The sequence below is a fragment of the Schistocerca gregaria genome, chromosome X, assembly GCF_023897955.1.
Source record: "Schistocerca gregaria isolate iqSchGreg1 chromosome X, iqSchGreg1.2, whole genome shotgun sequence".
Classification (NCBI taxonomy): domain Eukaryota; kingdom Metazoa; phylum Arthropoda; class Insecta; order Orthoptera; family Acrididae; genus Schistocerca; species Schistocerca gregaria.
In genome coordinates, this window is record NC_064931.1 from 453392778 (window position 1) to 453536956 (window position 144179).

General features: G+C 40.8%; 1 protein-coding gene across 1 annotated transcript; it reads left to right on the forward strand.

The window, feature by feature from the left end:
- The first annotated feature begins 9688 nt into the window (after positions 1 to 9688).
- On the forward strand, positions 9689 to 109250 carry LOC126299213 (uncharacterized). The gene is made up of 9 exons (XM_049990996.1): positions 9689 to 9846; positions 47274 to 47358; positions 78945 to 79090; positions 79490 to 79703; positions 94763 to 94840; positions 97072 to 97195; positions 100949 to 101050; positions 101130 to 101206; positions 102436 to 109250. The coding sequence occupies exons 1-9, from the start codon at positions 9716 to 9718 to the stop codon at positions 103399 to 103401; spliced, it is 1923 nt and encodes a 640-aa protein (XP_049846953.1). The 5' UTR covers positions 9689 to 9715; the 3' UTR covers positions 103402 to 109250.
- The last annotated feature ends 34929 nt before the right edge of the window (positions 109251 to 144179 follow it).

The window sequence follows — 144179 nt, forward strand, 5'->3', positions numbered from 1 at the left end:
CATAGTACGTGAATATTTTCTTATCATTAACGGAGAACAATGGAAATTCGCTAAGGTATCATTTCTTTATGTCCAAAATGTGTTACAGGACATAATAACAACCCTAAAAATCACTAAAACGGCTGACTAATGTGGTGTTAAACATTGAAACGACTAGAGACAAATAAGGTGAACAGCTATTGAAATGCAAAAGTCTGGAAGTTGTTTGTTGTGATGCACATACCAAATTCCCTTTATTCAAGCGCAGACTGCATCTCTGGTCACTGTGTAATAAACACTGATGCCAAGGAATTGCTGAAGAACTGGTGACATGAATCTGTAACGTTAGAAACATTACGTGGCGGGCTAGAGTAACTTGAGAACAGATCTGCTTTTACTATCACTTTCAACTCTCTGAACTTTCTGCAGCAGTAAAGTGCAATTAAAAGTGCAGCCTTTTGTCATAAAGAACCTATTTGGTTTGAAGGGCCAGCGATATGGCCATGCTATTATTGCATACAAAACGAGTGTAACGTGTGGTCGATGTGGGAAGGCGACTCACGAAGCAGGAGGCACATGTTGAATTCAGCAACAACTGCTCCAACGATCACGCCACATGAAATCGAAACTGTAAAATATTTCACGAGGAGAAGAAGGTTTAAATAATTGAAGTCACAAATCCAGTTACTTACGCTGAAGCAGAAAGCTACACAACTCATTGAAATGAAAACGCCACATAAATAGGCAGAAGCAGAAGAGATACATGTGCAAGTCCAGAAAATCTAAACATCGCCATGCAGCTTGTGATCGCTAACGTGCTTGCCTCATTGCAATGGACACATAATATGACTGAAAAGTAATCCATCTGAAACGAAAGCAATTTTAGGTGCTCGTTATCTCTAATTCTAAAAGGTATAGAAACAATTTTTTCCGCCTTTAAAAAGATCTTGTAAATAGTTCTGGCTCATCGCTTAGAGTTGATTGAACGCACGATTTCAATGTGGAAGACGATTTCCTAGTCTCTTCATTCACCGCAAAAAGAATAAACTATTTTCTCTTGAACTTAAAAAGAAGCCTGCCCTCCCAATTCTTGATTGTGTTGGCGCTATTCTTCTAGGACTTCCTTATGAGAGCTTATGGATCTGGTGACGAACGCAATGTGTGCGCTACATATGTAACATTCGTTTTTTGACCATATAACATCTAGTTACGAATATTTATCATACCTACGTCCATATAACCGTAGAGCCTACCGTACCCTTTGTTTGCTTCCCTCTCTTTATTTTATACTGACTCTGTCACTTCTGGCTCGACAGAACAGCATTAATACTCGCTTTCAAAAAAGCAAAATCCTCCTTATAGCACTACACGACACAGACACGTTCTCAAATTCATCTGGTTTGTCAGGGGAATTCTATTCAGTCAGTTTACCTTCTTAGTTGTCACTGAACCTGCAGTTCAATGTTCTCTCCTGTCAATATCGCTTTTGTGGATCATGATTTCAAACACTTCCTAAAGTGATAAATATTATTTTTATTATTTACTATTGTTGTAGTAATTGTTGTTATTTTTATTACAGTACTGGCCATTAAAATTGCTACACCAAGAAGAAATGCAGATGATAAACGGGTATTCATTGGACAAATATACTATACTAGAACTGACATGTGATTACATTTTCACGCAATGTGGGTGCATAGATCCTGAGAAATCAGTACGCAGATCAACCACCTCTGGCCGTAATAACGGCCTTGATACGCCTGGACATTGCGTCAAACAGAGCTTGGATGAAGTGTACAGGTACAGTTGCACATGCAGCTTCAGCACGATACCACAGTTCATCAAGAGTAGTGACTGGCGTATTGTGACGAGCCAATTGCTCGTCCACAATTGACCAGACGTTTTCAATTGGTGAGAGATCTGGAGAATGTGCTGGCCAGAGCAGCAGTCGTATCTGTTTCCAGCAAGGCACGTACAGGACCTGCAACATGCGGCCGTGCATTATCCTGCTGAAATGTACGATTTCGCAGGGATCGAAAGAAGAGTAGAGTCACGGGTCGTAACACATCTGAAATATAATGTCCACTGTTCAAAGTGCCGTCAATGCGAACAAGAGGTGACCGAGGCGTGTAACCAATGGCACTCCATACCATCACGCCGGGTGATACGCCAGTATGGCGATGACAAATATACGCTTTCAGTGTGCATTCACAGCGATATCGCCAAACATTGATGCGACCATCATGGTGCTGCTAATGTCAGCAGGTTGTATGTGTCGCCACCGGCGCCCACCTTATGTGAATGCTCTGAAAATCTAATCATTTGCATATCACAGCATCTTCTTCATGTTGGTTAAATTTCGCGTCTGTAGCACGTCATCTTCGCGGTGTAGCAATTTTAATGGCCAGTAGTGTAATATTATTTATTATTTTTCTTGTTAGTTATAATTATCTCTATGATAACAGCTCAGATGTACTTAACTGAACCACAAGTACACATAGCAATAGAGAAAGTAATAATTTCTGATACGCATATTCACTCATCCGACGTAAAAGAGAGAGAGAGAAATAGAGAGGGGGGGCTGTTCTAGGCGCTTTAGTCTGGAACCGCGCGACTGCTACGGTCGCAGGTTCGAATCCTACCTTGGGCATGGCCGTGGGTGATGTTCGTAGGTTAGTTAGGTTTAAGTAGTTCTAAGTTCTAGGGTACTGATGACCTCAGATGTTAAGTCCCATAGTGCTCAGGGCCATTTGAACTACTTTTAGAGGGGGGAGGGAGAGAGAGGGGGTCGGAGGGACAGAGAGAGAGAGAGAGAGAGAGAGAGAGAGAGAGAGAGACGGAGAACGTTAGAGAGGGGGGCGCTGAGCATCCTAATATGGTAAAGCTAAATAAGATAGAACGTCAATAAATAAATAAAAAAAGATTATTTAATTGAAGGCGTAAACAGAAGAAATGGAAAAGGAAGGGATTAGTGATACCAGCTGTATCAGGAATTTGTGCGGCATCAGCGGTGGCGAGTGAAAATGTGAACCGTACCGGGATTCAAACCCCGGTTCTCCTGCTTAATAGGCAGGTGCGATAGCCAATGCACCACACGGTACAAAGTGTTTGCTTCAAATGGGCGGAATATCTCGGTAAGAGTCAGTGGCGTCCCAGACTCCCATGCCTATCTGCAGTCCCTGTTCATTTTCTCCATACTCGCCACTCTGAGATTCCTGCAGGAGGTCGGTCGTACTCGTGTGTCCGCACTGAAGAACGTGGATCCAATGCCCATCCAGGAAAAGTAATTATTTGAATGTGTGGTGTCTGTTCACGCACCCAATCATCTTATACTACCACCTACATGGAAGGTATGGAATATGAAGTCTGCTGAAGACAACCGACAAGTGTGTCTTCTAAACTCTCAACAGCCTTTTGTTTGCGATCTAGGCAACAAGATATAAAGACAGATGTGTAAAAACTCCAGACATAAAATTAATCCCACACCTCAGTGGAACCTTAATAATTCCATGACACATGTGGAAGAGGTGGAACTATTGTCACAGGTAAGGCATCTATGCCTATATCTTCAAGTGATAAACTGTAAAGATTGTGAGATCCCTGAGTTAAGGGGATAAAGACTCTACCAGGAGGACGATTTCACAGTGGAGAGGACAAAAGGTGATGTGGCCATATTTATTTATGATTAACATCAACCATCGTCTCTCCTCCTCGATAACAATTTGCAAGAAGTCACTTAGAAGCATTGCTTCTTAACTCCACCGCCTGTTACTTCTTTTTGAAGCCTTAATGGACGTAATGCGCCCTCTCCCCGATGTAAAGGTATTGGGAGACTCACATTTTCCATAACATGATGCCTCCTTGACACAGGGAAAATAATCCACTTGCGCAATGTTACGAGATCCATCCCAGTCATTGATCGGTGCATATTCTCTCCTCCCATCATCGAAACTGTTCAGTGAGAAATATTTGGATACAGCTGACAGACCGAGCAGTGCCCGTCGAAGTGAATGTGCAGTAAGGCTAACTGGATGTTGTACCTGAATGTGTTTGAACATCGAAACAGGATCAAGAAATGAGTAGTCTATATAGATAGAGTGATCCACCAAGCCGCTGATTCTTACGTCTCAAAGGGTTTACGCCATCGTCAACTACGGCCTGCGCACTGCTGGATTCAACAGTGCCGCTCTGCAATTAGGATCAAGTAATCAGATCTGTGCAGATGCTTTTCCTATAGAACTGGGTGTGGAAGCGATAGCCAAATGCTGCCATGTTATTGAGGAGAGTAAATAGAAATTAAGGCAGCACTTCATGAATTCATTAAAGTGTTCCAGCAGCACCGTTCAGCTATGCGAGACCAGCAGAAGTTTTACTGGAAAACACCGCAGGCCACCATTACAAGCTTTACTGAAACAGGTTACTCGAAATAACAGCCAGTTGCACTGATAATGGAGCGGCATTTCACCAGTACTAGTGCTACTGTCAAGCCTGCATTCGGCACCATGACGCCACCATATGACTGTGGAAAGTGGTGGGCTGGACTTTAATTCAGATGACACTGAGTCCTACAACTCTCTCTTCTTTCCGGATTCGGCTCTGTCTGAGGATCGTGATTTTACCTCTATTCACCACCGAATGAGGCACAGAATGCAATGGTAAACGGGAATGAAATCGTAGGTAACCCTTCTAGTACTTCTCGGACGCTCTCTTCAAACCAAGGAAGAACCAAACATTTCCTGGTAGCTATAGAAGCATCACTGTAACGAGTTCTGTAGGGAAGATGTTGGAGTGCATGGTAAATTGTAGCCTGCTGTGGATACTACAGGTCAGAAATTTCCTTAGCTGCTGTCAGTGCGAATTCAGGAAATAGTAGAACCACGCTTGAAAAATTGGCGGTGATGTTACGGTGTGTTCGTGTTTTTCATGGGGGGGGGGGGGGGGGGGGCGCTTGCACCTCTTGCTGTTTTACGTGGCACTATCACAGCACAGGCCTACATTGACGTTTTAAGCCATTCGGGAATGGAGATTGCATCTTTCAACACGATCGAACAACTGTTCATAATGCACGGTCTGTGACGGAGTGGTTACACGACAATAAATCCCTGTAATCGACTGGCCTGCACAGAGTCCTGACCTGAATCCTGTAGAGCACCTTTGGGATGTTTTGTAAAGCCGACTTCCTCCCAGGCCTCACCGACCGACATCGATACCTCTCCTCAGTGCAGCATTGCATGAAGGAATGGCTGCCATTACCCATGAAACCTTTCAGCACCTGATTGAATGTATGCCTGCGAGACTGGAACCTGTCATCTAAGCTAAGGGTGGGCCAACCCCATATTGAATTCCAGCATTACCAATGGAGGGCGCCACGAACTTGTAAGTCATTTTCTGCCAGGTTGGTTCAAATGGCTCTCAGCACTATGGGACTTAACATCTGTGGTCATCAGTCCCCTAGAACTTAGAACTACTTAAACATAAGTAACCAAAGGACATCACACACATCCATGCCCGAGGCAGGATTCGAACCTGCGACCCGAGTGGTCACGAGGTTCCAGACTGAAGCGCCTAGACCGCACGGCCACGCCAGCCGGCCTTTCAGCCAGGTGTCCGGATACTTTTGATCACATAGTGTATTTTACAACTCTGTCTAACTATGAGAAACCTTCGTTAACCTGTGCCATAAAACGACAAGTCCAATTCATATGCCCGAACCATTATTGCTAACGTTTTCTGGGCTACAGATAGGATTTGCCTTGTAAACTTCCTTGGTAATGGTGAAAAATAACAGTTGAACGCTACCTAACTCCTCTGCATCAACAGCTTGAAAAAATACGGAACAAGAGGCACGGATTGATAAAGAATCAAACTACTTTTCAGTTATTTTTCAGCTTCGACAACAAAGGCGTTATCGAAGGACATCAACTTCGTGAGAAGTGCCTCGAATTTCATTCAGATTTGGAATTCTCTGACTTCCAATTTTGCGACTTACAGAAAATTTTAGTCTGTTAAGAGGTTATGGTTATCGTAAATGAAAGTTTCACTTACGTTATTGAGTCACCGATGAAAAATACTCACTGTAAAGTCGTCGGACAAAACAGAAGAACGACTATCAAAAAATTTGCGCCCAGCATTGTTCGGGAATTTATTTATTCCAAGCTTCTATTAGTCCATCTCCTCCTTTCCGCTTGTTGGCTGTCCATCCCCTCCTCCTTCCTTCTCTTTCAACGTTATCACTCTCATCCCTATAGGAGGCTGGTACTTCTTACTCCTATAGTATTTATTTCCAGATTGTTTACCTTTTCTTCTGTTACTTTCTACATATGCACATCAGAAGAAAGAATAGTACGGAAGCAAAGGGAACTTCTCAATAAACACAAACATAGCCAAGGTCTGGTATACAAACAAAAGTTACACGAAACGAAATGTAGTGTGAGGAGGGCTATGCGAGAGACGTTCAACGAATTCGAAAGTAAAGTTCTATGTACTGACTTGGCAGAAAATCTTGCGAAATTTTGGTCTTATGTCAAAGCGGTAGGTGGGTCAAAACAAAATGTCTAGACACTCTGTGACCAAAATGGTATTGAAACAGTGGATGACAGACTGAAGGCCGAAATACCAAATGTCTTTTTCCAAAGCTGTTTCACAGAGGAAGACTGCACTATAGTTCCTTTTCTAGATTGTAGCATAGATCACAAAATGGTAGATATCGAAATAGACGAAAAAAGGGATAGAAAAACAATTAAAATCGCTCAAAAGTGGAAAGGCCGCTGGACCTGATGGGATACCAGTTCGATTTTACACAGAGTACGCGAAGGAACGTGCCCCCCTTCTTGCAGCGGTGTACAGTAGGTCTCTGGAAGAGGGTAGCGTTACAAAAGATTGGAAAAGGGCACAGGTCATCCCCGTTTTCGAGAAGGGACGCCGAACACATGTGCAGAACTATAGACTTATATCTCTAACGTCGATCAGTTGTAGTATTTGGAACACGTATTATGTTCGAGTATAATGACTTTTCTGGAGACTAGAAATCTACTCTGTAGGAATCGGCACGGGTTTCGAAAAAGACGGTCGTGTGAAACCCAGCTCGCGCTATTCGTCCACGAGACTCAGAGGGCCATTGACACGGGTTCCTAGGTAGATGCCGTGTTTCTTGACTTCCGCAAGGCGTTTGATACAGTTCCCCACAGTCGTTTAATGAACAAAGTAAGAGCATATGGAGTATCAGACCATTTTTGTGATTGGATTGAAGAGTTCCTAGATAACAGAACGCAGCATGTCATTCTCAATGGAGAGAAGTCTTCCGAAGTAAGAGTGATTTCAGGTGTGCCGCAGGGGAGTGTCGTAGGACCGTTGCTATTCACAATATATATAAATGACCTTGTGGATAAAGTCGGAAGTTCACTGAGGCTTTTTGCGGATGATGCTGTAGTATATCGAAAGGCTGTAACACGGGAAAATTGTACTGAAATGCAGCAGGATCTGCAACGACTTACGCATGGTGCAGGGAATGGCAATTGAATCTCAATATAGACAAGTGTAATGTGCTGCGAATACATAGAAAGAAAGATCCTTTATCATTTAGCTGCAATATAGCAGGTCAGCAACTAGAAGTAGTTAATTCCCGAAATTATCTAGGAGTAGTCATTAGGAGTGATTTAAAATGGAATGACCATATAAAATTAATCGTCAGTAAAGCACATATCAGACTGAGATTCATTCGGAGAATCGTAGGGAAATGAAGTCCGAAAACAAAAGAAGTAGGTTACAGTACGCTTGTTCGCCCAGTACTTGCATACTGCTTTCCGGTGTGGGATCGTACCGGATAGGGTTGATAGAAGAGAGAGAGAAGATCCAACGGAGAGCAGCGCGCTTCGTTACAGGATCGTTTAGTAAGCGCGAGAGCGTTACGGAGATGATAGATAAACTCAAGTGGAAGACTCTGCAAGAGAGACGCTCAGTAGCTCGGTAAGAGCTTTTATTGAAGTTTTGATAACATACCTTCACCGAGGAGTCAAGCAGTATATTGCTCCCTCCTACGTATATTTCGCGAAAAGACCATGAGGATGAAATCAGAGGGATTAGAGCCCACACAGAGGCGTACGGACAATCTTTCTTTCCAAGAACAATACGGGAACTGAACGGAAGGGAAAACCGATAGAGGTACTCAAGGTACCCTCCGCCACAATCCGTCAGGTGGCTTGCGGAGTATGGATGTAGATGTAGATATGTGTGGTATGGGCACCAAATTTTATTGAAATGGTTCCAGCGAGCACGGATAAGCTTTTTAACCGTGGCTTTGACCTGATACGCACGTTTCAAATATGTTTCATACATATTTAACGTATTTCACGCATATTTGTACAGTATACTTCATTTCAATGTGTAGCGAATGTAACCTTGCAGTTTCCTTTTCAGGCAGCTCAATGTTTATGAAGTCGTATCTCCTGAACTATGCAACGTACAATTACATAAATTTGCATGTACAGCTAGTGTTACATGTGGCTACTGTCTCCGTAAAGTGTAGTGAATAGAGTTAGCAGCAATGACGTAATAAATTTAAATATCTTGCATGATACGGTAGTTTTTCATGTATTTCGGTGTTTGTGACGACGTATCTCCTGAACTAAGTGGCGTACAGTGATGTAGTTTTTCTGGTACATTCAGTGGCATATGTAAATGCTGACTCTAAAATGTTTCATGAGTACCATTATCAGGAAAGAAGTAATAAATTAAAACGTCATACTTCATGCGGCACTCCATGAACAGCGAAAATGTAGTAAGCGATAAACTTTTTTCCTTTCATCATTTTGTGGGGGTCGTCAGTGAGAAAAAGCTTAGTAAAAGTTTGAAATAATGTGTAAAGTTTGTTGCAAGTCTGTAGGTGTTCCATTCTCAAATACTTGATGAGGAATTTGTAGGTTTTCACATGTTGCAGGTCATACTAATTTTTCATATGCCACCCCCACCCCTTTCAATGATAGGTGGTTATTACCCTTTCAGTGACTCTTTCGAGACAGTAAGTGATATGTGTACCAAGATTGATTGAAATGGGTCCAGTGGTTTAGGAGGAGATGTGGAGCATACATAGATAAATACATCTATTTTTATAATTTGTAATGATATGGACAATTTACTGTGAACATCAGAGAAATATTGTTGTTGCCTTAGGCGTATGTATACCTTTTTTCTGTATATTCTCCCATTTCTCTGCAGTCTATGAACTGTAACATTAGACAGTACTGTTTTTCATAAAAAAAGTGTCGACGTTAAACCGAATTCATAGATAGTTAATAACGCCGTTATATTTCTTATCGGTACACATCGTGTATAGATTTACACCCATTCACGTTAACCAGTCTGACGAGGGCAGTGTTTTTCTTTCATTTACGTGGCGTTTTCTATAAATCAGACTCGTGTCTCTGTCGGTTAATGAGAAACAGGCAATACAGCATGAAACCAGCCTTTTCCCGGCACTTTTCGCGTTGTAGTGGCGTGCCTAAGGGTGCAGAAATTGGCCCAGTCCCAAGAAACATTGCGCCAGCGTGGGCAGAAACATTGATTGGTCGCTGACGTCACGCAGCTCGAGCTTCATTCAGCAAGCCCTCTGTGGCGGTGGAGGGGATGGCGGCGTGGTGGGGGCGCGCTAGGCGCGGCGCCGCAGGGGAAGTGGAGGCGCAGTGGCTTAGGTCGGAGGCACAGGCTTACACATGGCCGAGTAGAGCAAGGCGCGCCAGACATGTGGTTCTGTTGCCAGCTGTGGCACTGCACTTGTCTTGGGCAGTTCGACGTGTGGAAGGCTTGGAGCCAGGTTGTGCACCCGACAAAAGCAGCTACGCCAACGTCACCCACCAAATTCGCTGACAGCGGGTAAGTTTCACGTTTTTACGAGCTTCGGAGGCCAATATTGTCGTTTTCATCTTTTTACTACATAATTCTGGTTCTACAATGTAGTGCGTCTTGATTTGTCGAGATAATGGCATACTCTACTGTAAATTAAAACAATGTAAGGCGCTTTGCATTGTGCTTCCTATCTTGTAACCAAGCAAACAGTTCTGTTCAAATCAGAGTATTTGACGGACGGTAATAGAGCATTACAGTCGAGCATGCGTCCCTTAGCATCATTATTTTATTCGATAAGGGAATTATGTGGTCTGTACGAAGGAATGAGTAACTTCTTCTGTTTGCTGTTGTTCCTTACGATAAAGCAGATATCTTGCAGCAACATTTTCTTTTCTCTTCAGTATTGTCATGTTAGTTATCCTTTCGTTCACTATCAAAGGATCAGTATATTTTTTTGCTTCAGTATTGTCATGTTAGTTATCCTTTCATTCATTATCAAGAGAGAAGTATATTTCTGCTACTGAAGAGACCGTAAAATTTTGACGGCGTATCCACAATGATACTCATTCCTCAGCCCACGACCAACATAAAAATAATTAAGAAATTATTAACTAATAATTTACGTAAATTGAGCATTTACTCTGACTTTAGTGAATGAACTTTTCAGTTGCTTCAACTCATTTGGACGAAATGGAAACAAAGAAATACATTCCCAGGAATAGACTTCAGATTTTGCAGTGTGAGCTACGACGAAAAATTCGAAACTGCTTTATACGTGCCGCTGGGAGTGGAGAAAATCTCTAGGTAATCCTCATGTTTATAACGTACGGCGATTGTTGCGCTCTAGACAGTAGCCGCTGCAGATATATTGGCACACGGCGGTTGCTCTTAATGAACGCCCCCGCGTTTCTTAGAAGCGGCGGGTTGCTGAGAGGCAAGCAACCTTAAAGAGAGACGAGCCAGCGCATGCCGCTCTGACCTTTCGCGTCTGTGCTGTAGTCGTAGCTTTAAGTTTCTCCGCGAGGCACGTCATATTTACGCCCACAGAACCTACGCCAGACACAGTCCACCAATTCTCGTATTATTACCGGTAAAGAAGACAAGATTCATCCCTAAAGTAGGTCTGTCCAACAAAAATTATTCGCTGCAAAATTCAGCAGTTTCATAAGACAATGCCGACCCTGCTATTTATATTCTCTAGCGTCCTCCGACTTCACTGCATGCAAGAGTGAAGTACAGAAGGTCTTATCTACATTCTTATTAAACATTTTGGTAAGAGGGATTTAGAGTAATATATGAACGTTCCTAGTATACTGCTGCAAAACGACATCTCTATATATAATGAGTGAGTGAGTGCACCAACGTTTTTAGCCCTTTTAACCATATCCATTCCTTTTAATATTTGTAAGGGCGCTGATAACCGCCGGTACACCCCAAAAACAACAACAAAAACAATTGCATAGACAGTTTTAGAAACAGGCCTTGCGCACTGGCATGGATCACTGGAGATAAATCTGATTTGGTCCAGTCCATGCGGAAAAGAAGGCGTGGCCATGTTTGTAATAATCTTAGATTGTCGAACGTCTAGAATGCTACGTGCCGAAATATAAAACTTTCTGCAAGCAATGGCATAAAACGTGCTATTTTACTTGAAAAATACACTCTAAAACAAAAAAAGGTCATACACCCCGAAAGAATTATACAAATGGGACAGATACCGGGCGATTTGTTTTATATCTAAAGACAAACAAATTATTACAATGTCAGAAAAATTGAATGATTTATTCAAGTGAAAAGGATTCACAAATAGAGCAATTCAGTAACGTTTTGTTCCTTCTCTGGCCCTTATACAAGCAGTTAAGCGACTTGGTACTGATTGACAGAGTTGTTGGATGTCCTTCTTTCCAATTGGCACGTTAAATCGTTAAAATCCCGTGCCAGTTAGGGCCGTGTCCATATCCCTCCGAATGTTTTCAATAGAGGAGATGTTCGGCGACCCTTCTGGCCAAGACAGGGTTTGCCAAGCACGAAGACAAGCTGTAGAAAGTCTCACCGTGGGCGAGCGCGCATTATCCTGCTGAAATGGAACGCCAGGATGGCTTCCCGTGACGAGCAATGAAACGGGATGTAGAATATCGCCGATCTACCGCTGTGCAGTAAGGTTGCTGCGGATGACAACCAAAGGCATCCTGCTATGAAATGGAAAGGGTACCCCGTACAATTACTCCTGGTTGCCCGGTCATATGACGGGCGAGTCAGGCTGGTAACCCACCACTGTCCAGAGCGTCTCCTGACACGTCTTCGCTGGTCACATGGTCTCAGACCGAAGTGGGACTCATCAATGAAGACACTTCTACTCCAGCCAATTAGATTTCAGACCAAAGACGTGTGTGGAGACGCCTCGGACAGCGGTTGGATACCAAGATGGCTATCGCCCGCCATACGGCCCGACAACCAGGTGTGCCCTTTTGTTTTATAGCTAGACACTTTTGTTTGTCATCTGCGGCACCCTTACGACAAAGGGGTATGTCCACGATATTCTGCGCCCCGTTTTTTACCCTTCATGGTAAGCCATCCTGGGCTCACATTTTAGCAACATAATGCCCGCCCGGGCATGGGAAGAGTTCCTGCTGTTTGTCTTCGTGCTTGACTAACCCTACCTTGGCCAGCTAGGAAGCCGTATCGGTCCCGATTTAAGGTCGTTTGGAGCATGATGGGCAGGGCCGTTCAGCCATCTCGGGATTTTGTCCTTCTCACGCACCAGCTAGATATAATTTGGCACGGTATCACTGAGGAAGACATGGACCAGCTCTATCAATCAATACCAAGCCGAATAACTGCTTGCCTAAAGACGAGCCAACCTGTTATTGCCTAGTTGAACCCGGCGGAGATTCGAGTCCTCCCTCGGGCATGGGTGTGTGTGTTTGTCCTTAGGATAATTTAGGTTAAGTAGTGTGTAGGCTTAAGGACTAATGACCATAGCAGTTAAGTTCCATAATATTTCACACAGATTTTAACATTTTTCGACTAGTTGAATTGGTGAAATCATTTCTCTTGAATAAACCATCCAAATTTCAGGAACTGTAGTCACTTGCTTGTCTTTACATGTACTTCATACCTACTGATTTTCGTCAGATTCGGATAATTTATTCGTGGTGCGTTCATTTTTCTTTCTTGGAGTGCTCTTTTTTATGAGTATGTCCCTTTTATCTTCCACGGAGACTGCTTAAAATCGATCGGTGTAACGCATCGTGCACATCTAGAACGAATCAATTAAGTATACTGTACACATTATAGGTTTGTTGCAAGACTCTGTCTTCAAAATAGTCCATGCCATATAACCTACTTAAAAATGTCGGTAACCACCAACCATAGTCACATCTAAGGGTACACAGCACTGCAGTTTATTCCCCACAACCGTTGAATTACTCATTCGACCAACATCTTTCTGAGACTGGAGTGACGCATTGATGGATCGAGTGACATACTGATAATGCTACTACTGTTTTTCTTCACATTGGACTGTGAGGTAGAAACGGAAAAATATATTCAGTGGTTGGATACTGATTCGAATTTGGAACACCGACCATCAATATTAAGGTATTCGATGGTTTCCCTAAACCACTCAAGACAAATTTCTGGATTGATCCTTTGAAATGGACGTGGTCAATTTTTTACCCCGGCCCTGCAATTTCGAGCTTGTGCTCCGTAAAGTACAGATACATGGAGTGTTTATATACAGTGTTGCACAAAACACTAGGTCGAAAGTAACGTCTATATAATATGAGACTGCAAAGTGACGCAGCTCGATGAAACATGGACCATACACAAACACAACAGCTACAGTATAGCACAGCAGATAATTGAAATCATTATATAATGTAACTAACAGAAATTATACTTCCATTCAAAGACAATAATTCCAGTGAAGTCACAGGGATTTATGATGAAATGAAATGAAATTTCGTGTGGCTAGGGCCTTCCGTCGGGAAGAACGCTCGCCTGGTGCAAGTCTTTTGAGATGACGCTATTTCGGCGACTTGCGTGTCGATGGGGATGAGATGATGATATTGAAGACAACACAACACCCAGGCCCTGAGAAGTCCAGAGGACCATCATAGATCGCTGTGACTTCAAAGTAATTATTGTCTTTTAACAAATATGTAATTTCTGTTGGTAACATACTGTAACTCGTTCATTTACCTTCCATTCCAGATTGTAGAAACTGTTTCTTTATAAGGTCCAAGTCAAGATATATTACTCAGAAGAGGCCCGTATTCGGAAATTACTTTCATCCTTACGTTTGGAACACCAGTGTATGAACAGTAATTACACAATATAATATTTCTCTCCTCTATGGTTATTTCGGGTTTCATTACGAGCTATAATTACCACGTGATGATGACTTAAGTAGTACATCATGAAAATATTTTAGTCGAAAACCACTGATGAACATCTCAGATACCGAAATCTGACTCATGCCACAAGGAAGTGGCTCTAGAGAAAACATCGCTTTGTGTCCATTTATGAGTATGAAATCCACATCAACTAAATACTCTGCGTGACGGAATTAAAGCGTCAGTTCAACCTCGTGGTCAATGAACTGGTTGCTGACGACGGGAGGTGTGGCAAGAACAAAGACCATCTCGTTTTGGAACACGGCATCAACGTTGTCCAACTTAAATTATACTACGCAATGGAACTGATCCTTGCTAGTAGAGCAACGTTGCGGAGTAACTGTAGGAGGAAATCGAAACCACTATAAGTCAGCTCAGAAAGTAACCGAACTCTCGTCTTATTTCACTCTTGAGACATTAACTTGACCAGAAGGTAGATACAATATGACACAAGACACATCCGACCAAAGGACTTTGCAACACATTTCACGCCGGCAGTGGTGACCGAGAGGTTCTAGGACCATCAGTACGGAACCGAGCTGCTGCTACGGTCACAGGTTTGAATCCGGCCTCGGGAATGGATGTGTGTGATGTCCTTAGGTTAGTTAGGTTTAAGTAGTTCTAAGTTCTAGGGGACTGATGACCTCAGATGTTAAGTTCCATAGTGCTCAGAGCCATTTGAACCATTTTTTGAACACATTTCACAGACAGTATGTACATATGCCTCAGAGTGTACGTAAAAGTTGCTATTAAGTTAGAAAGGGGAGACTGTGGATATGGACACAGACATGAGGAGAAGAGGCTAGATACAGAGATATAGACGTAGGAGATGGACAGAGGAAGGTTCAAATGGCTCTGAGCACTAGGAGATCGACAGAGGAAGGTTCAAATGGCTCTGAGCGCTATGGGACTTAACTGCTCAGGTCTTCAGTCCCCTAGAACTTGGAACTACTTAAACCTAACTTCCAGACTGAAGCGTCTAGAACCGCTCTGCCACTCCGGCCGGCGAAGAGGGACAGAGGAGACGGAAAGAGAGGGAGGGGGAGGAGGAGAGAGACAGAGAGAGGGGGGGTAGGGGATGGACAGAAAGAGGGGGACAGGTGGAGATGGATGGAGGAAGTGAAGGATGTGGATAGAGAGAGAGGGAACAAGAATGACAGAGAGGAAGGCGGCGGGGATGGACAGAGAGGGAACGAGGAGGTATGCTAATAGAACTGGAATAATTGTATGCACGGGAAACACCGAGTACTTATCTGTTTATCTATCAAGAGAGGAAATGAACTACACTGCGCAATTAAAGGTCCACTTTTTCGTAACCAGTAACTGCCTCCAATTTACGACCTTTAAGTTAGAAATTAGCCTCAAAGGTGTTCACCACTTTTCTCCCTAATAGCCAAAAGCGTGGCGCCCGCTGAAGTGACACTTGGGCTCGACGACGCTTAAAACAGCAAAGTATCGACACAAAGGCCACAGCCCAGAAGTTCGTGTGATATTTAAGGTAGTTTAATAATGTCACGTAACCACCAAATGTCACCACAATTCTACCCAACGCTAGTGTGGACTTGTCACACGATGGAAAGGTCGTTACAAACCCTCTTACACACAGTTTAGCACTTATTTTGATGCCACTGCGTCGTAGGTTGAAATAGAGATGCCAAGCATTAAAATCATGTGGTTTTGTTATGAGTGACTAAGTAATACATTCCAGACACTACGCCGCTGAGAGTCTGCCCGATAAAGCCTCAGGGGCTGGTATAAAGCGCGTCAATGAAACTAACCAAACATATCGTGCGATGAGCATCATGAAGACGGCCTTGACGATCTTTGAATCTGCTGTCTCCCTCGGACATCTCAATTCTACTCGAACGTCATTTAATGGTCGCGTCCAAATTAAACGCGATATGATAAATTTTTAGAGCATCGCGACAGCAATATTTGCTCACGTGTACAAGTTGGAACCCCCAGAGGCAGTTCAAGATCATTCGATCAAATCTGATCGATATCTGTTACAGAAAAAGCTAGTGTGTATTTTCATCCCTCCTTTTTTGTCCCTTCTGTGCTTTGATTACGGAGTTTCAACGTTAAGATATGCTTGAAAAATGCAAAATGTTCCCTCTGAGAACTCCCACTTCGGCATTACCCTGCGTACCAACCACACACCATAGCAGAGCTCGTAACAAATGTACCTGCCTGAAATTTGTGGCTGCTCAAGCGCCTGATGGAAAGCAACCAAGTCCTAAAAGACGTCAAAAGGGTTGCATAGCCTTCAGGCGCTAGAGCAACCACGAGATTTAATGTGTTTGAAGTTTCAGACAGGTACATTTGTGATCGTGATCACCTAGGTACGTGGGTGGTACCCAGGCTGTTGCGGAAGGGGACGGCTCAGAGGAACCCTTTGCCGTTTTATTCACGCACGTCTTTATGTTTCACCCCCCCCCCCCCTTGCCCCTCCCTGGGGATCACGCAATTAGAGCGCGTGAAAAAGTAGGGCTGAAAATGCATAAGTGCCCTTTCCTGCCACGGATCACGTTCAAATTCTGTCGAGTGGCTTTGAACGTTCCCTAGTGGTTCTAATCTGTACACGACAGCAAAATTGCGCTTCCTCTCCCCTTCAAAGGGGTCATATCACGTTCAATAGGGAAGCCTCCACTAATGTCCTTAGGGAATGGTTGAAGCGTCCGACGGAGTGAGCAGTGTCAATGGTTCCAAGAACACCTTCATCTTTCTCATCCAACCGCGAACTCTCGTTTTAGATCGCAAAATGTGTGGGCATCGACGACCACGGAAAGTGGTGGTTTCATTGACGTCCTCTGTGCCACCTCCTTAGGCCATTCCGTGTCGATTCTGAGGCGATGCATCACACATAACAAAACCACGTGATTACAACGCTGGGATTCACTGTTACAACTTCCCTCACACAGGCGTCAAAAGAAAGGGCAAAATGTAGGCAAGTGTTGGTGCGACGACCATCTCATCGTGTACCAAGTTCTCGGCGACGTTGGGTTGACTTTTATTGAAATTTGGGGCCAGTGTGACATCATTAACCCACTTCACACCTCACATGAACTACTAAAAATTGCCTACGAGTCAACACTTTCCTGTTTGAAGGGTAGATGAGCCCAAAGGTCAACACGCCGGGCGCCACGCTTTTGTGCCATTACAGATGCCAGTGGTACGCAGTTTGAGGCACATTTCGAACTTACTCGTCGTAATGTGAGATAATTACATATCTGCGAAAAAGTGACCCTTCAATTCTGTTCCGCAGTGTAGCTCATTATCTCTCTTTGTATATAAACAGCTAAGTACTCGGTGTTGCTCGGACATTTATTTATTCCAGTTCTGTTTGAGCATCTCCTCCTTTCCTCTCTCTTTCTCTCTCCGTCTCCTCCGTCTATCTCTCTGCCGTTCTCATTGTTCCGACTCTTTCTGTCCATATTCTCCACTCCCACTCTCTATATCCACCATTCCCTCTTTGTTAATCTCTGCCCCCCCCCCTTCTCTCTCTGTCCCCTTCCTCCGCCCATCTGTTCCTCCCTCTCTCTCTTTCTATCTCCTCCATCCTCCGCTCTCGGTTGATCTCCTATTCCCTTTCTCTGTCCATTTCTTACTCCCCGTCCTTTTGACCATCTCCTACTCATCCCTCTCACTGTTCTTCTCCTTCTATAACATGTCTTTCCATCTTGCTCTCTGTCTGTTTCTCTTCCCTTTCTCTGCCCGTTTCCTCCTCGACCCCGTTTGTTCATCTCTTTCTCCACCCTCTCTCAGTCCACCTCCTTCACTCCATTCTGTCTCTCCATCCCCCGTCCAGATTTTCCTCACCACTCTCTCTGTCTGAATAACAATTAATTAAATATACTCGGCGTCATATGTAAATATCGTCTGTCAAATGTGTTGCAAAGTCCTTTGGTCGGAGGAGTCTTATTTCACACTGTTTCCAACTTGAGGCTGAGTTTATGTCCAAAGAGTGAAACATGGCGTTCGTTACGATTTGGGCAGGCTTATAGTGGTTTCCAAGGCCTTCCATGGCTACTGTGCAAGGTCGCTGTACTACCAAGGATTTTGTGATCATTTTGGCTGATCAGGTCCGTTCCACAGTACAATGTTTGTTGGCCAGAGTTGGTGCAGTGTTCCAAGATAACGGGGTTTCTCTTCTCACAGCAACTCTCGTCTTTGAGAACTGGTTTTGTGAGGACGAGGATGGACTGTCACTTTGAGTCTGTCATGTAGAGCATTTCGTTGATGTGGAAGAGATGTTTCATACTCATACATGGAAACACTGCAGTGATTTCTCTAGTGCCATTTCCTTATGGACTGAGTCAAATTTCGGCATTTGAGATCATCATCAGTGGTTTTCGACTAATATGTCTAAAAGAACAAACAGAGTGTTCTCTTGACGTATTAATTACGTCATCATTAGGTGGCAATTAACCCTTAAACATAAAATAACCATAGAGTAGACGAACATAATATACTATAATTACTGTTCAAACTCTTGTGTTCCAAACGTAAGGACGAAAGTAAGTTTCGTATGTGTGTATGCTGAGTAACATAGCTCGATGGAACTTGGACCTTATGTTGAAAGAATTGCTACAGTATAGAACGGAAGATAAATGAAAGAGCTACACAATGTCACCAATAGAAATGACATATTTATTAGAAGACAACAATTGCTCTGAAGTCACAGCGATTTCTGGTGGTTCTATTGACGTTACAATAGGGCGAACATGGATCTCAATGCGGCGTGTGATCACCATGACAGCAATGTACGCTTTGCAGCGTGCTTTCATGCCGGCCACCACGTAAGTAAGGAGTTATTTTGATAGTGAATTCCATTGCCGAATAAGAGCGGTTGACTCCTGCTGGACGATCTTTTTTACATGTGAAAATGCTGTAATACGTCTCTCGAATTCACCCCACACGTGCTCGATGGGAGTTAAGATCCACGAACTGGCAGGACAGTCCATTCGTCGATTATCCTCAGAGTCCAAATAACACTTTTCACCTGCGCTGTTCTAAGCTGTCATGATTGGTTATCTATAAAAATGAAGTCAGTGTCGAACACATCACTGAAACGACGCACATGCTTAAGGATTAGAGTGTCACACGATCGGTTACCAGTGAATGTACCATGTTCAAAGATATGGGGGTGAGTACGCCTAATCTCCATTGTTTCTTGTACATTGTTTGGCGGGCTAGGTATTATGGTGTGGGGAAGCATAATGTTGCACTGGCGTACTGGTCTCCAAATCTTTGAACTCGATATAATCACTGGTCAACGGCAATGTGAAACTGCAGTCCTTTTCTACGTGCAACTTTTCAGAGGTGTATTCGCCCGTGACTTCAATTTTATAGATAACGGTGGGTGACTGCAACGAACAGCGCTGGTGGAAGAGCTCTAGGAATGAGATGATATTCGGCGAATGGCCTGGCTTGTCTGCACCGCCGACTTAAATCCCATGGAGCACGTGTGGAATGCGTTGGGGACACGTATTGAAGCACGTCCGCATGCACCATCGACCATCCAGCAGCGTTCAAACGCGCTGGTGGAGAAATGGAATGCCCGACCGCGAGAATTCCTTATGATGCTTAGTGACGGTATGACCGCTCAATGTATTGTATGAACTCCCGTCCGCGGTGATCACACGCCAAACTAGGCACCATGTCCCGCCTGTAGTAACGTTCTGGGGACCATCATAAATCGCAGTGACTTCAGTGTAATTACTATCTTCGAATGAAAGTGTCATTTCTGCTGATGACGTGTAATTCTTTCAGCTACCCTCCATTCTATACTGTAGCAGTTCTTTCTGCGTAAGGTCCTAGTTTGATTGAGGTATGTTACTTAGTAGAGACATATCATGCAGAAGCTACTTTAGTCCTTACGTTTGGAACACCATTGTGTGAACACTAATTGTATTGTAAAGTATGTGTCTTTTCTAGGATTATTTTATGCGTGGTTACGAGAGTCAACTGCCACCTGAGGCCAACTTAAGTAATATATAAAAAAATATCGTCGTTGGTTCGTTTAGCGATGTTAGTCGAACATCACTGATATTGATTTAAAATGCATAAATCCTACTCATGCCATAACGAAAAGGCACTGGAGAAATCAATGCCGTGTTTTCATTTATGGGTATTAAATCGTTCTAACACAACAACGAAATGCACTGTGGAACAGAATTAAAGCGATAATTCATCCTCGTGCTCACAAAACTAGTTCTCGACGACGGGGGCGGTTGTGAGAACTGAGAACCTGTCGTCTTGAAACACATCATCCCCACTGATGACCAAAGATTGTACCATGGGATGGACCTGATCAGCCAGAATGTTCAAATGATACTTGTCAGCACATCGACACTACAGAGTAACTATGGGTGGCCATGGAAAACACGATAAGCTTCCCCAAAACTTCACCGAAACCCGAAACAGTGTGAAGGAAGACTCATCCCACCTAAGAATTTCGCAACTCATTTCCTAGACAGTATCTACATATGCCGCTAAACATACCTAGAATGTTGTTGTTAAAACAGAGAGGGAACAGGAGGAGATGGACACAGAGATGAGGGAAGAGGACCTGGTCAGAGAGAAGTGAGGAGGAGATGGAAAGTAGATGAAGGAATGGATAGAGAGAAGAGGGAGGAAGAGGTGGACTGAAGGTGGAGGCGGAAATAGACAATGATGCAGAGAGGAGGAAATGGACTGAGAAAAGGAAGAGAAGATCGACAGAGAGCGATCTAAGAAGGGCATGGGAAGAGAGAAGAAGAGTAGGTATTGGACAGGGAAGCGAGGGAAGAGATTAACAATGAGAGAGCAACGAGGAGATGTAATAATGGAATTATAATAAATCCATACCCGTGAAACGTAGAGAACTTAGCTGTTTATCTATAAAGAGATAATGAACTGTACTGAGCAACAGAATTAAAGGATGACTTTTTCGAAAACCAGTAATTGTCTCCCATTGCGACGAATAAGTTTGAAGTAAGCCTCCAAGGGCATACCATTTTCCTGTCTAATAGAGAAAAAGCGTTACGCCCAGCTACGTGATCCTTGGGTTCAACGATGCTTTAAACAGCAAAGTATCGATACAAATGCCACAGCCAAGAAGTTCATATGATGTATAAGATAGTTTAATGATGTCACATAGGCACCAAACGTCACCATACTTCCACCCAACGCTACTGTGGACATGTCACACGATGGGAAGGTCGTTATAGCCCCTCTTACACACATTTCACCCCTTTGTTTAACTCTTCTCCTACAGAAGTTAGAACCACGACTCTCAGCTTTGATATCACACGTTTTCCTTATGCGTAACGCAGTAAAAGATTACACCGCCGCTCATATCTGGTGAATCGTGGACTGGCGTAAAGTACGTAAATGAAATCACCACTTTCCTTGGGACGTTGATGGCCACACATTTCGGGTTCAAAATGACTTAGCAGGGTGATGAGCAGCAGGAAGACGTTCTGGGCAACCTTTGACACTAATGCCGCCCTAGGATGTTCCAAACCGTCTATAACAACGTTTAGGCGCTGCATCCCCATTAAACGTCATCTGACATCTTTGGAGGGTAGCGGAATCGTAACTCTCGTTTTCAAAGTCTAAAGCGCAACAGGGATAGTAGTGGCAGTGTGTCTTCAATGTATTCGTCGGCCACTCATAACAAAATCGCGTGATTAGAACTCGGGGCGTCGCGATTGTAGCCCTCATCGTAAAGGCGTCAAAAGAGTGGATGAAATGTGCGTAAAAAGTGCAGTGAGTATCTTCCTATCGTGTGACACGTCCACGGTGGTGTCGGGCAGAATTGCAGTAACGTTTGGTGCCAATATGGCATCATTATTCTACCTGACATCTGACATAACTTTTGAGCTGTGGCCTCTGTGTCGACAGTTTACTGTCTGAAGCATCGTCGAGCCCAAGGGTGACATCGCAGGACGCCACGCTTCTACACCGTTAGAGGGGAAGGTCATACGCACCTTTGAGGCAAATGTCAAAGGTATTCGTCGCAGTGGGAGACAGGTATTGGATTTCGAAAAAGTTATCCTTTAATTCTGTTGCGCAGTGCATTTCATTATTTTTCTTTACAGGTATACAGCTAAGTGCTCCCCATTGCAAGAGTATATAGTTATTCCAATTCTGTTAGTACACATCCTACTTTCTCTCTCTCTCTCTCTCTCTCTGTCTCTCTCTTTCTCTCTCTTCATCCCCGCCGCCCTTCTCTTTGTTCTTCACCTTTTTCCGACGCTCTATGTCCACCTCCTCCACCCCACACATTCCACACATTCCCTGGCCCTGTCTGTGTATCCATCTCCTCCTCCCCCATCTCTCTGTCCATTTATTTCACACTGTTTCCAACCTGTGGCCGAGTTTATGTCCCAAGAGTGAAACTAGACGAGAGTTCGGTTACGATTTGGCTTGCCTTATCGTGGTTTCAATTAACTCCCATGGTTACTCTGCAAGGTCGCCGTACTGCCAAGGATTGTGTGTTCATTTCGGCTGATCAGATCCATTCCATGGTACAATGTTTGTTCCCCAAGGGTAAAGCTGTGTTCCAAGACCTTCGAGAAATGGTTTTGTGCACAAGGATGAATTGTCGCTTCAATTACGTTGCGCAGTGTGTGTCGTTGTAGTAATAGTAGGATTTAATATATGAAAACATGGCATCGATGCCTCTAGTATCGTTTACGTACACCGTGAGTCAATTTCGGCTTTTGCAATCATCATCAACGGTTTTCGACTAATATCGCTAAAAGAATAAAACAAGATTTTTCTTAACATACTACTTAAGTCATCATCAGGTGCTAATTAACTCTCGTAAGCACCCATTAAATAAGCCTAGAGAAGACAAATATTATACAGTACAATTAATTTTCATACATTGGTATTTCAAACGTAAGGTTGATAACTTCCGCATGGTGTGTCCCTCTAAGTAACATAGCTGGATAGAGCTTTGATCTCACGCAGGAAGAACTGCTGTAGTATAGAATGGAGAGTAACTGAAAAAATCGCACAATGTCATAAACAGAAATGACGTTTTTATTTAAAGTCGATAACTACACCGAAGTCCGAAGTCCCCGCGATTGACGATGGGCTTATGGACACTGCTAACGGTGGGACATGATTCCTTTTAAGGGGTGTGACAACCACAGACAGCTGTCATCCGAACAAAGGACTTTGCAACACATTTCACAGATAGTATCTACATATGCCGCTTAATGTACCTAAAAAATTGTTATTATAATAGAGAGCGCACAGGAGGACACAGGCACATGTGTGTGGGAGGAAGAGCTGGAAAAGAGATACAGGAGGAGACAGACAGAGGAAGAAGAGGAGGGAATCGATAGAGTGAAAGGGAAAGAGGACATGGACTGAGAGAGGGAGGAGGAAAAAGTGGACAAATGGACAGGAAAGAGGAAATGGATAGAGAAAGGGAGGGGGAGATGGACCGAGAGCGAGGGACGAAGGAGATAGGAAGAAAGATGGAAAAAGAGGAGACTGACAGAGAAGGGGGAGGAGGAGATAGAGAGAGAGAAGGGGAGGAAGAGATGGACATAGAAAGAGGGGAAGGAGGAGATAGCTGGTGAGGGTGGAGGAGGTGGAAAGAGAGAATGGGTAGGAGAAGGGTTTACAGGAGGGCGGAGGGATAGACAGAGAGAGAGGAACGAAGGAGATGTGCTACCAGGACTGGAATAAATAAGTACCCGAGCAACGCCGAATACTCGCCTGTTTGTCTATAGTGAGGTAGCGAACTCCACTGAGCAATAGAATTAAAGGATCACTTTTTCGAAAATCAGTAATTATCTCCTACTGCGATGAATAACTTTGAAATTTGCGTCAAACATGCATACTACTTTCCTCTGTAATGCTGCAAAACGTGATGAACTGCGACCTGACCCTTGTGCTCGACGACGCTTCTAACGGCAACCTATCGACACAAAGGCCACAGCTTAGAAGTTCATGTGACGTGTAAGGTGGTTTAATGACGTCACGTAGGGGTCAAACTACACCTAAACTCTCACAATTCTGCCCAACACTACTGTGGACGTGTAACATGATGGAAAGGTCGTTATAGCCCCTCTTACCTACAGTTCACGTCTTCTTTTGACGCCTCTACTATGTAGATTAGAACCGCGACACTCAGCCCCGAAATCAAGCGTTTTTCTTATAAACAGACGAGGAAAACATTTCAGACACACCGTCGCACATATTCGGCAACAAAAGGAACCAATGATTGGAATAAAGAGCATCAATGAAATCACCACTTTGCCTGGGGCGTTGATGTCCACATATTTCTCGGTGAAAACTGACTGTTAGCCATGAGACGAGCAGCAGGAAGACGTTCTAGACAACCTTTGAGACTGCTGTGTCTCTCGGACGTTTCAGCCTTGCTCTAAAGTCATTTAAGACCGGCGTCCTCATCAAACATTATCTGAAACCTTTGGAGGGTAGGACGACTGCAATTTTCGCTCTCGTGTAAGGGTTGGAACCACAAGGTACCGTTCAAAACTGTCCGACGAAACTTGATCGTGATCTATGTTACGAAAGGTCGTCATTAAGACGATAAAATGACATAGAGTCCCTATAAGACTTCTCAGTTCGGTGCTATCCCGGGTACCACCCACGTACATTACTTTAGAACGTTACAAATGCATCTGTCTGAAACTTCGACAAACATTCAGCTACGTGGCGTCTCTAGCGCCTGAAGGTAAGCAAACATCGATTGAGAGGTGTCGAAGGTGGTGCCTATCCTTCAGGCACTAGAGCAGACACGAGACTGCAGACATATACATTTGTAGCGTGATCAACTATAGTGCGTGGGTGGTACACGGAGTACTTCCGAACTGGGAGGTCTTAGAGGGACCCTTCCCCATTTCAACCACGCACATCTTAATGTTGAACGCCGTTGAACACACCATACTGGTTTGCGAAAAAAGAAGAATGAAATGTATTTTCAGCTGCAAAACCACCAATTGTAATATTCTATACAGTAGTATCGCTTCATTCTACAACTTTCGTTGTTCTCTCTGTCCTATAGATAATGCAAAGATTTAAAACTGGTATGCACATGAGTAGATTAATTCAAATGACGAATAAAACATTTCCTAAAAACTTTCCTATCGTTAAAATAAATGTACGCTAATGCTAGTAAAGTCCACTAACATACCTGTTCGCATAGCTTAACGCACTTGCACTTGGATGTCAGGAAGGTGAGCAAAACCTGAATGAAATCCATGAGAATTAACGCCAATTGGTCAACTACACCGGTAAGCCTCAGGCTGGCTTTTGATAGGTTTTTCACGTTAGATCAGCCAGATTCTGGGCTGGTTCTAATCTCTGCCTTGGACAAGCAATACAGAAACAATTCATGTACGATAACACACAGAACAATGTTAATACGCTTCGCAGACAAGCTAACTAACGGCTGTCATGACAAGAAGAGCATCAGGCCATAAAGTTAAAAGAACATAAATTTGGCAAATTGTGACAACAGTGTACTTCGAATGACAGAATGAACGCTAGGAGCCGGCCTAAGTGCCCGAGCGGTTCTAGGCGCTACAGTCTGGAACCGCGCGACTGCTACGGCGCAGGTTCGAAGCCTACCTCGGGCGTGGATTTGTGTGAAATCCTTAGGTTAGTTAGGTTTAAGTAATTCTAAGTTATAGGGGACTGATGACCTCAGAAGTTAAGTCCCATAGTGCTTAGAGCCATTTGAACCATTTGAACGCTAGGAAACAGGTAGTTTCGCAAACAAACAGAGTTCCAAACGGGGATGATTCCCGTTGTCTACTACTTTCTTCTCAACTTTCATCACGGAATCAAATTTTACCATGCTTAATTCACTATAAAGAATTTTGGCATGTAAGGTGTACGCTACGCTCTCAGTATTTTACGTGCACTGTCTCTGACTTCTTAAATTAACCTCATCTTCACACAGTACTCTCATGTGTTACTGGAAAAGTATACTTTGTTGAAATACTTGTATTTTTTTAAAACCTAGTTGATGTTTATTCTGAGCAGTTTCCATGAATAATGCGGTAATTACGTATGAAACGATGAAAGAATTTCATTGACATAGTCTACAGGCGGGGCGAGTTCTCCATGCTAGCCGCAGCTTCGAACAGATTAGAAAGCTAGAAGACAAGTACAATACCATCATACTATAATAGCTTTGTGTAAAACAGCTCTGCTGTGATACTACAAGTATGATAAGTCATTTGATAATAGAGGGTTAGTGTACGCAGACAAAGTAGGGAACATACGCGAAAAGGCGACTTAAAATTTAAGCTGATTTTAAAAATCTAACCATTGCACCCAAGTGTCGGGAGGATGGGGCGGTACGAAGCGGATGCAAGCAGTACTGACAGGACACGACGGATCCTCGAGTGCAGTCGTTACGTTTCCGCAAAAAAGGCACCAATGAAAACATACATTTCTGCAGGAAAATTTCATTTGTTGTAGACTTTTTAAGTAATCAGAATCAGCATATAAAGACCATAAGCTGTGTGCGAAGTTCATTTCAATGGCTACTCACACAGCAAGTGAGAAAGCTTGTTAGAAATTATATTGACGTACAATAAAATCGGAAAAGCTAAATCCATTTTCATACAACTTGACTGACAATTTAAACCCTGAAAATTCTTCAGTCACTATAGCGATCATGACTATGTTATGCGACCGTAAAGTCATTTTAGCTTTTATTTCTTCTGTTTGTTAAAATGACTGTGTACCAAGAATTGCAGGAACAGTTCTTGCATTACATAAGAAATCATTATCATATAAAAATTATTGTTGTTTTTGATATTAGATTTTAGAGAAATGACTGATGGAGCATTAGCGAATATTTTCATAGATTCTGAATAATAATAATAACAAATTCGTTATACACCAAGATTCTGAAAAGTCTACGTACTGCAAAAGAACAACATGTTTTCTCAAAATATTCGTGACCACATATAAAGAAGAGTACCGGGGTATATTTATATTGAACATATACGCCGACATATTGCCAAGGTTGTTTAGACTACGCTACAGAATTTCCGTTGGGAAGACTTTACACATCCTTCTTACTGCCCTGATACCTCTCCGTACTGTTTCCATATTTTTGAAAAATTGAAGAAAGACATTTGTGGCTGTTATTTTCCTTGAAAGGAGAGGCGCACGCCTGGGTACAATCCTGGTTCCATAAGCAACGACAAATATTTTTCTATGAAGGCAATGACCATCTTCTCTCACACAGGCATACATGTATTAACAGTTAGGGCGATTACTTTTGAAACAATGAACGCTTTACTTACTTTTTACATACGTCTCGTTTTCATTTCACTAGCCCTTACAAAAACAAAATTTCGTTGATATCAACGTCATCTCTTCGACAGCCTCGTACCTTGGCCTCCCAGCGCGGTTTTTGGACATCTCAGGAAGCGCCTCCGCGTTCCTTGTGAAGGCGCCTTGGCCCCAGCGAGACTGGCTAATTTGACGTCAATATCCTTGTGTTAGGTTGCGGTGCGCCTCGAGGACGACACGGAGCACCTTCGACATCCAATTAACTGCGCTGTCGTCCCCATTCGTGCCACACAGGCGCCTGGTGCGCACCTTTTGAAACAACAATTTTGCGATATCTAGCTTTCTGATTCTTCCTGACGCCCGTCACCTGGGAAAGTATGCATCACGTTGTCTGATTCAAGGGAGGTATTAAAATTCACCGTTATATGAATCACTTTTTTCAATGTCTTTGCATAAATTGCCACCCGTGAGGTTGTTAAGGAGCGTAGTACTCATCTAAATAAATAGATACTGATGATGACGATTACGCTCAAATATATTCTGAAAAATTAAAGTGAGTGTTCTGAACTAAGTTAACGTTTTGGAATGGCATCAGGTCCAAAAAGCCCAGAGAGTCAAAGTAACGTATTCTTTTCAGTTGCTTGTCTAGAGAGGAGTAAAGTATAATATACATTCTACTAACCTTTTGTCCTTACTGACCAAACAGTTCACCTCTTTCTCTTCGGAAAGCAGCACTTTACATCAGTGAACTCGTGAACAGTCACTCATGACATTCAGTTAATCTATAACTGGTTACATTACTGTATAAACCAAATAGACAGGGCATCGGAAAGGTGCAAAGTCCTAAGCAGTCTTATGTATCAAAAGGGTTATACTTAGTGATGTTTCTAACATTTTCCATTAAAACTGCCGAACTGCAGTGAAATGTAGTGTCACGTGGAACGATGTTTGTGATACGCAAAATAAAAATAAAAATAAAAGCTGACTGACGGTATTTCTGCGCTATAGAGGAAAGACATTTGTAGTGAACGACCTACGTAATATGGTGCTTGAGGCTAAGGTAGTTAAACCATTCACACCATTATTCATATAATTGGCCTAAGATCACACAGTATGAAAGAGGTGGCAGCTAAAATCATTCCAGTAAAAAAATAAAAAATAAAAAACGTTTGCAAAGCTGCAGTGTCACTTAAAAGAGTGTAAGGTCTCCGTGGAAGCATTACTTGTTGTTGTTGTTGTTGTGGTCTTCAGTCCTGAGACTGGTTTGATGCATCTCTCCATGCTACTCTATCTTGTGCAAGCTTCTTCATCTCCCAGTACCTACTGCAACCTACATCCTTCTGAATCTGCTTAGTGTAGTCATCTCTTGGTCTCCCTCTACGATTTTTACCCTCCACGCTGCCCTCTAATACTAAATTGGTGATCTCTTGATGCCTCAGAACATGTCTTACCAACCGATTCCTTCTTCTGGTCAAGTTGTGCCACAAACTTCTCTTCTCTCCAATCCTATTCAATACTTCCTAATTAGTTATGTGATCTACCCATCTAATCTTCAGCATTCCACTGTAGCACCACATTTCGAAAGCTTCTATTCTCTTCTTGTCCAAACTAGTTATTGTCCATGTTTCACTTCCATACATGGCTACACTCCATACAAATACTTTGAGAAATGACTTCCTGACATTTAAATCTATACTCGATGTTAACAAATTTCTCTTCTTCAGAAACGCTTTCCTTGCCATTTCCAGTCTACATTTTATACCCTCTCTACTTCGACCATCATCAGTTATTTTGCTCCCCAAATAGCAAAACTCCTTTACTACTTTAATTGTCTCATTTCCTAATCTAATTGCCTCAGCATCATCCGACTTTATTCGACTACATTCCATTATCCTCGTTTTGCTTTTGTTGATGTTCATCTTATATCCTCCTTTCAAGACACTATCCATTCCGTTCAACTGCTCTTCCAAGTTCTTTGTTGTCTCTGACAGAATTACGATGTCATCGGCGAACCTCAACATTTTTATTTCTTCTCCATGGACTTTAATACCCACTCCGAACTTTTCTTTTGTTTCCTTCACTGCTTGCTCAATATACAGATTGAATAACATCGGGGAGAGACTGCAACCCTGTCTCACTCCCTTCCCAACCACTGCTTCCCTTTCATGCCCCTCAACTCTTATAACTGCCATCTGGTTTCTGTACAAATTGTAAATAGCCTTTCGCTCCCTGTATTTTACCCCTGCTACCTTCAGAATTCGAAAGAGAGTATTCCAATCAACATTGTCAAAAGCTTTCTCTAAGTCTACAAATGCTAGAAACGTAGGTTTGCCCTTCTTTAATGTAGCTTCTAAGATAAGTCGTAGGGACAGTATTGCCTCACGTGTTCCCATATTTCTACGGAATCCAAACTGATCTTCCCCGAGGTCGGCTTCTACTAGTTTTTCCATTCGTCTGTAAAGAATTCGCGTTAGTATTTTGCAGCTGTGACTTATTAAACTGATAGTTCGGTAATTTTCACATCTGTCAACACCTGCTTTCTTTGGGATTGGAATTATTATATTCTTCTTGAAGTCTGAGGGTATTTCGCCTGTCTCATACATCTTGCTCACCAGATGGTAGAGTTTTGTCAGTACTGGCTCTCCCAAGGCCGTCAGTAGTTCCAACGGAATGTTGTCTACTCCGGGGGCCTTGTTTCAACTCAGGTCTTTCAGTGCTCTGTCAAACTCTTCACGCAGTATCGTATCTCCCATTTCATCTTCATCTACATCCTCTTCCATTTCCATAATATTGTCCTCAAGTACATCACCCTTGTATATACCCTCTATATACTCCTTCCACCTTCCTGCTTTCCATTCTTTGATTAGAACTGGGTTTCCTTCTGAGCTCTTGATGTTCATACAAGTGGTTCTCTGATCTCCAAAGGTCTCTTTAATTTTCCTGTAGGCAGTATCTATCTTACCCCTAGTGAGATAAGCCTCTACATCCTTACATTTGTCCTCTAGACATCCCTGCTTAGTCATTTTCCACTTCCTGTCGATCTTATTTTTGAGACATCTGTATTCCTTATTGCCTGCCTCATTTACTCCTTTCATCAATTAAATTCAATATCTCTTCTGGTACCCAAGAGTTTCTACTATCCCTCGTCTTTTTACCTATTTGATCCGATGCCTGCCTTCACTATTGCATCGCTCAAAACTACCCATTCTTCTTCTACTGTATCCCTTTCCCCCATTCCTGTTAATTGTTCCCTTATGCTCTCCCTGAAACTCTGTACAACCTCTGGTTCTTTCACTTTATCCAGGTCCCATCTCCTTAAATTACCACCTTTTTGCAGTTTCTTAAGTTTTGATCTACAGCTCATAACCAATAGAGTGTGGTCAGATTCAACATCTGCCCCTGGAAATGTCTTACAATTTAAAACCTGGTTCCTAAATCTCTGTCTTATCATTATATAATCTATCTGATATCTTGTAGTATCTCCAGGGTTCTTCCATGTATACAGTCTTCTTTCATGATTCTTGAACCAAGTGTTAGCTATGGTTAAGTTATGCTCTGCGCAAAATTCTACCAGGCGGCTTCCTCTTTCATTTCTTTGCCCCAGTCCATATTCACCTACTGCGTATCCTTCTCTCCCTTTTCCTACTACCGAATTCCAGTCACCCATGACTATTAAATTTTCGTCACCCTTCACTATCTGAATAATTTCTTTTATTTCATCAAACATTTCTTCAATTTCTTCATCATCTGCAGAGCTAGTTGGCATATAAACTTGTACTACTGTAGTAGGTGTGGGCTTCGTATCTATCTTGGCCACAATAATGCGTTCACTATGCTGTTTGTAGTAGCTTACCCGCATTCCTATTTTCCTATTCATTATTAAACCTACTCCTGCATTACCCCTATTTGATTTTGTGTTTGTAACCCTGTAGTCACCTGACCAAAAGTCTTGTTACTCCTGCCACCGCACTTCACTAATTCCCACTATATCTAACTTTAACCTATCCATTTCCCTTTTTAAATTTTCTAACCTACCTGCCCGATTAAGGGATCGGACATTCCATGGTCCGATCCGTAGAACGCCAGTTTTCTTTCTCCTGATAACGACATCCTCTTGAGTAGTCCCCGCCCGGAGATCCGAATGGGGGACTATTTTACCTCCGGAATATTTTACCCAAGAGGACGCCATCATCATTTAATCATACAGTAAAGCTGCATGCCCTCGGGAAAGATTACGGCCGTAGTTTCCCCTTGCTTTCAGCCGTTCGCAGTACCAGCACAGCAAGGCCGTTTTGGTTATTGTTACAAGGCCAGATCAGTCAATCATCCAGACTGTTGCCCCTGCAACTACTGAAAAGGCTGCTGCCCCTCTTCAGGAACCACACATTTGTCTGACCTCTCAACAGATACCCCTCCATTGTGGTTGCACCTATGGTACGGCTATCTGTATCGCTGAGGCACGCAAGCCTCCCCACCAACGGCAAGGTCCATGGTTCATGGAGGGGAAAAGCATTACTTATGATTCACAATAATAGGGTAGTATAATGTTCAACGAATCACCCACACACCCACAGAGTGCGTGCGTGCGTGCGTGCATGCATGCGGGCGCGCACACGCGCCTGTGTGTGTGTGTGTGTGTGTGTGTGTGTGTGTGTGTGTGTGTGTGTGTGCGCACGCGCAAAAGAGAGAGAGAAAGAGAGAGAGAGAGAATTTAGAAGTAATGCACATAGGTTAGAAAAAAAAGAAATTTGACCTACTCAGGTAACTTGAAATACCAGTTTACCAGTTTAGTTTTAATACTGTACCCATTGCATATACGGGGGAGAATGACAGTGCTATCATTATTGGTTTTTTGGGTCTTTTATCGTTCTCTACCTGAATCTTTATAGAGTCACTTCGTTGTCTGTCTGTCTGTCTGTTAAGACCACTTTTTTTCAGGAACAGGCAGAGGTATGAAAGTGAAGTTTATATTTAATACTAAGTTCGACAGTGTCTGTGCTCAGCAGAAAACGCTTTTCAGTCAGTGCAGTCAAGAGATACGCCAGTTGTATGTCACAAATTTTGATATTCCCAAACTCACTCATGTATGTATAGATGAACCAGCTATATACGTAATTAAGTTTGTACGGAACCCTCAGAGCGCGAGTCTTCTTCGCACTTGTTTTTTCAAATTTTTTTATTGGTATGTTGTCTTTTTATGTCCATTGTAGCATCCGAGCATCCGTTACGCGATAAATTAGTAAGGAAACTGGAGGGTAAAATTTCCTAAGTTCGAACATTCGGCGTTACTCAATTACGCGGCCGCGCGGGGTAGCCGCGTGGTCTAGGACGCCTTGCCACAGTTCGCGCGGCTCACCCTGTCGAAGGTTCGAGTCCTTCCTCGGCCTGTGGTCTGGGAGGGCTCGAGTACTCCCCGAAATGGCGTATGTATCAAACACATACGTCGCGGTCACCGCTATTAGCAAACAGGGATAACTGACTTCCACTCCGAGCTGATGCAGCCTCCTCGTCAGTCGTGAGTGCTGTTTTGGACTCAGATGATCCTTTTCCGAATTACGTACACAGCAGCCGTCGAAGAGGACGCAGCAATGACTTGTATTCTGAGTAATATCTGTAAACGGAATAATCTTGAATATTATCTTATTACGACTAACGACGCCACACAGGTCTACGGCCTGCGTTCTGACAAAACAGTAGGGGTCTCCAGCCTGGTAGTGGGCGACCCATACCTCATATTTGGAATGCTATGGTACGGCTCATGACCCATTGTAGTCTGCTGGAGTCGTGCAAATGTTTACGAAACTATACGGTGTACGGAGAAGCAGGTGATGAAGCTTCTAGCTGACTGATTTGATGATTCAGTGCATGGTGAGTAACATGGATGACCGGAGCAGTGAATCAAGTACTGCCTTTTTTTAAGGTAACACGAGCACTTATTTTTTGACTTTGTGTACTTCTTAAATGCATATTTGTGTAGGGTTAACACAGACAGCAAGATGGTGGGAGCTTGATTACCGAAACGCATTGTTGAGGATGTTGTCGTTTTATGCTAAAGTAATTGTAACGATCATCTTCACACCTGCTACTTCCAGCCCTTAGGATGGACAACGTTGGAATGAAAATAACTTCATTTTCTGACTTCGATGATGTTGTGGCCCTTTGCACTTCTTATCTCTGGATTTGAATTACAGTTACGCTATATCTTAGACAGCAGAAAGTTGAAAATAATGAAAAGAGTTGCCTTTGTACTAAGTAGTAATCGTTGCCTTTCTCGCAGAAGTCACTTTTTATGTGGAAAGTGGGAAGATGGTCGCCTGAAATCACAGATATGTGTCGTGTAAGCTAAGTTTCATGGTACTCGGTGCCACTAAATGTGGCGGCGACTAATCATCGACCACCTGTTCATGTTTCAATATCGACACAGGTAATCAATACTTCATTAAATCTATATATAGTGGGGTTACTAGAAAAGAACTAACCTGCAGTGGGTTCACCAGAAAAGAACTAATCAGATTTTCAGTAGCAGCATTTTAATTACTTTATATAGAATGTAACAACTTTACCTGCATGCAATATGTGCTCCAAGGGTCCCCCTCCCATCGACGGCGTGTAGCTGATGCTCTCCACATCGTTTCACTATACATGAAATATAAGATTATATCTGTCAGTGCTTCGATTTGCTTTAGTCCATATGACACATAGTCTGTGTGTATACTACCCAAAACTTGTACATTAGTGACAACGAAAATAAATTAAATTACTCTCTTCCTCGTAGTAATTTCTTTCTAAGCCTGTTGGTGTAGGATAGGAACATCATCCAGGATATCAGTTCACACGACGTCGCTTTCAGTACTGTGCGCTGCCTATCTCTGAGACAACCACCAAACCATTTCCCACCAGTAAATCAGATTTCTTTGTTAATTAACATGTACTATGAAGATTGTAGAATGTCGCTTCCAAAACAGGTGCGAGCCTCTGCAGCTGCGTCCTTTCTTTAAAAAGATATAGCAGAAACAAAGAAGTTATTAGGGTATTTCACACTGGAGGAACGAATGAGTAGCAAATAACGGATCCATAAATGGGAAATAAATAACTAAGAATAGCTTATCCTTAGAGTACCAACATTTAATCGGTCTATTAAACGCAATACCTGTAAATTGCCAGAACAGCCAATGATCTACGGGGGTTGTCCAAAAAGTAACTTCTATCGGTCTCGAAATGCGAAGCGCAATGAAAATAAGATAGGTTTCAATTTCAACAGTTACCTGCACCTTCCATCTACTTCTCTAGATAGTAGCCGTTCCAACTTGGACATTGTCGTAGCGTCGTACCAAATTTCCAATATCATCGTCGTAGAAGGCAACCGCCTTTGCTTTCCGCCAGTTCTCTATGCTGGTCTGCAGCTCGTTGTCTGTGCCAAAATACTGTCCTCATAGCTAATGGGTCATGTGAGTAGAGATGAGTGATCTACTTCCGGGGTGTATAGTGGGTGATGTAACACACCCCATCGAAAACGTAGGAGGGGCATCTTCATCGCCCACGCATTGTGCGGCCGAGAACTGTCATGAAGACATGAATCACAACAGTTACGTTTGGTTGCATGAAATTAGGCGAAATCTCTCTCCAGGCGCCCATACTTGGTGGGATACACTATTTTCGTGCTTACTATGCGCTCAGAATTTCGAAGTGCAACGTGACACGATCGACGGGCATGCAACACTACCCATCACATTTGTGCGAAGCTTAATCGGATTTTCCCTGTAGTTCCTATTACACGACCGATGGGAACGTACCTTCTGGACACTCCTCGCAACTAAAATATCTCTCATTTGTGCTCTCATCCCACTATGGGCGACATCGACAGTATATCTATTTATATTAACAATAATGTTGTAAATAAGAACACGAAAGCTCCTTCGAAAGCCTTGGTGTTGCAAAAACGGGTGCCAGTTTTGGCCTTTAGGCGGAGGAATAGCAAAATCGGTGACAGCCTAGTACTAAGAGTTCAGCGCTGATTACTCGTCCACTGCTTTCGTCACTATGTACCCTCGTCTCGCAGAGTGTGTGAAGCCTATGCGAGTGGAGAGTCGGAGGCGGTTGCTTCAGGTCACTCCCCATTTAGTTGGTATCTGGAGACAGATGGTGAGAGGCCTCATCAATGTAAACATTTAGCTGTGAAGCTAAAAAGCCATCAGCATTTCCTTCTTGAAAGGTCGGTCGTTCTCGCCGCGTTTCCATCGACGCCGCCACACCAACGTATGAGCAGTTTTTCCATGAGGTGGGTCTGTGTTGTCATTAATTTCCCTTTAATCATACTCAACACCTGCACCCTGCCCCTTAGGTTGGAGTGATAAGCTGTAATAAAGCAATGTGCTCCTTCTGTAAAATGTGTGTGTGTGTGTTTTTGTATGTGTTCTCTCCAGTGTATTGTGTCGTAGCGACACTTCATTGTCAACGCGTATGCTGACAATAAACACCGAAGTGTCACTGTTATCAGTATAAACAGGGCCAGTGATCCGAACCAACGGACATATAGTGAGGTGACATGGGGTTGGTCGTCACGCTCTTCCGGGGAGTATTACTACCGCAACAGGTGCGGCCAACGAGTTGTCCGCCGGTGGAGTTGTTGGTGCCCCAGAACATCGGTGAGCCGACTGCGCGATTGTCCCACCTTTCCACAGAACACACGGACTGTCTGCGCCCCTACAATAGGCTAAAGAAACTTTTAACAAACAGCGGGCACACACGCACCCACACACAAAAGAGAACCGGCAAAGATAGAATGGAAACTATTCCTGTGAAATACAACGGCAAAATGTCTCTGCAAATAGAATTTTTTTTTTTAAAAAGTTTGATGTAGGATGTGGATTTCAGGTTAATAACACCGCAAAACTACGGATAAAACATAAATTGAGAGGAAACTATGATATATTTGATGGCTCTGGAGTATACAGGATTGACTGCAGTGTTGTTGTTGTTGTCTTCAGTCCTGAGACTGGTTTGATGCAGCTCTCCATGCTACTCTATCCTGTGCAAGCTGCTTCATCTCCCAGTACCTACTGCAACCTACATCCTTCTGAATCTGCTTAGTGTACTTATCTCTCGGTCTCCCTCTACGATTTTTACCCTCCACGCTGCCCTCCAACGCTAAATTTGTGATCCTTTGATGCCTCAAAACATGTCCTACCAACCGATCCCTTCTTCTAGTCAAGTTGTGCCACAAACTTCTCTTCTCCCCAATCCTATTCAATACCTCCTCATTAGTTACGTGATCTATCCACCTCATCTTCTGTATTCTTCTGTAGCACCACATTTCGAAAGCTTCTATTCTCTTCTTGTCCAAACTAGTTATTGTCCATGTTTCACTTCCATACATGGCTACACTCCAAACAAATACTTTCAGAAACGACTTCCTGATACATAAATCTATATTCGATGTTAACAAATTTCTCTTCTTCAGAAACACTTTCCTTGCCATTGCTAGTCTACATTTTATATCCTCTCTACTTCGACCATCATCAGTTATTTTACTTCCTAAATAGCAAAACTCCTTTACTACTTGAAGTGTCTCATTTCCTAATCTAATTCCCTCAGCATCACCCGATTTAATTTGACTACATTCCATTATCCTCGTTTTGCTTTTGTTGATGTTCATCTTATATCCTCCTTTCAAGACACTGTCCATTCCGTTCAACTGCTCTTCCAAGTCCTTTGCCGTCTCTGACAGAATTACAATGTCATCGGCGAACCTCAAAGTTTTTACTTCGTCTCCATGAATTTTAATACCTACTCCAAATTTTTCTTTTGTTTCCTTTACTGCTTGCTCAATATACAGATTGAATAACATCGGGGAGAGGCTACAACCCTGTCTCACTCCTTTCCCAACCACTGCTTCCCTTTCATGCCCCTCGACTTTTATGACTGCCATCTGGTTTCTGTACAAATTGTAAATAGCCTTTCGCTCCCCGTATTTTACCCCTGCCACCTTTAGAATTTGAAAAAGAGTATTCCAGTCAACATTGTCAAAAGCTTTCTCTAAGTCTACAAATGCTAGAAACGTAGGTTTGCCTTTCCTTAATCTTTCTTCTAAGGTAAGTCGTAAGGTCAGTATTGCCTCACGTGTTCCAACATTTCGACGGAATCCAAACTGATCCTCCCCGAGGTCCGCATCTACCAGTTTTTCCATTCGTCTGTAAAGAATTCGCGTTAGTATTTTGCAGCTGTGACTTATTAAACCGATAGTTCGGTAATTTTCACATCTGTCAACACCTGCTTTCTTTGGGATTGGAATTATTATATTCTTCTTGAAGTCTGAGGGTATTTCGCCTGTATCATACATCTTGCTCACCAGCTGGTAGAGTTTTGTCATGACTGGCTCTCCCAAGGCCGTCAGTAATTCTAATGGAATGTTGTCTACTCCGGGGGCCTTGTTTCGACTCAGGTCTTTCAGTGCTCTGTCAAACTCTTCCCGCAGTATCGTATCTCCCATTTCGTCTTCATCTACATCCTCTTCCATTTCCATAATATTGTCCTCAAGTACATCACCCTTGTATAAACCTTCTATATACTCCTTCCACCTTTCTGCCTTCCCTTCTTTGCTTAGAACTGGGTTGCCATCTGAGCTCTTGATATTCATACACATGGTTCTCTTCTCTCCAAAGGTCTCTTTAATTTTCCTGTAGGCAGTATCTATCTTACCCCTAGTGAGATAAGCTTCTACATCCTTACATTTGTCCTCTAGCCATCCCTGTTTAGCCGTTTTGTACTTCCTGTCGATCTCATTTTTGAGACGTCTGTATTCCTTTTTGCCTGCTTCATTTACTGCATTTTTATATTTTCTCCTTTCATCAATTAAATTCAATATTTCTTCTGTTACCCAAGGATTTCTAGCAGCCCTCGTCTTTTTACCTACTTTATCCGCTGCTTCCTTCACTACTTCATCCCTCAGAGCTACCCATTCTTCTTCTACGGTATTTCTTTCCCCTATTCCTGTCAATTGTTCCCTTATGCTCTCCCTGAAACTCTGTACAACCTCTGGTACTTTCAGTTTATCCAGGTCCCATCTCCTTAATTTCCCACATTTTTGCAGTTTCTTCAGTTTTAATCTACAGGTCATAACCAATAGATTGTGGTCCGAGTCCACATCTGCCCCTGGAAATGTCTTACAACTTAAAACCTGGTTCCTAAATCTCTGTCTTACCATTATATAATCTATTTGATACCTTTTAGTATCTCCAGGGTTCTTCCACGTATACAACCTTCTTTCATGATTCTTAAACCAAGTGTTAGCTATGATTAAGTTGTGCTCTGTGCAAAATTCTACTAGGCGGCTTCCTCTTTCATTTCTTAGCCCCAATCCATATTCACCTCCTATGTTTCCTTCTCTCCCTTTTCCTACACTCGAATTCCAGTCACCCATTACTATTAAATTTTCGTCTCCGTTCACTATCTGAATAATTTCTTTTATTTCTTCGTACATTTCTTCAATTTCTTCATCATCTGCAGAGCTAGTTGGAATATAAACTTGTACTACTGTAGTAGGTGTGGGCTTCGTATCTATCTTGGCCACAATAATGCGTTCACTATGCTGTTTGTAGTAGCTTACCCGCATTCCTATTTTCCTATTCATTATTAAACCTACTCCTGCATTACCCATACTGCAGTAACTGTGACAAATATTATATCAGTCAAACAGGGCGCTCTTTTACATTAAGGTTTAAAGAACACTCACAGCCACGAAACAAAACGGCTTTGGGGCAGCATTTGTCTGATGCTGGTCATTCCACAGGGAGGTATGCTTCTTCATATTTAAAGCGCACAAATTTAAATTTTGTCAGTACTACTTTTCATTATGGCCTAAGTATTGTTCTTAAGCTGTATAAAGTTTGCGAGTGTATTTAAATTTTTTCCCATTTTTGCTGCAGATCTGATGGTGGTCATTAAAGACCGAAACCTATAATCTTTTAAACAAAAAGATTGTGACCATAGACGTAAATTAAAGGAAACTTATCTTGCAGAATTTTTTCCCATTTTTGCTGCAGATCTGATGGTGGCCATTAAAGACCGAAACCTGTAATCTGTTAAACAAAACGATTGTAACCATAGACGTAATTTAAAGGAAACTTATCTTGCAGAATTATTCATGTTAGCAAATAATAAAAGCATTACTGTGAGGCCAGGGAAAGAAGTATCAATAGAGAAAATCCTTATGATGCTTTTGTGAAAGTTACTGACTGGCTCTGTGCAAATGTGTAACCTTTAAATTTTAGGAAGCACAGCTCATCCAGTTTTGTACACTAAAGAAATACCACCTCCTAGTAATTAAATACATCAACAAAAAATAATAAACAACGTAGAATGTCAAGATTTTAGGTGAACATACGGATGAAAACGTAAACTGGAAACAAGCATACAGTAGACCTGCTAAAACGTTTAGGGATGGTTACATTTCCCGTGAGAATGTGTTGCCAAATTTGGGAATATAGAGGACAGAAAGTTGATGGATTTTGAATATTTTCATTCACTGGTGTCTTATGGGGCAATATTCTTGGGAACTCCTCACTTATCTAAAAAGTATTCATTACAGGAAAGAAAGCAATTGGGTTATCTTTGGGGTTTATGCACACACATCTTGCACACATCACTTTATCAGGTGGGAATATTACCCACTCCCTCACAATACATTCATTCATTTATGAAATCTGTTATCAACAGTCAGTCTGAGTTTTGTTAAGTCCCATAGTGCTCAGAGCCATTTGAACCATTTGAGCCAGTCTGAGATTAAGAGCAATAGAGATATTCGCAGGAACAACACTATAATAAAACTGATCAGCATTACCCTTTAAAGAATCTAACTTTGACACAGGTAGGGGTGAAATATACACCTTTGACACTCTTTGACAACACACTCATGGAAATAAAGTGTCTCACAGATGACAGATATGATTTCAATTGTAGATAAAGATGTTTCACCTTAATAACTCGTGCACAATACAGGATCTCTTGAATAGAAATAATTAGTCATTTTTATGAAGAAAATTGTAAATGGGCAGCATGTAGCCATATAAATAACTTTTCGTATATTTTGAAAGCGTTACGTACTGGCGTGTGAGTGTGGAGAAGGAATAAAGTAGTGTCAGTGTCACAAAATAATACATTTGTATAACTAATATTCTTATTTTCAAAAACTAGTTGTTTTAGATTAAGGAAATATACGCATTTACTCATAAAACATTTCTGCAAATGACTAATGAATTTTCAGTACATTTCGTCTGACCGTTTTAAGAAACAAAAATTGTGCACACTCGCTTCAAGTTACCATTATAAGATCATCATGTTTTGTTACTGACCATAACAATTTGATCACTAAGTTTATTAAATATTCAGCCACAGATTTTTGGAAAATATTCTCTAAATATAGTCTTCATGTAGAGTTTTCTCTGATGCTGTTGTTAAAAGTAATTTAACTTTTCATACTCTAAGTTACTGTTTTATGAATTTTTGAAAACTTGTATAACACGTTCACCCACTGTTTAAATTGCATATGGGTGGGTTGTGCTTGCTGCTTAGGGATGTAATAGCTAACAAGTACGAGTCATTGCATTATGTGACACGCTCATACATATCAACTAAGCGCAGACATTGATCAGTTCTGTCCATATTCAGACACCAAGGAGCATTTTCTGACGTGTCCTACAAAATTCATCCTAGCTCTTCCTTTCTTAGGGAGACTTCTACCTTGAATTTGCCCTCATGTTATGGAAACTTAAAGCTATTAAATGACACAGTTAATTAGCTACTTGTTCCACTGATCCCGTTCACGATAAACACATCGTATTGTATCAGTTTTCAAAAAGTCATAAAATAATATAAATATCATTTATTAAAGTACTTTGAACTACAGCCTGAGAGAAATCGCTATATGAAGACTATATTCCGCGAATATTATCCTTAAGAACTGCGGCTGAATACCTAATAAGATTATGGATGCAAACTGATATGATAAATAATAAAATCCTATGGTCCTACAGCGGTAAATCTACGCGACTATGCTTAATTTTTGTTTCTGGAAACGATCAAATGAAACCTACTTAAAATTCCTTGATAATTGGAAGAAATATTTTACGAGTGAATATGTGGATTTCATTAGTCTAAATCAAAACATTTTTAAAAAGTAGCGTGGTACTGATACAAATTTATTGTTTTGTAACACTGTCACAGCTTTATCCCTTCACTACGCACACACTTTGATAGTAACGCTTTCAGTATTTCTTGAACACCGAAAAAACCTACGATAGCATTCTGCCATATCATTCATGATAATGTCATTTCACTAAAGACATATTCTTGGAACGAAAATACAGAGACGACTCGAATGTTTTATATTTTCTTTTAAATGACAGGGGACCTTCACAAACTCAGCTTGACGTGCAATATCATACATGAAAAATGGCACGGCTGAGTATTATTCGGTAATTTAAGAGACAATGTCGGTAGCTTTCTGATACTTTTTAAGGTTGTGGAGATAAATCTTGAAGATATTATAGACAGTTGGCATGTGCTGCAATGGCTGGTAGTTGATTCAGAATCTAAATAAAAGTAGCATTATGCTCTCTGTAGTTAAAAAAGGTGACTTTCTTTTACCATAACTGCTCCAAATTATTGAAATTTGTAGCTTCAGTGGTTGTCTAAAGGCTGTCACTACACTGTTGGGCTCCCACAGATGTACAACTGCGCTTAAATGTCAACGACATTTAACAGTACAGATTACTAATAAAAAGATTTCGTATGGCAAATTTTAAACTTCTTATGAATTAAGAAATATGTGGTTTAGGACTATGTCAGCGACTTACATGTTGCATTTATCAACCTTAGAAGTTAACGTAATAGTGTGGAGCATGGTGCCGCCCGCGGTGGTCTCGCGGTTCTAGGCGCGCAGTCCGGAACCGTGCAACTGCTACGGTCGCGGGTTCGAATCCTGCCTCGGGCATGGATGTGTGTGATGTCCTTAGGTTAGTTAGGTTTAAGTAGTTCTAAGTTCTAGGGGACTGATGACCACAGCAGTTGAGTCCCATAGTGCTCAGAGCCATTTTTTTTTTTTTTTTTGTGGAGCATGGAAGGGCTGTAACAGGGAATGTAAATGGTCCACTTCGGGTTATTCGAAGAGTTTTAGCAAAATATGGATCATCTGTAAAGGAGACACCGTATCGAACAATAGAGCGAACCATTCTTGAATTTATGGATCACTTTCTCGAAACCCCATAATTATTTCCCATTGCGGCGTATAAGTTTCAAATTGGGATAAAACCTACCTACCATCTTCTCCTGTAATGATGGAAAAGCGTTGCACCCTGAGAGCGTTGCACCCTGAGACGTCACCCTCGGTCTCAAAAAAAAAAAAAAGTGGGGGTGGGATTGAGTTCAGAAATTCGTGTGAGGGTCAATGATGTCACACTGGCAGGCTATTTCACCACAATTCAGCCCCACGACATCGTTATGCAATGGGAAGGACGTCTCATCCCATCTTACCCCATTCTACACATTATTTCGACAGCTCTGAGATGGAGGTTAGAACAGCGACGCCCAGCGTTGAAATCACACGATTTTCTTATGCGTGGCCGAGGGAAACATTACTGACACATCACCTATCAGATTGAAACAGCCACTAACCTTAAGGTGTTGATTCCTACACATTTTGCGGTCGAAAACGACATTTCACAATGCGATAAGCAACAAGATAGAATTCTTGACAAGCCTTGACACTGATGACAGCCCACGGACGCTTCGGGCCTAAGGATATCTTTGGCCAGCAACACCATTAAACGTGATCGCACCACTTTGGAGTTCAGTGCGACGGCAATTTTTGCTCTGGTGTACAGTGTGGAACCACAAGGGACGGGATCCGAAGCAGCAAAGGGTGTTCACGCTGTTTTAGCCCCCCTGTTTCACGCCTTCCGGGGGTGTAATCATTCAGTGGTGAAGCATTGAACGTACGTGAATACCCTCAATGCCACCTGCTCACGTTTCTTGAGCACTTAAAAAATGTACGTGTAGAAAAGAAAAATCCGTGACGAGAGTCCTAGGTGCTTGCAGTTAGGCAGCTACTTGACACTTCTCCTTTATGGCATGGCTACTAGCAGTCATCCAGGACGGTCTCATTGCTTTTCTCTGCGGAGGTATATTTTTAAAGCGCTCATCAAACCTGGGCGAGTGGCACTGACAGTACTGTCAAACTGGCGGCGTCTGAGAAGGACCATTTGCCGTTTTGTTCTCACATGCGTTAATTTCGCACACCCCTGTAATCATACCACAGGAGAGTGAAAACATGAGGGCTGAAAACGTATAAGCACCTCTTGCTGCTTCAGACTGCAATAAAATTTCGTAGATTGGTTTTCGTCTGTTCCTTGTGGTTTCACGTTGTACACCAGAGGGAAAATTACGGTCTGTCATCATGTTCAGTGGGGATTAGCTCACGATATCCTTAGAGAAGGATTGAAGCCGCTGTGGCGTGTCAGCTGTGTAAAAATTGTCAAGAACATCGTTCTACTATTCATGAGTGCCTGAAGGGAAGGGGTGATTTCACTGACGCCATTATGCCACCACCTGAGACTTTTTCGAGCCGATTCTATGAGGCGGTGTATCTGGAACATTTTCCACCGCCGGACGTAACAAAACCGCGTGACTACAAATCTGAGCGTCGCGGTTCTAACCTCCACAGCGGAGGCATCAAGAGAAGGGGTGATATGTGGGTAAAGGGGGGCGCGACGATCTTTCCCATCGAGTGACGTGTCCCCGGGGGTGTTGGGTAGAACTGTGGTGAAATCTGGTGCAGTGTGGAATCATTATCTCACCTTAGGCCTCACAACAACTTCTGAACTGTGACCTTTCTCCCGCTTCTGGTGACATCTTGCTGTTTAAAGCATCGCCGAGCCCGAGGCTGACGTCACAGGGCGTCACGTTTTTTCGCCATTGCAGAGGAATGTTGTAGCGGCCTTTGATCCAAATTTCAGACTTTTACGTCTCAACGGAAAATAACTACGGCCTTCCGAAAAAGTGCGCCTTTACTTTGTTGCGCAGTGTGCTATCATTGGCTAAGTGACCAAATATTATTAAGTAAAAATTTGTTCACATTTGGGGCTGAAGTTCAGTTGTCAAACCAAGATGATGTCATCAAGCCCTCCAAGGCGAGTTTCGGCAGGGTTATTACACGAAGACCATCAATAACATCGACTTCTGTTGTTTTAAAATTCACCAAAATTCATGTGCCTGAAACCATTTAATGGTGTGTCCGTAGGAGTATGAAGCGAAAAGGAGCAATTTAATGAACCACTGATATCCAAGCCATTAAAGAAAGTTGTCCGCAGCAATGTTAAATAAATTTTTCCTACTCTTCTTTCCTACTGTTTGCCCTCTAAATTGCAGGGATGTGGAGCTTGCGTTATTAAAATAGCCACTTAATCTTTTTTAGGCGCGCAGTAATCGCTCTTCAGAGACGCTTTAATATTTAGTATTCGTATAATGCGTTCTGGAAATCTTAGCTACAGTATTAGCAGATGACAACTGGATGGTTTGTATCTTGTCTCTCTTTCATAATATTTGTTATTTGTTTAGGTTCTTCCATTGGAACTCTCTCGTTGAATATTGGTCGTAGAATTCGTCGCCCACATTCTGTACTTTGATGTATAAATTACAGCCGTATTCATCTCTATCAATGTGAAATATCGTTGGTAAATGCGAATAGCTAGAGGAGCGTCCCTGAAAAGCCAGCTAGCTATGCTTGTGTGTGGCTTATATTCTTCTCTCCTGAACTGATGTCGCTGGATACAACATGTTAAAAAAATTGACTTTTTTGTTAAGCTTTTCTAAAGAAGTTAAAGTGCATCCAGCGAGTGAAGCTATATTATAGATTTCTCTTACCTCATTATTTCCGGTATTAACAGTACTAACTGGAAATTGCAAAGTTGTGTCTTCATTGGGAAAAAGGTTGAAGCCCTTCATTATTAGCCTGAAGCTTTGAAGAGGTCAAGCTACTGGCCTAACAACCCCAGCTATTCTGTTAAGCAGTGCGTTGTTGAAGTACAGATCTAATCACAACCATGGCTTAATTTGACTTTTCAGAAAAAGTAACGTGGAACAGAAATAAAATGTATTCATTAACCAAGAAGTTTCAATTTGGACTACTGTGTGTTCTCTATATTTCAGATTTTCTCTGCATGCCCAAACCTCCTTAGAAAAATGACGGTGCTTTTATTTAAATCATATGCAGGCATTTTCATGCCACTTATTTGTCAGAACTGGGAAAAGACACATTTAACTACCTCGAATCCTCATCCAAAGCGAATTATTCGTGCTACATTCCACCTACTGCGTTAGAATAAGGAACAACTGTACGTCTCTTCAACGGCATGTGAGTTCTCTCTCCCTCTAGTGACTTATTTATGTCTGAAGACACAAAATTACGCAAAGAACTTTTTGAAGTAAGGAATGATGGCTAGAGTTTAGCATAGTGTCAGGATCATAGTCTCTGGAGACGAAGCGCTACATCAAGTGGGGGAGGGGATCATACTGGCAATCACTTGAATTTATTGTGAAAAACCGTGGAAAATCTAAATCGGGATGGATGAAAATCCTTTACTATAAGTCATAAGAAACATTACAGATGACATAGTAGTGCTTCGGCGTCAGATGCTTTTGATGATGGATTGATTTAAAATCTCAGGTGTCAGATTTGCGTGCTTTCGCGTTACATAACATGTGCGGGTACATCTCCGCCCCCGTGGTGGATTGCGGATTACAGATTTAAACATAGAAATAATTAACAATGTTTTACAGGATACTGTAGGTACAGAAAAGATTGTTTTTCCCCAGATATACGACAAAAGGCCGTGGGTAGTCTATCAGGGGCAGTCAAATGAAAACCGAATACCCGCCACAACGGGACCGTGGAATAATTTCCCTCAAAAGTAATCTCCACACGCGTTAAGACATTTATCCCGCCTAGAACCAAGACGAAAATTCCTGTTTCGTAGATAGAAAGTAGTCGGCCGCTGTCGGATTCACAATGACACCTACTCTTGGACTCCTTGGTCCGACAGAAACCGCCGTCCACACATTTTTTTCTTCAGGTCACCAAAGATGAGAAAATCACACGGTGAAATGTATGGGCTAAACGGAGGATATTGCGTGTTTCCTATCAAAATTTCTGAAGCGCAGCTTTCGATCAACTATGGTTCCACGCCTAAGGAACTTGTTTCCGCTTTTTATCATGTAATCACTGGAGCCCGTGTAGCGAGCGGGCGAAGAATGCAGGCCACGTCTGCTACACACCTGTGTAAATGATAGTCGAATCGTAGGCGTTAGCCGTAAGTCACTATGACAGTAGGACGATCACACTACTCCAGCCCGCCATCAACCAAGGTCATAACCCAATAACTGCGTGCACCTCTTATTTGGTATTATGGCGTTCCTCCACGACAGCGGTGGCAGTATCGAAACGTCACAGCAGTGGGGTCACACGTGGCACCTTCCGTGTATTATAGCGAGTGTTCGGTTTTCATTTGACTAACATGGTCCTTTTATACTTTGCGATTACAATTATGAATCGTATTTCCAGGAACATTTTGACGGAGAAATAAATTGTGTCGTTGTGTGTGTGTGTGTGTGTGTGTGTGTGTGTGTGTGTGTGTGTATGTGTGTGTGCTTGTGCGTACTGACTTGTGTATTCGTGTACAATACGTTGCATATACCCCCTAACATAGTCTTGAAATTTCTTTGCAGCTCAAGCGATGATGTGAGGCCCAACGTTTATCTGGAGGGTGTTGATGGAGAAGATCAATCTTGCGCGTCCCCATCTACCTCTTCGGTAAGTGAGAGCAAGATACGCTGCCCAGACTTTAAGTACATACAATGCCAAATTTATCTTATTTACGCAAGTGAGTAGCTCTGTCTAAATTTGTTTTCTAGAGTAAACGGGAAGTTTCTTTCCTTTTGGATATTTCTGCGTATCTACCTGATACGGTCCTGATGCGGAAATACTAAAATTCTACAGCTGAGTATAACATGAAGCTGATTGTGTCACTTAGAAACATCATGTCAGACCCATTTCAAACCCGTATGCTCTAATAAGATAGCTACTTCGAAATAGATCCATATTAGTTTTAAACTTATACTTTCATAATAACTGTGCACAGAAACATTATAACAAATGTAGTTATATTTACCTCTCAGTGCTTAATGTGGTTCTCATCGGTTTATATGTAGCCACGTACTATTATGTTTATGAGATTTTATGAACAAGGATGAGGTTCCAGCGAACCTTGAGACGAAATATATTTTTATTGCAGTCCCCGATGGCAGTTCAAACAGATTTTTAGCCCCTCTACAGTTTCCGCTTTACTTATTGCAGCATGACTCAACAACATTTAAGGACAAAACAGACTAATAATTTACCATAGAAAAAAGTAAGCTGTATTCGTACTAACATAAATATACTTATGTACTTTATATGAGGAAAGAAGTTAAAATGGAATCTTGATTATATTTTGTTGGTCTCCGTAGCTAAGCTTTCAGCGCGTCTTACTGCCATGTAGAAGACGCGGCTTCAATTCCTGGTACTGCCAGGGATACTTTCCTGGAAGTAAGGTGGTATCCAGTTAGACTGAGCCTCACGAGCATAACTGTGGAGTATGCTAATGAGAAATAGCGGCTATAAGTAGCCGAGTTGTTGTTTCCATTCTTGCACAAAATTTCGTGACCGATCCAGCTGTCTTCTTCAGGTTCTACGAGCTGTGCTGTTGTGTGTACCTGATGTCTGTCCAACAACCCCAGGCAAGAGTACACCTAACACCACAGTTCTCAGAACATGAAGAAGGCTGCTGGGTCTTTCGTCCAACTATGGTGCATAAACGTAAACAACTCAGCTGTACACCAGGGAATACACACAGAAATTAAAGTCATTAGCTGCCAGTGGGCGTTTATTCATATCAGTGGGGCAAGTTGAATTTATCTGCCGGACCAGGATTGGAATCCGGATCTCCTGCTGACCAGGTAGATGCCTTGACCCCGTAGACAGTGGTGTCCACACCAATGCGGGCTACCCTAGTATGCTTTCCGTCTGATCCACATACTGAACTTATACCACATGCTACTGATATAGTGCCCTTCCTCATTAACTTCACTGCTCGCAGCATCTCGCCGATCCCCGTAAAAGTTTGAACTTGGTGGGCATCTACACTGATGGGATCATTGGCCGTCATCGTCTATCCGAAAGGACAGACACCACACATATATAATTAAGGCGATAACGGTCAACGATCCATTCAGTGCAGATGCACACCAAGCTCTAACTCACGCGAATCGGCGAGATGCCGTCAGTAATGAGTCTAATAAGCAGGGGCACAAAACCAGCACTGTGAGGTGTAAGTTGAGAATTTGAGTCTGACGGGAAGTGTGCTAGTGAAGTCGGTGTGGGTTTGTATGGATGGCGTAGTGGTTAGCACATCTGCTTATTAAACACGAGACCCTGCTTCGAATCCTGGGCTGGCACAAATTTTCAACTTGACCCATTTACACAAATCAATGCCCACTGGCTGCTAATGTCTTTAATTTACTTATGTCGTCATTCATAGTGGGTGCAGGATCAAAATGGGGTGTGCTCGTTCGGACATGTCCGACAGCAATAATCTTCACGCCCGAGAGAACACAACGGCTCTGAGGTCTAGAAAGCTAATAACGGCTGAGAGAGTAGTGTGCTGTCCACATGCCCCTCCACACAGCATTCACCAGAGGATGACAGGGACGATGGTTAACAGCGTGACTTCTTACTGGTGTGACACGGAGTTACTTTAATTAATTCTGTTGCAGAATCTTGTTATTTATGTTCAGTATACAAAATACTTGGTGATTTTGCTTTGAATATGTAGGGAACAAGCTATTATAAAGAAGTGACTAAAGGAGTAGAGAATAGCGTTTCGTTACTCTCACATATCACAATCGGGGTAGTATATGTAGCACTGATTTCAACGAATTAAATAAAAACCTTTTCTATTGAAATAAAATGATTTAAATGTCACTAAAACGTATAAAGTGCTGCAAACACATCTTACAAAGTGTCAGATTAAAACATGAAAGAGGAGCGAAAATGCATGTTGTAACATCTCTAGTAGTTACGAAATCTGGATATTTCGAAGATAGGAATTCAAGCACGTCTTCCTACATTTCTTTTCATGGTATACCTTCCAAAAAGTGTTTATGAATATTCAAAATATTTTATATGTGTACCATACTGCAGGTGTTTTCAAAGAAAGGGCTGGTTTGACACTTCAACAAGTCGAATTTTGCTCCTTTTATCCAGACATTTGTCTACAAAAGTGGGTAGGTAGTCTCATTAGTGACACAGATAATTAGTAGAACTACTCAATTTGTAAGATAAAATCTAAATCCTAGTTTATATTGATTGCTCCGCTCCGTTTACAGTATATACCAATACTACTTTATCTAATGGAAACATTCACTAATCCCATCCGACAATGACGTGAAGAAACAGTACCTTGAATAGAGCTGTTGTTCAGTAATAATAAATGGATTATTTCATGTTTCACCAGCCTGTTTTACACTTTTTTAGTATGTCGCCTACTGAAGCGGCGATTCAGGAATGTCAGTGATACTATAGGATGATTCCCTCTCCAAGGACTATATTATCAGTGAAGGAAAACTATTACGTTTAATTTTTTGGGCTCACGTCTCCTGTATATTTGCAGGCAGATCTAGATCTAGATACGCACGAGGTGTGAGCCCATGACTGAATTTACCATTACACTTCTGGTAAGAATTAAACAGACTGTAAATAAACTATAAATACCGCGTTATATACCTGTCACTGTTTTCACATACCAAAGAAGAACTAGCGTTGTTTTTTTTTCTTTTTTACACCTACTGTAATCTGTCTGGAAGTGTCAGTAATCATAAAGGTGTTGCGTTGATATATCATCACGTCGGACTTCATAGCCGTCAAACAAAGACAAACTGCTGGCACCCGTCAAGTTCGCCCAAATATAATAACAATCGTAAACCTATTAAGTGTATCTTGAGATACCGTATCTAGTGCCTTAGGTTATGTAGAATTCATGGGAGAATTTACAGCTGAACATTAAATGCACCTTGAGACCATCTGGCAACGAAAATGAGGTTTAGAGATGTTAATATCATCAAAGTAAGTATCCCAACGATTGGAAACATATACTGTCGTGTCGTTGGAATTACTTTTACACTACTGCGTACTTAGTTTACATTTGGTGAACAACTGGGAAGCTCCTTTCCTGACTGTCTTCAAGCCGTGAAGCGTGGTGAAGGCTCACCAATGACTGAGGAGGTCATATCGTCGTTCCCAGTGGCTGCTGTGGTTACATAGAAAAGGAAACGAACAGGTAAAGTCAGTTTTAGATGACAACCCGTGTTATGTTAGGCAGAAATTAGTTTTAGCAGGATATTTAATGTTCCGAGATGATCGATTTACTTGGCAATTTATATGGGAATTTTTCTTCAAGAACGTAAGGGAAACCTGCGACTCTTTGTTGAACTTCATAGAGATCGAATGTGAATATTAAACAGCCATTGTTGTCTGTTATGCAAAATCAGTTAAGAGCCTATTACAGTCATATGGTATCTCACGAAGACTTGGTACATTGGTTTCATTTCATTTCTCTTGTTTTAGGAGAGTTGTAGAATACAACTGATCATTGCCCAGAATTTATATGCATCTATCCTCAGTGGAGCCACACTTCTTCTGAATCTGGAAGTTGCCTATTCACCATATTAGGTGTGTGACCATTATATATTTCTCGTTTTTTCTACTTTGATGCACTCGTCATAAACTACGTTATACCCGCTGTAGTAAATAGTATGGACTGAAGATGTGTCACTCCTGTATTTCAGTCTGTCTTTATTAATTCTGTTTAGTAATAAATTGTTCTATCCAGTTTGGTTGCACCGACAAAATCTGAACTAGAGCCGTGGTAGCAAAAACAGGTACCATAAGATGTTTGTTAAGAGTAACTGGGAACTTTAGCAACTGCAAGTGTGCCTGCTTCTTACTATCTTGTCATTATACGCAGAAATGGGATTTGTGTAAGAGTTAGTAACGTTACATTTCGAATCATTGTACGAAGAAGAGTGCCGATATTGTCTATAAATCCCGTTTTGAAACCCAGTGATTACATCGATTACGAGTCAGTACATTTCAAAGAACGTGGTCACTTAGTCACCACAGATGATGAGTTCAAAGTTATATATAACATTGAGGGTCAAGGAATGAAGCGAAATGGGCATTGACAGTGTGACGTACGTTAGGGTGCAGGTGAATACTCCTAATGGCATTAATAGCACAAGAGCATCAAATACTGTTTAATCTTGAGGGAATGTTATTTTGTCGTCGTAGAAAGTGATTCACTAAATTTTTAACACTTTGTTTTCCATTTATACATTCACAAAACGCTTCTCATCATTTGCCGGTATCGGCCTCCACCGGCCATCGGCACAGTCGTTAAAAGAAATCAGCAAACGGTGATCACAACATGTCATATGCCGAACTATTACGTGTCGCTGTGATCACCGTATTTTGCTTTCGTTATATATTTCTGTCGATGGCCATTGCTGGTCGACACCGATAAAGATTTTGAAGCGTTTTGTGACTCTCTCAAACGAAAATAAACTGCTAACGGTATAATTAGCAACTTTTCATTCGTCCCTCATACATCTCTATGTGGTACTGTAAGTGTCACCGTCCCGTAAGATTGGGGTTGTCATTAAGCTGTGGAGGAGATGAATGCTCCACAAAGTGGTTCATGTCTCTAGATTCGGCACTCTTTTAGACTGATAGTGTAACTGAGATCTCCCGACTGTTTGCGCCCTACAACTTCATTATTTTCTTCAGAAGTAAGCAACAGTACGAGCAGAACAGATTAATCTTGCCTTCGTTTAACCTCAATCTGAATTTTATATAATTGCAGATATTATCATACCCGGCCGGTGTGGCCGAACGGTTCTAGGCGCATCAGTTTGGAACCGCGTGACCGCTACGGTCGCAGGTTCGAATCCTGCCTCGGGCATGAATGTGTGTGATGTCCTTAGGTTAGTTAGGTTTAAGTAGTTCTAAGTTCTAGGGGACAGATGACCTCAAATGTTAAGTCTCATAGGGCTCAGAGCCATTTGAACCATTTAGATACTATCATACAGTGCAATGGAATGTGCATGGCTCTGACACCTCCACACCTTTTGTCCAAAGCGGCTTGCGCTGGCCTCTTCTATAAGTACCACAACGAACAAACGTACTGTTTAGATAAGGCAGAACGACCCGCTTGTGAAGTCCGTTGATGGGTTATGTAAACTGTGATTTTGGAAATTAGCATTAGCAATTCACGATGACTGTCATTCTCGCGACACAGCAACCTGCATAGTGATTGTCACGCTGATTTCAGCAGTTTCTGAGATAACCGTGATTTCCGCCAGCTGCATATTTTCACTTTCTGCTAGCAGATGTGAACCTAAGGTGTGCCCTCCTCTCATAGCGAAAGAGACTTAGTATAGTCTTAGGAATGAGACGCCATTAAGTTTATTTGTCTTTCACCAGCTTGCTGTTGTAATTATCGCTCCGATTTCGTTATAATCACTCACTGTGGTCAACCTTCAAACTGTGTCGCGTACTAGGTCCCATGAGAGTTAAGGAAATGCGCGAACCCCAATCGTAGTCATTGGCGAGGTCATGAACGCGTAGTTCAACATTGTCTTCAATCACGTACTACCTATTAACCCTTCGCTAGTGTGGCGACTTTATGTTCCAAGTTTGGTGAGCCTGGAGTCTCAGACCAACATAATAAACAATTGAATAAACATAGTATTTATTAGTATATCAATTACAGGCAAGAACAGAACTATTCTTCAGTCGTTTTCCTTTATCTTATGTACTTTATATAAGTAAACTTTGCGGTAAATATTACACGGATATTATGCAACTCATTGGTCAAATAATTATGTGCTAGCGTATTTCACACTTTGCGCTTACTCCCAATCCTTTAAAAAGACTTCAACATCTTCAAGAGACGTTTACTTTTTGCAATTTCTGCTGTAATACTTCGTTGTTCTGTTTTGTTCTGAAGTACATGTACGGCATTCACATTTTCTCTCGTAGTCCATTACTTAATTTAAGCTTTAAAAATGCAGGCTTAAAATGAGCACACCTACGTAATTCATTACAAATTTGTTAACCTTACGACTATATAACACCATAAAAATGTCCGTTAAATCCATTTTTCATGCCTTTTAACTAGCAGCCAACAATATTTTAGTACTACAAAGTTGGTGTGGTCGGTCCAGGGGACCGAACATGCAGTTGTCAAGATAAGCATCCCCTACCAAACTAACTAAATCGTACCAACGTGAATGAGGAAAGGACACAATACAACAGCTCGCGTACTGTACTGGTAGAAAAGAAATAATCAAAAATGTTAAGTGATTTGATCTGCGTGACCGTGCCACACTAACGGAGAGTTAAGTGAAAAATGTCTATATGGTGAGGAAGGCTGTTATTAGTGATCTTGCAGTTTAGTGTTGTGGTGTTAATGTCATTGAAGAAGAGTAGTCTGTTCCTCTCGATTAGCAAGAAGGTAGTAGCCGAATTTTACAGCCCTCGTCCGATGTGCAGATCGCCGTTAACGTTGTGCAGTGTGACATGCTCCCATTCGATGAGGCACAGGAAAGATGTTTACTATTTAACCCAGCTTTTTGGTGCGCTATGTGGTGCCGAGTACCTTTCATTACATTTGCCATAAAATATTAATGATGAGAACTTCTTCCACCAACAGAGCACTTACGTGGCTATCTCAGGTCCATGTGTCAATGCATTAGTGTGCATTAACGAACTCCTGTTAGACACCGAGTCGCATACCATGGTTATTTTGCACTGGTAATAGCAAAATATGAATGTTTGGAGTTTGGATCTAACACGCTAGTGAATGACAGGCGGAATGCACATTCTATTACTTCCCTTAACAGTGCGGTATATTTAATATTCCTCTGTTTGCCACCTGCACCACGCGATTATGTACTGAAAGAAAATCCATACTCCGGTATTGTTCAACACGCCTAACTCATGGTCATAACCAGCGACTTCTATCAACAAATACATGTTGGTTTTGACAAGGCTCAAGTAATATGATATCATCATTTAACTTTGGAGTAACCGGACATAAATCTCACACGCCAATCCATCCAAGAGAAACATAATCCGAAATCCCTACGTTAACATCACAGTAACTCGAAAAGACTTCTGAATTCATTGTTTACGACGACTGCGTCTCGTCGACGGTGAGGTCGTTGAAGATATTACGCCATTTAAGACAGTAAAGCGTACAGAGTAAAGAGATGGAATTTTTAAGCAATTTATCCCGTCATGAAATGACGCAGGAATACTTCATAAAATGTACATCCCAATGTCTGTCCGAAGATTCGAAGACGACTCTCCCTGAATACGAGCCTTGCATCTTACATACCGAGCCGTCTCTCGCAGTCGGAACACAAAAAATACGACATAGGTTCGTGACATTCTCCCGATCTGATGATCGAATTGTCGTACGGAGCAGACTTCGTGAAGATATGGAGCAAAATTCAGAGAAATATTTCACATGAAGATACCTTTTACGTTCCACGTGAGAAACACCGTGCTTTAATGTTCTATTTCTATTTTCTTTCGTCGCATTTTACGATCCTTGAATAAGGAATAAATAATGCATCCAACGAAATCTTTTGCTTTTTGCTTGTGCATGGTAGCGTAGCTATTCATGCCCGGGAAGTGTATAAAGTCAAAATATCGACGCTTCCGAATACGTTTTACACCGGCTGTAGATAGTATGGAAATCTCGACATCTGCCGGAGCCGAACCAAAATAACTGTTCGTAGGATGGGGCAACGTGGTCGATGAGACGAACGTCACAGACGTTCCGCTGGCGGGAGCTCATCCTAGCTCCAGTTGCCCTCAGTTCTTCTCTCAACGTTCTTGCGGAGTAATGGCTACCACTGTGAATGTTAAAGACTAGCCTGTTATTAAAATAAGGGAAGATCATTTTTAGAGCTAATCTAAACAGTACTTGGTCACATAATTTTGCATTTATGTTTAAAACGGAGCAAAAATCACAAATACGATAGAACCGGCGCTAAACAAATGAAAATAATAAGCAATTATATGTTTCTTGTAAGAAAGGAAAGTGGACACAATTCTTGCGTTTAACGACTAGTATGATCAGAATGAGTGATAACTGTTGGTGAAGTTCAGGGAGAAGTTATTTTTAATCCAATGGTAGGCTATCATAATCCAATCAACAACTAGCCGTAGTGTTGCCTTGCACGTATGTGTAACGGAACGAAAACAGCGCTTGTTTAATCCTTCCTGACCGGCTGGGCAACTGACACTAGAATTACACGTAACCATAACAGACAGTAATAGGCTCATACTGAACCTTTTCGAATACCTAACTGCACAGCTCTCGATTTTAACTTAGTTTTTGTGAACATAAATCTTTATGTCAAAATTTCAACTGCAATGAAACTCTGGTATGTAGGATGATCAGCAGCTTGTACTTATTTGATAAATAACGTCTTGATTTACACCATGAACTGCACTTCAAAAGTATTTATTTGCAGTATGAAGATTTTATATTTCGCAGACACATCGGTTTACGTAGACTTGGGCAGCATATACCACTGACGAAGGGCTATACATCTGGATACCGCTCTAGCAAATAAATACGTTTAAAGTGAAATTCATGGTATACATCAAAATTTCCTTCTCCAAATGCACCGAAAGCAGTGTATACACATTGAAATTCAATTTTTTTTTTTTCATTTCGACTGTTGCGCAAACGTAGTTTTACTGTTATATATGACGGTACAGAGACTTGAATTGTATTAGACAAACACTTTTTCCCTTTTTACATATTGTGTTCACATCTACGACAGCTGCGCCCGCATCTCTTGTGGTTGTATAAATCCTTATTAGGACTACATAACATGTTGATCTTTCCACACACATAGTGGTTTGTATCAGGCTCTAAGAATAACGATTTTTATTGTGGTGTAGCCTGATAATCTACAAGGTGGAGAAACTAGATAATTGATACATAATGAAATGAATTGTTTCTTCAAACAAAATGAATGTCCTACGCAGAAAAATGAATCCCTATCAGAAAATAAAAATTAAAACCTTTTATAGATTATATCGAAACTACAAGTATCATAAATATTGCTGAGCTACAGTTTATTATAATATTCACCTCTTATTAATCTAAAGTCAGTTTCAGGTCATCTATCATCCTTATTAGACTAATTATATCTGCAGATTTCCGACTGATATTCGTTGATAAGGTTATTTGCAATTCCATAGCAATAAAATGTTCAAATGTGTGTGAAATCTTTTGGGACTTAACTGCTAAGGTCATCAGTCCCTTACCTTACACACTACTTAACTTAAATTATCCTAAGGAGAAACACACACACCCATGCCCGAGGGAGGACTCGAACCTCTGCCGGGACCAGCCGCACAATCCAAGACTGCAGCGCCCTAGACCGCTTGGCTAATCCTGTGCGGCAATTCCATAGCAGCTGAAAAACTTGGGGACTACGCTCTTCGGAAATTACATTACAGATAGCTGCCGTACTGAAAAGAGGCCCCGGTGAATGTGCTACATCGGCGAATCAAGTGATACAGGCTGTCGACGAGACGTTGGATACCCGTTTGAATACGCAACGCGTAAAAAGCACATCTGAAGACAACCACGTCATAGGTGTCTGGTACATAGGACACTCCGTTTCTGAGGTCGTGCTGCAATTTGGATCTCCAAGCGTCACCGTATTAAGGGCGTAGAGTGAGTATTTCTATTCGGCGGAAATCGTCACTGCCAGAGCTACCTGCAGTTGGAAGCCACGTCCACATGATAAGATTCGCCATCGATATGGCGGGTTGTAGCAAAGGGTAGCTGTGTCATACTGAAAGAAACCACTGGCCAATTCATTGCAGGACATAATGGACATGTAGGCAGCCATACCACCCAGAAAATCATTTTCGTTCTGTTGGAGTTGTAGCAGCGGGTAGATGTGTCACTTGGCTAGAAACCACTTGCCAGTTTATTGCAGGCCATAATAGACATGTAGGTAGCCATACCATCCAGAATAACATTCTCGCTGTGGGTTACAGAACGACCACCCAACTGTTGCATCTGTGCTCACCATTCGCCACAGGGCGAAGAAGTTAGAGTGAGCGTAGGCACGCCGACAATGGGTGCACGAAGAGCAGTGTATTTCCCCGAGCTGACGAGTCACGATGCCTGTTAATACATGCGGTTGGCAGGGTAAGAGTACGTCGTAAATCACATAAGATGCTACAGTCTACTCGCTAATGTAGCACTGTTCATTTAGCAGGTGGAGGTATTCTCCGCTGGGGATGCTTAAAGAAATGGATTGAGGTCGCGAATATGTTGCCACACTTTCGTTATCTAACCTACAGCAGCGCATAATTTGCTGAAAGATCATCACATACCTTGTCAACCTGTGAAGTTTTTATTTCGTTTCCTCCTTCCGTTCTGGGTGCTCCACTCTTTTTTTCTTTTCTTTCGATTAGTGCAGATGACGCTACTTCTACGTACTTCGTGTGGTGGCACATAAATGCATATTATTTTCATTTATATGATGTTAGTATTTGAAATTGGACGGATAGAACAAACTAGAATTTTCATAGTTAACGTTGATGGCATGGAGTTTATTCCTGCACAGTAAAGGTGGTTTAGACTGCTGTGGAAGAAACATTGTTTATTGGTTTTGTAAGATTTACCGTTCAAAGATTATAGAACGTCCTTTTGAATCTAATCTGTTCAGGCTGCTTTTTCTTTTAGCATTTCTCAAATAATGAAAATTACACTCTTTTATATAAGAGACACTTTCATCCCACTATCCACACAGGACATCTGCAGTTATATTCATACCTATCGGAGTACAGGGCCATTTCCAGATTTACCATATGGAATGATAATTTCCATTACGTTCCTTCATTGAAATTTTATTTCTTCTTTTCTATTTAAATTCAAAATGGTTCTTTTAGTCAAGCTGCGCCACAAATTTCTTTTTTCCTCAGTTCGATTCAGAACCTCCTCATTGCTGTTACGAGCGCCCAATCTAATTCTTTTCCAGCACCGCATTTCAAAGGATTCTATTCTCTTCTTTTGTGAACTGCTTATCGTCCACATCTTGAACGCTATGTTGAGTATCAATGGGCAAATTTCCGGAGCATCGTACAATACGCGCTAGACAGGTACATGTCGAGCAAAATTGTGGGGAATGGAAAACACCCGCCGCGGTTCGACAACTATGTTAGGAAGCTGCTACGAAAACAAAGAGATACGCTGCAAATTTAGACATAGCCAAAACCTAACAGACAAACAAAAAATCAAACGAAGCCAAAATTATGAAAGGAGAGCCATGCGTGAAGCATTCAAAGATTTGGAAAGCAAAATTCTGTGTACCAAGTTGACAGGAAATCTTAAGAAACTTTCGTCTTATGTTACATCAGTAAAATGATCGAAGCCATCTGTCCAGACACTATGTGACCATAATGGCACTGAAAGGAAAGATCACACGGAAAAGGCCGAAATACTAAACTCCTTTTCGAAAACTGTTTCATACAGGAAGATGGCACTGTAGTACCCCCATTTAATCGTCTCACAAACGAGAAAATAACAGATACAGAAAATTAAGTGATGGATTAGCAAAGCAACTGAAATCGCTCAAACACAGGGGGAAAGGCGACGGGACCTAATACGATTCTCCGAGGAGTATATGAAATACCCTTACCCTCTTCTAGCAGTAGTGTACCGTAGGTAATTGGAAGAGCGAAGCATGCCTAATGAGTGGAAAAAAAGCCCAGGTCTTCCCTGTTTCCTAGAAAGGCTGTCGAACAGACGCACAAAACTGTAGGCATGTATCTCTAACTTCGGTCTGTTGTAGAATTTTGGAACAAGTTTCAAGCTCGCACATTGTAACGTTTCTGGAGACCCAAAATCTTCTGTATAAGAATCAGCACGGCTTCTGAATATAACGATCTTGTAAAACCCAGATCGCTCTTTTTGACCACGAGACGCAGAAAGCAGTAGATAAAGGTGATCAGGTAGATGGCGTGTTCCTTGAGTTCCGGAAGACGTTCGATACAGTTGCGCTCTGACGCCTAGTGAAATACATACGAGTATCCTGAATATCAGACCAACTGTGTGATTGGACTGAAAAGCTTCTAGCAAACCGGACACCGGATGTCTTTAGCATTGGAGAGAAGTCTTCAGACTTTAAATTAATTTCGGGCGTACCCCAAGGGACCACTAATTTACACAGTATATGCAAATAACCTAGTAGATAATGTCAGCATGTTCCAGAGGCTTTTCGTGGATGATGCTGTAGTATACAGAAAACTGAAACGCTAGAAAATTGTAGCGAAATGAAGGAAGATCTGGAGGGGATCGACGTTTGGTGCACAGAATGGCAATGGATGCTCAGCATAAACAAATGTAATCTGTGTCGTATACATAGACAGAAAGATTCGTTATTGTATGGTTACAAGGTTGCAGAATAATGACTGGAAGCAATTACTTCGACAAAATACACTCATGGAAATGGAAAAAAGAACACATTGACACCGGTGTGTCAGACCCACCATACTTGCTCCGGACACTGCGAGAGGGCTGTACAAGCAATGATCACACGCACGGCACAGCGGACACACCAGGAACCGCGGTGTTGGCCGTCGAATGGCGCTAGCTGTGCAGCATTTGTGCACCGCCGCCGTCAGTGTCAGCCAGTTTGCCGTGGCATACGGAGCTCCATCGCAGTCTTTAACACTGGTAGCATGCCGCGACAGCGTGGACGTGAACCGTATGTGCAGTTGACGGACTTTGAGCGAGGGCGTATAGTGGGCATGCGGGAGGCCGGGTGGACGTACCGCCGAATTGCTCAACACGTGGGGCGTGAGGTCTCCACAGTACATCGATGTTGTCGCCAGTGGTCTGCGGAAGGTGCACGTGCCCGTCGACCTGGGACCGGACCGCAGCGACGCACGGATGCACGCCAAGACCATAGGATCGTATGCAGTGCCGTAGGGGACCGCACCGCCACTTCCCAGCAAATTAGGGACACTGTTGCTCCTGGGGTATCGGCGAGGACCATTCGCAACCGTCTCCATGAAGCTGGGCTACGGTCCCGCACACCGTTAGGCCGTCTTCCGCTCACGCCCCAACATCGTGCAGCCCGCCTCCAGTGGTGTCGCGACAGGCGTGAATGGAGGGACGAATGGAGGCGTGTCGTCTTCAGCGATGAGAGTCGCTTCTGCCTTGGTGCCAATGATGGTCGTATGCGTGTTTGGTGCCGTGCAGGTGAACGCCACAATCAGGACTGCATACGACCGAGGCACACAGGGCCAACACCCGGCATCATCGTGTGGGGAGCTATCTCCTACACTGGCCGTGCACCTCTGGTGATCGTCGAGGGGACACTGAATAGTGCACGGTTCATCCAAACCGTCATCGAACCCATCGTTATACCATTCCTAGACCGGCAAGGGAACTTGCTGTTCCAACAGGACAATGCACGTCCGTATGTATCCCGTGCCACCCAAATGCTCTAGAAGGTGTAAGTCAACTACCCTGGCCAGCAAGATCTCCGGATCTGTCCCCCATTGAGCATGTTTGGGACTGGATGAAGCGTCGTCTCACGCGGTCTGCACGTCCAGCGGTCCAACTGAGGCGCCAGGTGGAAATGGCATGTCAAGCCGTTCCACAGGACTACATCCAGCATCTCTACGATCGTCTCCATGGGAGAATAGCAGCCTGCATTGCTGCGAAAGGTGGATATACACTGTACTAGTGCCGACATTGTGCATGCTCTGTTGCCTGTGTCTATGTGCCTGTGGTTCTGTCAATGTGATCATGTGATGTATCTGACCCCAGGAATGTGTCAATAAAGTTTCCCCTTCCTAGGACAATGAATTCACGGTGTTCTTATTTCAATTTCCAGGAGTGTATTAAGGAGTATGCATACGGAGCAATTAAAAAATGGAACGAACAAGAAAAATTAATTGCAGGCAAAGTAGAAGCCAGACTGAGATTCATTGGAAGACACCTAAGGACTAGTAGCCCATCAGCAAAGTAGGTAACTTACGACACCCTCGTTCGACTAGTATTTAAATTTATAAATGAAGAAGAGGTAGAGAAGAGCAAGACGTGTCATTGCAGGTTCATTATGTAAACGCGAAAGCGTGTCGGAGATGCTCAGCCAGCTTCCATGGCAGACGCTGTAGGAGAGGCATTCTGTATCACTGCTTGGTTTACTATCATAGTGCCAACAGTGTACGTTCCTAGAACAGTCAACCAGTATATTGCTTCTCCCTCGTATATATCTCGAAAAGACTCTACAGATAAAATGAGAGAGATTCGAGCCTACACAGAGACTCAACAGCAATCGTTCTTACCTCGAACCATTCGCGACTGAAGGAGGAAAAGTGGGAAGTCAAGTGGTACACGAAGTATCGTCCGTCAGTTGTGCACCGTAAAATATCTTGCACAGAATAGGTGCAGATATAGAGAATCAGCAACCTATCTCACTGCTTCCCTTTCGTGTACTTAGACTCGTTTAACTGCTGTCTGGTTTCTGTAGAAGTTGTGGAAAACCTTACGCTCACTTCATTGTACCCCATTACCTTCAGAATTTCAAAGAGTGCATTTTAATCGACAGTGTCAGAAGCTTTATCTAATTCAACCAATGCTGTAAACGTATGGTTTCCTTTGCTATTGTTGTTGTTGTGGTGGTGGTGATGGTGGTGTTCAGACAAAAGACTGGTTTGCTGCAGCTCTCCATGCTACTCTTTCGTGTACTAGCCTTTTCATCTCCGAGTAACTACTGCAACCTACATTCTTCTGAATCTACTTACATTGTTCAACTCTTGATCTCCCTCTACGATTTTACCTCCCACGCATCCCTCTAATACTAAATTGGTATTTCTTTGATGTCTCAGAATGTGTCCTACCAACCCATCCCTTCTTCTAGTCAATTCCATATTTCCCTCAAGTACATTTCTTTTGTGTAGGCCCTCTATATACTACTTCCACCTTTCTGTTTCCCTTCTTTACTTAGAAATGGTTTTCCATCTTAGCCTTTGATGTTCATACAGGTATGTTGTTTCCTCCAAACATCTCTTTAACTTTCCTGTATGCGGCATCTGTCTTTCCGGTAGTGAGATATGCTTCTAATCCTTACATCTGGCCTCTAGCCATTCCTACTTAGCCGTTTCACACTTCCTGTCAATCCCAGGTTGTGGGCGTATGTATTCCCTTTCGTCTGCTTCATTTACTAAATTTTTATATTTCCTCCTCTGATCAGCAAAATTCAATATCTCCTGTGTTACCGAAGGATTTCTACTAGCACTTGTCTTTTTACTTGTTTGATCCTTTGCGACCTTCACTATTTCATCTCTCAAACCTACCCATTCTTCTTCTACTGTATTCCTTAACTCTGTTATTGTCAATCGTTCCCCAATGCTCCCTCTGAAACTCCCTACAATCTCTGGTTCTTTTAGTTTTTTTCAGATCCCATCTCCTTAATTTCCTACGCTTTTTCAGTTTATTCAGTTTTAATTTACAGCTTATAACCGATAAATTGTGGTCAGAGTCCACATCTGGCCCTGGAAACGTCTTACAATTTAAAATCTGCTTCCTAAATTTCTGTCTTATCATTATATAATCAATCTGAAACCTTCCGGTGTATCGAGGTCTCTTCCATGTGTACACCGTGCTTTCATGATTCTTAAATCAAATGTTACTATGAGTAAATGATGCTCAATGCAAAGTTCTACCAGGCGGATTCCTCTTTGATTCCTTACTCCCAGTTCTAACAACCCTACCACAACAAAGGTCAGCATTTTATAACGATTGTGGTGTTGCTCACGCTGCTAAATACTGCATTTTCGGGCAACAGCAGTCATATTATGTGGCAGGTGCCATTAGAGCACAGTTAATAAAGTCATTTCATGTAATAATGAAAACACTAGGCACTCGTCTTTTTGTGTTTCCCACGCTGGTCTCGTCGTAAAATCATGGCTCAGTCGTTGAAAATCTAGGTGGTTATGATTCCAAGCTCGGATGCAAAAATGCCTAGGTTTTATTCCGCTATATTTAAAAGTTTTTTAGATGTGCTTCACAAATCATTCTTGAAGATTACACTTTTGCAGGACAATGGCGATGTAAAAAAAAAAAAAAAAAAAAAAAAAAAAACCATCAGCACTTCGAATTTAAGTTACACTTCCTTTTAATTGCAACATCACGTAAACACAAAACATCACTTCACAATTCAAAACATACTTGAAAACATCTTCCTCACAGTCACTGTTAAAGTTCACATTTTATAAGCTGACGACAATATTCGTCTTTCCAACATGACGTCCACGACTTGACTTTCTCAAGGTCCGACTCTAACAAGTTAACAACTAACTAACTATCGCTTACGCGCCCAAAAATCAGAGTTACAAGTACGTCAAAGATCATAATGACAAACGAAGGAATACACATAAGAATAATATCATTGCAATATAAACTTATCGATGTATCAAAAATCTTAATATTGTCTCAGAAATATGTTAACAACTTTACAGAAACACTGTAAAATATTACTGGTATCGAGAGGTTCAGGTGAGGTGCCGTAATGGTTGCGTAATTCAAGTACCATTACACAGTCCACATTCACCTACTATTTTTCCTTCTCTTCGACTTATAGTCCGCCAGGACTATTAAATTTCGTCTCCCTCAACTATCTGAATAATTTCTTTTATCTCATCATACACATTTTCAGTCTCTTCATCGTCTGCAAAGCTAGTTGACATATAACTTTTACTACTGTGGTGAGTGTGGGCTTCGTGTCTGTCTTGGCTATAATAATGTTTTCACTGTGCTATTCATAGTAGTTTATCGGCGTTCCTGTTTTTAATTCATTATTAAACCTACTCCTTCATTATCCCTATTTGATTTTGTATTTAGAACTCTGTATTCACATGGCCAAATGACCTGTTACTGCTGCCACTGAACTTCACTAACATCTACTATAAGTAACTTCAATCAATCCATTTCCATTTTTAAATTTTCTAATCTACCTGCCCGATTAAAGTACGTAACATTCCACGCCCCGATCCGTAGAACGCAAGTTTAGTTTCTCCTGACATCGACATATTCCTGGGTAGTCCTCGCCCGGAGATCCGAATGAGGATTGTTTTACCTCCGGATTATTTTACTCAAGAGAACGCCATCATCATTTAACCATACAGTAGACCTGCGTGCCCCAGGGTTTCTCTTAGCTTTCAGCCGTTCTCAGTACCAGCACAGCCGAGCCGTTATGGTTCATATTACAGTGCCAGATTAGTCAGTTTCCCCTGCAACTACTGAAAAAGCTTCAGGAGCCACACGTTTTACTGGCCTCTCATCAAATACCTCTCCGGTGTGATTACCACTGCGGTACGGCTGTCGCACGGAAGCCTCCCCACCGACGCCAAGGACCATGGTTCTTATTAAGCTATTATTCACATTTGGCCCAATATTGTCAATGATATCATATCTCGGACGGCCCAGACAGAAAATTTCAGTTTCACTATAACATCTCCTGATTACTGTTAAATGGCTCTGAGCACTATCGGACTTAACATATATGGTAATCAGTCCCCTAGAACTTAGAACTACTTAAACCTAACTAACCTAAGGACATCACACAACACCAAGTCATCACGAGGCAGAGAAAATCCCTGACCCCGCAGGGAATCGAACCCGGGACCCCGGGCGTGGGAAGCGAGAACGCTACCGTACGACCACGAGCTTAGGACTGATCTCTGTTAGCCTGCGGTTGTTCAACAAATGATAAAGACAATGAATGTGATAAATTTGTCATACTTAATGTGAAATTTTTTGCTATTTTAATCTCAAGTTCTACTACGCTCCTACGTATTGCAAACTGCCTGGTTTTCTATCACCGTGGTTCAACAACAAAGTTAGGAAACTACTGCGGAAGCAAAGAGAGCTTCACTCCAAGTTTAGACGCAGCCAAAACCTCTCAGACAAACAGAACCTAAACGATGTCAAAGTTAGTGTAAGGAGGGCTATGCGTAAAGCGTTCAGTGAATTCGAAAGTAAAATTCTATGTACCGACTTGACAGAAAATCCTAGGAAGTTCTGGTCTTACGTTAAATCAGTAAGTGGCTCGAAACAGCATATCCAGGCACTCCGGGACGATGATGGCTTTGAAACAGAGGATGACACGCGTAAAGCTGAAATACTAAACACCTTCTTCCAAAGCTGTTTCACAGAGGAAGACCGCACTGCAGTTCCTTTTCTAAATCCTCGCACAAATGAAAAAAATGGCTGACATCGAAATAAGTGTCCAATGAATAGAAAAGTAACTGAAATCACTCACCAGAGGAAAGTCCACTGGACCTGACGGAATACCAATTCGATTCTACACAGAGTACGCGAAAGAACTTGCCCCCCTTGTAACAGCCGTGTACCGCAAGTCTCTAGAGGAACGGAAGGTTCCAAATGATTGGAAAAGAGCACAGGTAGTTGTAGAATTTTAGAACATGTTTTTTGCTCGAGTATCATGTCGTTTTTGGAAACCCAGAATCTACTCTGTAGGAATCAACATGGATTCCGGAAATAGCGATCGTGTGAGACCCAACTCGCTTTATTTGTTCATGAGACCCAGAAATTATTAGATACAGGCTCCCAGGTAGATGCTATTTTCCTAGACTTTCGGAAGGCGTTCGATACAGTTCCGCACTGTCGCCTGATAAACAAAGTAAGCTGTGTGGCTGGATTGAAGAGTTCTTAGCAAACAGAACACAACATGTTGTTATCAATGGAGAGACGTCTACAGACGTTAAACTAACCTCTGGCGTGCCACAGGGGAGTGTTATGGGACCATTGCTTTTCACAATATATATATAAATGTCCTAGTAGATAGTGTCGGAAGTTCCATGCGGCTTTTCGCGGAAGATGCTGTAGTATACAGAGAAGTTGCAGCATTAGAAAATTGTAGCAAAATGCAGGAAGATCTGCAGCGGATAGGCACTTGGTGTAGGGAGTGGTAACTGACCCTTAACATAGACAAATGTAATGTATTGCGAATACATAGAAAGAAGGATTCTTTATTGTATGATTATATGATAGCGGAACAAACACTGGTAGCAGTTACTTCTGTTAAATATCTGGGAGTATGCGTGCGGAACGATTTGAAATGGAATGATCATATAAAATTAATTGTTGGTAAGGCGGGCATCAGGTTGAGATTCATTGGGAGAGTCCTTAGAAAATGTAGTCCATCAACAAAGGAGGTGGCTTACAAAACACTCGTTCGACCTATACTTGAGTATTGCTCATCAGTGTGGGGTCCGTACCAGATCGGGTTGACGGAGGAGATAGAGAAGATCCAAAGAAGAGCGGCGCGTTTCGTCACAGGGTTATTTGGTAACCGTGATAGCGTTACGGAGATGTTTAGCAAACTCAAGTGGCAGACTCTGCAAGACAGGCGCTCTGCATCGCGGTGTAGCTTGTTCGCCAGGTTTCGAGAGGGTGCGTTTCTGGATGAGGTATCGAATATACTGCTTCCCCCTAATTATACCTCCCATGGAGATCACGAATGTAAAATTAGAGAGATTCAAGCGCGCACGGAGGCTTTCAGACAGTCGTTCTTCCCGCGAACCATAAGCGACTGGAACAGAATAGGGAGGTAATGACAGTGGCACGTAAAGTGCCCTCCGTCACACACCGTTGGATGGCTTGCGGAGTATGAATGTAGATGTAGATGTAGATTAACTAAGTTAGAAAACGATTTATTGTATCATTAAAATCATAGTTACCCCGATGCCAATTACTGCACTATTTATTCTATTCTCTCGTCTTCTTAATTCGTTTCGACACATTCACTGCACAACTATGCGCGTAAGATGACCGAACTTTCATGTCATTTGGATGTAAAAACAGCATTTCTTCAAATTTTATCATTACTGCCGTGACTAGAATAACGTTATTGCCTCACATACCTGACGAAGCTAATGTGGAATAATATTTCCTTATCAAATGTCGGAAAAGAGCAGTAAATTTCTGTATTTACCTCCTCGTAAAAGCATGGGAACTTGTATTAGGTAGACGGACGTAGTATTGTGTAGCACCACTTTCGCCCTCATGGCGGTGTCAACGTGTTATGACCTAGTCTTCAGAGGATAACAGAAGCTTTGTGGAATAACTGTTGCACATAACCTTATAAAAGTAGAGCCCACCACTCACGGACATTGCGCGGAACTCATTCCTAGCCTCTCTCTCGGCAGCGTCCCAAGCGTGTTCACTAAGAATGAGGTCAACTGACTTTGGAGGCCACACAAGCAGTCTCCAGTCCACTTAGTTTTCACCACACACTTGTAATCCACTTCTAAAATGACCAGGAGATAAATTTACAATCATCTGCGATGTATTATAAGTGAACCAATACACAGTTTTGACTCCTCAGGAATTTTCAAATTAGCACACACACCGCTGCGCAGTGAAAATTCGTTCTGAGAACATCCCTCAGGCTGTGGCTAGGCCACGTCTCCGCAACATCTTCTTTTCTAGAAATTCCAATCCCGGAATATATGCAGGAGAGCTTCTGCGATACTTGGAAAGTAGGCATTAGGTACTAGTGGAAGTTAAGCTGTGAGAGCGGATCGTGAGTCGTGGTTGGTAACTCAGTCGTTAGGGCACCTGGCCAAGAAAGGCAAGGGTCTAAAGCTATAGTCCCGTTTCGTTACACAATTTTGATCTGCGAGGAAGTTTCATCTCAGAGTGCACTCTATTTCGGAGTGAAGATTCATTACTAAACCGTGAGTGTGTCCGTACAATAAATCTACGTCTATACTCCAGAAGTCACATTACTGCGTGATCATTGTACACCGCACTACTTCTCCACTTTCCTTTTTCAGTCGCGAGTGGGCGGTTGGAGGAACGATTGTCAGTAAGCCTCCGTGTGGGCTCGAACATCTATAATTTTATCTTTATGGTCTTCTAGCGATATGTACGTAGGAGGAAGCAATATATTGGCTAACTCTTCTAAAACGGACACACTCAAAACTTAAACAGTAAACCAAAGGATGATGCAGAACGTCTCTCTTGCAGTATCTGCGACTGGAGTTGGTAGATCATCACCGACACGTTTTCGTGCGTAGTAAATGAACCTGTAGCAAAATGCTTAGCTCTTCTTTGAATATTGGTTAATGTATCGTAAGCTAGTGACCATACGTAAAATTTTTGCATGCATCGGCGAACATTCTGCTACACGATGGAGTAACATAGTGTGTCATAGGGAGCAGAGATCTTGGTGTAATCACCTAGTACGATCATGGTACAAGCCTCTATAAAAAGAATCCACAACCTCAAGATGTACTGTTTATCGATGGTGAGGAAGGTTGTTTTAATTGGAAAAGTCTGTGGAACGGCCGCTCCAAAGTTGTATAAGGTTTACTCAGGCAAGCGGGGCTTCCTTCTGGGCGGATTCTTAAACATCTACATGTTCGCGGAAGACAAACGATCCTGCATACATTTCAAACACACCCATTGGTCCGTTGGACAAAAATAACACCCAAACAGTAAAATGACCTCACCTGACTAGCATATCGAAATTGTCAGCCAGTGGGAGACAAAGCACTGCTACTAACACACCACTTTCTGCAGTGAACAACGTAAAAGTATAGAAGGAACAGTTGAAAACTATTCACTTTGAGATAGACATAAAGCGTTGGAGGGACTTGTGCGGACTCTCCTATCCATCAAGATGCTGAGTAACGGAAAACTCCTGGACAAGAGAGCAATGTCTTACCAAATAAGATAACAGATAAATGGCACATCAATTGGAGAGTATACCATCACATAAAATTACAGTAAAAGTGTTGTTAAATGCTGGGACATATTGAATATTGATACCAAAGAACTGTAACTAAATTGGGAAGGTGAAGTCTTCACTGAAGTAAGAAGTATCAATAGCGACTAAATAGTGAACTAGGAAAGGTAGCGGATTTTATTCTGACACTCTTTGTACGAAAACTATCCGATATAATTCCTGCAGGTTTCATCTGTTTTAACATTAGGTACTATATGCCTAACTCTGTCCACTGTTTTAAGTCTCACAACTTTGGGCACATTACTACGATGTACAAAGAACAGGATACGGTTCAGATATTCACTAATCAATTAGTCAATTCACTGTTTCGCCAGTGTGTGTCAATTGCTTCCATTTTCATCCAGGATATAACAGAGAATGTCAATTACTGGTAGTGGAGACGAAAATCTATGAGAAAAATACGAATTTCACACTCTGAAATGTAGATGGCATTTAAGGTTACACAGCAACCTATCATTCACCTCAGCAACGAAGCTGTCTATACGAAATATTAGTGTTGGTATACAGATATTGACAGGTGATCAAAGCACAACCACTTGAGTCACTGAATGTAGGTTCTAACATGAGCTATTGGCTAAACTAATTAGTATACATACAACAGACCCAATATGGGTTATAGGAAGAGTTTCCCAGAACGATAATATATACATTGACGGGAAAAAGATAGCAACACCAGAGAATAATTAATACAGAATAATGAAATTTCAGCTTTCAGGAATACATTTGTGCAGGGAACATGTTTAAGTTATTAACATTGCAAGATCGCATGTGAATATGTGCGCGAGGTAAGCCGTTGCAAACCTGAAATGCTGGTACGCTAATAAACAGAGTAACCGACAGAAAGATGAATGTAAGCATCTACACGTGCATACATTGTGTAGTACGGGTACCAGATGTCAGTTCGTGGGATGGAGTTCCATGCCTATCGCCCATCATGGGGACGGTTAATGCTGTTTGTGGGTAACGCTGGAATTGTCGTCTGATAATGTCTCATATGTGCTTGATTGGAGACAGATCTGGTGATCGTGCAGGCCAAGGAAATATATCGACACTCTGTAGAGCATGTTGGGCCACAACAGAGATATGTGGCTGAGCGTTATCCTGTTGGAAAACATCCCCCAGGATGCTGTTCGTGAATGGTAGCACAACAGGTCTAATTACGAGAGTGCTTTTGCTGTCATATGAAACCGCACCCCAGATCATAAGCCTAAGTGTAGATCCAATGTGTCCAGCACGCAGACAGGTTGGTTGCAGCCCCTCTACCGGTTTTCTTCTAACCACCAATGGCGGTGTTTCGGGGTCAGTCGAATGCACGCTACATGACTTCTGCCTCGGAGCTGTACTTGAACTAACTGATTTGTAACAGTTCGTTGTCTCATTCTGGTGCCAACTGCTGCTCAAATTGCTGCTGCAGCATTACGATGCGCTAGCGCCATATGCTGAACACGATGGTTTTCCCGTTTGGAAGTGTCATGTGGCCGTCCTGAGCCCGGTTTCCTTGCGACCGTACATTCTCGTGGTCACCGTCGCCAGCAGTCATGTACAGCGGCTACATTCCTGTGAAGTCTTTCCGTAATATCGCAATAGGAACATTCAGCTTCTTGTAGCCCTATGACACGACCTCGTCCATACTCAGATGTTGATAATAGTGTCTTTGTCACCTAAAAGGCTTTCATGACTAACATGAACTCCCCACGTCCCATCTGAAAGGTAACTAACGCTGACGACCGTTATATCTAAAGCGAACCTGATTTGCACCTTCATAGTGGCGCTATTAGCGCCACTTTCATGCTGCTGGCGAGAAATATGAATATACAGAATCTTTCAGATGCACAGATGCAGAGACATGCTCACCAACTATCTTTTGTGCCGCACAGCTCTTTCTTGGGGTTCAGTATATTAATGGTATATTCCGTCGGTTGTTGGAGGAATAGAGACATATTAAAAACTGAATACACAGTATTAATGTTCCACACTAACATTTATTTAATATTTCGTTATCTACCGGCTTTCGGCTTCCTGGAGCATCGTCAGGTAACTTAATACTAAACGGATAGTCCAAACAACTTCAGTCAGCGTTCATAGTTGTACAAAGGTTGCTGTTGTACAAAGATATGTGATTTTTACGAATATTGATACAGAACACAAGAGCTATTTAATTCACACAGAGTCTGAACAAATAAATCCTATATTACAATATATTCAAAGATTAAAAGTATGTGTAATGCAAATAAGTTGTACATGTAAGTAATGGCACAAACTACTATGGTATATGGAAGAAAGGAGGGGGAACGGGGAGGGTCAGTACTATACCACTGCTGTACGCTATTTATTTAATTATTTTCAAATTGAAATAGAATAGATAAAAAATAGCATACAGCCATGGTTACAGTCCTGTACACCCTCCTCTCTCGTTTCAGCAACTTGTTCATCACATTCAACAGTTTGTCCACAATACCATCATGTAACGCAGTAGGCTCTGCCATTACTCAGTTGTAAAAGATGTTCGGTTTATACATTCACATATTTTTGATGTTTGAATATAGTGTTATTTAAGATGTATTTGTTCAGAGCGTAATGACACAAATCGACTAACGAGATGAAAATAGTGGTAATTCTGAGATAGATTGTGTATATCAGCTGTGCTGATAGTGTTTCACACACGGACTGTAGTTCAAGGAACTCAGTGATATTGCGGCAGGGAAAGAATTGACTGCAGGAATGAAGTCTGTGTAGACGATGATAGTCTTTGTGATATAGCACCCTTGACACCGCATTAACAATAAGTTTTACTGTGGCTTGAGATCATGGAAGAGAAAGAGGTGTTGTCGCAGCGAATCGAATGGTATTGTTGCACGCCAGTCATCACGGAATTAGTTACAAAATTCAGCTTATTTAAACGCTAAAGAAACACGAAAGTAGTTGTTTTGTTAAAGAGAACTATCGTATAATAAGTATTTATTCAATGGTGAGAAATTTTATTTTAAAAACTTTCGAAATTTGTGCTTGAAGTTTACATTCGTCTCTGCGGCTTTATGAGTATTAGTTCGAGCCTCCAGGCGCTCCGGTTCCGTCTCAATAGGCCACTTTTGCATAGGAATTGTTATTTACTAATATTTTCTCCGCCGAAACTGAGACGACTAAATTAATAAATTCCAGAGTTTGCTACGAGTGTAGATGGCTGAGCATGTCTAACGTGAGAAAGAAACTTGAATAAACTTTTCAGGAAAGCGGCGTGCAACAGCAGCGGTGCGGAGTGCGAAGGCTACAGCTTCGTATCAAGAGCATTCGATCATTACGACTCGAACCTACAGCAAGCAAGTAAACGTATTAAACATAGGCATAGCTGGACTGTCCTGTAAGCTTCGTTCCATATAAAGGCACTCTAAACTAAGAAGAAATTCATCGTTGTGAACCAAATTAACATTTAACTTAACGTTTAAGTAACATCCATTCCAAGGTCAACATTTCAAGTTTAATATTAATGGAAGAAAATTTCAATTTAAATTTCTCCCCCTTTATTTTCTGTCACCATATAAAAAGATTCTCTTTGGGTGTTAAATTATACTTCTGGTTTGTTCGCACAGCTATGAACTCTCACTAAAGTTACCTGACGATCTCCTACGAAGCCAAAAGCCGGTTCGTAACGAACTACTAAGTTAATAATATCGTGGAACATTAATATTGTGTATTCAAGTTTTTAATAAAGAATAATAAATCCTCTTGGCACGTAGAAAAATAAATATAAATGTTTCTGATAAAACAGCGTGAGCAACCTCCCCAAGAACCTAGCAGAATACGAAAAACTGAAAACCTGCAAGACCTGACTCAAAGCCGTCAGATAACTGACGGATCAGATGACGAGGAAACGTACAATGCCATGGGTTGTTGTCAGTGCCCTGCCCATAGGTACCTCCCGCATTTTGGTTGGAGGTTTTAGTGTGTTGCAGAGTTGCTGCCTCAAACTTATTAAGTCCAGCTCTCACCCAGGAAAACTTCTCTGCTGTAATATTTTATATCATTCCACTGTGTGTGTGTGTGTGTGTGTGTGTGTGTGTGTGTGTGTGTGTGCGTGTGCGTGTACGCGTGCGCGCACGCGCTTGAATAGTTCTCAGAGATTGTCACATTGTAAGACTTGTTAAAGTTATACTGCCTTACCATTTTTAATCGCACATATAAAGATTTTAGTACATGTGCTAAAGACCTGGGTGTCAAACGTCCAAACCAATGCGCGATCCTAATCAGTGACAACAGAAATATGTGAGATCCATGTTTGAATCCCTGTGAATATCTCCCGCACAAGAATACCTCCATCACCTGCTTGAATGGAGCCTGCTTAGCTATTGGGATGTCTCACCTATAGTAATTTTCAACAAAAGCGACCTGCACTTCGCTTGTACGAATGTGTACGCCCAGTTATCAATCCAGGCGACCTCTTCCCATGCTTCCATCGTTCAATGTCGCGTTTCCCACTCCAATGCCACGACGTGTACGGAGGCGTATGTGAGCACAGGTGCGCGTGAACGGCGGTGGCTTTTATACGGAATCGAATCGTTGCTGTCCTAGTAAACATTGACAGGGCTGTATGTGACATTTCCAGTGACCGCACGACGTGGGAAGTGCAGCGTCCTATTGTCAGACTACCACGATTTGGCTGCGATAAAATACGTTGTCGTCGGGAAGTTCTGACAGTATCAGGTCTTCATCCTTACCGCGGGAGCTGCATCTTCCCCATTTCATCATGTCTGTTGAAGGCCTTATGTTACCATTTCAAAATTCTCTTAGTGACACGCTGCCTTCAGTTTTAATAATTTAGCCAGATCATTTCAGGGGAATCTTAAGGTAAGTCTGTAGATAGGCCGCGGTCTGTTCCTGGATATTTCATTACAGCTGAATGATATGTCTCTATTGCATTTTTCATCTACTATCCTTAATCTGTCTGCCTCTAAATATCGCCCCATAGTACTTCACATGGGAAGGGTTTGTAGCTTATTTCAGACGAGTTCTGCTGCTGCAGTTCAGGGTTTTAAAGATTGATTTTCATTTTGCGACATGGTCGAACGTGCGACTAAATTTCCTATAGAGATTACTGGTTTGTCGTTGATGTGAGTTTTTGTTTGGAAATTTGTGATAAGTTAATATGAGACCAAATTGCTGATGTCATCGGTCCCTAGGCTTGCACACTACTTAATCTAACTTAAACTAGCCTGCGCTAAGGACAACACACACACCCATAGTTGCTGTTCGTTTGAAATCACTATATTTACAATATCATTATACTGCTCTCGGAATACACGCCGGATGATTACTTTCGTGAAATTCTCACCTCAAAAGACAATATTTTTCAGTTATAATTGATTTTTTACCACAAAATGAGATTATTGAAATACTTGTCAGCCTAGCAGTGAACAAGTGTGTCTTTCGATATTCAGTATACTTCATTTATCTTTTTTTCTAAATAACACGTGCCGTTCCTTTCGTGATGATGCTTGAACACATGTAAGCCACGCATCTGTAGGTACCATTATCGGATTAAAAACGTTTCCCAGTCAAAACCTTCTTTAGATGTGGACGTAGTCAGAGGATGTCAACTTCTTGGAACAAATAAGATATTACAGCGATTTTTAATTCAGATTTCAGCATTTTTCCATTTCCAAAAACAGTTTTTTTTTCACAATTCACGGTTAAAGGCCACAAGTGCTTTCAATTACTACGCAACATGTACCAACACGATACGACATCCCTTATATCTGTACCAGCTCTCTGTCAGCACGAAAAATTTCCTCCCAACCTTCGTCCACTTTTAGGCTACTTATTTTCTTCTCTACACAGGTATGGATTTTCTGGTCTGTGAGCTTTTATCAGCGTTTACTAGCCGCTGTTCTCTCAGTTTTCGTGCTTTCCATAACTTCTGTTGCGAGTGCCACTGCAGTTCGTGTATTGGCAATGCACTTGACACGTGGCGCTGCGGCGAGGGTATTCGTCCTTTTGCAGCGTGTGCTGACATGAACAGCACAGTAGCCGCAGCTTAAGTCGCATTCATCCAGCCATGGCTTGTATCACAGTGAGCTTTCGTCTCACGCAATGGTTTAGTAAATCGTGTCCGTTTTATTTAAAATCTACTTAGCGACAACGTAAATTATACAGAGTGAATGATAAATCCATCGACAAGCTTTTAAAAGTGTCAGTATAGACCAAAACAAGAACAGAAGTTTAGTAAAAATATGTTATAAAATTGACGCCCAAACAGCTATGAGCGCTTATACGTCTTCGCTATTGTGAAACACATCTCTTCTTCTGGTCAAGTTCTCATAGCTCCGTAAGGTATGCATTTTAGAGCCCATTTTTACTGAACATTTTCTTCTTGCTTTGATCCATAGTGCCTCCTTTCAAAAGATGGAAACCAAAGAGACTGTGTTTCACAGTATCGAAGAATCGAAGATGGTGAAGTGTTTATAACGCTTAAGGTATGCTTGTTAGAGCCCATGTTTACTGGACGTTTCTTTCTTGTTTTGATCCAAACTAGTATCTCTGAAAGTTTTTCGTTGGAGTTCCGGTTCACCCTACAAATTATGAATTTACCAGCAATAATATCGTTAAACCTATATCTTCCGATTAGCTGAAGTACCAAATCTGGTAGTAAAATATTCAATCAGTTCATGTTTGATTTCAAACTACCGCAACAGATCCTATGTAACGTCTGTTGGGAGGTATATAAAATACTTAACATCATATGTAAGTATGGTATGCATTCCGTGGTTTAATCTTAATCCAGCTGAAAGCTGTAAAGTGCAGTCTTCCATTTTTATGCTTAAGTGCAATTATGCTCAGGATAACACAAACGTTACGTTTTACAGTGTTCTTGTGTCACTTAAACAACTGACAAATCTTAGAAAAGTTTTACAAACACTTGCTATAGGTGGCGCATTGCATTTTCTAACTTTTGAGGAAAAACTCGCAGCTGATGTCGTATATATGATCAACGATGTATTCATTGCAATTAAAGTCAATTTGCTAACAGCTGAATTGCTCTTTTTTATGTTAATGTCAAACATGTATGGCAGATTTCAGAACAATATCGTCTAATCTTCAAGTACGGGGAGCCTGCAAGGGATTAGTCCCTGCAGGCGCACTACCCTCTGTGCCCTCGGTGGCTCAGATGAATAGAGCGTCTGCCATGTAAGCAGGAGATCCAGGGTTCGCGTCTCGATCGGGGCACACATTTTCACCATGTCCCCAATGAAGTACATCAATGCAGGTTTGCAGCTAGGGTGTCCATTTAATTATCATTTCATTTCTAGCAAAGCTTCGTGGTCATCTACGGTAACTGTTCTTCCAGGAAAAGATACTACCGTCACATATAAAAAATTTGATTCGTAACGGTTGTAACAGAGCTAGGTTTGAATGCGAAATTATAGAACAAGATGCATTGATAAATGGAGCAATATCTGATACTGTGTGGCCGTTTTTTATGCTTCGTGTCATGTTCTCATGCATCATTGAGGACAGAGCAACGAAATTTCCACCCTCTAGCTGACGACGTTGGACAGATATTTCGCGATCGCTACTACTACTGCTACTACTTCAACTAATACTAGCAAAATTCCTGCCATGCCGTCAACAAAACACCTCTAATGTGACATCAGCAATTAATAAAGCAGATATCAGATGCGTGTACAACAGAACTTTGACGCATTTATTATCTTTCGGCAAATACGTGAATAGAAATCCACAGAAATGATTATGTTAAGAGCATGTTTCCTGGACTTTAATCAGTCGTGATCCACAGCGGCCGTGATTGATTACGTGCATGAGGTGTCTTCCTCCAGATGGACTGGTCTGACTGATAATCTGATGGGTCATCTGATGATATTCTCAACTATAGGAGGAAGTTTAGAATTCAAGTTCTTGTGCATATGGAGATTGTTAAAGACAGAGCACAATGGCAGTTAGACGAGTGTGCGAGAATAAACTGACAGTGGACTTGCTGAACTGATCATTCCAGAAAACCTTTTGCTGGCAAGCGATCCTTTATTGTGCAATGTAATCTTTCTTTAGATCTATACACTTCGTACATACATTTTACAGTGAATGTATTTCATATTGGAAATGCGAGCCTGATCGGAACAATACTGATATAGAGCTACATGGTCATCTACAGTAAATGTTCTTTCGGGAACAGATACTACCGTCGCATATAGTTAAAATATGGCTTTCCAGCCATTGACCTTCTTGTGCGAATGCACACACTATGCTTGAACTCGTACGGGACTTGGTAGATTAGTCAGCCACGAGTAATGAGTATGATTGGCATACTTTCTACTGGGCCTAAAGCTATTGTTGCCCACTAATTACTTTAGATGGTCGCGTAAGTGGAAGTCAGCGTGTTTCGGATGCAGTGAATAGGGAATATTCTAACAATTTATGTTTTAAACTCAGTTCTTTGATTTTCATAACACCTTCCTTAAAGAGAGCATTATCCACTTTTCTTTTTTCAATACAGACCTCTTGCCGCGTACATATGCATCCTCTTCGACTGTATGTGCGTAGAATTTCCCATATAGTCTTCCACTCTTTGCAAAGTAATTAATAGCAAAAATACGAATTTTAATATTTTAGATACATAGGACTCCAACCCGCTACATTGATTACAGTTTTGTTTCCAGCGTGAAGCGGTGAGGTGAAACTGGTGCACCAAATAAAGTTATTACTTCCCAAACAGTTCTGATAAACTCCCCACCCACACTTCACAAACCTTTCCCGCAATTACTGACTAAAGCACACTATATCGTATTCTTTCTTCTCATAAATGTATGGCAACAACTTCTTTAAACATTTTAAGCGCTGATGTTTACATTTTTAAGTGCAGTTTCCGGACGTCCTTCACGTGGGACAGCTTCAAGGTATGTACGGTAACATTTTGATGCAGCCCCATTTCGTAAATGGTGAAAATGAAGGAGCAAACTTCTTATGAACATTCACCAATATTTCATAAAATCCCTTTGAATTCTTAACGTAAAAAATGGCTAATTTTTGGAAGTCATCCTTTTTCCACTTTAAACTTGAAAGAAACACGCACAACACGAGTGCTTTAAATGCAGTATACATAAAAGTATTCCGAAGATCTTGTTGACACCTGCTTCACTGTGCAGCAGCTGAGTGGAATAGAATAACTGTAAATCTTAGATAAACTATGCTTTTGGTGATATAAAGTGAAGTAAGTGCGTCAGTAAAATATGTAATATTTAGGTTGCTGTTGCTATTTATTTAGAAAATTTTCTGGGAAAATAAGCTTCTAGCAAATTCATTTTTTGTGTTGATCATTTATCCGTCCTATGTAACATCATCTTATTTTTTTTTTCTTTCCTTTATGAATGTCGGTAGTGTATCTTGGGTTTCATGTTGTTTCAGTTCGAGATAACAGCAACTGTGAGTAAGGCGTTGGACGTGGTCAATGAGTCTCCGAGATCTTCTGGAGGTTGTATGGCTCTTCCAACCGTTAGCAGAAGTGAAAGTCCTCTATCAGGATCATCTCATCCGGGCAGAGCCATGTCTAGGTAATACCCACTATAATTTACCTGTGAAATTAGTTATCCTTTAGTAGTTGTAGTGTAGTATTTTCATATTAAATACGTAAATATAAAAGTAACATGAGCTTTTACAAGAATTTTGATCAGAATCACAGTCTAAATAAACTTACGTACTTTAGTACTGTTTGCGGTCTAATCTTGTATTTTGTGATAGGTATTTCTATTAAGATCGGCAGTCAAGTATTACTTCTTAAAAATTATTTCTCAAATATATGTTTGTAAAATTTACAGGCAACATTTTTAATTTACTTCTACTTTTGCTACAGCAACGGGAAATCTCAGCTTTATTTGAGAAAACTTTGCAAATCTTTTCTTCCAACTAAATCGCGCCGAATATTAAAATTGTTTTCTGCGGAATAATTTCAGGAATTCCTCTTCGTCTTTTGGAGAGGGTCTAGACTCGGAAGCAGCAGGGGATCACGGATATGAGGAAACACTTTCTGTAGAGTCGAGAACTGAACGGACAGAACTGGAATCTAGGCTTCACTACTGGAACAGAGAGCACAACGTATGTGCGAGAGAATACGAAGAAGAAACGGACGAGAGTTCTCGTTGTCCCGATTTTGGCAGCAGGGAAGAGGTAAATGACTTTGGTTCTTCATTTCTCAATTTTGAAAAATAGTTATCGACCTGTAAGGATGATGACGGGACTAGAAGTTAAATACACAGGTAATCAACCGATTGTTATCATCCTAAATGTATTCCGTGACATCTCACTGTTTATAGATATCTTCCGATTTACGAATCCTTCTAGAGCTCCAGAAATCGTGATACAATAATTAAGTAGCTTAAGTTTTGATATCAGAGGCCTCTAAATCGTTATGATATTGAGTTAGCCGTTTAGAATGCCAAAGCTAAATAGTCAATTCACTATATATACTGGGTGATCAAAAGTTAGTATAAATTTGAAAACTTAAAAAATCACGGAATAATGTAGATAGAGAGGTACAAATTGACACTCATGCTTGGAATGACATGGGGCTTTATTAGAACCAAAAAAATACAAAAGTTCAAAAAATCTCCGACAGGTGGCGCTTCATCTGATCAGAATAGCCATAATTAGCATAACGAAGTAAGACAAAGCAAAGACGATGTTCTTTACAGGAAATGCTCAATATGTTCACCATCATTCCTCAACAATAGCTGTAGTCGAGGAATAATGTTGTGAACAGCACTGTAAAGCATGTCCGGAGTTATGGTGAGGCATTGGCGTCGGATGTTGTCTTTCAGCATCCCTAGAGATGTCGATCGATCACGATACACTTGCTACTTCAGGTAACCCCAAAGCCAATAATCGCTCGGACTGAGGTCTGGGGACCTGGGAGGCCAAGCATGACGAAAGTGGCGGCTGAGCACACGATCATCACCAATCGACGCGCGCAAGAGATCTTTCACGCGTCTAGCAATATGGAATGGAGCGCCATCCTGCATAAACATCGTACGTTCCAGCACGTGTTTGTCAGTCAGGCTGGAGATAATGATTTTCTGTAACATATCGGTGTATCTCTCACCCGTCACGGTAGCGGTTACAAAACCAGAATCACTCATTTCATCGAAGAAAAAAGGCCCGATAACGGTAGATATGGTAAATCCAACCCATACCATGAGTTTCTCGTCGTGCAATGGAGTTTCCCAAATTCTGCAGTTGTGGGCGTTGACAGAACCTCGGAGCGTGAAATGATCTTCGTCGGTCCACAACACGTACATCTTTTGAAACGCCCATACCGCAAATGCCTTCCGCTTCACTAAATCGACAGGTAACAGTTCATGATGCCGATGGATTTTATACGGATAGCATCGGAGAGTACGCCTAATTGCCAACCAAGCAGTAGTGTATGGAATGCCGGTGTTACGTGCAACTGCACGAGCGCTGACTTCCCGTGCATAGACGAACCCGCTACAGCCTTCATCTCTTCCTGAACTGTCTCAGCAGCATTACGCCTTGTGCTCGATCGGCCACTACGGGGTCTATCGTCTAAACAACCCACTGCTTCGAACTTCGAAATCATTCTCACCACAGTTTGCATTTGTCAACGGACCTTTACCCGTTCGAATCCCCTTCCTGTGGCGATAGAATCGTAACGCTGAACTAGGACATTCCCCAATCTGATAATACAGCTTCACTAAAAGCGCATTTTCAGGTAACGTCAACATGCTGCGACTGCTGGCGCCTCTGATTCTCTCTCTCTCTTTTTCTTTATTGTGATTTCATTCCCCTGCCCATATGGGCAGGGGAGGGCTGTCAGTTGCACATTCCGCCGCTCTTCAGCCGAGTGACACTACAACTAAAACAAGAATAAAGTGATACATACATAAGGAGATAAAAAAGGGAACATAAAACAGAGTAAGGGGAGAAAATGGAGGTAAAATATACACTGACATGTAGACGTTCATGGGGGACAGTTAAAAAAAAGTCACCAGAAAGTGAAAAACACAGTTGGCGATTCTTAAAACACAGAGAAGACACTGAATGCGCAGGCACAGGATAAAAGTCGGCCACAGTAGTAAAAACACTTCGGAACAACACACTTAAAACCCACTTGGATCACACACGAGGAACTATAAAACCGCCAGGTGGGACCTGCCGAGAGAAAAGGTCAGAGAGTATGGAAAAGGAGGGGAGAGCATGGGGCAGCTGGGGAAGTGGCGGGATGAAGAGAGGAGTGGCATCAGTGGGTTCACGAAGAGGCAGGAGACACGTGGGGTGGGAGAGGAAGAGGGAAGGCAGGGCAGTAGGGAGCACAGAGACACTGGAAGGAGGCACAAGAGATGGAGTGGGAGAAGGAGGGGGAAGCCGGTCATGAGGAGGGAGGGGGAGGAAAGGGATCCCAGAGGAGGAGGCAGGTAGAAGGGGTTAGAGTTGGTAGGAAGGGTAGATGTCAGGGTGAAGCTCATCATCTGGGAGGGGTAGACGGTGGAAGTTGTGTTGGGAAAGGAGATGGAGGGTGTGGAGATGTAGAGAGGGTGGGACACAACGGTAAAGGCGCAGCAACTGGTTGGGGGTGGAGAGGATGGGAGAAACCAGGGGGTCAGGGGGATCAAGGCGGCGGACAATATATAGTGTGCGGATGTTTTCCAGGAAAACGAGAAGGTGGGGGAAGGGGGCGAAGTCGTAGAGGATGTGCATGGGGGATGGAAGGCGGATACGGAAGGCGAGGCGGAGTGGATGGCGTTCGGGATTTGGAGGGCTTTATAGAACCGGGAAGGCGCAGAAATCCAAGCGACGTTGGCAGAACAGAGGATGGGGCGGATCAAGGATTTGTAGGTATGAAGGATGGTGGAAGGATGCAGACCCCATGTCTGGCCGGACAGGAGTTTCAGGAGGTGGAGGTGGTTGTGAGCTTTGTTTTGGATGGTAAGGAGATGGGGAGTCCAGGTGAGGTGGCGGTCGAGTGTGAGGCCAAGGTATTTGAGGGTAGGAGTGAGGTGGATTGGACGGCCATACATGGAGAGGTATAAATCATGGAGGGGGAAGGAGAGGGTGGTGCGAACTATGATGATTGCCTGGGTCTTGGAGGGATTAACACGGAGGAACCACTGGTTGCACCAAGCGGTGAATTGGTCAAGATGGGTTTGGAGGGTACGTTGGGACCGTTGAAGGGTAGAATAAAGGGCTAGGGAGGCAGTGTCATCAGCAAACTGGAGAAGATGAACAGGAGGGGGAGGTTTGGACATATCAGCAGTGTACAGGAGATAGAGGAGAGGGGAAAGGACAGAACCTTGGGGCACGCCGGCAGAAGGGGAGAAAGTATGGGAGTTGGAATTGTGAATAGTCACATAGGAGGGACGATGGGAGAGGAAGGAAGCAACGAGACGGACGAAGTTGATGGGGAGAGCATAGGTCTGAAGTTTGAAGAGGAGCCCGGGATGCCAGACACGGTCATAGGCGTTCTGTAGATCAAGGGAAACAAAGATAGTGGAGTGACGGGAGTTACGTTGGAGGGAAAGAAGATTGGTAAAGTTAAGGAGCTGGTCGTCGGCGGAGAAGGAAGGCCGGAAGCCACATTGGGTAAGAGGAAGGAGACGCTGCTGGTTAAGGTGGCAGTGAATACGGCAAGAGAGGATGGCCTCGAAGACCTTGCTGAACACGGAGGTGAGACAGATTGGACGATAGGAAGAGGTATCAGAGGGGGGTTTATTAGGTTTAGGGAACAGCAGGACACGGGAAGTCTTCCACAGGTCGGGGTAAAATCCAGTGGAGAGGAGGACATTGTACAGGGTAGCAAGGACAGACAGGAAGGACGGTGGGGATTCCTTGAGGTGACGATAGGTGACGTCATCATGACCAGGGGCGGTATTGCGTTTGGAGCGGAGGACAAGTGTGATATCTTGTGCAGTGATGGGAGTGTTTATGTCTGATAGGGGGTAACTGATCCAAGTGCTGGAAGCTAGGGGCGAGCAGGGGGACAGAGGTGTCAGTGTAGTGAAGGACGGTGGGGAAGAGGGAGTAATCAAAATGGGGATCGTCAGGAATGGAGAAGACCTCAGGTAGGTGGGAAGCAAAGTGGTTAGCCTTACTGAGGTTGTCAGGAAAGGGTCGATCGTCATGGAGGATGGGGTAATGCGGGGTGGGATGGCTACCAGTAAGGAGGTGGAAGGCTGACCAGTACTTGTAGGAGTTGACAGGGAGGGCGGAGTTGAGGTGTGTGCATGTCTGGCGCCAGTCCCGGCGTTTCTTTGCTGTAAGGAGGTTCCCGATATGTCGCTGTAATTGCCGGTGGCGGGTGAGAGTATCCCGGTCACGAGTGAAGAGGAAGGAGTGGTACAGCCTGTAGGATTCACACAGAAGAAGGACGGCCTGTGGAGGAAGTGTAGGGCAGTGAGGGTGGATGAGTTTGGTAGGGACATGAGCCTCCACAGCGTCAGTGATGGTCTTCTGAAGGAAGGAAGAGGCATGGGTGATGTCATCAGTGTGGTGAAAGGAGAGGGGGTGGCTTTCGATCTGTAAGGCAATGGGTTTCCAATTGGCACGGTGGTAGTCATGGACACACTTTGGAGGGGCAGCTGGGCGGGTGGCTGCAGTGGCGGGACAGGTAGAGGAGATGGTGAGAAGGACAGGAAGATAGTCACTACCGACAGGATCGAGGACATAAACGGCGATGCGACCAAGGAGGTTGGGGGAAGTGAGGATAACATCAGGGGTGGAGTTACTTTCAGGACGGGTGTGCTGTGGGAGAGGAAGAAGGTCACCATGGAGGGTGGCAAGGAACTGATGCCACCGCCGAAGGGTGGCAGGGTCACGGCTGTGGATGTTGAGGTCAGCGGCGATCACATAGGTGGAGAAGGTACGGTCAACATGGGAAATGAAGTCAAAGGGGAGAGGAGCTGCGGGGCGGATATAGATAGTGGCACAGGTGACGGTGAGGGAGGGAAAAAATAGGCTGAGGAGAAGGTGTTGGGTCGGGTCAGATTCTCTCTCTCATTACAGCTCCTTTTATACACGATTGTCATGCGCAGTCACTGACGTTTTGCTCTCCAGCGCCATCTGTCGGACATTTTTTTGTTCTAATAAAACCTCATGTCATTCAAAGCATGTGTAAATTTTTACCTATCTATCTACATTATTCCGTGGTTTATTAAGTTTTCAAATTTATACTGACCTTTTGATCACCCGGTATTTGACCAGTAATACGACACATGGTGTATGCATTTTCTAAACACTTGATCCTATGGTGATGACCTGATTAAATTAGGACACTGCTAGGTGAGTATATATACTAAAAGTATGTAACCCCGTTCATAAGAACCCGTCCTTCATGTATATACGTTTAGTGAAACTGCTCAGCGTTGCTGGATGGGAGGAATAGATTACGTCTAATCACGTGTATTTATCCTCTGTTTTCTTATTCTTTAGTCTCTAACAACAACACAGACGTAGCAATAAAGTTACCAGAAACACATTTTATCATATGTTGCGTAGAAATCACTAGAACGCAAGCGTAAGGAGGTTATTCCCAGTAAGAACAAGTCTTCTGCTGTTCAAACTGGACTCTGCCGTGTTCTGAGCTAGCCTGTAAGTAATAAGCCGCATGGATTTTTTATCTATGTCTTTAGGGCCAATATAAAATTTTCATTTGTTAATGCAACACTAAAAGAGTAAGTTAATAATAATAAAATACAATTAATTATATTAATATTATTAATAATAAGAAGAATATCCGTCATAGCGTACTAATTTCAAATTCCATATTACCCTAATTAACAAATCTGAAGAAAATTTCTGTCCAACAAGTAAAACTAGTCGAACCTTTTAGCTTTTTGGCTTCTGCAATCAATGATGTCTTCAATTTTATTGTATAACTTAAGTTTTGTGATAACCCGCACGACGCATGAAAGCTACAGAAAATTACATTCCACATAGAACCTTTGGATATTCTCCTCCACTTTGGATCTGGAACGACCCTTATCAGATATATAATTTCTACTTGTCATCCATCGATAGCATATTTTCGTGTCAGTGGTGCACTGGTGCTTCCCATGCATCTCTCCTACTAGAGATCATTTTGTGGTATAAATTCTCGTCACCCGCCAATTTTCATATATATGGCATTTGGATAATAGTCTCCACGACCTTCGCAATTAATTTTTGATGTGTATAATTCCAGTATCGCTTTTATGAATGCCCTTGATAAAAAATTTCATAGACCAAATTTAGTAAGTACGGATGTTATAGAAATATTGTTAACCATAGTAAGTGGTCTGTGTAATATATCACATTTCTGTAGTGGAATCCGTGTTCTTCCTCCTGACGATTGGTTCTACAAGCAATACATGCCCTTCCTTTGCTACGATATTCATAAAGAAAGTACTAATATTCTGTGATTGTAAATAGGCGAGAGGTCAGTGCGTCTAACTTTAATGTGGAAGACCTGGTGTATCCTGGTACTGCCAGGGATGGTGGTAGGACTGTAACGGTGTGCACTCATGCTCGTGATGCCAGCTGAGAAGCTACATGACTAAGAAGTAGCTGCCTCAGGGTCTGAAATATCAACACGGGATGGGAGAGCGGTTTGCTGATACATTGCCTCTCCGCGCTAGGTCGGCATGACGCCACGTGGCAGAGAATCGCACGGCAGTCGCTTGAAATCGCGTCCTCATGGCCTGATCGTGGAGTTAAATTCCTTCCTGAGTTCTAAATAAAACATAAGTGTTGTGACTTTCAGGTCTTCGCGTTGGCTGGGGCAGAGACCTTCAATTACAACATAACACTACAGAAAATTTAGGCCGCATGTTGTTATGTACTCCGCTGAACGATGGATACTGAAGAGCTCCCCACATTAAAATAGTTTTTTCTGCTGTCTTCAGCAAATTGATGCATTTTTTCTTCATTCAAAAAAACTGCATGACGTTGAAAGCAAGTTCAATGAGATGTACTGCGAAATCAGTATAACAATTCCCACCCTATTCAACGGGGTATTACATGAGATTTATATTAATATCTCGATGACACGAATAGAACACTTTTGGCTTAAAAACATCCTTTTGGTGTGTGATGATTGTTCCAGCAATGTTACTCCATATCCCAACAACTCCCCCAGTGTATCACACGTCCCGAGGCGGATAAAATTATGAACGTAGTTGTAGCTGTGTTCTGCTTCCGCAGCAGATGATTGACATGGAAGATTATCACCAATCCTCAGTCACACAAGTCATACTGTAAGGAATTTGTGAGAAGATGGATATCCTGGGTTTTATTTCAGTTGAGAGAGATCCTATCAGTAATGAGCCATAGACTGATTCCCCCGATGCGTTATTTGTGTTGTTATACAATATTTTGCTTGAGTCTGTAACAACTGCGCTTATGACTTGGTAAATAAATGGTAAAAATTTAAGGAAGGAAAAGAAAGAAGGATACGCAGCAACGTCCCGTCGGCGGCTCGGTCAATAGGGGTGAAGCACAAGCTTGGATTGAGAAGGTTTAAGTGGGAAATCCTCTTTATCCTACACAAACGATCAATTCTGATATTAATAGTGCAATAAAACATGTGCAATATTGAATTGAGTCCAACGAACAAGTACGTTTAGAGAGCATCGCTAGCTGTGCCTATGTCCTCTCTTCAGAAGAAGCAGTGAAGTATTTCATCCTTACGAGTGACGAACACAGATAGATAGGAAATAACTGACGGATAAGATGTGAAGAAATCTGAATATCAAGACAGTTAATAGCAAAAGACAACCATGTGTCTCCTTTATTCATAAGTGCAAGTTTCCAACAAAGAACTGACTCGTAACATAGAAAGTTTAGTATTTCCAGAACAATGTGACTTGCCCTTTTGTTATTGTTATATCTGTACGCATAATCTAGTCCATACGTTTTCTACGGTCCGTTTTGTTGCCCTTCATGGCAAGCTGTCCTGGGCCTACAGTCCAGCAAGATAATCCCCACCTGCACACGGCAAGAGTTTCTACTGCTTGTCTTCGTGCTTGCCAAAGCCTACCTTGGCCAGCGAGGTCCCGGATCCGTCTCCATTTCGGAACTTCTGGAGAATTGTGGGCTGAGCCATCCAACAGTCTCGGGATTTTAAGGATCTAATACGCCAGTTGAACATAATTTGGCACTATATGCTTCAGGAGGACATCCAACACAGCTAAGAATCAGAGCCAAGCCGGGTAATTGCATGCTAAGGGCCACAGGTGGACCAACGTGTTATTCGCTTGCTTGATTTGTGAAGCTCTTTCTCCTGAATAAAACATCCATTTTTTCTAAATTGTAGCATTTGTTTTTCAGTTTATGTACATCACATTTACTGATCTCCATCCCATTCGGATAATTACTTCATGGTGTAACTTTTTTTTCTTAGAGTATATTATAAACTAGCAGTTGCCCATGGCTCTGCTCGTATATCAGTAGTTCTATTCTGATAAGTGATCATGAGTACATAAGCTGTTGTATGTACAAAAGTGTCAACTGCCCTCACGTGCCTACCTGTCCTAATTAGCATAGACGGTCAGTGATGTGCACCTCCCTTTTTCCACCCACCCAGGATCCCACTGCCCCAACGGATAACGTGGCATGCGCATTGTTGCTGCTTAGTAAGTTTTTATATAATTTATGTTCACTGATGTAAAAAAGTCATGTCCCATCCACTATTAAACAATCTTAGGTACCGTTTTTTAATCTTGTGTCCACTTTCTAAAGTATCCTATATTATTCCACAGGTCCTAGCTATCTCTATACGAGATATAATCGAAATCAATTCAGTAACTGAGTCGCTTTAACAATGTTAGTATGGATTTATCAACTAAGCAAATAAAGATTGCAGAAGCACTCTATGCAATACATTTATCTTATTATGTAGATAGTTTTCGAGTTATTCGAGAGAATCGAGTTTGAAGGTCACTTTCATACGTTTTACTTGGTTAATTCGAAAACTGCTGCCTATAGCGAATATGTGTCCCAGAACAAAATTTAACAACATTAAATTTCCTAAAAAAAACCCTTTTATTCCTTCTGTAGGTGTAACAGGTTGAAAACAGTCACTGAGAGAATATGAAAATCTCGCACCTTGTATTTGAAAACACTTCAGGTAGCTAAAACCCATAGGCATGGGCAGGTGAGTCATCCTGTGTAAAGTAGTGCATATCTGTGTGCATGTTAGGAATCTTCTGTCAAAGCTCTGGATCCATTTAAGCCGGATTTAGCACAGAAACAGCAGGTCTCATAAGTATCTGCAGTCGGAGCAGAGATTGGGCAAGAACATGCTTTTTTTCAGCCTCTGTTGTGTGGAAACTGTATCAGCCTGCCAAATCAATCTACTTTACAGGACAGCCTACATGTCATGGGCAAGAAACTGTTTTCCAGTCCCCCAACATATAGGCTGCCCTGCATGAAAGGCATGTTGTGATGGAGTAGTATTCGACTGCTGTAATTTAGGGACAAATAAATGATTATCAAGCCCCAGCTGTGTACCCTGCCGTGCATGACATTAATGGTGAGTATGACTCAGAACATGCTGGGATCGACAGAGGAGGGCATGGAAAGAGTGAGGGGAGAAGAAAATGGACAGACGTAAGGAAGGAGGGGGATATGTGTAAGGTAGGTCGAAGGTGTAGTGGGCAGGTGGAAAAGGAAGATGGGGAAGCGAAAATGGAAAGAGAGTGCGGCAGGAGGATATGGTCAGAAGGGGAGAGGGAACATTTGGTCAGAGAGAGGGGGTGGAGGAAGTGGAGTAAGAGGGGGAGGAGAAGATGGACAGTTAGAGAGAGTGGGGAGGGGGAGATGGAAAGGGAAAGATGGGAGGAGGATGAGGTCGAGAGACAAAGGGAGGAAGAGGTGGACACAGAGAAGGGGAGAAGGAGATATTTTCAGTATAAGTGTCGAATGTATACCATGCTGAAGTCACAGGCAAAACGCCAGTCAACCAATAAAAGCATTTTCACGAGTATGATACAGTTACAGCATCCAAGAATAAACACCTTTTTCAAAGAGTAAATATGTTTCCTTATGTCATCTTATATTACGAATCAGATTTTGATCAAATAAAGCCTGTATGTTCCCCCAAGCTATGCTTAAGTTACATGTGAAAACAGCATGAAAATTCATCTTGTATTATTTGGAGATTAGCGTATTGCAACGGACCAACAGACATGACGGTTTTACAGTTTTATTATTAGTATGTAACATAGAAGCGTATGTATGAATGTATCTTCCATATCTCCTCCTAAACCACTGAACCTATTTCAACCAAAGTTTGTACACATACCACTTACTGGCTTGAATGATAAACTATGAGTGTAAGAACCAGCAACCTCTCAGCGGGTTGTCGTGTGGCTGGAAAAGAAGCGTAGCTCGTGACACGCAAATAGCCAGACTATATTCATCGACTGTTTGAGAATAAGAGCACAATTAAGGAGATACGACTTCATAACTACTAAGATGCTTGAGAAACTGCCGCACCATGCATGACGTTTTAATTTATTACTGCTTTACTGGTAACTCTATCAGCAGCATATCTCCTAAACGGTATCCAGATATACCGCAGGGTGTACTTGCCAAATTATATCATCGTACGAGACAGTTCAGGAGATGTGACGTCATAAACACTGAACAGACTGAAAACGAAACTACACGGCGAAATTTACAAGAGATACTGGTGAAATGTGTGCACAAATAAGTGTGAAATTTGTTAATTTTGTGTGACATATGGGTATGCGGGCAAGGCGGTGCATTAAGAGCTTTTCCTGAACCGCTGGATTGATTACTGCCAAACTTGGCACACATGTTACTTCCTTTCTGCAAAGAAATATTGTAATGTAAGAACCAGCATCTTCCTTTGTGGTGTGGGCGGCCTTAACGTGTAGAGAGAAGGGGGAGGAGCAGATGGACAGACAGAGAGGGGGAAAGAAGAGACAGAGAGAAAGAAGAGGAGAGGGAAATGTACAGAGACACAGAGGAAGAGGAGATGGGGAATGAGTGTGGGGAGAGAGGAAATGGGCAGAAAAAGGACGTGGATAGAAAGAGGAGAGAGGACGAGACGGACAGAGAGAGTCCAGAGAAGCATGTGGACAAGGAGAGGGCATAGGGTATATGGACAGATACAGGGGGGATCAAGGGGGGGGGGCAGAAGATAGGCTATTAGAACTCCAATAAATACATATACGGGCAACACTGGGTACTCAGTTAGTTAACACATGCACTGATGAGCGAAAACACTTTGACCACTGCCCAACACAACACTGCATGCCGCTTGGAGGCTTTGCCGACACGTGACATGGTAACAAAAGTATGCAAGCGGAGCAGACACGGACAGCGGATCACCCTAGCAAAGATATGGACTGAAAATGGGGAAATTCATTGAGATAAGCGCCTCTGACAAATGGCAGGTCGTCATCACTCAGAGCTTGCGAACGATTACCTCGAAAACGGCGAAACCTGTCGAATGTTTACGTGCTACTGTCGTCATCATCTATGGAAGGGGGCAGAAGGACAGTGAAACTACCACTAGGCGCTGAATGATTGGCTGTCTACTACTCTTCGCAGAACGTGGGATTAGGAATCTTGTCTGCATCTGTAGGACAGATGGTGATCTGTGGCATCTCTGCCGAAAGAGATGCACGCACAAGTGTTTCGGAGCACACCGTTCATCGTATGTTGTTGAGCATGGAGCTCCATAGCAGACCACTCCCACGTGTTCACATGTTGATCCAACAACGTCCTCAGTTACTACGGCAGTAGGCAGCAGACCATCATGATTCGACCGTCGATCAGCGGAAATGTGTTGGCTCTTCGGGGGAATCATATTTTTGCTACACTAGGTTGATGGTCGTCTCTATAAACGCCGTCATTGAGGTGAACGACGGCTCGAAACAAGTAGCGCGCCACGGCCACAGGCTGGTGGGAGTAGTAGTACACTATGGTAGACATTCTCCTGCGCCTGTATGGGACCTGCGGTAGAAACCGAAGACATGCTGACAGCCTCGAACCATCAGCAGTGTAATTGTCCGTGTCTCGGAGCCAGAACTGTGCTACAGTCTTTTAAGGAGAAGCATTATAGTGAACTCATGCTGATGTCTCGGTGACCAAAGTCCTGATGTAAATCGTAAGGAACCCGTTTGGGTCGTTATCTGGTGCCATTATCGCTTACGCAAATCATCGGGTCCAGTGGGGGCCGAACCCGCACAATAACCCTAGAATCGGTGTAGGGCGGCGGTAGGGTGAGTGGACTGCTGTAGCCTGTTGTGGGGCTGTGAACCACTGAGGGCTACGGTGGGGACGAAGCCTCTCCATCGTTTCTGGGTCCCCAGTTCCCTACAATACAATTTGGCTTTGCCGTTGAGGAGGCTTCAATGTCACTGAATAATAAGCCATAAATTCCCTCTGTATTTACAAAGTCACCAGTGAAATAGCAGTGTTGCCGCCAGACTGCTCTAGCAGACTGCCTATAGTTGCATCAATAATATTCTTTATATTCACATATTCAGACAAGTAGTACTCATTGCTTCAAATCCAGGCAGCGAGTAATATAACATTACTTGTTTGAGGAAGGAGAGACACACAGCAATCAGACCCAACCCAGTCAGTTTTTATTACTCTTGCGTATCTAGATTTCGGTTATAAATAGCCATCTTCAGTTCATTTGATTTACAATCCAACCAACTCGTGGCAGTACATTTCACCATACGGTCTTACTGGAGTATAGGCAGAAGGAAACAACGTCTGCTAGGTGTGTGCCGCTCCTTCCTTAGAGTGTACGGTCGCTGTGTGCAAACAGTTCCTTATGGAGTTGGTTAACAACTTGTTTAGTTTATAGCTGCGTCTATAAGGCGTCTGGTAAGATAAAGAAACATGCAAAATACTGAGTGCACAGTCAGTGTCTACTGATGATTGGGAAATCGGTCTGATGGTCATCTCGTCATTTTTCATAAAACTGCTAGCGTTCTCATATAGCATTATTTTCGGGACCAATGCTAGTTTCCTTCCGGGGATGATTCAGTTGCAATGTTGTTTTCTTTAATCTCGTGTTTTCCGGTAATATTACTATTTATTCAACACTTGAGAGCTGCAACATTAAGCGAATGTGGATCACTACGTTATTGGCAGTTGAAAGCTACTCTGCTGGCTGAGGAGGACGGACGGACTTTGAATGATTGCATGACTTGATAACATTTCCTACGCCGCTCGAAGCTGATAATTTCCTGAAGGGTTTTATCTACTCCGCCTGTTAATTATAATCGTGGTCTTTTGCTTCTCATCTCGTGAACAGTTTCTCGCATGTTCTTCTGGAATATTCGTTCCTGCTGACTGAGGAGGCAAACGTTTCAAAAGTCTACTACCTGTTCACACTCATCGTAAGGTTCGGGTACAGCGAGGTTTGAGGGCCATGTTAAGTACCCGTTTCGCTCAAGTTCTTTTATGCGTTTTCGCTTAGCACATCCCGATCCATTTACCTACCCTTTCTGCAAGAAATATAGACAGCATCGACTCCAGCAGTCTCAAAGTCGTCCAAAGTCCCTTTTGTTCCAGATCATGAAGCTACCTAACCTTGTGGCAAAGTGAAGTCAAGATAAACAAGAGTACTGAAGCAGGTTATGAAACGAAAAATCAAAGTAAATATACCTCCCACCTCAGCAATTATACAAGATATCATCATCGATTCATTCGTGTGACGCTTCTCGCTGCGTGAACTTGACGAAACATAGACGTTCCTAACCATACATAGTGCTTCCGGACCTACGTTTAGTACAGCGTCGGAATCTAGCCTTTGGGAGAAGGTCACACAATAAACTTTCACACCGTAAGAAAACTTGTACTGTGTTTTATATATTTATATTTATAACAAAATATTAAAATGTTATTTAACAGATAATGTTACAAAGATCTTGTCGGCAGTTATCTTGAACCTAGGTTACAGCAAATCTGTTTGAAGCCAAAGACTTACCATTCGTAAGTGGAAACGTTAACCTCTAATAGAAACAAAAGGCACCTATTATTCTTGGCAGTCCCTGTTCATCACAGAGGTCGCAGCGATATGGCAGCACTGTCCAGGTGGTATGGAGGTTTCTTATTATAAGTGAAACTCTCCGTCTCCAATATAGGCTGCCTCTTGACTTATTACAGAAGCGATATTAACGCGAAGCTCAGTCTGGTGGCTATTCCCTAAAGTACAATACGCTTAAAAAGTTTTTGAGTCGATCAATGAGACTAAGGAGATTTTGACGTACCATTTCATGAAACAACAGAAAGAAAACACTATCAGCTATGTAGAAGTAAAAGTAATTTGTAGACTAAATAAATTAATCTGACATAAAAGGAAGAAACTTCGTTGCAGTATAAAATTTCTATTTAAATATGTAAGTAACATATAGTTTTAAGACATATCTATTTTGTGTGTTGCAAACGTTGTTCTACGATGCTGCTTAATAATTAATTATCGGTTAGTTTAAGGAGGAAATGTGGTTTTGATTCTACTGAGTGTCCCTCCTAAGAGTCGTCAGGTGCATTTCCTCAAAGTTTCGGTAATATATATATTTTCAGTCTCATTTTTGCAATGTGTAGCTGGAGTAAGCCCATACAGTACTGCTAATCATGCCTTTCATGCAACGCACAGTGTCGACGGAATGCGTTAATGTGCTACCCGTTATGAACAAAATATTAAATAGGAATTTTCCGTGACCATTCGATGCAGTGGTTCCAAATTAGTATAGTGAGATATACGTTTTAGCGATATGTATTAGTAGTGACAGCAAAACACGCAAAGTAACGAGTATTCCAGCAGCGACTGAGCAGCACTCCTGCCTGGAAGTAGCAGTCGCCGTGGGTGAGGACGGTGCCATCGCTACTGGCGTACCGGCTACTCTTCGTGTTTTACTGTCACTGTTAATACATATCGATAAAACGAATATCGCACAAGGCTATTGTGGTAACCTTCTATCGTATATGCACGTGAGCTTCCGCTTTAAGTGTCATTTTGTTTATAACGGGAAACAACCCAACGCTTTCGGTCGACACTGGACGTAGCATGAAAGACCCGATGAGTAGTATTTGTTTGGCCTGACTCCAGCTACACACTGCTAAAACGTAATTGCAAATATCTGTCAATACTTCAGAGAAAATGTGCATGGTGACTCTTACGAGGGACGACCTGTATATCATGTCGTTCGTGACGCATGTACTGCAATGATAAACATCCCATGTTGCAGGTTAATACTGACAAATGTGTGGAATCATCCGAGGAAGAAAAAGGTGACGAAACAGGAGAGGAAAAGGAGGTGATAAAGGTGCGCACCACATGGCATTTAATTGCATTGTAACGCTTTTTATGTTATTCAACACACACTAAATAAATCGTTTCTCTAGTTTTAAAAATGCCAGGAAGATCAGATAACAATGATTATGGTTCACATAGGTAAATGAATATCCATAATTAACATGCTAATTACTTGAGCTTCTCATTTAGTCTACACTGAGTCTCATTTTTTTTAAATATGTTTCAATTTAGTACCCATTGACTGTAACTAATTACTTTCGCTTCGAAACAGGAATGGTAACAAGCGACTTTGTGAAATATACACAGTGGGGCAAATAAAAGCGACCTGGAGAACAGAGTTCCACGGTACAAAGATACAAAGCAGGGGAAAGTAAATACGGTACTAACCTGACTATAGCTGATGTTGAAAGTGACCTCCATTCATATCTTGGCACGTTTGGTCCGTGTCAGCAAGTTGCTGAAGACGGATCGAAGCTGGACTGCTGGAATTGCTGCAGTCTCATCCCAAATGTTCTGCTGCAGTTCTTAAACACTACGAGGGTTGTTGCGACACGCCTTAGAGCTGAGGACTCCCCACACATTGTAATCGCACACTGACAGATCAGGTGACCTGGGTGGCCAGCTAGGGCCACGACAAGACTGACCTCTGCTACGAACTCTGTCAGGCGTGAAGATTGTGCAAACGTGCTCCAACGTTCGGCAGGCTGTTTAGGTAGTTGCTCCTTTCATTCGGAAGTAACGGGATTGTGGTTATAGGCATACATTTACGTCCAATGGTATCCACTTGTCCGGACCACTTTTATTTGCCCCACCCTGTACACTGCAATTACATCTGTAATAGAGATAATTTTTTAATCCCAAAATTTTTTGCAGAGTTCTAATTTACTTGCAGCGCAAAATGCACAGACAAGTATGTTCTTTTTCCCAACAAATATGTCTTACATTTAAATAAAAATAATACTAAATATTTACATTAATTATTAATAATTTTTTGTTTAAAAAGTAGTGATTTATCTAGGTAAAACATGCAACTACTCACTTTTCTTGAATTTTCATACGATATTTTCAGTACCATCAACTGATTTTCAAGTCTCATAGGCTTATCATCAGATGGAAGCGTTGCAGGAACATTAACAGTACCATGAGCAGCTAGACTCTATGGTCGTTGTGCTGGCGGAAATAACAGAAATATAGTTTTCACGACAGACGCCATGTTAGTAGACGACAACTATCAACAAGTTTACAATAGTCTGGAAGTTACCAGAAACACGTCTAGTTCCCAAAAATCACAGCCTAGTTAAAGAAGATACCGATCATACTTAATATACTTAACAAGAATGCAGTGACGTAAGGAATCAAAACAAAAAAACACACCATAGCTTTCTAAATTAGATTGTCTTTCTCACACATTGTAACGTACAGAAACTGTTGCTTGGCATGAGCGTGAGAAAATACACAAGAGAATCGGAGGGAAATGAGCGCTAATAGAAAAGTGGCTCTGAGCACTATGAGACTTAACATCTGAGGTCATCAGTCCCCTAGAACTTAGAACTAGTTAAACCTAACTAATCTAAGGACATCACACACATCCATACCCGAGGCAGGATTCAAAACCTGCCACCGTAGCGCTCACGCGGTTCCTGACTGAAGTGCCTAGAACCGCTCAACTACATCGTCCGGCTAAGCGATAAGAGTTTCGAATTTCATTGACGTCGCAGGAAGACAACTGTAAGTTATTTCATAGCCTTCGATTCACGACAATGACAGAAATTTTGTGGCGTATTCATGGAGCCATATTTATGAAGCAAGATGAGTAAAACGAGGATTTAGGTTTTCAGTGAATTTCGTAAATCGTTCACGCGAAATTCGTTTCCCATCTGTGTTCAGTATGAACTTACGCTGCATCTCTGGTAACCTCGTGCTCTAAGGGATTTTAAAAGCAAATCATTGTTTTTTTCCTTCAAAATATTCTACTCCTTATTTCTTGAGTAAAGAAAGTAGCAAGCTATAAATGATGCACTAATAAAACGCGCCAGACCAAAAGTCCTTTCAGGTATCTAATCTTTAGTTCATTTATCTGCAATGTGTTATAAACCAAAATAGCTATTCACTAAGAACATTCCGATATTTCAGCACCTATTATTCTCAGTTTATTCTTATTTTTAGCACATGATTAAATAATTGTTTAAGATACCTAATCCTTTAGTGACACATATTTATTTGTTTTCTTTTTATGCATAGCCGCAGTACAGAAAGATCTGGGAACTAAGAGCAACGCTGGAAGAGGACGAGGAGCTTGAACATCTCGTCTCTCCGCTGCCTAAACCACTCAATTTGTATAACCCTTCACCTGTTCAGTCCCCAGGTAAGAGAAATATACGTGTTTTGTTAAATGTGTAGTCCCAATATTCTAAAACACACTCAGTTAGTCTGCTTCTTTTGCGCTACTGACCAACACTTGAATATGTTATGAGACATTTTGTGCTGCGTGTTACATGCAATTCTACAAGCACCAGCTGCCTCTCAGCATCTCTCAGAATACACTAACGTACGTACAGATTGAAAGATACAAAGTAAATGCTACGAATGAATTTAACCTCAAACGACGTGTAAAGCAGTATAGCAGCTATGTGACCGGAAAGTTCTGTTGTATGCAAAGCACTATCACTTAATAGCTTCCAAACGAAGTGGTTCAGAATCGTGAACGAGAGTTGCAGGTTACCCCGTCAGCAACGAGATGTGCAATATATGAGTGACAATGAGTTCAAACGGGACAGTGACAGAGCGCTGAAAAAAGGATTCGTCATACCGCCGAATCTCTGCTTTAAGGGTTCACCTATAAACCTCTTGGAGAAGGTTCCCCACTATATACAGGACTTCATTTATTCCATGCCAAAACGTTCGGACGCTCTGACTGCAACTTTGTGGTTGAACGCCATAAATCATATATAACGTATAGTTCTTTACTCCTTTTCATTGGCGTAACATCATGTACCTAATCTGTCATACACGGTCCATTTCAACCAAATATATATTACTTGCTGTTACAATTTCCATGAACATTTGTGTAGTGGCAAGCAAACAGATCGAAGTTGCAGCCTACGGTAACAGTTTAATCTACGAAACAGGTGTAGCCACTATTGTTGCCCAATCTCTCAAATGCACAGCGAGGTCCTCATACGACAATCCTCACGGCAGTACATCAAATGTGCCTTACAGGACCGAGCTCAACCGACGTCGGTAATTAACCATGTACTTCTATATCCGTGTTTTTGGAACAATTTATTCGTAGTTCATTTTAAAACAATGCCTGATAGCTGGTTTCTTTTTTATTCAAGAGTTATGATATAGTACACACTCAGCGTTTCAAATTCCTATTACAGGCAGCCAGGGTCAGGAGAGGGAACGTAGTTGATAGTCTTGGCCAGAGACCCATGTCCAAAATTGCATTTTGTTGATATAAAATAATTGTGAAAATCGTATCACGTTTAGAACTCCCGTTTCACCAAATGCATATAAAGTGATAAGTGGGCATCGTCGTCAGTCACTGTTATAAGTATGACATCACATACAATTTTCGACGGATTACAAGAACAGCTGCATGAAAGTGGTATGTTCGCAACTGAGATGCTTGACTATGAGTCTCCACAGTCACTCTGTAGTCTTGATTTGGAAGAGGACGTCATTCGTCATGTAGAAGAGAACCTGCTAACGAGGACCCGAAACAGTGACCATGTCATGGCCTCCTATAGAACACACAGGTCAGAGCTCCTTGTGTCCGCTGTATGTGTAGTGTGAAGCGAGTGATTTAAAAATGGTACTTTCACGAACATGGGTTCCTTACTAAAACTTTATTTACCAAGCACTCTCCGCAACCCGTAAACACATGAAATGGGAATTTTGATATGAGCAGCAAGCACCCTCTCTTATTGGCGACTTCTTCACTCATACACCGAAAAGGCAGAGCATTATGTCCACTGCCCACCGCGGTGTGGGATGCCGCCTGGTGGCGTTGCAGGCACTTGACACGGTAACAAAAATATGTAAGCGGAGCAGACACGGACGGTGTATCACCCTACCGAAGGTATGGGCCGCAAATGGGAAATCTAGTGAGATAAGCTTCTATGGAAGACGGCAGTTTACTATTACGCAGAGCTTTTGAACGAGTATCTTGATAATGGCGCGGCTATTGGAATATTTACGGGCTTCTGTCCTGATCATCTACGGGAAGAGGTAGAACGACACTTAAACTACCACTAGACACTAAATGGTTGGACGTCCACAACTCTTCACAGAACGCGGGTTACGGAGGCTTGTCTGCTCTGTAAAGGAGGATAAATGGTGATATGTGGCATCTCTGCCGAAAATCACAGACCTGGGGTACGCACAAATGCTTCGGAGCACACCGTTCATCGTACATTGTTCAGCATGGAGCTCCACAGCAGACCACTCCTACGTGTTCATATGTTGACCCAACGACGTCGCCGTTACTATGACAGTGGACACGGGACCATCATGATTCGACCGTCGATCAGTGGAAATGTGTTGGCTCTTCGGGTGAAGCACATTTTGGCTACACTAGATCTATGGTCGTCTCCATAAACGCCGTCATCGAGGTGAAAGCCTGCTCGAAACATGTAGCGCACCACGGAGAGATGCTGATGGGAGCAATCGAAGACACGCTGACAGCTGCGAAACCCCTGCATCCTTTCTTGCTTGATATCTTACCCGACTGCAGTGTCATCTTTCAGCAGTATAATTGTCCTTGTCTCGGATCCAGAACCATGTTATAGTGGTTTAAGGAGCATTATAGTGACCTCACGTTGAACTCTCGGTGGCCAAATTCATCTGATGTAAATCCTGTGGAACCCATCTGGGTCGCTATAAGGCACCACCATCGATTACGCAAATCATCGGCCAGTTATTTACGCGAATTACATGACCTGTGCGTGGAAGTCTAATGCCACATTCCTCCACAAACGTAGCAACGAACTGTAGGATCCCTGATGCGCAAAATCTGTAATGTATTTCGTTCGAAAGGTGGACAAACACATTATTAAGCAGGTAGTACTAATATTTAGGCTCATCAGCATATGTACTCCGCCAGCCACTGGGTGAAGGCGAAATTAGTCAGGCACTGAAATCATATTCGAGTGGACGGTCAACCTGTTCCTTGATAGGACTTGAATACCTAATCTGACATTGTGTGATGGAATAGATATTGTTTACAACCTTTCTGATCGCACATCCTTGCATATTATGAAAAACTCAATAGCCACGGACTTGCAATTCCTTAAGGGATAATGTGGCCGAGAAAGTAATTTTAAAGGTGTTTACTGCAGTGCGCCAAAAATTGTATTTATTTTTCACGCTTTCAGAAATAAAGGGGGTCTATGAATTAGGAAACTGTAGGTCATACGTCTTAAAAGTTCCATGGAAAGTCGCTACTCTAAGGAGATAAATGATACTTCATATCTGTTTGAAATACAAGTATTTTCAGCGTGGAAACTGGCAGCTGTTACTTAAAACTAAGACCTACACAAAAACTCTATCAGGATCAGGAATTTTCCTGCCTTGTCTACCAATGCCTTTGTTTCGATTTTCTTTGGATGACGTTTTGCACAAGGAGCGTAATTGTAATTTAGAGCTACTCGTGGAAAACGATGTTTAATGAACACTGTAATCTGCAAGATATTTTTTAAATACAGATACCAATTTAGCTGTATTACGTGTGCATTTTTAAACGTTAGTTTACAAATACTTGTTGCTAGGAGGAATGTAACATTATACGGACGTTTTATCTTATCTTTTTAAACATTGATCTAAGTTAGATTATATTCTGTATTTAGATAACTGAAATTTAATTTTTTACCTAATTTAATGAATAATTTCGTACTTTCCTGATGTTTAACATCGAAGATTAACGTGCAACTAGAGAACAAAAGCTTTATATGAAGTTGACCTATGAGAAATATTTTCAGGTACTTTTTCAACGCCAGAAGAAATATTTTAACTATTTTCTAATCATTCACCGTTTTATTGTGTTTATTTTGTCAAGTACCTCGTTTTCATTCTTTTGCTTAAATTATCAGTATCAGTGAACATATTTTTTTTTCAGAAACTGAGACTGCGTATGAACATGACGACACTTTGCCAAGATGTAGGTCTTCTTTCAGCTGCTGGCCATCCCGTGCATCAGTACCACCTCTGAGATTAGCTCGTAGGTATCTCTTCTAGACCGTTCTTTATAGTTGACTTTAATGTTTGAAGTATCTTAAAACATAAATTTTAATTTCCAGGACTACCACAACACAGGGGTAATCAGGCCAGCCCTACTGAACCCGACAGTGAGGTTCAAGGAGCACTAGAACTGCAGGTTAGTACTATTCCATAAGATGTCGGAGAATATCTGTTTTACTGATTCATCACATGAGATGAACACTAAGGCAAGGTTAAAATCTCCCAATGTGGTAAGAGAGTACTGTGTTTCAGGGATGATAATGTACTTACTTTTCGAGGTAGCACTCGCTCGGTTAATGCATTTCATCGGAGTTTGAGCTCTGACGTACAGTTCTGGATGGTTTGCAAAATACCTGACTACCGAGCTCCTCCACTGAACTCAAAACATTTACCCACCAACCATTTCTTCAGATATGGGTTTAGGTGGAATTCGGGTCATACGGCATCTACTGAGTAAGGCGAATAACATAACAACTGACACCTCGAATACTTGTATTTTTCCACTGCTAAATCACGTGTAACAGTATCGTTGCAAGTAAAGTTTCTTTTCCTGCCCAGTCCCCTTCTTATATGTTATTTTAAATACTGTTTGTAAACAATATTTGCATAGTGGGCCTATTCGTTTTACCCTTTGCAAGGTAGTCAATTAGAAGACTGCCTAGTATTTGGGAAATCAATGGCAGATGAAGTCAACTTCTTCTTTTCTAGTACAGGGACATCGACTTCCACCCATTGCTTTGATTAGTTGTTTGTTCCTGGCATGAAATTGATCGTAGTAAAAAACGCGAGTACAAAACAGCTTTTTTCTAAGCAAGTAACACAAATTAAAATTGGTTAAGAGTTGCTGATAAATCAAGTTTTTCATTTGCCTTTAACAAATGCGACACCCACCTTGTGCAAAAATATTACCCATATTAGGCATCTTCTCAATGTTTGGTGTATGTTTACAGTTGTGCCACGTCCTTCATGCGAATCATCTTCTAGAAAAGCACTTCTATGCTGAATTCAGATTCGTAAATCTTTTCCATTGAAAATTACGGAGAAGACTGCTTGCACGCCTACACCAGCTTTTTAAGTATGTTCATTGTCGGCACACTGTCGCAAATAAACTTTTATAACTGTATGGCTTTGAAATTCTCGGTTCCCACAAAGTTCACAGAACAAGTGTACGTACAAACGCGATAGAAACAAAACGCTTCGCTCTCAGTTTATATTATTTTGCAGTATGTATCGATGCAACACAAACCAAATCTAATTTATAGTACCTACTAATGCGTCTGACCAAGAAACATTCACCTTGTTCAGGTTACACTCATATCTTTCATTTCGTTGTCACACACTGTTATTTTTTTCGTATATTTTCAGGCTTCGGGGAATATAGAAAAGGAACTACCAGCCACAGCTACTATCGAAGAAAGTCAAGCATCTGCACTACATCAGCTACGTGCTGAGAGTGCCTGCCGTAGTATGGACTACTCTCCAGTGTCTAATTTCTCATTAAGCTATTTCCATACCGAGGGTAATCATGGCGCCGATGAATCCTCATCACAAGCTGGTCAAGGACTTCCTCTCGTGGGGGATGATGATAAGGAGAAGCAGTTTGTTAGTTCCGATACTTACGAAGATACCGTTGTACCAATAACGAGTGAATGCGGAGCCATGGCTTCACGTCGAGGACCTGACAACGACGGAAGTAAATCGGCCCCATCTCCTAGTGAGGTAAGAGATCAGCAGCCAACCACTTCAGGCGCTAATGCAGGGGACCGCGGTGCCGCTACCACTCGCTGCAAGCATTTGGACATTGAAAGCAGTGATGATGAGGCCGAAGGTGCAGCCGCACTGCGACGCCCAGAAGGTGAAGCGGGTCCCGCGTGGGACAGCAGGTTCAGATGCAGCCCATCTTCGGGTAGGCATAGGGCACTCGGATTGTACCGTGTTATGGCTGCAATAGCCAATCTAGAAGATGACGACCACCAGCTGCTTTCTAGCCAGTGTTCGCCAGGAAGAAGTTTCCGACGGGACTACAGTGTAGATCGGAAGTCGGATGCCCTCTTTCGCGAGTTCAGTCAGTACGAAAAGGGCAAAGGTGAAATTTTTCCGCGGAGACGCAGAACTGGTATTCGTCGACACACTACTCGAAACCGAAATGTAGCTCCTAACCAGTCTCCCTCTCTCCCTCCAAGAATATCTCCAAGGAAGTTTACAAAGAATGACGGTAATTTGACGGATGTACCACCACTAGGAACAAAATTATTGATTCCCTTTCCCAACGAAGAAAATGTCTCAGAGTGTTCTTCAGCACTTGCAGGAGAAGACAATTCGTCCGAATGAGCTCTACCAAAGACTTCACGGAACAGTTTGTGTAACGACAACCAGTGAAAGTCAGCTTCCTGTTAAGGAATTTTTTTTAAGGAAAGTCTGATTAAGTAGTCTACAAAATATTAAAGGAAAAAAAAATGCTGTTCATGTTTCTCAAGTTGCTGCAAACTGCACAAGGGCTGTGATTGTGATTACCAAATTTAAGTAATCAGCACAAATATGATGTAAAAATTCTAGACTAAATGAACCTACCAACATTTAGTAAATAAGTCAAAATATTGACCATTTATATTGAACAGTCATGCTACAATATCTTAAATTTCCCTTCAATGAGTATGTTCTTAACAGATCATGCAAGTCGTGTCTCTGGTAAACCTTCACTCCATACCCTCCAACTTTTCCACCGTATTTGCTGCTCTCGTATAAAAAGGGAAAGTTTTTGGTATTTTTGAAGTTTATAGATTCCTCACTATCACTGCAAGATGGTCATATTTTGACAAAGCTAAAAAGTTGAAATTTGAAATGCTCTTGAGGATTAGTCTTAATTTTTTCATCAAAACATGATAAAACAACACAGTTGAATGATATAGTTGTTTAAGATCAGTCGAGTGCTATTATATTAATATTTAAGACATTGCATGATAAGTTAACATTCATGTAATGCATGTAACAAATATTTTGGTGTTTGTGAATCACATTGTTATCCATGAAAGCTAAGAAGTATTTTGACGAAAACTCTGCAGTAATCTATATACAAATCGCAACTTTCAAACGAGAAAAAAAGCTATCATTGCAGGAGTAATTGTTGCTCACAAATCCTATCACGAAAAACACAAACCAAACTGAACTGATATTACATCAGATACAAATAATGGCAGAAGTTGTCTTAAGTATTGAGCTATAATACATGTTATACTATAATTGACAGACGTATTTGATAGTTAGGAGTGAAGTTATTTTTAAACAAAGATCGGAAAACTAAAAAGTAAAAAAAGGATCGCTGTCGTAATCAGTTGTACGTATTTGATGTTCACTCTGGGAAAAACTGTGTTGTACTCTGTCTACGCACTCGGCAGCATAACGTCATTTTCTGAAAATAAAATCTTGTTTATCATATCTCCCTCAATATCATGAGAATAGCTAGTTATATTTATGAATAATTAGGGTTTATTCCTTTGATATTACGTATTTTTTACTGTGAATACTTTGCGAGACTGAATTATTGCTGAAAACAGTGCTGTTTCCAGTAGAAGAAAGTAGTAGACCTTCAACAGTTTTTCTATTTTCTTATATCACGTTAAGTACTTTTTGTGCAGCTATTGAATGATTTAGGTACAGGACATGATCTGTTTATGTCAATTGTGAACGTTTATAGGCTTTTCAACTGCCAAATAGCTTCTTAGTGCATCTCAGAAATATTTGTGGACCAATTAGCTATTACAAGTATAGATTTTCAGTATAAGCTGAGACGTGGAAGGTAGCTTCATTATAGAGGGTTAGCAAAAGCTGCTACTTAGTTATGGAAGTTTTCTGTTTCTGTAAATGAGAGTGTCTGGGATGTGATCTCTTAAATTCGTGTGACGAAATTATGTAAATGAGTGACGTTGTACAGCTTATACTATAAAAATTTATGATTAAATACTCTGTCCCATTTGTAAGGCACTATCCGAAAAATATAATTTTTATAAATGGGGAGTGTTTAATAAATATATTGAAATATGTGAGAAATATCACTGTAAAGTATTCGATACTCCAAGATATAATTCTAAGAGTAATATAGTAGAGATAATGCAATAGCAATGTGGGTGTTGCTCTGGAACCCAGCTGTTTTGTTGGTTATGAATTTTCATGTCCCAGCAAGACTGCATTGTAATGACTGCAGAATAATTATCAAATCTCTGGAAAACAGTCTATTATTCCTGACACCAGGTGAACTGGTAGTGCACAAGTTTCTCAGACCTTTGCTCACAAAATTAAACATCATCTAGATGTATGAATTTTTTGATATCTGTCAGCCACAGCATAGATTTCTGTATTGGGATATGGGAATGCATTGGAATCTTGGAGCATAGTTCCAGAGAAACAACGTTTTGATTTTCAGTGACTGATATTTTGATACATTTTCGTATAGTAATACAACATAAATCTAGAATTACTCTGCAACTTTTAGATCTCACATTAGATTGTGAAAGAAGCTTGCATCTTTGCAAAATATTGCTTTTGCTTCTGTAGACATTTTTGGGATCAAATTTGAATCATTTCAGCCACACATTCTCTTCCCTACAGGGAAACTTAGGGCTGTGTTCAAAGCTTATTTTATTCAGACTAGATCTGACTGTATATTATTTTAATTGCAACGTGACTAACAGATGATTGAGTGAAGGTGTATTTTCATAATTGTTGTTGATGTGAGTGTTACTTTTCAACTATTTGAAATTCCTGGACAAAACTGTCTGACTTGCAAATACTTCTAATGACGGTTTATATTTTCCAATGCTACATGCTCCTCTCCCATCAACTATGCATGCTGATGTTGCTGCAGATACTGAAACTCAACAGTTCAGAGTTTCTATACAGTCTTATGAAACAAACTTTCATACTGGAGAATTTGTTTATATTTTGACACATATGGTCCAGCCTCTTCAGACTGTCCTGCTTCCATCTGTCTTCTACATTTGTTATTAACTTTTCCATTTAGTGCAACCGTTTCGACGCCAATTGCGTTCATATAAACTTCTGTAAGACCTGCAATTGCGTCAGAAATGTTTTAAGATAGATACTGTGCATAAATTGCAGATTTAACCAATAAACCTATCTACAGTACTTTGTTAGCACTTCTCTGTCACATTAATGTCACTCACTTTGCATATTCAAGCGATAGCAGAGTAAGACTTCTAAAAACGCTCTGTTGTGAGTTCTCTTCTCTTCCAAATTTTCTATTTTAGGAAGGAAAGATTCGTTTCCTGTTCTTGAATTCTAAGTGATTACATTATTGGTACGGTTAGACAAATACATTAATGGAGGACGATAATCAAATTTTTATGTTTGAATAGATGATGTTTAGCAAACAACTATAAATTTCTTAAGGAACTTTAGGAGCTACTGTTACTCATTCTGCTTTGCACCATTCCAAAGCTTTATTTCAAAAGCTTTCTTTCTACTGGCAAAGTGGAGTGTAATTCTTAGATCCAAGAAATTTGTTTAAATCTGAGTTAAGTTTTACGAAATTTTGCCATCTGCGGCTAACAATGAACTGTATAAATCTACTACTAGTAATGTGCACTAAAGAGTATTTGGTTTTTATCACTCATTGTTTTATAAAGCATCACATCCTAAGTTTTATGATAATATCTTAGTTAAGGATCAATAATAGACGTCATTCAGAGATATGATGACCATTTGGCAGTGGTAACTGACTTCCACAATTCTGTTTATGATAACAGTGTACAGTTAAAACTACATCTATGAGTAAAATGGCTTTAATGTTGTAAGCTAGGGAGAACATAAAATAAAATATATGATACAATTATTGTATGAAGCTCAACAAACAGAGCTCCTTTTCCAGTATTATATTTTTGATGTGCTTTCAATTGTAGATACTCATACATTTTAGTATTTGTAAATATAATAGTGTTTCCATACAATGAAAGATCAAAGAATATTGAAAGAGCAGAAACATCATACATTCCTCATCAGAAGGGCAGTTAATCATCAGTATTTATTGAGTTTCCATGCTCTCAATGCACAATTTATAAATCGTTAGTTACCTGGAGTCACTCCATTGAAATTAGAACTCAGAAGTTAACCTAAATTTAAACATATTCCAATGACAATACTTCTCTTTGTTTGTCTTATTGACTGGTGTATGTTTGTGGGAATGAGTGTTTAGTGAGGAGTGTTGAGTGAAAGAGCGTGTGAAAAAGATTTTAGTACCTCTTTGTGAACCATTTTAAGGTGCCATACTTAGTTCTCAATCCATAAGTCATTGTTAACTCCAAGGAAAGACTTTCAGTATATGCACTCACAAGAGGAAAATAGCATAACGTGCTTGTATCTAATTTTTGGGGTGATGTTACTTAGCTAAAGGCATATTTGAGATCATTGAAGATATATGAAATATTCAAATAAATTGGATTGACAAGATGTGGTGTAATGGAATAAGAGTGAGTAGCTTTGATTAGTAAAATGTAGTTCTTCCTTTCTGAGATGTTTGTCTAATAATTAATTCAGTATGTAAATATACCATAAATTAATGAATGTAAGTAAAAATCGTTGTATATGTGATATTAGTGGTGACTGTCAATAATATCTGTAAATATGTTCACCATGTAGACCTTTTAGTTAAGTAATATCTACTCAGAAACCAGTATCATATGTTGTAACCTGGAGATAAAAGGGGGCTGTTCTCCATCATTTTCAACTAAAATAAAATTGTTTTCTAGAAGTGTACTTTTCAAACCTTTCCAAAATCAGTTTCATACCTAAATTTCAGCAGTTAGATGTCAATGTAGTAGCAGTAATGGAAAAAATGTGAATGAGCTTAAAGTGTCCATACACACACACACACACACACATATATATACACATGGAGAGAGAGAGAGATATACAATTAAAATCGCTTATCTATACAGTCGTTGATTAACTTTGTCATTATAGTTGCATTGATAAATTGTTTAAGAAATTCTAATAAAAATTATTATATTTTCCTCTAAAGAACGTGTGACTGCCACCTTTCCTTACCTCAGTCCATAGCCTGCACTTCATAGACTGCACTGTCCAATGCACTGCATGAGTATACAGAGCAATGATACATTCTCAACACTACTACAGGTACATGAAAAATTCCGAGTATCACAGTTATCACACATGAGCTGCATATCAACAGTGAGGAGGTAATATGAAAGAATGAGATACGTTATGAAAATAGAAATATTGATAATTGTAGAAATGAATAATACAGTGCGATAAGAAAAGTATCACACATGAAAACAAATGCGTCTCTAAATAATCATTGCATTGCTTTCATTTGATCAGCAATAAAAGGTAGATAGCACCACATGTATTACCAACTAAAGACAAAGACTCAATTTCAGTGGTCACAGGTCAAATAACGTCTGTAGTATTGCACGGTTTATTCCTTCCTAATTATTTTGCCTTCCCAACAGCAAGAGGTATTGATCCCTCGAAAGTATTTTGCAGGTCGTTTGTGTGGACGTATTGGCGGCTTGTTTCGTGAGAAATATCTAGGAGTCACTGTACAAAACAATTTGACAATTGTGAGATAAAACGGCCGTTTCCAGGAATGCAGATCATTAGCAGACAAAAAGAAAATCAGGAGTCAGGATGCTAAACTGGCTGAGATGAAGGATGTGGTGTAGAGTTCACCTTCCAAAAATTTGACAAGACTACCGATCCAATTTCAGATTTCGTATATTAGTACTTATAAAGTGATGCATATCATGCTAATAGTGTTCAGGAACTGATAGCGCCAGGGAAATAAATCTGGCTAGTGTACAGTTAATACCTTCGTACATTAACTAACTCTTCCTCACTGATGAGACGTGGTTTCACCTTAGTGGAGAAGTGAATCGACAAAACACAGGAATCTGGTCAGCAAAAGTCCACATGTATTTCAAGAAAACTGTCAGAAAATTGATAGTGGACACTGCTTTTTTTAAATTACAGTGAACAGCGTTGTTTACCAAGTCATTATTAGACAGCCTATTTCTCTTCTTGGGCCAGATGATTGCAAATATCAGTTAAAATCGAAATAGATAATTTCTTAAGTGAACTGGTTTGTGACCCAATCACGTGTAAAGGAGTATGGCTCTCACGTTCTTCCCATTTAATGCCTCCAGACTCCTTCCTGTGGGACATCTCAAAGGTAGGGCAAACGAAGCAGGCTATACACAAAACGGTACTAAAAACATCTCTATCAAAATACGACGCACAGTGACCTAAAACATGGTAAAACAAGTTTGAAATTACTGAACAGAGCAACCATTTTGAGCATATATTCCAAGCGATGTGTATGATGTTAACAAAATTTTATAATGTTGTTTACACTGTAGTTTAAATTCTACATAATTTGGACAGTATTAAGTATTAATCAAATCTGGGTATAACTTGATACTGTGAGTCCTTGAAATTTTACACATGAATGTATGTTCAATATCAAATTATTTGATTTATTGGTTTGTCTTTCTGTTGTTCTTGTATACCAGAAATATCTAGAAAATCATTACATTCAGCAAATAAATTATACTTAAATATTTCTCCAACTCGTGATATAATGGAGTGGCACCTAATGTGGTGAAGTTCCAGATTCGATATCCTACATTAAGATTTTGTTTGATATTAACGTCATAACGTAGTTTCTTGTTTGATAAAGTCTTCTTAGAAGTGCATATGTCAAGAGTACATTTATCATATATTATGTAACAGAAAGTCGCACTTTGGAAGAGGAAATTAAAATAAATATTATGTTTTATAACTGCTTCAACCAGGACATTGCTAAACAATGAAACCAGTTAAGTTTCTTTAGAGAACTCAACCAGGACATTGCTAAACAATGAAACCAGTTAAGTTTCTTTAGAGAACTCAGCCCATATATGGATTAAGGTTTTTCTTGTCATGCCCTTTTTGAGTAACTGAAGTGCATTCTTTCAAGGTTTTCCATATTCCCTTTTCTGTTAAAATAGATTTTTTTTTCTGTGGAATCACTGTGAACTGTTAGTAATGTATACAAATGAAATATTTAACTGACTGCCCAAAATCAAGGATAATAAAAACTATAACAGCGACCATCTCACTATACTCACTTGACTCAGAAAACAGATATTATAAAACTGCACAATTTGATGATACATGTTTCATATGACTTTTATTTTTATATAACTTCGACATACTGAACGGAATACAGACATTAAAACAAAGAAAAATTGCAACATCACATAGCTGAAATGTTGCATAGTAAAGGGTAGGCACATCAAATCACTGCTGACCTCTCAAATTCTGTGTTTTTCTTCACAATACACTTGTACTCAACCCCCTTCTCTCCCTCCCTCTCTCTCTCTCTCTCTCTCTCTCTCTCTCTCTCTCTCTCTCTCTCTCTCTCTGCTTTTCCCATTCCCCATCCACAGTGTGTGTGATTGCATGTATGTGTCTGTGCTCATGTTTGATACAATATTATCTTCTCTCAACGGGAACATCAAAAAATTTCGTAATGTTTTCATTTATTGGATGTCCTATTAAATGTCGTGTAGCACCAGATTGATCGCAACACATCAAAAATAAGGAAGATAGAAGTAATGTGAATGTACAATGGGTCTTGATACAACAGCACAAGCATGAAAAATTTAGCATTTTCACTTATCCTGTTTAATGACAAATTTATAATCAGTAACATTATTAAACTGTGTGCTAATTCTGTATATGATTTGTATGACAGATGTAGCATTGCTCAGAACAAGCAATGTTTACACAATGTACTAAAGTATTCTACATATCTGTATCTACTTACTGATATGATATCTCCATGTTTGCTTAGAAATGTTGTTAAAATAGCTATGCAGTCATAATTTGCATATGAGTATGTATTGAACAGTACCTGGCACACAGATTTTCCAGAGTCATCTCATATTCCCTCAGTCCATAAACTGGATACAAAATTTGGAAGAAATGATGTGTAGGTAAAATATCTTACTTTTGAGAAATGATGTTTTTAATATAACATTAATGTTTAAATGTACATGTACATGCATGACTATTATATTGATATACTTATTGTTGTGTGACGAATTTGCTGTGTCTAAGTGTATGTTTAAATTGGTGGACAAAATAAACTCCATAACAGTGAAATTCATGAAGTATTTTTAGATTTAAGATGAATGGATTCTTTCAGCCTAATTGATATCATACTTATATCTGGAATATATTATTATTTTTTTCTGAAATTTCAGTGATAAACAGCCATCTTTTCCATTATTGTGCATCTTGTATGGATCCTGATACATGCATTGTATTTCCAAAGAGAAAACATCATTTTCTTTTAGTTTTCTCCCTACTTGATTACAAATAACAGTCCTTCAGATCCAAAGCCACAGTTCGGTATATGTGCTCTGTCATTTTGTGGTAAACTACATTTGATATTTTCATGATTATTGAATATACCACTGCTGTATTTATTTACACATGCTTTGGAACAATTATATAGAAATTTTATGAGCAATATCTTTATTTCTCTCCTGTGAACTTAATTTAATTATCAGCAGATATATATTGAAGAATGTCTTCCAAAAAAAAATTATTTTTTTTTTTGAGGAGGAAGGAGTTATATCACTAAAATTACATTATTTTAAGCTATGTAACAGATTGATTAATCTCACTAATTTGTGTGGCAGTCAGTGAAAGCCATTTCTCTACACATACTACATGTCCATATTTCATACATTAAATATCTACAATAGCACATTAAGAATAAATGATAAAAATGGAAATATTTTAAAGTTACAGTTCATAATTCAAACAATCACACAAATACACATATGCTCGTGCCACAGCATTGGAACATACCACGGCAGGACGTAGGTTCCTACATGTGTAATTCACCTATTTTACAGAAGAATTCAAAAATAGCTTCGATGTTTTCGATATTATTTATGAAAAAGTATCACAGAAAATCGCTAAATTCGTTTGGTAAATAATGTTATCCCTCACAGAAAATCATTTAGTTAATCTATTCCTGTATGGCATCTGTGTTGAAAGTACTGTATGTCTGTTCGCATTGAAGTACATCATCTCACTTCTACCATAAAACAGAGCAGTATTTTCTATAATTCTGAAAGTCTAACTGTAAAGTAATTCATGTGTCACTGATAATTCAGTTTCTGCTTCTATAAATGAGATTAATTACCTGGTCACTATATTAACAAATACAAAACTTCATCCTTTTGCTCACCAGAAACTCGTTAAAAAAATTTCTTCTTCTTGTAAAACAGTACCATTCACAGAAATAACCAATTTTATCACCCTGATGTACATTTTTCAATTACTGTTTCTTAAAGTGATTCTAGCAAAGTATTATGCTAATTCTTCCAAAATCATTTATGTACCCTAGCAATGTAGAAACTGAATGAATTAACAGTATCAATATGAACTGGGATAGGATGCTACTGCCACACATAGGCGTTACTGAGCAGCTGACAGGCGCACTGAAAGGAAAACTGTTAGATATTTCAGTTGATGAAGAAATATACGGATATATGCACACAGACACTGTTGTTGCACATATTCAGTCTATCTATAAAAATGTATTAGGCTCATAAGACTAGCAATTAAAATTAAATAAAGAAATAAATAACCTTTACATCTCTTAGGGGTTTGGGTCTGGGCATGGAATTCACAGAATATGCAAGAAATAGTTGCTGTTAACTGAACACAGAAATCACTGTAAGAATGCAAGTACTATGGGTAGTAACTGCCCACAGAGAGCCTAAAGCATGTTAAAGTTGTCGGAATTGGTAGCATTACTAAGGTGCAAACTGCTCAATTATGGCTCAAATAGAACTTCATTGTTAGTATTATATATTGTTACCATAAATAAAATTTGTAGATTCTACGAAATTATCTTAAAAACCCTTTAAAATTATTTTTAAAGTGGATCGAAATTCTTCATGCCTTTATTAGCTACACACAGGTTCCTTTATCAAGCAACCATGACCAGTTTCACCCTATTATAGGTGCACCTTCAGGTGAAAATAACTTTTCACTCCATAAGACTAGCAGGAATGTATGATGTCCCAATTTGGAAGATGTAAGCCTATTAATAGCATAAATCATAGAACGTTTATCACCAATATGCAAAATTTGGAATTCAGACTCTGTAATGTGAATGTGAAACATCAGAACTCATGTTCCCATGAAACACCAAAGCTATTTGGCAACAAACTCAGTGCCTAAAACATTGACTCGTTATTAAATGTAAACCTTAAATGCAGTTGCATCAAAAGAGGAATGCAGATAGCACATGAATACCTCTGCCAAGTGGATAAAACCATAGTTCAAGTCGATCACCAATAAAACTGACCTAAGACAACTGTGGAGGAGCTACAAAAGTTTAAAGTGATCATCTGTTGATATATTTCACCACCAGGCTATTCATAGTCCATCTTGTGTGATATCATTACAGCTGGCTGCTGTCATAGTCACCCAGTAGAAGAGGTCACTGAGACGTACTACAATAAATTGTTTGGAGCATAAGGTTTGATGCTGTTGCCATTCAGCTTACAGTGTATAAATTAAAGTTCAGCCATTCAATGATCAACCTTTTAAGAGGCTATACAATTAATCGGTTTACAACTTCAAACCTGGGACATCTTACTTTCTCCCTACACTTATGATATAGAGAGTTATCACCTGAAGATACCCCTATAGTTGTGTGAAACCGGTGGTGTCACCTAATGAAAGAACCAGTAAACAGCTATGCGGCCACCAGGAGTTTTCCTTAATTTTAAAGGAAGGTAAAGTATTTTTAAGATATTTTGGGAGAATATTGGAACTTTCTTTACAGAAACAGTTTTTAATCTTGCCCTAAACATAAAATAGTTAATAGTAAACACAGAAAACGACAAATACGAATTCACTTTTCAGAATAATACCATCAAGTGTTGTAATATGATGAAACATGTGTAACACCCCCTGTTTCATAGAGGCCCTTATCGTAGGTAAGTCACATTGCTGCTGGCTATCAAACTTCTAACACAGTCACTACATCTGACGATATGGTCCATAAGTGTACCTAGTAATCTACACACATGAATGCCATATCACAGACTTAAATTTGACTTGAACAGTAGATAACTCATCTGTCTTCACAATCTGATCATTTTCCTACTAAATTTCTCAAGTTTTTCATGTAGTGTAGAAAGACATTTGTAACAATCTGTAAAATGTGTATTGGTAGTAATGTTAATATGAAACATTATGCCTTAACTTGAAGTTGAATTAGAGACTCTAGACATGTTCTTAACGTATTGGTAGGTTCTATGATATGGAACTACTTAGCATAACTTAATGGAAAAGTCTTGACACATGCAACAACCTCTATTTTCAAGCTCCTTGTGTTTGGCATAGCAATTCACTCACACACTCTTCATCCAGAAACTGGATATAAGTGTCACAAGTCCTGTTCTTGCAGTGTAAATAGTAAAATCTTTTGGTTCTTTTCTTCAATTACCTCACTGCAGCTGTCCTTCCTAAAATTATATTTAAATGAGAACATTTCGACATCTGCAGGTAAGCTGGAAGTAACTTCACTTAGTGTAAGGCAGATAAACTGTCAGAATCTGATTCACAGAACAAAGATTTATTACTTTTGCATTTAACCAATATTAGCGAGTGAGATAAGAAGCTTTTATATATTAAATCGTAATTTAAAAGAAGACTCCTTTTTGAAACCTAGTGCACTACTGGTGATTCTTCGTTTACTTTCCTTCATAAACGAATGTACTGCACATATTGCTGTATCTCTGACACTGCAAATAATTTATAAGTAGTTAGTATATAGAATGTAGATTTACTGATGGCTTTATTTGCTCAGATTTTCACATTTCCCAATTTTAACATTTTTTCCGACCAAAGCATTAACTTCAAATAGCCAGTTAGTCACTTACTGAATACTAACAATAACAGATTAATCCATTTTATGTGCCATTTTACTGTTTGATGTCCATTTTTCTAAATCGCTCACACATCTTGAAATGCAAATGACCTCTCATAACTCTTCGTAATATCAACATTCACCTGAGCAAGGGACACAGCTGCTTTTCAGTTTCATAAGCCGAATTTCTTTCACCAGCTTTGTCTCTCTCTGTCCAAAATCAGTTCTCAAAACAGAATAACTACATTAACCTTTGTAGTACCAAATATACAACTAAATTTCTCAAATCTTGAAACAGTTACTGTTATGGAAGTCATCTATGGAAACCAATAAATTAATATATTCTCAAAAAGTACTCGTGATTTCGCCTGGAAATCGCCAGTGTCACTTAGCTATATAGTTTGTTCTAGATTGCTCTGGCATGCTTTTATCACTCCATTTGTCTTTGGTGTCCTGATATATTACATGAAACTCCTAATTTATTAAGTGTATGTCTTTACACACTTGAACACTTACTAAGTTGATTGAATCATGCCACGGAAAATTCATGGTGGGTAAAAATTGTGTCCAAGACTGAAACTTGAACCCTTTTTGCCTTCATGGGCAAGTGCTCTACAAGATCAGCTACCTGAGCACATCTCATGACATGTCTTCACAGCTTTGCTTCCGTCAGTACCTCATCTCCAATCTTACTAAGAGCACTTGCCCACTAAAGGCAAATGTTAAAAAATGGTTGAAATGGCCCTGATCACTATGGGACTTAACATTTGAGGTCATCAGTCCCCTAGAACTTAGAACTACTTAAACCTAATTAAGCTAAGGACTTCACAGACATCCATGCCCGAGGCAGGATTAGAACCTGTGAGCGTAGCAGTCGTGCGGTTCCAAACTGAATCGCCTAGAACCGCTCGGTCACACAGGCCGGCTAAAGGCAAAGGTGCTGGGTTCGATTCTCATCTGTCACATAGTTTAAATCTTTTTGGTTTCATGTCAACACACACTCTACTGCAGTGTGAAAAATTAATTTTGGAACCAATGCTGTTGTCATCAACAATTCACCCATATTGCAATTTTAAGCTTTACATACCAAAAAGAATATATCCGCATTCAATACTACAGGCACTAACATAAGAACCAAACCTCAGATCATATAAATATGAAAATATTTTAAAAGCAACCTATTGTCCAGAACTGGTATCAAATTTCTTTAAATTTAGGCTTCTTAGTTAACACTGTACATAAAAGAGTTTTTGAAACAGTCAACATAATTAATACAAATCGTCAATCTAAACAAAATGGAAAACATCCAGAGAGACATTAAATGAATGTAGCATAATCACAAGTATGAAAATTATCCTTATAACATGAGACAAAAATAATTGTCCTTAGCAACAAAAAATTCCTTAATATTATTTCTAAAGTGATGCCTTCAACATATTTTTTAAAGAAATTGAAACCCTAACATCTTTAAAGTAGACTGAAATTCTTATACTTGTAAAGTATGTGCTTTTTAATAATTCAGGACAATATGCAAAAGTACACAATCGGATGAAAAGTATCTCTATGGCCTATGTAAAGGAATTGACCACTAAATGTCATGAAAAGTGAAGCTGTCTGTATAAAATGAGGTGAGGAATATTGTTTTGTCAGTACACAAGCACTAACAGCAGAAAGTGTTGGTCAGACGGGCTCAGTGAGTTAGAACAAGGAGAGTCACTGGTTGTCACCTGAGCAACAAATATACCATGAACATTTCAACATTTATAAAGTTGCCCATATCAACTATTGGTGATGTGATTGTGAAATGGAAATGCAAAGTAAAAACTTCAACTAAACCAAGTACAGGGAGAGCTCATGTACTAACAGGCAGTGAATGTCGAACGTTGCAGAAGGTCATTGTAAAAAATCATATGAAATAACCAAAAAGAATCACTTCTCAACTCGAAAGTACTAGAACATGGACTTCAGTACATCACTCAAGATCTGTTTTCTACGTCACTAGTCTCTCTGGATTCAGCTCTTGAGGAAGAACTGGGCTGTAATTTCTCTACAGATATTTAGACTCCTTATGGACTGTTCCAAACAGAGCTAAGGCAGTCTTGTGTACATACTGAGTTTTATTGACCATTAACCAGCGTCCAAGTACTTTTGACCAGGTGGTGTAGTTGTCACACTCACAAATGAATTATAACGAAATTAGTTCCTAAATTTGCAATAATCATACATCATGTATTTAATATCATTTTGTGGTTTTTAATATTTCTTACTTGAATTTAAGCAAATAGTTTCAGTAGTCATAGTTTCTTGTTATTATTAGTATTATTGCCACTAGTACCATCATAGACCTCGAATTGTTAGACTTATCTGCATTATGGGAGTTCCTACTTTCCTGGGTCCCATACGTGATTTTCTCGTCAGTATTCTGTTTGAACAAAACATTACTTCTGTTTTAACGAAACATTACTTCTTCTGTCAAATCTGTGTTTGAACGGTGTAGGATCTACAACACTTCCAAGCTCAAACATTATCTTTTATTTAGGGTATACAGGAAAATAAGCATTGGGATGTGGTACTTTGACTAACCTAAAATGCCCATAGTATAAATTATAATGTTTAGGAAGTTGTCAGTTTAAATTTTTAGCTTACAATTGTGTTTTGACTAAAAGTTTATCTTCTACTTTGATTATAGTCACTTTTCATTTGTCTCCATGTTGCATTCCCATTCCCAAAATTTTTGCTCCCAGTGGTCTCTTACTATTTTATTTTTTTCATTCATATCTAAATCTATCCCTGAAGAAAATGATTCGGTTTTTCTAGCAGTCATTATCTCATAAGGTGTAAAGTTGTTACTATTGTATAATTTACAAATTTTATCAAAGTGCTGTGGTTTTTATTGGAATAGGTCCTATATGACCTGCTGATTTCCCTTATGCATCTTGCTGATGGGTTACTAGGTGGCAGGTATTATGATATATGAACAACAGTTGCCCACTATGATTCGTTCCCTTGTTTCCATGTTTCTGGAGTGAACTGTGAACCTATGTTTGACAAAATACTATATCTACTAGTGATTAAACAAAGATTTCGATTTGGTTTTCATTCAGGGTACAATCTCATAAATTTCTATATAATTTTAAGAAAAACAGAGATGTAACTAACATTTTTTGTTGGTTATGGCAGTGAACCATACAAATCTCCACCTACCAATCCTACTATTGTAATGTCATTGGTATTTACATTGTGTATTGGTAGTCTACTGCTCTTGTAGCTAAAGTAAACCCACTGACATTTGTCACATGTTTTACTCTATTATAAACGATTCTTGACCTGGTTTCGAAGTAAACACATATTTTAAGTTTTTTGAAGCATGTTTTAGGACTGAAATGAGCATAACTAAGGTGTATATAATCAAATATTTTGTGTGCATGCTTTTTGGGACAACACACTTTCCAGTCAACTGAGTTTCCATCTGTCATTTTGAAAATTACCACTGTACAGACTTTTTTTAAAAATTAGATAACTTTCTGCTAAATCATCATAAATTTGTTTTATCAGTTTTCAGATTTTGACATCACTCTCTTCTCACATGTTTTTATATTTTCTCAGTTTCACTTTCCCTTTGCATTCCTGTTCGATAAAATAATGAAATGTGTTCGTCCTTATTTTGTATTTCAGTATGCCCTCCTGCCTCAAACGGTAATCTTAGAAATGCATCAGGTTTATTAATGTAACTCCTTTCAATTATTTAATGCAAAAATGAAATTTCTGGAGGAAGAAAGCTTAAGACGTTAATGTACATTGTAGCAACATATAGTTTTCGATAATATTCAGCGATTTGTGTTCAGTATGAACAATTATGAGGTACCCTGTGGGCAATTTTTAAATGTCATAAATCTTCCTACTGTTGCAAGAGCCTCTTTTATCTGAAATACTTATTTTTTTTCAAATTTTCTAGAAAATATTGTGGTAAAAGCAATAGTCTAAAAATCGTTCTTTTCATTCGTCCTGAAATTTTTAACTAATTTTTTCCCTGATTCCATATCTACTGCTATCTGTCCCGAAAAGATATAATTTTTTAAATCTGGATTGCTCAAAATTTCATCCTCAGATTAATCGCATCTCAATTCATAAAAGCTTTTAGACAGTTTTCATCCTAAACATAACTAACTTCAGACTCTAACAAATTTGTTGAGTACAGTTCATTAAAACACTACCCTTTCATAAATTTTCAATAAAATCTACAAAATCCTAAAAACCATTTCAACTGCCTCTCATTCTTGAGAGATATACACTTCAGAACAGCTTTTATTTTTCAAGATCTTCTTTAACCTCGTCTGTGCAAATTATATGTCCCAAAATGTCATTTACTTTATACATATTCTGACTTCTTCAATCTCAATATCATTCCTCCCTTCTGTACAGATTTACAAACATCATGAAAAATTTGAGTATGTTCTTCCCAGTCACTAGTTGCAACCAAAAAATAGGGAACATAATTTGTTATTTTGAAGTTCCACTTGTACCTGGTTAGAGACATTATGAATTCTGACCACAATTTACTGAGTCTGTATATACCACTTTATATTGTTATGATGTCCCTTACACCAAAAACATTATTATTCCAGAATTATTTAGCTAGAGGAACTTGTCAGTATGCATCAGTAGGATTTGTGCTATGCATCATGGAGTTCCTTCCTCTTTTCATTAATCTTGGCCTGTGCTCTTATAAAGGTGTTTAATTTCCTACAATCAGTCACAAATGTTACTCCGTAATGCAATATCCTTTCCCACGCCAACCCTCCTAAACAATTGCATAGGGTAAGATTCTGAAGCAAAAGTTGTATGAGATTTCACCACCAATTTACAGTCAAAATTTAGTATCTCTGCTAGCTTCTTCCAAAATGCTTTACTGTTCCACAAAATTTGTTTTTGTTGTTCTCTTTTACCTTCAGTAACCTTCTGTACTTTAGTTACTTTATTTAATTTTTGTTTATTACTCACAATGTGTTCCCCTGGCTGTTTAATTCCCAATACTTTTCCCAAATTCTGTATGTCATCCCTATCAAATATTGAAACTTATTTTTTATTTATGCACTAATAGTTTCTACACTAATAACATTTCATCAAACCTAAAACTCATCACCAATGCTTCATGTTACATAATCAAATAATTCAATTTACAGTTTATTTAAACTTCACATTTAATCATCTAATCCAGTCTCAATATCATATGCAAGCAAAAATTAGAAAAACCAAAAAAATCACACTCCAGTATCAGAATACAAATCCAATTTTTAAAAAAAGAAATATACTTGCCTTTTATTCTATTTACTCGCTTTACCTGTTACCCTACAACTTTCATTGCAAAACAGGAATTTCAACACAATCGTTACTATTTTTATTCAGTTAAAATACAGTTTGTCAATTAGTGACACTTTAATTCTTCTGTCTGGTAACTCCTTTAATTTAAAACCATGTACTTCAGTGTGAAACATCCAGATCATCTTCTTTGAACAAGTCCCTTTCTGTAGTATCCTGACTCCACAGTTTCCTTTGATTAATATTTCCCAAACGTTTCCCCTTCTTATTGCATTTGATTTTGCCAAATGAACTACAATTTCCTAACTTATACTCTCTTTAGTACCTTTCTGAATAAAAAGTACATTAACTTCCTCACCTATAACACCTCCCATACAATTATGTAGAGGTGGACATCATTTGTTGTTTCCAGTCATCTTTCACGTGAAGTATCCTCTGCCACGTTCTTCTTATCATGACTCCATTCAGAATCCTCTCGTCTAAACCTACTGTTACAACTGTTTACCGCACATGCTGTACTCCTACTTTGTTGACTATTAATGTTCTCTCTACTTTCTACATTTCCACATTCTTCACATATCTTCCTTTTATGGTCTTATTACTGTAATCCTTCATCCACAGCACATAAATCCACAAAATACTCCTTAACCATATTTACTCCATCTTCCCTGCATCTAACATGAGGTACATTGCACACTGTTTGCTACTAACATACCCTCTTACTGTACTAAAATACTGTATCTTCCATTATCATTTTGACCATTTTTTTCTAGACTACATACTTAGATCCTGAGTTAAACATTACCTCAGCACTCTCTGCACTGATGTGGAGTTTCATTTTCTTAAATGGTTATTTATTTCCTAAAATGATTATTTTCTCTAAAAGATACTTTAACTCTGCTCTTAGCTCTGTCGATTCATGTGGTTTGTCAGTCCTTGGTAATCCTGATTTACTACACCAGTACTAGGGTCATATCTAGTATTATGAATCTCCCATCAGCTATCTCCTGCCACTGTTTATTATTTGACAGTATAAATCACATCTCACCTGCAGGTTACTTCGGCAATATGTTTTCGATAATACGACCATACTCAAGGATATTGTGTACATACATTAATCCCTTAGTTATGTCCACAGAAAACTGTTTCATATTCTTTGCCTTTTATCGTCAAACTTGAGAGCCCACATATATGCCATTCTTACATCTTTCTATTCTTGTTCAGTTCGTTATTTTTCGAAAAATGTGTCATTTTCTAATACATCGTATCCTTGTTCTACTCTGTCACCTTTTAGTGAATTCCTCGCTTGTCTTATCTTGTACCTTTCCAATTATTCTGTAGTAAAGCAACTTTTTAAACCATCCTCAAAAGCTATGGTGTGCAAATTGCATGTAAGATCAAATTCAAGATTTTAAAAATTTATTTAGAGAAATAAGAATTTCCGCTGCCTACAGACACTGAAACAGATCGATGGTGAAGGTTAAAAATTACTTCTACCTGTTATTTCCTTTCTAGTTTGTCTACCATGTCTTTTACTTCATTTGTAACGAAATTACTTCTACCTGTTATTTCCTTTCTAGTTTGTCTACCATGTCTTTTACTTCATTTGTAACGTCTCTCGATTCATGAATATCTTTCACACACTCATTTCCCTGGCACTAATGTTCTTCAATAAATTCACTGCAAAACTATGTACTCGCACCTTGTCCTCTATTTTTCCTACAAATCTCTGCGTGAACCTTTATTTTATTACTCAAACTGTCTGATTCCTCAGAGACCTGTTCCAATTGCCCTTGTCTTGCAGCAGATTTCTGCTTTACCTCTATAAAATTTTTTTCCAGTTTCTTCAGTTCCATTAATTTTGTGCTCTAAAGCACTTTGTCACCTTTATAAGATATTCTATCCTGTTCCCAAATTCTTTAACCCCACTTCTCAACGGTTGTGTCTTGTTTCTATTTTATTGCTTAAATCACTCTGTCATGGTTTGGATCCAGATCACAGTAAATTAAACATGCTGTTTATCTAAGGTACTGTAGTAACTTTCTCCCAAATTTATCACCTGTGGTTCATTTTGGTCTCTGAACCCTCCCCTAATCCACAACTGTCTACTTCCATTATCTCTTTCAGAAGTTTTTCATTTACATGTTAATTATTTTCTCTCTAACAACAATAATTACCTCAATTAGAAAGGTCGTCCTTACTCAAATACAGTGTGACATGTCCTGTTTCAATAGAACAGGGTATTATGCTTATATGCTTACCCTCGCACTCAGAAAAATAAGATTGACTGACAATAATAGTAGTTAAGATTAAGGAAATACAAACATAAGTGTCACTAAGTGATCACCTTAAAGTTACTAAGTTTTCATATTTTTGATGCATATGTGGAAATCAATCAAAATGGAAGAAAAAGCTATTTATTGCTGACCTTAGAAACAATTGTAAGAGTGCAACTACCAATGGTAGCAACTGATCGTATTTAGCCTAATGTATGTTGATATTGTAAGGTTTGCTAGCATTACTAAGGTTCACACAGCCCAATTGAGGCACAAAGAGGAACTGAACGTTTAAAGTTAACACTAATGGCAACAAATAGAGAATTCACATTTGAGAACAATAATTTTGAGTGTTATAATAAGATGAGCATTCGTAACTACCTACTTTTTATACGGGCCTTCATCACAGCTCATTCACACTTCTGCTGGTTACCAAAAATGTGACACAGTTACTAAATCCTGGTAACATAGTCCATGATTGTACCTAGTCATCTATACACATAAATGTCTCATCACATGATACATATATGACTTTAACACAAGAAAACTCTTCAGTCTTTATAATATGGTCGTCAGCATACTATATTTCCCACGATTTACACATAGTGAAGAAAAACAATTGTAACAATCTGTAAAATGAGTGCCCATAGTAATATTAATATGGAGCAATATGTCTTAAATTGAAGTCAAACTACAGGCTCTACACATGTCCTTTACATATTGATAGGTTCTCAACTATGCAGCTGCTAAGCACACTTAATGGATGGGTCCTGAGAAAAGCAACAATCTATATTTTTGAGCTTCTTGTGTTTGTCATCGTTATTCACTAACACAGTCTTCACCCAGTAATTACGAATGGGTGTGACAATACATGTGCTCGCAGTGGAAAACATTCAGCTCTATCGTTTTTTTCTCTTTCGTTATATCATGGCAGCTGTCCTACCCAAAATTTTGTTTTAAATGAGATCCTTTTGATACACTCCTGGAAATTGAAATAAGAACACCGTGAATTCATTGTCCCAGGAAGGGGAAACTTTATTGACACATCCCTGGGGTCAGATACATCATATGGTCACACTGACAGAACCACAGGCACATAGACACAGGCAACAGAGCATGCACAGTGTCGGCACTAGTACAGTGTATATCCACCTTTCGCAGCAATGCAGGCTGCTATTCTCCCACGGAAACGATCGTAGAGATGCTGGATATAGTCCTGTGGAACGGCTTGCCATGGCATTTCCACCTGGCGCCTCAGTTGGATCAGCGTTCGTGCTGGACGTGCAGACCGCGTGGGACGACGCTTCATCCAGTCCCAAACATGCTCAATGGGGGACAGATCCGGAGATCTTGCTGGCCAGGGTAGTTGACTTACACCTTCTAGAGCACGTTGGGTGGCACGGGATACATGCGGACGTGCATTGTCCTGTTGGAACAGCAAGTTCCCTTGCCGGTCAAGGAATGGTAGAACGATGGGTTCGATGACGGTTTGGATGTACTGCGCACTTTTCAGTGTCACCTCGACGATCACCAGAGGTGTACGGGCAGTGTAGGAGATAGCTCCCCACACGATGATGCCGGGTGTTGGCCCTGTGTGCCTCGGTCGTATGCAGTACTGATTGTGGGGATCTCCTGCACGGCGCCAAACACGCATACGACCATCATTGGCACCAAGGCAGAAGCGACTCTCATCGCTGAAGACGACACGTCTCCATTCGTCCCTCCATTCACGTCTGTCACGACACCACTGGAGGCGGGCTGCACGATGTTGGGGCGTGAGCGGAAGACGGCCTAATGGTGTGCGGGACCGTAGCCCAGCTTCATGGAGACGGTTGCGAATGGTCCTCGCCGATACCCCAGGAGCAACAGTGTCCCTAATTTGCTGGGAAGTGGCGGTGCGGTCCCCTACGGCACTGCGTAGGATCCTACGGTCTTGGGGTGCATCCGTGCGTCGCTGCGGTCCGGTCCCAGGTCGACGGGCACGTGCACCTTCCGCCGACCACTGGCGACAACATCGATGTCCTGTGGAGACCTCACGCCCCACGTGTTGAGCAATTCGGCGGTACGTCCACCCGGCCTCCCGCATGCCCACTATACGCCCTCGCTCAAAGTCCGTCAACTGCACATATGGTTCACGTCCACGCTGTCGCGGCATGCTACCAGTGTTAAAGACTGTGATGGAGCTCCGTATGCCACGGCAAACTGGCTGACACTGACGGCGGCGGTGCACAAATGCTGCGCAGCTAGCGCCATTCGACGGCCAACACCGCGGTTCCTGGTGTGTCCGCTGTGCCGTGCGTGTGATCATTGCTTGTACAGCCCTCTCGCAGTGTCCGGAGCGAGTATGGTGGGTCTGACACAACGGTGTCAATGTGCTCTTTTTTCCATTTCCAGGAGTGTATATCCAGTTTTGCTGAAAGTAGCTTCAGCTAGTATAAGGCAGATAAACTGTTAGGATCTGATCCACAGAACAAGGATTTATTACTTTTTCATTTATCCAATACTAGCGACACAGATCACAAGCTGTTACACATAAAAAATAAGTACATTTTGCCACTTACTATCGGCTAGTCATCCGTTCATAAAGTAATTGACGACACATACTGCTGTTTTTCAAAACTGCCAGTGATCTCTAACAGTTATTCCATAGACTGTATGTCAGGATTTTCATTTACTAAATTTCGCCCATTTTATCCACGAAAACAATGACTTCAATTCTCAATTTATCCACATACTTAACTGGTATAAACCCATTTTATATGCCATTTTACTGTTTGACTCCATCTTTCTAAATCGGTCACTCGCCATGGAACTCAAATGTTCTCTTGTAATTATTCATTACGCCAACATTCAGAAGTAAAGTTCTGCACAGGACACTTTTCTCTATTCATCTATGTAAACGAAGAACTCCTTCACCAACTTTCGTAGTCCAAAAACTGTTTAGTAAACAGAGTTATACTGTTAACATTTGTACAACCGAAATTACAGTTTACCTTGTCATGGGCCTAGTACATTCTACTGTCACTTATCTACATAGGCGTCTGCAAGTGGGGAGGGAGGGAGGAGATTGACTTCTTATTCTATACAAAATATTTCTCCGTTTCTATAACTGATTTTCTGCGAATTTATTAGACCACAGATTAGCATTTCGGAAAACTTTAGGCAGTTGTGTAGCCTCAGTAATAATATACATATAAGTTTTGTCTGTTTGGTTGTCACTCTGTTCACGGAAAAATGCAGTTTTCTTGGCACAAAGAGCTGCCCTGTATCGACCAGTTTTATGTATTATCTTTCTTCTGGTCCAACACGATTTTCTCTGTCATCCTAATTTGCTTTGTAGATAATATTTTTAATTTTCTGTGAATAAAAATGCTTACTTGTGTAACTAGTTTAAGACCCTGGAGCTTATTATAAGAAGTAGGTAATTCCAGATCCTTGATTCAAACAGAAGAAACTGCTGTGTTCATCCTACCAACTTTAATTCTTGCAATTTGATACATTCTCAAATTCACGACTCAGTTACATAAAGATTGCAGTTTTTCAATCTTGTCCCCTCCTGGATAAATTTCTGTGGACACCCATGCTTATCTACATAACTGTTCCAGATGAAAAACTAATGGCTGGCACACTGCTGCTACCCCCTTCATTTGACTCACTGCAGTGGGGTCACGGTGCCCAGAGATGACAGTGGCCATGAGTAAGTGAGTTGTGCGTAGTTTGTGTGTGTGTGTGTGTGTGTGCGTGTGCGTGTGTGTGTGTGTGTGTGTGTGTGTGTGTGTGTGTGTGTGTGTGTGTGTGTGTGTGATGAAAGATAAAAGCTGAATAATAACCAACAGTCTTGTTTCAAATGTCAAAGTATGGCGCTCAACGTCTTCTCTATGTGTAGGCATATGTCACATTAGCATAACAATTTGAGGGGATTATGTAGGTCAACAAATTGCTTCTTTCTAGGATATTTCATAGAGGCAAAGAATTTCAAGCTGCACCTCTAGTTGGTTGATTAGTTAGAGGTGAATCTAAATTTCAAGAGTGAAAAGAATAGGGAATGGAGTAAGATATGATAATTCACATGGTAGCCACTTAGAATGCTATGATGTGAGAGTGCTTCATTTGGCACCAAGAGTCTCTTCTGTGAACAAAATCTGCACGATTTTCTTTATTATAATAAGAAACTGGTAGACAGAATGTGATTAATTGTTAAATAGAGGCATATGTAAGTGACAAATGTCAACATTGTTAATGAGGAAAAAGTGCACCTACTTTAGTAGTTGAAGTAATGTCTAGGCTAAATGCAAGCTCGTAACGTTTTGTTGGAGGATCAGTGATTTCATCGTGAAATGATATTAGCTGAGGAACATTTATTACCGCTTTTGTACATTGAAAGAGGTCTTTTCAAACACTGGATGTTAGAGATGGGCAGACGATTTATAGATACACTGAAATACACTTTTTGTGTGTAAATAATGGCTGAAAGCAGTGTTGTTATCTGAGTTCTGAAAAGTCATATCAGTTTCATGAGTTAATTGAATAATTTAATGCCTGATTTGTGCTCTTAGTATGCAGCACACAAATTATTGTTTCCTCAATAACAAAACCATTTTCTTGCTAGAGCATTATACACTCAGAATATTAGATGCTCTGATACATTTTTATTGATGTGGCTGTAAAGCGTTTTGTCAATAAGAAACCGAAACGTTTAAAGATACGTTAGATTGATTGCAGACTGTAAATAGATTTTTCAAAGAAAAGAGCCATCAACATAGTGATAATTTGTGTCTCAGTCCAAGCAGATATGGAGTACATGGCCATACACATAATTCTAGATTTGTCAATTTTGATAAAGACTTCTATTTGTATTTAAAATCAATTTTGTCAACAACATATTCACTGCCTTCAATTTTCTTGAGACAGTTATAAAATTACTCACACAATACATTGAATCGTATAAATCTTTGAGGTCTTTCTTTGTGTGGTTTTGTTTCCTCTGTCCAAAAGAAAGACTGTATTTATTAAAACTCACATTTGTTAAGTTTTACGATTTCCCTGGCTGGAATAGATGGAGCTCCAAATTCACTAGACAAATTTCGTTTCGTTGGCGCTCACTGAGGAAGACCGAAAATTTCTTTTACAAATGAAAACATGAGAGAAAAACCGAAGCTAAGTTGTGACCTGCTAAATCTCTCTAAAATGTACGTGTTATTAATAGCAAAAGAGAAGTAAAAACACCATTTTGCCATAGAATTCAATAGCATTCGTGAGAGGTGCAAACTGAGAATAGTTAAGAACCTGGTATTGCGTATTTGGGCTCACAAATTTCTGACACTTGAATAACAAGACCGTACAAGGAAACATAGTATGTATATCACTTTGCTGCATTAATTTGTAGAAATTCAAAAGATTGTTTTTGCCAGATGAAATACGTAACACTTAGATGTATTACTTACATGTATACTACTACTGTACATTAGTATTGGCATTTTGCTAAAATGTGTTAGCAGAATTCGAACCGTTCTTTTGTAAAATGTAGTGGTCTTACATGTTCTGTACAGACCATAACTTTTTCTGTAGGACAAAAGAATAGTTAATGAAGCTACTGGGCTGAAGGAATTTGATGAGATTAGTAGTAAAGTAAGTTCTCCCTTTGATAAGGGACCATACTATTTCCCTTTCACACAAATTTTTATCTGAAACACAGACTGAACATATCATTATGATACTTGCAGTGGGTAACATAATATTTGCAGGTAAATGGTAGTTTCACATTATTCGCTCTTAAACTTCTATTTCCTAAGTGAACAGGTGCAGTGATACAGAGTGTTGAATACCCCACAAAGTACAAAAATAAGAAATGATAGAAGAAATTTTTATTTTGTAAATGATCTGTATTACTCATTTCCTTTAAGCTGTGCTGTAGCGCCAAGATGTAACTGATAGCTAGATAGCAACATTCATTCAATGAGTAACAATCTGTATGTAAGTTATGTAAGGCACCCAATCTTAGGAGTTTACCATATTTTCATTTAGTCATATTTGTGTAAACTAACCACCTTTAGTAGCATAAGTTTAGTAAATTATATTATTTGTTTTGCACAATGAACATTTTCCTGCAATCAAGAGTACAAAATTGTCCGAAAGTGAGTCCTGTAATTCCATTTCTATCCGTAACTTAAAATTAAATATGTCAGATTTTACTTGTGATTATTCCATCTTATCAGGAACAAAGCAGCAGCAATTCTTTACTGTAGACCACCATATCAGTCACTCTAAATCTGTAAGACATGTGCTTATTAATTTTTGTAGTTTTTAATTGTAATAAGGCTAAGAAAGTAGGAGGGATTCCGGGCAGGGCCATATTTAGAATCTACAGATCCCTAGCCTAAACCTGTAGTGTGGACCCTCCCAGAGGAAATACTGTGGCAAATCACAAAAATAGCGTTTTAGCGTATTTTGCGAGTTGAAAGATCGTAAAACATCATCTGAGGTTTATTAATTAGTTTATAAAATTTTAATACAAAATTTATAATGAAATTAATTTTTGAAGGTACTGAATAGAAACGACAAGTATTTTCATTTGACATTTCCGTTTTTGAATCGCTCTTAGCTTCATAGCGAATGATTTTTACTTTATGGTGAGGCCAAATAACAAATTGCACTGTACGATGTACCAAATGTCTTATTACAGTGATATCTAATCTTCCCAGCTAGATTGTTGTCATTCGCTTACTATGTCTTGTACAGCACTCATAATGCTGTAATATGGATTTTGGTAAATTTTTGGAACTGTTCTCAGTTGGTTGTAGTATAATTGTTGTTGTTGTTGTGGTCTTCAGTCCTGAGACTGGTTTGATGCAGCTCTCCATGCTACTATATCCTGTGTAAGCTTCTTCATCTCCCAGTACCTACTGCAACTTACATCCTTCTGAATCTGCTTGGTGTATTCATCTCTTGGTCTCCCTCTACGATTTTTACCCTCCTCGCTGCCCTCCAATACTAATCATTTTTGTAACAATAGATTTAAATTAAAAAAACGAGTTTTCTTACTTTACTTTCGAATTTCGTGTTAAAACACTCACGGTTGTCTCATAATGTCGCCACGAGTAAGTAACCTATCTGGTGATGACAGACTGGGTTCTTAAGGTGTCTCGTTTAGTACATTTCCCGCAATATCTCGTTAACGAATTAAATTTTGTGGAGACACTTTTCACCAGCTTTTTTAAGAGCTCAAGAATCCACATCTGGTGATGGGAAGAAAAATATCGCCTGCCGCCGAGTCGTTAGCCAACGACCTTGACGCAGTGGTAACACCGGTTCCCATCAGATCACCGGAGTTAAGTGATGTCAGGTTTTGCTAGCGTTTGAATGGATTACCGTTGAGGTCTGCCAAGCGTTGATGGCAAGAGGAACGCACTCAGAGCGACCGAGGCAAATTGAGGAGTTACTCGATTGAGTAGTAGCGGCTTCAGTCAGGAAAACTGACCACGGGTAGGAGAGCAGTCAGTGTACTGACCGCATACGTTCCATATCTACTTACAGTGACGCATATCGGCTCAGGATGTCATGGCAGTCTGTCGGTACCGTTGGGCGCTCCGAGGCCTGTGCAGATAGTTTCTTTACTTTTTTACTTACTTTTTTTTTTTTTTACTTGATTGGGTGATTGAAGTGAGGTACGGAAGAAGTCGGATATCTGCAAGATCTTACTCACCTGAAACTGTAAAACATCCGTTAAACTTTTCTCTTGAAGTCTTGCCGATTTTTCTCACTTAAGTGCTACGCATTTGACCAGCCGCTTCTTAGAATTTGACACCAGCGAGTGCTGGGCATGAATGCTGACTTAATTCGTATCAGCTGTCCATTGAAAATTTCTGAAGGACAGTTCCATATATAGCAATTTCTTCAGCGTCTTTTTATGTTTGTAAGAATACACGCATCATAGTGTGAAACTGTGAACTTTTTAAAAATACTAACTGGCTGATTGAAGGGTATTACCAGCCTGGAACTATAATCTGGGACCTTTGCCTTTCGTGAGCAGGTGAACCACCAACTTAGCTATCCAAGAACAACTTACAGCCACTAATTCGAATCCTGGTATGTCACATAGTTGTAATTTTGCAGGAAATTTCTAATCAGTGTGCAAGCTGTCCATTGAGAAGTTCAGAAGGAAAATTTCATATAAAGCAATTCCTTCTACGTCTTTTATGTTTGTAAGAATACACGCATCATAGTGTAAAACCGTGAACTTTTTTTAAAATACTGACTGGCTGATTAAAGGGTATTACCGGCCTGGAACTATAATCTGGGAACTTTGCCTTATCCTCTTCAAAAATCACATCTTCCATAACAGTTAGCATTGTAAGAAATTCATAATCACAATGAGGATACGCTTATTATTCCTGTATTCATATTTAGGTAAATCTACTTGTAATATATTAAATTTATTCTGTAATTTGGCTTTCAAAAATTAACAAAGCTAGATATCTTGTGAACATTCTCTAATTATTTGTAAGAAATTGTAATTGGAAACATCATTTTATCTGCAGATAATTACGTATTATACTGGTTGACAGAAAAAGTGAAGCACCCAGGAGGCAAAGAGAAAACAAAATGAAACTTTACAGGCTGAGGGTATATGTGATTTCATTTCATTGGGTTCAGTATCGAGTCAAATTTATTAAGAATTGGCCACTGTCAGCCCACTTAACAGTACGATGTCACACCTCCTTTGGCCTCGATGGTCAGCGATTGGGTCGGAAAGAGTGTCATTAAGCGTTGTATACTCTCCTGAAGCGATGTGGCCCACATCTTTTGTAACTTGACCTTGAATACTGACTTTCGAATGTCTCCCACAGATGCGGGGACAGATCTAGTGATCTTCCAGGCCACAGTAGTACCGGGTGGCAGAGAGGTTAGGTGTCGGTCGCAGTTATCGTATGGCAGCGAAATTTTGTAGATGTGCTAATGCGTCAACGCGGAACAGGTGCACGCAGGAAAAAAATTGGTTCTAATTTGAAACATCTGGTGCAAATCTGTCCGGAAATCACATTTTCAACGAACAGTGCCCGACCGACACCAAGTAATTCCAGAGTGTTGACCTTTAGTTTGCCTAAGACAAAATACCTATGGAGGATCCATCGTAATCATTACTGATGATCCGAGAGAGTCAAATGATTGAGAAACAATTATAATGGTTTTTGAAGAAATAATAGTAGTTAAAACTTCAGTGGTTTTCAAAACAATAATTAATGCAAGCGCTTCAGTTTAGTAAATAGTAATTGGAAAGGCAGCGCTTAACAAAGTAAAAATTGAGTAAGGGACATTTTTTTCTATGGCTGAATCGGTTCTCATTCTTACGCATCTGCACTCAGTAAGGATGGTGTGGTAACACCTTGAGCCAATAATAGTAGTAACTGCAAGAAGTGATAGCAGAAATTGTTAATGAAGAGTAATAACAGTTGAAGATAAAAGAAGCCAATGATTCACTAAAATAATATCACGAACCTTGCCATTCTTTTACAATCAAAATTTTGATTTTGAAAATTACGTAACTGTTACTCACAGAAGAATGATGCTATGTCATTACGGTAGTTGTCAAGCTAAATGGCAGCATTCAGTAATAAATAAGCGAAAGTAACTATTTTCGTATAAAAGTCTTTAAGAATTACAGTGAGTGACGTCACGAAATTTTTGCATTTAAGTGATCGTTTACTACTGATGGGATTTTGTTATTTTCTGATTATTACTAATTCATTTTTTATGAGATGCTACTTAAATGAAAGGTATTTGGTCGCTGTGACATATCCATATGAAATTACGACAGGGCAATATATCCCAATTTTGTACTGTTTTCGACTTGCAACAAAACCAAGCTTTCTTATGTAAGTTTCTCAAAATTAACAGACAATAGGCATAGAGGCAGTAATTTTGCTCACGTAGTGAGCTGATGACTACTAATATTCATTGAATCATTAATTAAATTTTAACCAATCATTAATTAAATTTTAACCAACGTAATTTCTCCGAATTTAGTTTTATATTCATTTATTTTAACCGAGTTGTCCTTTCTTGTCGTCATTGCTGCAAGTACTAAACATTGTTGGTTAGATAATAACTGCACCTACATTTCACGGATTTCATTTATTTTTCGGAGCAGATGCCTTTTCCACAGAAGAGGGAACTGTAGGTACACGATTCATTTAAGTCCTAATTAAATGGAAGTGTATGGAATGTTTATATGCAGCTTACACAGTTCCTTCAATATGATCACCGGAGACATAAAAGAGACGCTGTAAGGCAACAGATTTGCATCTGTTGGCCAAAACTGAATCTAATTTTTTTCCTTCTTAAAACGGTTCCATATTAATGCATTACCATTTCTACCAAATGTCGCTTCCATACAATAACTAGAACTCACACAGGACATCCGTGCGTTGTTGCACGATAGCCGGCCTAAGCTGCCGAGCGGTTGTAGGCGCTAGTCTGGAACCGCGCGACCGCTACGGTCGCAGGTTCGACTCCTGCCTTGGGCATGGATGTGTGTGTGATGTCCTTAGGTTAGTTAGGTTTAAGTAGTTCTAACTTCTAGGAGACAGATGATCTTAGAAGTTAAGTCCCATAGTGCTCAGAGCCATTTGAACCATTTGTTACATTACAATTGTAAACATCTAGTACCTCATCATCACACAGACAATTCTTAGAGATATGTATCATGTGTGGACGAGCATTTTCATGTTGAAAATGGCACCACAATACAGTCACATGAGAGATAACACATGAGACGTAATACATGAGGTCATAGGAAGTCCCAACGACTCTGCTTCGTTTTTTGTATTTCGACTTTGTGCCGTCATTTGACTTCGAGGTACTGTTACAGTCTGACTTCTTTTTGTTGTGATGTCTCTGCTCGCTGGTAGTATCATGTTTTATCTTGTGGGTCCTTAGTTTTGTCAATAATGTCGACCACTACATATTCTGTTTAGGTCTGTCATTCATTTGTGGGACTGCATCCAATTGAACTTTCTGTAGTCGATCAGTCAACATATGTGCTCTGTAATCAAAACTTACTCGGGTGGTGTTCAAGGGGAATTCTTCTATTGCATGTTTTAATGTCTGTCACTTTACCCTGCCGCCATTGTGATGACCACGCAGAGTGAAGAAAGAAGGCGTAAGCTGGACACGAGAATGAATATTCAACAGTAGCTCCACAAAATACGTCAACCACTGTTCCTGAAAGGCGAAGATGAAATATCTTTCAGTTATAACTACGGTGACTACAGAAGCTAACTGGACAAAGAAAACAGTCCAAGTAATCTCACTGCGCCTCTCTGCAGCAAAGCAAATGGGCCAGATATATAAAAATACTACTCTTCTTATGGTGAGGAATCAAATCAGTTCACAGTTATCTAGAGTGAAAGATGGACCTTTGTCAGTCTGTCTCCTGCTCTTCTAGCGGTCTACAGTCTTTAATGATGCAACAAGTCCCACCTTGGGGACATAGCATTCGTGCGCTGCAGCACCGCCCCAACCAAGTTAATACTCATAGGGATATGTCGTCGCCACCATCCAGCAGGCCTTCTGATGGCCTAAGCAGTTGGTCCAGCGAGCAGACCATCATCTGTCATCACAGGAGCTTGCGGCTGTTACTGCCCGTCTTCTGTTCCTGTGAACAGACTTCTATGCTGCCGGCTGTTCTTATGTCAGCTGACAGCTGACAGTGTGTCCACATGACCACACACACTTCATTGAGATCTGCTGGTGCCTCTTCTGCATGGCGTCTACAGTACAATCAGGTGTGTCCTAGTCATCCAGTTTCTGGAGATGGTAGCAGTGACGTCTGGAGAGAGCGACGTCGCGTGCATAGTGTAGACACTGGCCTCCTGACTTCACTGAGCACTGATGCCGCAGTTCTGCCACTGGTGTGAGACGAGACTGCATACCTCGAGCGTTCTGGTCGCATGTTACCCCTGCCCCTCTGCAGCCTGAGAAGCAAGTCAACTTTGTATCTTTGAGCAATAAATGTTTACTGTGTTAATGATCGTTCACTGAAGCCTCTAGGCATCTGATAGACCGTCACAAATCGAGTAACTACATACCTGTGTCCAGGGATGGTGAAACAGCTAGATCCTCACCTCAACAACCTACTGTCACCACCTGTCATAGCGCCAGACTTCTCCGATGTCAGAAGTCATCTGGCGCCGACAGTTGTTCAGTGCCAGATGTTCGGCCTGGTCCAGTAGCACAACTTCAGTAACAGCTTGCAATTCAGCAGTGCCAGGTGGTAAGTAGTTCTTTCTTGTTTTGGTCTTTCCTGTTTCCTACGTTTACAGCCATTTTAGAGCGTTGTGAGTGTGATCGAAACCTCAAAGTATCATCTGTTAAGCCAGAAGAGCCTGCAGATCTTTCGCAGTTTGGAAATAATTGCAGAAATGTTTACTTGTGACCAGTGAGGTGTGTATATAGTAGCTTGGCTGGACTCAAATTGCCATGTATGCAGCCATGTGTATAGCAGAATTCTCAACTTGGCTACAGAAGGCACAGAGGTAATTCACTGTGGAATTACAACACATCGTAGTACTGATGGAGAAGAGTCTGTCACTGTTTTACCATAAGTCATCAGTTGACATCAGTTCGGAACTTTTACTGATTTCAGAACGACTGTGTCAGAAGGAGAGAACATGTCTGAAGTGGTTCAGAGTGGCGAACGGGCATGCGAGGAAAAACTGGAACGGAAGCGGTTGGAATCAGAGGGAAGTGCTGTAGCTGCGCTCCTGTTTTCATAGTGTGGGCATGCACTTTGTTTACTTGGTTTTTGCTCTGGAACTGATAATAGTAATCTGTTATGAGTATTGACAGCCAAAGGTTATGACAATGATGCAGTTGCGGGATAGTGAGGTACCAATTAATAATAAAACGCGTGACCTGGAGGCACAACATACTGTCTCCTGGGTACTCTTACTGGTACAACTATCATTAAATTGACACAGTTGATGTTTTATGGATTAGAGAAGCCATTGGACTTGTTGCTCACCTGAATGGTACCTTGAAACAATTGGCAGTGTGACGAAACCGACGCATCTCCTTAGAGCAATTGCATGTACAACAGTATCACGACAAGTTAGTCACAAAATTATGACTATACGTGTCGGAACTTCAAATGGTGTGATGGTTCTTAAAGTGATTTGCATGATTTGCATCTATATTAGACGAGAATATGTACAACATGAATTATCAGAACATTAGATAACCATTAAATAATTACTAATACTGAATAAGGAGTAATGCGGATTAGATCAGCATCTACTGGACATGATGCCATCACTATCCAGATGGTAAAACATATTATTGATCAACTACTGCCCTCTATAAGAGACATTTTCAACGATTCATTAATCACAAGTGTTTTCCCTGAGGCCTGGAAACTGGGACAAATTAAGCCACTGCCTAAAAAGGACATCGCCACACCACCCTCTGACTACCGCCCCATCTGCCTTCTTCCTGCACTATCAAAGGCCTTAGAATATATAGTCCATGACCCGCTCACCAACTACCTAACTACTAACAACCTACTAGACGAATACCAATCAGGTTTCCGTAAACATCGAAGCTCAACATCCGCACTGATAATGATGACAGATGACTTGAAGCTTGGCATGGACAGACAAGAAGAGACCGTCATTTGCTTCTTAGAGGTCAGCAAATCATTGAATACTTAAATCATTGGATACTTTCGACTTCGACATCTTACTAGCCAAACTTAGCTGTCTAAATTTCTCACCAAGTGCAGTGCAATGGTTTCGCTCACACGTGACGTCTCGTTAGCAACACGTCCTGTCCGGGAATATAAAATAACAATGGCAGCAGGTAGTGTCAGGCGTTCCCCAAGGCTCAATATTAGGTCCTATACTCTTCTCTCTGTATGTCAAGGACGTGTCATCAGTTCTGACCTATTGCAAGTATCATATGAATGCTGATGACCTTCAGCTGTATCTAAGTGCGAAACCAATTGAAAATTTCAATACTGACCTCGATGCACTATCAAAATGGGCATCAGACATAGGACTAAAACTAAACCTATCTGAAACTCAAGCGGTATTCGTTGGTCACTCTAAGCTCATTAGCCCAAAACATCGGGAATCCGTACCATCCCTATATTGCACAAAGCACGTAACTGCAGTGTGCAAAAAAGCATCAGCATCCCATCGTGTACTACAAAAATATAAAAAACTCTTCCCTTTTGATCTGAAAAAGAAATTAGTACAAACGCTTATACTCCCAATCATTGACTACAGCGATGTTATCCTACAAGGCCTGTCTCAGGAAAATTTGCGACGTCTGGAACTGGTCATGAATGCCTGCATCCGATATATCTGTGACGTTCGACTTGTTGATCACATTTCACCATCGTATGCAAAATTGTTCTGGCTGCGTGCAGACAAACATAGAGATTTCCATACACTCTGTCTCATCTACTGCCTTATAAATGTACACTGTCCCTCATATCTCTCCTCGTCCTTAACGCTTATGTCGGAACAACATGACAGAAACACACGCTCTCATCATAATAAAATCCTCTCTGTTCCACTGCATCGCTCAGTCACCTTCTCCAAGTCCTTTACAGGAGCAGGAACCCGACTCTGGAATAACCTCCCTCGTTATGTTAGAGACCTTAAAAACATGTCTGGCTTCAAAAAACAGTTAATGACGTATCTACTTAAGCAACAATAATGCCTTTCTCTGTACATGAATGCACTTCACCTCATTACTTCCCTCTTTCCCCCTCCTTAAATCTCCCTTCCCCAAAAATCGCTATACTAGTAAACATCTACTTTAGACACCAAGATATTAATGTACATCTGCACAAATCTTCATTACTACTGCCAATTATTCTCATATTTATCATTATTGTTTGATTTGTTTTTTATTGTTATTGTTATTGCTTTTATCTTAATTTGTATGTACAGCACCTGTTGTGAAAATACTGCCAGCATTTACTTTATTTGGTCTTAGTTATTACTCTTCATTCATATTGTCATTAGAGTAATCTAATTTTCTTATTTAAACTATTGTCATGATGTAACTCTGATGCTTGAAATGGTGCATGTGTGGAACACTGGTCCGATATAAGAGAGGGCCTGATAGCCCTAATCTGATCAGGTTAAATAAATAAATAAAAAAGTGGGAGTGGCATAAATTGACTAATAAATGAGGAGAGATTGCAACTGTAAACTAGAGAGTGTGTGCGCTATGTTATAAGTAAAACCACTTCGTCTCCAGGCTACAAGTGGCCCATCAGGACTATCCGACCGCCGTGTCATCCTCAGTTGAGGATGCGGATAGGAGGGGCATGTAATCAGCACACTGCTCTCCTGGTCGTTATGATGGTTTTCTTTGACCGGAGCCGCTACTATTCGGTCGAGTAGCTTCTCATTTGGCATCACGAGGCTGAGTGCACCCCGAAAAATGGCAACAGCGCATGGCGGCTGGATGGTCGCCCATGCAAGTGCCGGACACGCCCGACAGCGCTTAACTTCGGTAATCTCACGGGAACCAGTGTATCCACTGCGGCAAGGCCGTTGCAGTGTTATAAGTAAAGGATTGTGATAATTTATAAGTAATAACTTAGAATAAACATGTACTTACGGGATATATTGCTGAGTGAATTATACCCTGTGGGATGATACGAAATAGAGACTGAGTCAAGGATTCGTGAGGTTTGAGTTCAAAAAGAAACCGCAGTGTACGATGTTAAATTTTGATTTGTAAATGTCTGTCAAGTTTCTTTCCAGGGATATCCTGAGTGAAATCTAAGGACTATTCGTTAAAGGGAACATCAGTGAAGTACCATGGAATAATAACCTTGCCATAGTTGAGTAAAAGTTTATAGTCGACCCTTAGTACAGTGAGTGGCAACCACAGGAGATGAGTATTCAGCAATTAAGCAGAATGTCAATAAGGCTGTGTCTACAAGACAGAGTTAATTGCTAAATACCGTAAGAAATAGGTGCTCAAGGTGGAACTGCAGCAGAATGACTCACAGGGACAGAGGGATGCCATTATTGCGATGACTATGCAGAGTGGAGTAAGAAGATGTATGTTGGACACAAGAATAAATATTCAGTACTCTGACTGCAGAAAATACATCCACCACTCTTCCCGAAAGATGAAGCTGAGATACATTTCAGCTGAAAAACTGACTGGATAGGAAAAGCAGGCTAAGTGATGTATTTGCACCTCACAGTAGCAAAGCAAAGGGGTCACACGTATATTAATACTACCAGTACTGTGGTGGGCGATCTACTCAGTTCACAGGCTTTATGTCTGGAGATCACACCTACGAATGATATCTCCAGCTTGTCTAGCTTCTACAGTCTCTGATCGAGCGACGACTACCACCTCAGGGACATAGCTCCCATGAGCCTCAGTGCTGCCATCCGAGTCAAAACTGATGGGGAGCTGTCAGTACCATAATCCAGTGGGCTTTTTGGTGGCCTAACCAGTGGGTCTATAGAGTAGACCATCATCTTTCACCATACCGATGTGCACTGCCACTGTCCATTTCCATTCCTGTGAGCAGACTTCAATGCAGGCAGGCATTCTCCTGTTGGCTGGGTGCAACGTGACACCACATGACTACACACGCACTTTGCAGAGCTGGTGGTGCCTCTCCTTACAACCATCTATAGTACAACCAGGTGTGCTCTGGTCATCCAGTTTCTAGAGGTGCTGACAGCCGTGGCTGTAGCGAGTGACTCCACCCACACAGTGTGACTACTGGCCCTGTGACGTCTTTGGGCACAGACGTCGCAGTTCCTCCAATTCTGTGAGTCTAGGTTGCGTGCCGCGATCTGCTTTTGGCGCATTCCTTGTGCGGTACATGCCGTTGTTGCTCCACAACTGAGAGTGGTGCGAGACTGAAGACAACTGTTTATCTTTATGAGCAGCTTGTGGTCTTGTTAGCGTTGCAGACTCTCAAGCACAAAGCCCCGGATCCATTCATGGCCCTATTTGGTTACTGTGTTGTGTGTGTTATTGTCTTCATAATTTTATCATCATCAATATGCAAGGTGTCGAAGTCATGCCAAGTAAAACGACTAGTATCAGGCTGTCGAACTCTCTGGAAGGGCTCCCAGCCAAAAATGCCGTACAGCCAAATATGCCGTACGCACATTTCAGTTCTTTGTGTTTCTTTGGTCAGCAAACGTTAACTGTGTTAAAGATGTTTCACTGGTGCCTCCATGCACCTGACAAGCCATCACACACTGAAACACTACTCACCAGCATCTAGAGGTGGTGGAACAGCAACACCCTGAACTCAACAATGTAGCATCATCTCCTAAAATAGCGTCTCCTTAAAACTGAATTTAATCTGAAGGTGTTGTTATGTACTGAAATGCTAAGTGAAGATATACCAAGCTACAAAAACAATGGACAATTGAAGGTGTTAGGGACATTAGAAATATAATGAAAAGTGTGTATAGGAACATCAAGTAACACAGTCATTCATTCTGACATTCAATTCACCAACTGACTCCACTCGCAGTGACCGTGATGTCTTACACTTAAAAGTCAGTCTGCGTGTGCCAAATCTGTTACGATGCCTCAAATTCCAAACATTTGGCCACACTACAGTTGTATGTAATGGACGTGTCGCTTTGCCAAGGTGATCATAAGTCAGAAGCAGGATTACATCGCTACCAGTGCTCGTTAACGGCTCCAATGAACATTCAGTTTGGAGCATTGTGTATCCAGTCTAGACAGAAGAAAAGAAAATACAAGAAATTAAGGTAACACAACGTGTGCCGTACAAATAAGCATAGATATTACTTAAGGGCACATATCCTCTGTCATATGTAAGATCATTCGCATCAGTAGTAAAACAGCCCACAGCTTAAGATAGTGCGTGAAAGATACAAACAGTATATGCGACTGCCAACACCTGCTCGTTTTGCTGCACGTGAAAAGCAGCACAGTCCACTTAGCCTACACTGTCCAAAGAAACAGTTAAGAATACGTCAAAAGCGGACAATGCGACAGGAGTGCATCCAAGACGTAGATTTCATCTGTAACGGTTAGTTAGTTCTTGACCCATTCCTCATTTCTTCTCAACGAGGAAAGATTGTAGTAAAGAAGAAATCAAAGGGCAATAAATCAAACATTAAAGTGCCAGAGTTCAAATCTGCAGTCACCTTTGATGCTGGTTATTTTAAATAGAAGTGGCAACATAGGAAGGGTTACGACGTTTTTATAACACGCCTTGCATTCCTTACCAAGGAGCAGTGAGAGAGAGAAAGAAAACATCACAAAAACAAAAGTCATGATGCAGTGGACCTAAGTGGCTTAAGAAACTGCGTAGAAGAACTTAAGTTCCTAGAATAGACTAGACCTGCGCTGCTATTGTACTTCTACGAGAGACAGATTTCGAGTTCTTATTGTCCTATCACCTATACTGAAAGGTTGACTCATGTGGCGAAGAGGTCAACAGCGGAGCGGCAGTGTTCGTCATTACTCTTTACCTGGCACAGCTAGCAGTTGCTGTCACAGTACATGTTGGGTCATCCCAAATAAATGATGTTCCATTTACGTCCCACCACAGGAACTACTAGATAGTGATGAGCTCCTAGAGCTAATCAAACAGCTATCACACACCGTCCTTTTACTGGGAGACTTCAGCTCACATAGTGCCTTATCAGACTGTAATTTCACCTGTTCCGGTGGTATACAGGTTGAAAGGCCCTAAGGGTCGGAAACATACCCCTTCTAATTGCAGGAAAAATGAAGCCTCTTAACAAAGCCATAGGATCATTTTCCACCAATGATCTCACAATTTCTTCTCCTGCTTTCTACCTTCTGCTCAGTGGGAAGCAGTAGGCTGTCTCCTGTTCAACGAATAAATTCTAGTTTCTGTCCTACTTACAGAAGAGCAGAGCCTGAAAGAAAGCTACACAAATGGATGCTCAGGAAGACTAACTGGACCCTATTCACTATATCAGTCGTACTTGAACACCCAAGGTAGCTTCTGGATTGGGTTGATCATAATACAGGTGTGATTCCATAAACCACTGATGGATCCATATCAATATTTTGAGGACGTTATGAGAGGTAGCCTGACTCTAGGTAGAACGACGAGTGAATTTTTCAATAAAGAACAGCTCAGCGGCTCTGCGAAGATTCAAGCGCAGCCTATCTGCAGATAACCTTCATCCTTCCACCCGCGAGGGCAACGAACTGATGGACAATTAAGGGAGCCAAAAGGTATGACGTCGCGAGTATTACGGTAACCTGTATGGAATATCACTGGAAGCAGGATGTCATGTCCAGTACTTGGCATATGAGACACCAGTAGTTATATTCCTAACTATGGCGTGATACTTTCAGGAATTAAGACTTTCCACGAATCATGTTACATGTTTACAGAAAAATCGGGAAGTTAATGAAAGGGGAGTAGTTAATTTAAGGTTCACCTATGAAGAGACCTGTAACCTATCATTTTCAATACAGTAACTGGACACAGTTCATCACATTGCCCCTGAGCGAGACTTAATACAATATGACTTGCTGTGACACTTTTAAGGGTAAGGAGGATTAAAAATGGTTCAAATGGCTCTGAGCACTATGGGACTTAACATCTGAGGTCATCAGTCCGCTGGAACTTAGAACTACTTAAACCTAACTAACCTAAGGACATTACACACATCCCTGCTTGAGGCAGGATTCGAACCTGGCACCGTAGCGGTCGCGCGGTTGCAGACTGAAGCGCCTAGAACAGCTCGGCCACGCCGACCGGCAGAGGATTAAAGGTTAACTTCCTGTCCAGCGATGTCATTAGAGACGCAGCAGAAGTTGGTATTGAGGAAGGAAATCTGCCAGGCCATTTCGAAGGAACTATATCAGGATGGCCTGATGTGGATTTGAGGCCCCATCCTGCCGAATGAGAGTCCAGTACGCTAACCTCTGCGCCATTTGCCTCGGTGCAATGCTTTTGACATTAAACCAGAAAAGAACCTTATTGAATTTTTTATTAAAACCTTAAGACCAATATCCAGACCCTTGGCGGTAATCAGTAGGGATTCCACCTCTTAAACTAGGCCCGAGCACTCCGGAGCAGTTACGATAGACGCCAGAGCGATTGATATGCTCCAGTCTCGTGACCCTAGATCCTCGAAAGCTGGTAAGTCACTTCCAGTGTGCAGTCGTAAGACATCACTCTAGTCTTAATAATCTAACCCCACTAGAGACGTCCGTACAGGAAGAACCTCCAGGTAAGCAGAATTTAATAACAATATTTTTCGATAGTGAAAATTCATGCGACATTACGTGGCTATACAACATTTAAGTTATTGTCTCTTAAGTGAATGGGTACTCCATATTCACCTCGCCATTTTAGTGCATTCCTTCCTTGCCACACTATCATCCTAGATATAGAGTTACATATACTATGTTGAGTAAATTTCTTGACCTTGGCAGTATCCTACAGTGGAGGTTTTATAGCGCGATTTGATTTGCAGTTGCCATAAATAGCACATAGATCGAAGTCAGGAATCCAGTCAACTGCACCTTACTTGTGAATGACTTCTCCCTTTCCTGCTTAACATCTTGTCCGACACATTTCTGTATTCAGCTGTAGCTGACATCTAAGGACTATAAGAATAGTTTACAATAACATATCTTTATTTTTCCTCAGTGAAAACTGTGTTGACTTTAACGGTGATAGTCTTCTTAACGAAGGTTTTTCACATCATTACGCAGGATAATGGTGGTCAGACATTTCCACATCTGCCTCGTCTATTATACTGACTTACCATTACATTTCGCCTCATAAATATGCACACAATATTAAAAATGAAATACAGTATTTCCAAACTGCCTCATCATCATCAAAATCAGGAAATTTCAATTCTCTGTTTTATACACCATCATAAATATCCTCTGACTCAGTAATGCTTATTTTAGGGTTGAAACAACATTCTAATGTATATCAGAGGGAGTAAAAAGAATGCGTAACTGACATCATCTCTCTGATTTATACACCACAGTAAATTTCCAAGCCACAACATCATCATAAATTACAAAGGTAATGAAAGAATTACAGTACACCGCACTTCAAGTTTCCACAGCAGAAGAAGACGTTTCGACCTACAAGATGACGTTAATTCCCATCTATGTTGGTGCACTAAAGTTTGATTTACTTTACTATCAGACGAGTTTTTGAGAAAGGAATAACATTGTTTATCCTGCTAATTCTAATTAACGGGTCCACGTAAGCTTGTACGTTGCATCAGCATATCTGTTTTGCGTCATTATGCTACCATTAGTATGTATTTTGATGAATTTAGTGAGAAGCACTACAATGAGACCAGGTTCGTCTATTACCCTATAATTGATTTCAGTATTAGGAATAGGTAAGCTGTGTATATTTTAATATGTTGCACAAGTTACTTACGTGTGTAAATCAGTAATTTAGAGATCTATAGTGCTTGCAAAGTAAGTTAAATCAATCAAACTTTGCTATTTAACAAGAGCTACTTAAGATAAAAATTTTAAAT

Excerpts from the sequence above, each read along its gene's own strand:
- LOC126299213 (XM_049990996.1), top strand. The coding sequence starts at position 9,716 with ATGTGGTTCTGTTGCCAGCTGTGGCACTGCACTTGTCTTGGGCAGTTC. Across the intron at positions 79,704-94,762 it reads ATTTTGGCAGCAGGGAAGAG|GTTAATACTGACAAATGTGT; the intron begins GTAAATGACTTT and ends CCCATGTTGCAG. Across the intron at positions 101,051-101,129 it reads ACCACCTCTGAGATTAGCTC|GACTACCACAACACAGGGGT; the intron begins GTAGGTATCTCT and ends TTTAATTTCCAG.